We start from the raw sequence: 137,859 nt of genomic DNA on the forward strand, positions 1-137,859 counted from the left end.
TCTGAGTAACTGGGATTATAGGCATGCACCATCACACCTGGCTTTTACCAAGGGCCCCAGGCGATTTGCATGCACAATAAAGCTTGAGAAAAAAGGTTGAGGCAAAGGTCTGAAAACTATGGCCTAGAGGCCAATTCAGTTAGTCACCTGTTTTTGTAAACAAAACTTTATTGGAATGGAGCCTCACCATTTACTGTGTATGGCTGCTTTTGTACTATAAGTGCAGAGCTGAGTCTTTGCAACAGAGATTTTATAGCCTGAGTTTATTATCTGGCCTTTTCCAAGAAAGTGTCTCAAGGAGAAAAGAAGCCTCTGCCCTGAGGAACAATTTTGTGAAGATTTTTGGTTTATTCAGTGGACTTAATGCCTGGGATTTTAATAAATGGTAAGTATTGTTTAAGAAGGCAATGTAACACAGTGGGCTTTGGAGTTTACTAGAAAGAAGCATAAGGTGTAACTGTCACTTACAAGCTCTGTTACCTTAAACAAGTCACTTAACCTGAGGCTAAGTGAGTTTTCTTAGCTCTAATTTTTCCTTGTTGGCATGAGGAGTGGGCGTGGCCCAGAGGAGACAGTCAATGGTAGCTTCATTCACATCTATGTTCTGTTAGCTGGGCCAATTGTAGTAGTAACAAGTCATGCCAAACTGCCTTGTTAGTTCCCATGATCTTCCACCCCAAAGTGTCATTCCCTGTGCTCTAGCTATAATCTTCAAGCAGAATTTAAGGACAGCAAAAAGGTTTATTTGAAAAAATTACTATGTATTGAAAATATACATTAGAAATTATTACATACTTTCATAGCGTTCCCCTTCCCCACCACAAAAGTAGAAATATCTGCTTGCTATGCTAATGCCATAGGTAAATTCAAACAAAAAGTAAGTCATCACTGGCCTCCTTTCCTCACACATCAGCGCTGAGGGAGAGAGGTCCACTTCTATCTGCCAGTTAGTAGGAATTTAACAAGTCCCAGTCTTCCACAGCCAGGCAGACATATTTCTGCTTTGAAGACTGGGAAGAGTTATTCTGCTCTTGCTCTGAATCCTCAAAGCCTCTCTTTTTGCTCTTCTTTGACTCTTGGCTCAAGGCAGCTTCATGTTTCAACAATGGCCCATGGCGGTCCGGGGCTTTCTCTCTGTAGAACTGGAGTTTTCCAGAAGAGTTCATATGGGTGTCTGCCAGAGGACACTTCCTTGAGGCTTCCATTAGAGCCCGTGTCTCATCTGTAAGAGTGACAAAGGCAAGGACAATAACTTTACTATGCTGGCATGATCTAAGGGGAACAACAAAGACCCAAACAAGGTGATGTTTGAATTAATTTTATTTTGTTGAGAGCCTGTGAAGAACAGTGACGTATACACTGGTGTAGGCTGAAGGACATGGACTCTTTCTGGATTCTGGTGAGTTTAAGTAAGTGACTTGTCTAAAATTCACTTTTCTTTGAACTCATGGCCTACACCTTGAGCCACTCCACCAACCTGTTTTTGTGTTAGATTTTTTGAGATAGGGTCTTGCGAACTATTTTCCTGGGCTGGCTTCAAACCACGATCTTCCTGATCTCTGTCTCTTGAGTAACTAGGATTATATGTGTGAGCCACTGGCACCCAGCCTGAGATTCACTTTTCTCATCTTTCTAATATAAAACCTATTTCATAAGGGTGCTATGACAATAAATAAAATAATGGACATGAAGTGCTTAGCACAATACCAGGCACACACTAAAAGCTCAAAATTTGTTAGCTGTCATTATTCAAAATCTGAACTTGACCCTACCCTCTGAGAGCCAAATCTGTGACAGCTCCAGCAAACAGAACAATCTTCATCTGTACTTTTTGATATGTCCTGGAGTCTTGGAGTCTTATTTTGCTATCTTTGATTCCTTCACTTTGATTTTGTCACCTAATTCTTTTTTTAAAAAAAGTTTTGGTAAAATATACATGACCTAAAATTTATCATGTCAGCCAATTTTAAGTGTACAGTTGAATTAAACACATTCACAACATGCACGTCATCACTGTCTATCTCCAGAGTTCTATCCTGCAAAACTGAAACTCTACCATTTATTAAACAGCAACCCTCCCCCCAACACCTGACAACCACTACTCTACTTTCTCTATGACTTTCATTGCTCTGGGAACCTCACATAAAGGCGATCGTTACAGTATTTGTCATGGTGACTGGCTTTTTTTTTTTTTTCCTTCCCACGCTGGGGATTGAACCCAAAGCCTTACACACAGTAGGCAAGGGCTCTGCCACTGAGTTACATCCCCAGCTCTACTTCCAAACCGTTTGGCTGTACTTAATTTCTTTTTAATCTTCTGTATTCTACTTTTATGGCACTATAAATCTTCTTTGAAGCAAGACAAGATACAAATAAATAACTAAAAAAAGCTATCTTCCTGCCAGTCAAGGTGGAATACACCTGTAATCCCAGCACACAGGAGATGGAAGCAGGAGGTTCTTGAGTTCAAGGCCAGTCTGGGCTATGCTACATAGCAAGATCCTATATCCAAAAAAAAGGCTAGTAGACGGCTCAAGTGGTACAGCTCCTGCCTAGTATGAAGCCCTGAGTTCAACCTCCAGTGTTGAAAAACAAAAAACCCCAAACTAACTTCTTGGTGCCAGTATTCAAAGTCGGGGTGACACTACATTCATTGTAAATAATGCTGAGGGAATACAAGTCCTAATGATTGTAAAGAAGTCAATGTATATGTGCTTTAAAGCACATATACTAAAATCGGAATGATATAGAGATTATCCGCAAAGAAAACACAAAAATTCATAGAGCATATAAAAAAAAAAAAAGGCAACACTATTGTAATAAATTTCCCCAATGACAGAAGACAGGCAGATTGCTTTAAGAATACAAAAACTCTAAAAGAAAGGGGATTTCTCACAGAAGTACTGAGTTGTCTTTCTAATGTCCATGCTTCTTCGTGGCTTCATGGACTCCATGATCACACGATCCCACTGCAGAACGATCTGAAAGACATTTGGAAAGATTTGAGTTCAAACAAAACCTTAAGCTTTTTTTAAATCTCAAGCCTTTCTCATTTCCCCTTGCTCCCCACCCCCCCTTTTTTTTTTTGCAGTGCTGGGGATTGAACCCAGGTCCTTGAGCATTCTAGGCAAGCGCTCTATCACTGAGCTACATTCCCCAGTCCTTTTCATAATCCCATGTGGTAAATTTTCCTTTGGATGACCAGCAATAAGAATAAAAACTAAGCCTGGATTTTCTGTTCTCATGCAAGAATTGAATCAGAAAGCAAACATGCTGGATCTATGTATCTGCACGATTCAGACAAGTCTATTAAGCCAACTCCCTATTTTCATCCTAATGCACACTAGAAATAAACTGCAAATCCTTAAACTAAAGCTACTAAATTTAAAACCTTAGTCATAATACTTTGCACATTCCTAAACCCCTCTTGTGCCTAAAATATAGCAACTGCAACTCAAGTTTCCTATGTGTAAACTGTCCACATTTCCATATTCTTACAGTACTTCATGATCAGTTTCTATTTCTTAACTGCTACAAACAAACTTTTATTGTAAGTCACTATAAATTCCTTTAGAAATTTGGCAGAGTAAAAACTACATCTAAATGAAAGAAAAGTAAATGATCAATACACCAAGATTAGCAAGAACTTTGATTTAAATCTGTTCTTTACTGTATGTAATGACAATCATCAAGTCAAGAAAAACATTCTCAGGACACAGAAGTGCACCAGAGTTTAAGAACACAGTTCTGGAGTTAGTTGCATCACTCACTAGCCAGAAGAACTTTAGCTAGGGATTTAATTTCTGAGACTCAATTTCTTCATCTGTATACCAGAGATTAACGGTAGTACACACTCCACAGGCTGTTACAAGGATTAAAGACACTATGTGAAAGGGTTAACCTGGTACACAGAAAACAACTGATAAATATTAGTTGTGACCCTCTTATGACATGTTCCTGGTTATGGAAAATGGAAACAGAACGAAGAGAAGGCCAAGAGGGACTAACTGAACTACTGACTGACTTGAGGGAAATAGAGAAACTGTACTTCCACTAATAGAAGTAACAATGCCATAAGAAGGGGTATATGAGGATAGGGATGAAGAAAATGACTTTGGCTCTGGACAAGCTGAATTTGAAGTACCAGGCAGAGACTGATGGACAGTATTTGGGAACGGGTCCAGTGTCTGAGAGAGGGAATCATCTTCTCAGGGATAAAATAATAAAACTAAGATCAGCGGGGGAGTGGGGGTATAAAAAAGAGAAGGAAGAAGGTGTCAGCCAAGAAAGAAAAATCGTAAGGCATTCATGCTTGTGTCAAATGCTGCAGAAAAGCCAAGCAAGGTGGAGAATGAGGCCACTAACCATCTTCCAGAGAAAACTTCCAGTAGAACAGTGGGGGCCAGAACTGGACTACAAAGGGTTAGGAACTGAGCAGGCAGTGAGGAGGCAGAAGAGATAATAGGAAGCAATATATAGCTGCACTGGGGGAATGAGAAATATGTCAGAATAAGGACAGTTGATGTTTATACATAGGAAGAAGAGGGTGACACTGAAAATGTGGTGGCAGGAAAAGAAGGGGAAAATAATTTATTAGTAAATACCACAGAGAAAGTTGGAGGCCTTCAGGAATACAATCGAAAGAAAAGAAAAAGGGCTGGGTGCGTTGGTGTGCACCAACCACTGTAGCTGTAATCCCAGCTACTCAAGAGGAAAAGACAGGAGGGTTATGAGTTCAAGGCCAGCCCAGGTGAGACTCTGTCTCAAAAACAAGCCAGGTATGGGGGCACACACCTGTAATGGCAGCTACTCAGGAGGCAACAGCAGGACGATTGTGGTTTGAAGGTGGTCCAGGCAAAATCACAAGATCCTATCTGAAAAAAAACCCTAAAAGCAAAAGGAATAGGGGCATGGCTCAAGTGGCAGAGCACTTACCTAGTAAGTGTGAGGCCCTGAGTTCACACCTCAGTACCACAGAAAGGGGGTGGGGGGCGCTTCACTGAAATACAGTGGCATACCCATTCCCTTAGACAGGAGGAAAGTGAGATATGATTGAAGAAATGGAGAAACTTTGAGACAGAGAAGGAGTGGACACTGTCAGATGGCCATGCTTCTGCATCATCTGCTGAGATGAAAGAGCAGGAGAAGGGTGACACTGAGGCAGCTTCAATAAGTGGCTATCAGGAGATCAGTAAAACACTGATGCCAAGACCTGGGGGTCCAGCTGAGGATGATGGCAGGAAGCTGTACAGGCCAGACTGCTGGTGTTTTACTTGATCTTTACCAAGCCTCATAAGAGACACCCAGGTTTCTGCATTTTACAGATGAAGAAACAAAGACTCCAAGTTGCCTTAGGTCATACAGCTGTTGGGTCACTGAACTAAGATGCCAAACCTCAGTTTCTCTGACTCTTTCTACCAGGTCATCTGCTAGCAAGCCTTGGCATGACTCAACCAGGGCTATACTCTGCAAAGATTTCATCATGCATGCTCTGAATTAAGCTCAGAGTGCTTCTGAAAGACAGCCTCACTGGTTTCCCTTCCTGCTTACCTATAGGGAAGTGATGCTACTGTCAGGCAGTTAGCTAGGTCCACCATCATACAGTACGGACTGGAGCCAAGAAGGGATGCAGGGCAAAATAGTTTGGTGAGTCCTTTAGGCATCTGTTAAAAGTGTCTAAAGAGCAAAGGTACCACCCATAGGCAAGGTGGCATCTCACTCAGCCCTACTTGGTTACTTTCTGACTTCCTTCTTAAGTCTGTACTTTACCAAGCTGAAAAGGCAAATCAGGAAGACAAGAGATGGTCAGAGTCAAGTTCTCTCACTGGCAAGAGTCTGAGAGGTACGAAATGTGCCCAAATGAAAAGTAAGAGCCAGAGGTGAATCCTGCTCAGTGTGATACCAGTTTATTCTCTGCAGTACATACACATGGCAAAGAGAATCTACCAAGTCAGGTCAGACTGTTTTTTTGCATAGCAAGCCAGAATTTACTTATTTTCTGTGTCACTTATAAGGTGGCTTTTCCTCCTACATCCTGTAGGGATGAGGCACAACAGAAACCAGAGCATGAAATATTAGGGTTTGGCATCCAACTCTAAACAGATGAGTCAGTAACAGCTCATCAATGCCTCTGATTTGACATGAAGATGACGATTTAGCCAAAGAATACTAAGAGGACTAATGTTTGTTCAATGTGTTGGAATAAGATACATTATTAAAACTTCAGTTCTTTAAAATGAAAAGCTGTATTCACTGTAGAGAAAAACTGGGAGTACCTGGTCAGCCCAGCCTTCTGTCTTGCAGTTTGTATGATCAAATTCCTTCAAAGGCACTTTGGAGTGAACAAGGCCTATGTGGGTCTGGAGCTTGTGCTTGACGGCTTTGATGTCCTAGTGAGGAAGAAACAGACCAGAAATGTGAACACATTTGGCTAATTCTTACTTGCTTTCATAGCAAATAAAGACCAACATAAGCCAGGCATGGTGATATGGTCACAAGTTCAAGGCTAGGCCAAGTTACACAATAAAACCTTGTCTCAAATAATAAAACAAACAAAAAAATTCCACATCATAAATACCAGCCCTTTCTAAACACACAGTAGCAAAGGCAAAACATCAAATCTCGATTCTAGAAAAATGAGAGAAGAAACCGTAAGTCTTACCTTGAGCCCAGTCCCAGAGATATCTAAGCAGTTTAGTTTTCTAAAAGAAAAGAGGTATCCAATTCCAGCATCTGTGATTTCAGGGTTACCTAGATGTCAAAAGTAACACAGCATTCTGTCACAATACAACTGTTGCTAAAATGCCAGCATATAAACTCAGGAAAAAAAAAAAATCCAGGCAATGATAAAACTATCACATATTGAGTGGGCAAACTTCTCAGAGTAAATTAAATATAGGGGTTTTAGGTTTTATCTTCCCCATTGTAATATGAGCCACTCACACTGGATGACCCTTAAATGCCTTACAGCTCTACCTAGGACTTGGGGATCAGCAGAAAAACAAATGAACTAAGTAGTTATCACAAATAGTTTAATTAGGGACCATATAGAAATATTTATTTTTAAACATATTAAAATGGTTCATCAGGCTTTATTTATGGCCATTTCACTTCTAAGGTGAAAGCATTTGCTTATTTTTAAAAGATTTTCAAAGATACTTAGGCAAAGAGACTATCACTATTCTTATTTCTGAAACCTTTCCTACATATTGCCTTCTCACATCAAAGCCCAGCTTTTAGGGTTGGCAGAGTGGCTCAAGTGGTAGAGTGCCTGCCTAGCAAGCGTGAGGCCCTGAGTTCAAACCCAGTACCACCATCAACAAAAAAGAACCAGAGTCCTGCTTTTAGTATTGTCCCTTAGGACATAATAAACACAGGGCCAAAAGATGCTCAAAAAAATTTGTTGCATGAGTATACTTCCCTAGGAAGTAGGGTAGACATTCAATATTATCTTCATTTTACAGAGGCCAAAACAAAGGCTCTGAGAGGTTAAATAACTTGCCCAAGAGCACATAGCTGCTAGTAAAAAGTAGCATCGCAAGGCGGGTCCTCTGACCTTACCCATGCTTCTTCTATCCTTTTGGCACCATTACCACCCTGCCAGTAGTGGATGCCCTAGTTATGAATGTTTTCTGTTGATTTCCTTCTGTTGGAGTCAGTATCTAGTTAATCTTGAGTAAGTTATTACAACTGTGGATTCATCCAGCTTCCCATCAGGTAAATATTGGTAAAAATGACCTAGCTAATAGACTCCACAGATCAAAGACTTAAAGAAAGTAGAGCCAAATGCCCTTTACATATGCTATGAATATGATGGAAGGCTGTACATAGTGAGTGGCACAGATAATCTGAAAGGGCTTTTTCTGTCCTACAGGAAGTAGCGATGTGCTGGAAAAGGCATTGGGGCCAGGAGTCAGAAGCCTCTGGCTTTAATTGTGCTCTGCCACTAGCTTGCTATGGCACCTAGGAAGGTCAGGCTTCCTTTATCACCTCTAAAACAAAGGGGAAGGTGATCTCTAAAGCCATTCTTCCAACATTAATAATCTATAATTGCTAATAAAACTTACAAGATAAGTCTAACAGTGTTAGATTTTCAAGACCTCTTTTCATTACTCGAACTGGTGCTGTCATTTTCCGTACACCGGCATCAGATAAACAATTATCCTTCAGGTGAAGTTGAGTTACACTAGGGAAACAAAGTCCATAAATAAATTACATAAAGACAGTTTGAGATCCTGCTTTGAAACATTTCGTTTAACAATATAAAATATCAGCCAGACACCAGTGACAATGTCACACCTATATTTCTAGTTACTTGGGAGGCTGAGATTGAGAGAATCACGGTTTGAGGTTAGCCTGGGCAAAAAAATTCATGACCAATGGCTGGGTGTGGTGGCACACACTTGTCATCTCAGCTATGTAAGAGGCCAGCCCAGACAGAAAAAGCTTGGGGATGTGGTGGTGCCTGCCTGTCATCCCAGCTACAGTGGACAGTATAAACAGGAGAATCACAGTCCAGGCCAGCCTGGCAAAAAGTGAGAACCTATCTCCAAAATAACCATAGCAAAAAGAGCTGGAGACGTAACTCAAGCAGTTGAGGCCCGACCTAGCAAATGTGAAGTCCTAATTTCAAACCTCAGTATAGTTAAAAAGAAAAGAAATTATAAATTATATTATGATATCATTCTGTAATCCTAGCACTCAGGAGATGGAGATAGGAGGATTGAGAGTTTGAGGCCAGCCTGGGCTATACAAGAAGATTCTGTCAAAATAAAATAAAGTAAGATAAAATGAAATAAAATACCCTCTACCCCATGGTATTTTACATCCAATGCATGAACAGAATTAAGGCTCTTTTGGTACTATATCAGTAGCATAACAAGTGAGGACCAATTTAGGGAGCAATATCATGTAGTACTAATCTCAGAGGGCAGACGGCACTAAAGGTATATGGTAATGAGGTAAACAGGGACATCCATTAAGGGGATAAATACACCTTGTGTGAAAATCAAAAACATTCTAAATAGGTCAGGAAAAGTCTGCTTAAAAAACTCATGAAGAATTCCTTTTGCAAAGCAAACAATCCTGTAAATTTTGTTGTTGCTTTTTGTTGTTGTCATTTCAAGACCACATCTTAATTGTAGCCCAGGCTGGCTTCAAATTTGAGATGCTTCTACCTTCTCCTCCAAGTGCTGGGATTACAAGCATATACTGACACACCAAGCCAATGCTCTAATTCTAACCAGCTTTGTAACTCTAGATTATCAGTTTTGGTTTATTGAAGTGATTGGCAAATTAAAGCACTCCACTGTCACACAAGAGTCTGAGCCTGGCTGCTAACTAACCTCACGTAAGAATACCTTTGTGTTGTAGTACACGAGTCACTGTTAGAAGCAGTTTCCATACAGCAGGTCAGATTCAGGTTTAAAATCTTCTGGGTGCTTAGGAAACTATGAAGAAATAAACTTGGTCTCTACTCTACTGGCTAGACTTAATAATTTGAGCTCAGATGGACTATTTGTAAATGGTGTAAACTGGGCCATTTCTTTAAATCATGGTTTTTGAAAAGGACTTATGTGGTTGCCTTTAACAATTCGTTTTCTTTATAATTTGTAGTTCAGCGATAGTTAAAATAATAAACAGTAATGAGTTTGAGAAATAGTGTAACTTCTCATTCTGCTAGAATAAACTAGGACTGGACAAATAAAGGGCAAAATTTTTCAACCCTGGTACCTTTAAGTACTACATGTTGAAATAAAGTTTATTCAGGGGCGGCTGAGCACACAGGTGGCACATGCTTGTAATCCCTAGCTACTCAGGAGACAGAGATCAGGAGGACTGCGGTTTGAAGCCAGCTGGGCAGATAATTTGAAAGACCCTATCTGGAAAATACCCAACATAAAAAAGGGCTAGGGATGGCTCAAGGTGTAGGCCCTGAGTTCAAACTCCTTTACCAGGAAAAAAAAAATTATTCAGGGGAGAAAAAAACCCTAAAACACCCAACATATTGACTTTCCTAAGGATTTTTTAATCTATATTGCTGGTATCGAGTGAATGGACATTGAAAATGTTTTAGGAAAAAAATCAGCAACTCAACACAGGAATGGGAAACAGTTGGTATTCCTTAAGATGACTCAGTTGAATTATCCTTTAAAAAAAACAATGAAGGCTGGGCGCCAGTGACTCATGCCTATAATCCTAGCTACTGGGAAGGCTGGGATAGGGAGGATCAAAGTTTGAGGCCAGCCTAGGCAAATAATTTGGGACCCTATCTCAAAAACACCTTTGACTTGCCTTTGCTCATATATGTTCACTTATTCAAAATGTTTACAGTGGCTTGGTACAGTGGCTAAGTGGTAGAGCACCTGCTTAGCAAACACGCAGCCCTGAGTTCAAAATCCAGTATTGCCAAAAAATCAAATCAAATAAAAATAAAAATAACCAGACCAAAATGGAATGGAGGTGTAGCTCAAGAGGTAGAACACCTGTTTTGCCAGTGTGAAGCCCTGAGTTCAAACCCTAGTCCCACCAAAACAAAAAACAACAACAAAAATAATGAAACTCATCTACAAGTGGCAACAAGTCAGTACCTGGACAGGGCCTCATTGGTGAGATGTTCTAGAAGTTCATGCTCGTCTCCTAGCTTGCAACAGGAAAGATCCAGCCGGGTCAGCTCCCGGAAAGACTTAATCTCCTCAAGTTTTTGTGAAATCACCAGATACCTGTGGCATGTGGAGAGAAATCAACAGCTTTCCTTCTCTTTCTTTTAAAACATTTCAATTTGTGGCTCTGTGCTACAATCAACATCCCGTCACCCCAGTGTACTATTTAATAAGCAGGCCTCACTGACGACTATCTCAGCACAGGTTGAATTTTTTTTCATTAGTCAATGCTTTGAAAGTCTTTATATGTGAAGGAGGAGTAAACATTTTGAATAAATAAATGTATATGAGCAAAGGCAAGTCACAAGAAAAACATCCGCTTTGTTATTAGACAGACAGACCGTGGCATTAGTGTTGGAAACTTTCCAAACTTTAGAATACTAAAACTTTTAAAGTTTTTAAAGTTTAAAGTTGCTCTTATCTAATGCTCAATATTTAGTCATTTAAAAACTAAAACAAGAGGCAGGCCACAGTGGTTCATGCCGTAATCCTAGCTACTCAGGAGGCAGAGATAAGGAAGATCAGGGTTGGAAGCCGGCTCCGGGTAAATAGTTCCTGAGACTCTATCTTGAAAACAAAACAAAAAAAAAATCACAAAAAAGTGTTGGTGAATGGCTCAAGTGATAATAGTGCCTGCCTTGCAAGCATGAGGCCCTGAATTCAAACCCCAGTTGCAACAAAAACAAAACAAAGCAAAACAAACAAAAACCCTAATCTGCACATCCTCAAGAATATACCAAAAGACCTCTAGCAGATCACGTTTTGTCTTTCCTACTCAAACACAAGTTTGAGCACCTGTCCACTCTACTGGGCCTCTGTGACCCTAACTTTACTCCAAAAGTACATGGAGGTGTGACTCTCATGTAGATAGTTATTAAGACAAACCGGGAGCACCAGCAACTTAATTACACTGAAGCACCATGCCAAATTGTTACCAGGAACCATCAGGAGGCCTCTGGAGGGGAAAAGGAGATCAAAAACTGCATTCCACAGCCCAGGCTGGCCTCCACCCTGCCTTCTAGTTGTTCACCTATTTCAGATGAGGTCAGTAGGAAAAATGAAAAGGATTAGTTAGGTGTGACGGGAACCTGGAAGGAAGAGGATCCTAAGATAATAGGGGTACTGATTTGTGGAGAACATCTACCTCTCATCAACTTTCCTCTCGGAGGTCTTGAAGTTTCCACAGCAGAATGGTGTGCTTGGATCAGTGGGGTTACACTTAGGAGTCTACATCTCTCTTCTTCAGCAGAATCATAATTGTGAAGAACAGGATGGAAAAATCAGAGGACAAGAGGTGGGGTGGATTTCTTTTCTTCCTACACTTAATAAAATTAAATGGACTCAAACTGATCATTGGCCTGACTACTAGTTACAGATGGCTTGAGACACTGGTACCCCTCTTAAACTGAAGAAACTAAGCTGCCTGGAGACAGAGCTCAGCTGGGTACACAAATAAGCCTTATTTACTCAGATGTATTTTAATTGCACTGTAAAAAAAGCTGCTGTTTTCCACCTTCCAATCACAGAGTTGAAGTGTGTTAATGGGAATTTAGGGGATTACTGGTAATTAGAGAAAGAAAACACACATCCTTTGATCAATTAACCAGAAGATTTTAGTAATTCTGAAATAGGGTTATCTGTGAAGGATGCACCACTGCGTAACGTGATTAAGAAACATTACAAGCTGGGCACCAGTGGCTCACGCCTGTAATCCTGCTACTCAGGAGGCAGAGATCAGGTAGATGGCAGTTCAAAGCCAGCCCAGGCAAATAGTTTGAGACTCTATCTCAAAAAACCCTACACAAAAAAAGGGCTGGTGGAGTGGCTCAAGGTGTAGTCCGTGAGTTCAAGCCCTAGTACCACAAAAAAAAAAAAAAAAGGAAATATTACAAAACTCAAGGCTGAGAAACTACCATTCTAGGGTACAGGCAACATCAGATGCTAATCTATGACATAATCAAAGCTCCAGGTTCTTATTTGCAACTCTTCTTTCAATTTGACCTTTCAAGCATGAGAACAGTAGAGTCCCAAAGCAACAGAAAGAATACAAACATATTTTAGTGCCCCTTACTTTCGTGATTGTGAGAAATTTACTTAAATCTTTCTGAGTTTCAATTTCTCCAACTATAAAACGGGGTTTATAATTACTTCTTTTCATAATTAAGAAAAACAGAAGCAACATGTAAGCAGTACATGACACTGTGTAAGAAGCTATTAACTGCAGTAACATAGGGTGATATTTTAAGGAAAACATACTTGCCTTGTGACCACCAAAGGTATTAAAAAAACCACTGGGGATTCAATACAAGAAAGGAGTTTTTGTAGGGATGGAACCCAGCTGCAGACACTGCCTTCTCCTGGCAGCTTTGTAACCTAACCCCAAAAGAGCCAGTGCTTGCACCTGCCCAATTCTCTTATTTTCTTGCATTCATTCCCTCTGACCTGACCCCTACTGGTACAACCAGTAGGTATAAACTCTGCTGCTAAGCGTTAGCCCTGGACTGCAAGTACGACCCCAAACCTCCTGTCCTTTGAAGAGTCAAAAGGAGAAGACAGGTTTTTGGTCACAACTGAAAAATTTACTCATACCTGAATGAGACAGTAAAGTCTCATTTGGAATTACTGTAATAATATATTATCCGTATGATTATGCTTACAATGTTCCCTATTCTTTCTGATTATAAATATAACACATGATTACTGGAGAAAAATTAAGAAAATATGAAACAATATTTTAAAAATAAAACCAAATGCATGGGCTGGAGGTGTGGCTCAAGTGGTAGAGCACTTGTCTACCAAGCATGAGGCCTTGAGTTCAAACTCCAGTACTTCCAAAAAAGCCAAAAGGATAAAAGCTAAGAAAGTGAAACCAACTGCATGCCCACCATTCAGATATTATTAGGTTTTTCTTTGTGTGTGTGTATATATATTTATTTATTTATTTATTTATTTATTTATTTATTATATATAGAGAGATATTTTTATAAAACAAATTTTGAGATAAAAATAATCAAGTCATTCCAAATAATCTTGGGTTCAGTTCTAAGTGCTGCAAAATAAATAAATTGGGATCCAACAGTATATGCCATTCTTTTTAAAACTTATTATGAACATTTTACCACATCATTTTAAATGATCTTGGAATATTATCTTCAGTTATACAACGTTTCATTATACATTTAGTTTTCAGGTTCTCACTGGTACAAACAGTACTACAATGAACACTGTTACACAAAAAAGTATTTGTTTCCATCTCCAATTATTAGAGACTGGAAAAGACTTTTTATTTTTGGAGACAGGGTTTCTCTATGTAGCCTACGCTGACCTTGAACCTGTGATCCAACTGTCTCAGCCTTCGAAGTGATGAATTATAGGTGTGAACCACAATGCATGGATTGGAATAGATTCTTAATAAGTGGAATTATAGATTGAACAATTGGTATGAATTTTTTAAGGCTCTTGATATATACTGCCAAACTGTTTCCCAGAAAAGCTATACTAATTATTTTTTGGGGGGAGAGGCTAGGGATTGTCATACTAATTTATGTGCCCATCAAATGTGAATTCAAGAGATAATCCTCATCACAATCTGACCACTGTGACCACAGAAACAGATGGATAAATAGCATTTTCTTTCTTTTTTTATAGGTAGCATTTTCAAAAGCATGGGAAATACTTAAGCTATAAGGATGGGAGGAAAGAACAGAACAGCAGCAGTTGTAGAGTATGTTCCCAAACGTATAAGAATATGTATTTGAAAGTAATTGCCATGATGAGGTTATGAAAATTTTAATATTAGTTACATATGTATATATATACATATTTCCCAAATAGTATGTGTTATTTTTATAAAATAATTTAAAAATAAGACATATATCATAATTCTGTATTTTACTAGTCCAATTTTTCTACAGTGAACATAAATAACTTGGAATAAAAAATAGTGGAGCCAGGCATAGTGATATACACCTGTAATTGTAGCACTCAAGAGGCTGAGGCAGGAGGATGTTGAGTTCAAGGCCAGTGTGGGTTACATTGTAATACCCTGTCTCAAAAAAAAAACGCTCAGGAGGCGAGATCAGGAGGATCAAGGTTCAAAGCCAGCCTGGGCAAGTAAGTTCATGAGACCCTATCTCAAAAACCCTTCATAAAAAAGGGCTGGTGGTGTGGCTCAAGGTGTAGGCCCTGAGTTCAAACCCTAGTATCAAAAAAAAAAAAAAGAAAAGAAAAAACAGGGCTAAGAATTCTGGGTACTAATCTTCACAATGCCAAGCGTATACCAAGAGATATTTGGCAGGTCATGTCTTACCTTTCCTATTTTTTCATATTAGAAAAGGTAGGTGCAAGTGGGTGTGGTGGTGCATAGCTATAGTACCAGCTACTTAAGATGCTGAGGCTGGAGGGGAGTGTTTGAGCCAAGGAACTCAAATTCAAAACCAGCCTGGGCACCAGGGCAAGATCTCATCCCTAACCCCCAAAAAAGAGCAAGAGCAAAGTTACTTGCAAATTATTTTCTATCTAATGGAGAAGTAATTAATTAATCCTTATAAAACATTTTCAAAATAAGGCTAAGTGTTGTCTGAGAGATGGAGGGGAAGCAACACATTGATTTTTCTCAAAATGACCTGCTGCTTGTATGTGGACTTTCTAAAGTGAAGTACTACTTGATGCAGTACTTTCTCAGCTCACTAAGCCCCACAGCTTGACAGGATAAACACACCCAATAAAGTACTCACTATCCTAAGGAGAACACCCACCTGTTTCGTAAGCACAAGGAGCAAAGCACCAGACTTCCATAGGCCTCAGTGAATTTCTGTAAAGCCCTCAGCCCTGCACCTGGCTGTGTGAACTTCTGTCTGGCTTCAGCAGCAGAGAACAGCTTTTCAGCAATTTGCTCAGGAAAGCCAATAAGGGAATCAATGTGATCAACATTGTCGGAAATGAAGCCCAGGACAAGGTTGAAGAGGGATTTGGCAGAATACCGAAGATTCCCCTCCCGGGTGTATGTGAAGATGAAGTGATCAGTCTTCTCTTTCTGTGCAGTGTCATCTTCCCTGTTCATGCAAAGCTCCACAGAAAAGCCTTTGGGAAACAGTCTGAAAGGCCTTGTGTCCCGCAAGCTCTTCCTGACATCATCCAGAGCCAGGTTGACCATGTGGAGCTGCCCATTCTCTCGCACATAGATGGGCCCTGGGTCCAGGTGGTTTTCTGAGTTGAAGCAGTAAGCCATTGCCTTGGGTGTGACTGTAAAAGCAAGGCACATGGAAGCAAATCCAATTAAAATACCATCTGCAACATGTAACTTCATTCTGCTGTGCCCAGAGCTTTACCACACAGGCTCTGTGGCTGGTGTGGGGAAAGCAAGGCTCACAAGTTGCTACCAACTTTGGCGCTTGAGGTTGCCTCTATTGTCTCTACCTGGAATGCCCCTTCCTGTCCTTTTCTTGCTTATCTGGTAATGTACTTATATTTCAAAACACAGCTCAAATCTCATTTCTAAAATTCACCCTGAAAGTTATCAAGGATGTCAGCAAAAGGCTGGATGTGGCTGATACCTATAATACCATCTACCTGGGAGGTGAGAGCAGGAGGATCAAGGTTTGAGGCCAGCCCAGGCAAAAACTTAGTGAGATCCCATCTCAGACAACAATCCAAGCACAGTGGGGCACACCTGTGGTCCCAGTTATGCAGGAGGCACAGGTTGGTGGATAGTGCTCTGAGGTCACCCAGGCAAAAAACGCAAGACTCTATCTAAAAATAACTAAAGCAAAAAAGGGCTGGGGTGTAGAGTACCTGCCTAGCAAATGCAAAACCCTGAGTTCAAACCCTAGCACTGCAAAAAAAGTGTCAACAACAATTCTTTTACAGATAAATTCATAGTTGCATAGTTTATATTAGCAAAACAACTGGAAACAACATAATTGTTTAAAAATTGGGTTCTATTAAATAAATTATCCATTTTATACTGTAGAATGTTATGAAGCCATTAAAACTGTTAGATTAAAAAATCTTTATACACAGAAAGAAAAAAGACTAGAAATAAAAACACTCTTGCTTACTTGGCACCTTCCACATACCCCTTTGTTGTACTTACTGTTCTGATACTGATTTGTTTCTGGGCCTGCCTTCTGCTGCTCTGAACTCCTTGAGAAGAGCAACCATGCTTAATTCCTCCAGACTTCTAACACAGTGCTCTGGCATGCTAGGGTCCTGAGAACACAGCTGTGGAACTCAAGTTTACTAGTTTGCTAAACCTTATGGAAACCACAAGCAACAGAATCTTTTGGATCAACAAAGACCTTCATCACAAGAGCTAAATAAAGCTCCTACAGCCCTTGAAAACACCACATCTATTAAGGTTTTGATAGAACACTTTTTTTTTTTTTTGACAGTACTGGGGTTTGAACTCACAGGGCCTTGCACTTGAGTGCTCTACCACTTCAGCCACTTCACCAGCCCCCTTTTTTTGTGCTGGGTATTTTCAAGATAGGGTCTCAGGAACTAGTTAGCAGGCTGGCCTCAAACCAAGATCCTCCTCTTCTCTGCCTCCTAAGTAGCTAGGATTATAGACGTAAGCCACTGGGGGCCTGTATGATAGGACATTTTTGAGGTAAGCTAAAACAAACAAACAAAAAACAATTGGGAGCTGGGTGTGGTGACCCACACTTGCAACCCCAACACTTGAGAGGCTGAGGCAGGAGAAATACGAGTTTGAGGTTTGAGGCCAGCCTGTGCTACCAGAGAGCTTGTCTCAAAAAAAAAAAAAAAAAAATCATAAACAGGTATTTCTGCAATCGTGTGGGCCCAAGGACTAATTAGTATAAGTACATTTTCCTGAGTAATTGTGTGATTTCAAAACACACAAGAAAATGCTATGTTAAATAAAACAAAGGTATTTGATTACCATTTCTACAACAATTTAAGGGGAAAGATTATAGGTGTGTGGTGATACACAACTATAATCCTATCACTCTGGAGGCTGAGAAAGGAGAATCCTGAGTTCCAGGTCACCCTGGGCTACATAATGAGTTCACTGCTAGCCTGGGATACATAGCAAGACCCTGTCTCAAACAAAACAAATAAAAATAAATAAAGTGGTACTTGTCAGGCATGAGGCCCTGGGTTCAATCCCCAGTTCTGTAAAATAAGTTAAAGGGAAAAGAGATATTATGTTGAAATTTAACATAACACAGATCTGATATTATCTCCAAAAGACTCTGGCTGACTTTTAGAGTGAATCAACCTCTGCATCAATGCAGGGCCACATGTGGCCCTGAAGCCACTTATGAGTGTCAGCAAACAAGTCTGTTCAAAAATGCTGAGTCTCTGAAGATCAAACAATGATCATGTTTGTGGGAATCAGTACTGGCCATGTTTCTCCCGAGGATAATTATGTGTATAAAGCACATCAGAAAAGAAGACCTGGCCTAGCCCTAAACTTCACCCTTTCCCCACTTACGTCTTTATACCCTACTCTGCAGCCAGCCATACCACTTAAGAAATTGGCCATACTCTCCTGTACCACTGGACTTGGCCTGTTCTATTTCTTTTGGCTGGAACATCCTTCTGTGTCTCCCTGACCTAGCTAATTCCTACTCATTAACACTGAACTCAATCATCATCCCTCTCCTGGGAAACCTTCCCTAACCCCTGCATGCCTGTTTGGTTTTCCCAGAACACCCATTGTCTCCTTCTATACTGCACTTAGCACCACATACTATGTCTGTTCACTTGTTTCTGGACCCACAGTTGTGAGCTCTTTGAAAACAAGGCTCCTACTTAACTCTCTCAGGCCTAACACAGTGCCTTATACTGAGTAAGTGCTCAGATATTTGCTGAACTGAATGAGAGGAAGGGTGAGACCTCAAAGGGACAGATTTAGTGCTCTTATTTGAAGGACCTGCTGATACTGTTGCTAGGAGCCAGCTCCTCTTTCAGGGAACAGCTGCAGGCTCCTCTCCCCCCTTGCTAGACCCTTCTGCAGGTGGTAGAAACAGTGCAGATGATGGAAGTATATTGCTACTGGTACAACCAGGGGAAAAAAACAAAGCAACTAAACTAAAACCCAGGAAAAAAAAATCCTGTCCCAGTGCCAGGTCTTAAAACCCATGCTCTTTTCTTGCCAGCATTCAGTGCCTGCTGCCAAGGAGAAACCCCACTTATTCTAAGTTCTTCTTCTAATAGGGATAAGAATCTGGCGCCTGCATCCTCAAAGACCTTAATCCTGATGAGGAGAAAAAGCAGCTCTCCTTCAATCTTTTCTTTCTTTTTTTTTAAGCAATACTGAGGTTTGAACTCAGGTCCTCACGCTTGCTAGGCAGATACTCTACCACTTGAACCACTCCACCAGCCCTTTGTTGAGTTGGGTATTTTTGAGATAGGGTTTCACAGACTATTTGCCAGGGCTAGCCTTGAACCACAATCCTCCTGATCTCTACCTCCTGAGTAGCTAGGATTATACTGGCACCCGGCCAAAAAAAAAAAAAACTCTCCTTCAGTCTTTATTTCTATGAGAGCCCTGCACTAACTGAAGATCAGAAAGTGGACACCAAATATGGCCCTAAAAAGAAATGATTTGATTTTAACAACAGAAAGGCAAGTTCTATAGAATATATTATAATGGAGCTATATAGGCAAGAAATAAGGTCCACCTATCTGCATTGTTTCTAACTGTCGCCCACAACACTAACTTTCTACCAACTTTAGAAACAAAATAGAAAAGTGGGTGATGGATGACCACTTTTGATGGAAATGAGAAATGTGTGACTCCATCCAGCAGAGGGCACAAGCAGCTAGGGACCACAGGATGCTAACCCCTGCCCCAAATCCTGGCAGCTTTAGTTCCCAAGAATCAAAAAGGGCACAGTTATGACTATATTTTATCTTTAGACTACTCATAAAATACTATTCTCTTTCTAAATGATGAAAAAAAAATTCCTGAAGAGTAAACCCACATCATTTGTCCAGACAGTAGTCCAAGGCCTCTCTTTCTTCAACTATGGTGTTTAAAGAACTGACCTTGGTTCAAGGAATCTTGGTGACTTGTGATTTGTACAACTAAATTTGTATATCCTGTATTTTCCCAATAAAGCACTTCCTGGGAGTTTGTGAGGTACTATAAAATAAACTAAGGATTAAATGGATGTTTGAACCTTTTAAGGTTAAGCACTAAAAAGGCAAGAGACTTCTACATAAAGCTTCTGTACTTGCTTGCCCCCTGGCTATTATTCATAGTGGCCTATTATAAATTGACCCCTGAAGACACAGGACCCCTGTTCAATACCATGGCAAAAACTTCATGTGATATGGAAAATTAAAATACTAGGCAAAACAGCAAGAATAACAAGGACCAGTGTAGATTTGTAGTAGTTATATTACAAATTAGATTAAAAGAGTGACAGGCATTCTGATGGGTCTCCTGACACACTTCAGAGGCAGCTTTGTAACTCAAACACCTCCATACAAATGCATTACAATAGTGCACGTTCTAGTGTCCGTTCACAAATAAACTAAAGTTACCACAAAGCATGATCATTTCTTCAAATAAATGAAATATAACTTAGTACATTAAAAATTTGGTTCTCTACAGATTTTTTGAGTAAGAGGTAAGAGAAAGTAATTGATAACTAAACATGAGTTTTTCAGGTTTGAAAACCAGTTTATTAAGCAAAAAGCATAATTATCCTAGTCAAGTGAACTGCAGAAGGGAGGAGGCAACAGGATAATAGTGCTAAAATTATGAGATGAGCCTACAACTATCCAATTTGAAAAGAAAAAGAGGAAAATGCCTAACTTCAGTAGCTAAAATAAGCTAACAATCCTCTAAGTGTAAAAGGTTAGAGTAATGACTAATGCTAGTGACACTGGATGTGATGGCTAGCATTTAGTAAGTACCTATCACTGCCAAGTGCTGTGCTAGGTGCTATACAAAATGATCTCACGTAATCACCAATCTTATGAGGTGAATATTGACACTTTGCTAATAGATGAACAGGCTCAGAGAAATGAAGTAACTTACTTTAGGAACAGAGCTAGAGCTAGTAAGTGGCAGAGCCACAATTCAGTCTCAGGGCTGTATTATTCCACGGCATGGTGCTGTTTCTCAAGAATAAAAATATGACATCAGCCTTAAGAATTAACTAAATGTTAAAAATTAATCTCACCCACCTGTTTGATCCCTCTGGCACTTTCTGGCTCAAGCTAGGACTGGGGGAGACAAAGAGGAGATAAAAAACAGTGGCCATCTGAGAAAAGATTTGGTGGAACAGAGCCAGAGCAGTTACAATGAGGCCTCCTTTCTCTCTATCACGGTAGAAATCAGCCACATCCATACACTAGGAAAACATCGGTCAACCCATGACCTTCATCCCAGGACTGCAGATCTTCGGTTTATTTGAAAATGTAGTCCTTTGGGGAAAATTTCAAACATAAAAACCTGAACAGAAACTGGCTCTAAACTACCTAAAACCAACCAACAATCCACCTTCATTGTTCTATGTCAAGGCCATCACTTCAATTTCAATTCTCCCAACCACTTCTTTTCCTGTAAATTGCACTTCCCTACCTGCCTTCTCACGCGAACCCTTTCCTCCCCCAAGCAGCAGAAGCTACTTTCCCCCAAGAGCACACCTAATCTCTACCACATCTTGATACTCTAACCAACTCTACCCCTTCTCACATGGAATCCACGCCAAAAATCCCAATCCCCTCCTCCTCCACTCCCATCTCCTCTGCCCCTCCTCTCAGACTTCAGACCCTTTCCCACCCTTCCCGTCCCCCAGACCCACCCGCTTCCCCTCCTGGACACTCCAGTCCCTACTCTTCTCTCCTTCGCCATCCATTCTTCCCTTCCTCCTACCCCAGGGGCTTCCCCTCCTAGGTCCCGGATCTCTCCATCCCTCTCCTCGTCTTGCGTTCTCAACATTCAGAATCCCCTTCTTTCGTGCTTCACTATCATTAACTTCACAACCCACAGCCCCAACTTGTTTCTCCCCTGCCCCCAAGACCCAACCCCTTCCCCTATTCCAATTCTAGTCTCCTCAAATCCCATTACTCTCTCCTTTCCCCAATACAGCAATCTTTCGTCCCTCTCTCAATTCCCAAGCAAGCCTCTCCCCAACCCCATCAAAGCTAATCCTGCGCCCTCTCCCGCCCCGAGCCCCAATTCTCACACGCCGGCACACCAAACCCACCCTTACACCCATCGCCCACACCCCTACATCCTCATCCTCTTACCTCTCCCACGACCCCCTTAACCTGTCCCTTCGGGCCTTCCCATCCCCCACCCGCCCCTCCCTCACACCCCGCCCAGCCCCCACACGCAGCCCGGGGCTGAGAGTGAGTGGCTCTGCCCGCGGCCGCCACCTACCTGTGCCCCAGCCTGGGGCAGCGAGCGGCAGCACCTCGGTGGCGGCTTCTTCCTCCTGCGGTGCGGCTGCGGGGAAACGATTGGGCACCCGGGACACAAAGCTAGCGAGGGTGGGACACAGAGAGGGTGGCAGGAGGGAGGGGCTGGGGGCGACCTGGCGCCGTGGGACCGCGGGACCGACGGGGCGGGGGGGGAGGGCTAGACCAGGGAGGCGCGCGTGCGCGGGGCCGGCATGAGGGGCGTGGCTAGCCTGGAGGCGGGGCCGGACCGGGCCTGGAGGTGGGGCTACTAACCTAAGGGAACTCGGCGGGAGCCGGCTGGGCTGGGCACTGCGCGTGCGTGCCCGCGAGAGGGCTGGTGCCCTGGGTTCTGCAGGCCCCCGGGGACTACTCGGAGCTGGGGGAGGGTAGGTCTGAGGAAAGGCGGGCGGGCGGGGCTGCGCAGCTGGGCCCGCGGAGTTGAAGGGGAGCGGGCGAGGCGGGGCGGAGAGCCGGGAGAAGCGCTGTGCGCACGCCCGGAAACTCCGCGGGGGCCGGGTGAGGGGGCGGGGCCGAACGCGTGGGGCGGGGCGCAGGGGTGGGGGGAAATTCCCGAACCGACGGTCGGTGCGCCCGGAGCTGCGCTGAGGCCCAGGCTAGCGGGTCGGCGGGGCTGGGTGGGCCCGCGCCGGGTGAGGTGGATGCCTTGCGTTCAAGGCGAATGGAGGGATGCTGGTGGGAAGGGAGCGAGCGAGACGGGAGGGCCATGAGGGACCGCGCGACGCGGGGGCGCGGTGAGAGCCGCGTGGAGTGGGGGAGTCTGATGCAGGCCTGTCGCTCCTCGGCGCTTGGAGACTGCTGCTCCCCACGAGCCTTTTTGAATCCTGAAACAGTGCTTTGAACCCTCCCCCCCCCCGGCGAAAACAATTGTAAATCGAAGTTAATGAATCTACAAAAATGTAAGACGTCAGCTGCGTCGTAACCCAAAGTTATAAGTTATATTTAATGTCGAGGTGGGTGCATTTAATCCATCCTAAGTTATTTGGGGCGAGGCATCGGAGGTCTTCCTAGCCTAGGATTGAGAAGGGTTTGGGGTGGAGGTAAGAGGGTGGTGGCAGGGCTGGCACCGGGGAGGAAAAGGACAGCCTTTTCTAATTTACAGCAGTTTCCAGTGAGTGATGATGTAGAAAAGGGTTTGAGGAGTGCAGTTGTAAGCGCATCAGAGCCTCCTTGGCTACTGAAGGAGTGTCAACGGAGGACTTGACCCGGAGAGGTCTCTGAAAGAAGGACCAGAAAGGGCATGTGAATTGGAGTAAAAGGCCCTGGATAAAGATAAAACGCCAGCGAAGCCCAAGTCAGCGATTGTAAAAGTTGGAAAGGATGGCATCGTAGAGTGTGCCACTTTTGGTAAACAGAGGCCCTGAATGGATGCATGTTCGTTTAGAGCGAGGTATCTCAGATGGGGAGTTAAACTCACTCCAAACCTTCACTTCGGCGCTGTGAAAACATGTCTGCTGAGTTATTCCAGGGTTGATTTGCCTCTTTCTCAGTAATGGCAACAAAAGAACTTTAAAGAAAACAGAGTCCTTTTTAGTTATCCCACTGACCCCTCCCGTGGCGTGAGTGTGTGGGGCATTGTTTTCAACATCAAGAGCAGCGACTGCCACCCCTCAATGAGCACCTTCTTACTCAAGAAAAAAGAGCAAAAAGCCCATGCCAGTGGCTCACTCACACCTGTTATCCTAGCTACTGGGGAGGCTGAGATCTGAAGGATCGAGTTTCCAGGACAACCCAGGCAAATGATTTGAGAGAGCAAATCCATCCCCAAAATAACCACAGCAAAATGGACTGAAGGTGTGGTCCAAGTGGTAGAGCTCCTGCTTTGCAAGTGTGAAGCACTGAGTTCACAACCACTAAATAGAAAATAAGTATTTTTTTAAAAATACAAATTCTCTTACAGAATCTCCAGCCCCAAATAAATTGCTCTCAAATTGCTGCAGGGTTTTTTCCATCTTTACACTATTTACACTCTTCTGTAAGAGAGGAGGCTGTCCTGTGAATTGTGGTATATTTACAAGTTCCTCTCCAATTGGACAACTGCCAAGGCTTTATCCCCTTGGGAGCAAACTTGCCCCCAGCCCAATTGAAGGAAAAGCCCACTGACTTTTTTTATTTTTTAATTTCACTCCTGCTGTCAGCTTTAACCTAGATTTTAAGATCCTTCATTACCTATTCCCAATCTATGTTTGCTAGAATTAGACCTAGCCTAAAAGGATTTTTTTTTTTTTTTTTTTTTTTTTTTTTTTGGTGGCACTGGGGTTTGAACTCAACGGTTTGAGCCACTCTCCCAGCCCTTTTATGTGAAGGATTTTTTTTCTCCATAGGGTCTTGCAGACTTTGCTGGGGCTGGCTTTGAAATGTGATCCTCCTGATCTCTGCCTCATGAGTAGCTGGGATTACAGACACCTGGCTCTAAAAGAACTTCTAATGCAGGAATCCTTTCTTTGGTGTTCTCTCTAGATTATCCACCTACTGTTGGACACTTTCAGGGATGCAAAAGATTTTAAATCTTTACTTTTCTGGAAAGGTCTTATGTCTGTGATGTTCCCCTATTTAAGACTGATGTTTGTTGAGTCCAGTTCAGCCTCTTGGAGCTATCGCAGAAAAATTCTAACCCCTTTTCCATTGGTGAGCACTACTTACATTAAAAGTTGTAGTCACTTTTCTCCTGCCCAATTATCTCTTTTTGAAACAATTCATCCTCTATTCTTTCAACTTTCTCCACATGAACTTTTTTGTTTTTTTTTTTTTTGATGCTGAGAAACCCAAGACCTCACACATACTAAATTCAACCACTTAGTGCCAGCCCCTGTTACGGACTTTTTTCTCTCCCTTGAACAATATCAAATATCACAATGTCCTTGTTAAAACGTACTACCCAGAGCTGAAGACAGTATTCTGAACGTGGTTCACATTGTTAGTACACAGTGTATTATGTTGTTGCATGTTTGTCCATTATCCTTGACTCAGTTTGAAGACAAGAGTTAAGTAAGCCTCAGTCACAGGTTGTATTCATTTTTGCATTAAGAGTTTCCCGCCTGGCCCTTAGTTCAAAAGGTCCTTAGTTGGTTCAAAAATTTTGTTGGAATGTAGTACTTAACTGTATGTACGTATGTTACTACAGATCAAACCCAGGGCTATGCTGTGTGTCTTGTATCTTATTCATTACAATTCATCCTTCTAACTTGCTCACTTTTCCTTTTTTTTTTTTTTGGGTGTTAGGGATTTAACCCATGACTTTGTGCATACTAAGCACATGCTCTACAACTGAACTACACCCACAGCCCGCATTCTTTCTTTTTGAGGGCCAATTCTGTCATCTAGCATATTAGTTGATATCTAAACTTTGTATTGTGTGCAAAATTTATAAGTACACTTCTTGTACCCTTAATTAACATAAATGTTGGATAGGACTGGGGGTATATCTCAGTGGTAGAGTGTGTGCCTAGCATTTCTGAGGCCCTGGGTTCAATCCCTAGCACCACAAAAACTAAAAATAAATCTTAAGAATGTTGAATAAAGCAGGGCACTGATGGCTCGTCCCTGTAATCCTAGCTACTTGGGAGGCTAAGGTTTGAAGCCAGCCCAAGCAAAAAAGTTTTCAAGGCTGCATCTCCAGTATAACCAGAGCAAAATAGATTGGAGGTGTGGCTCAGGCAGTAGAGTGCCTCCTTTGCAAGTGCCAAAGCCCTGAGTTCAACGTCAGTCCACCAAAAAGAGACAGAAGTCATCAACAGGTTGATTTTGTTCCATTAATCATCATCCTTTGAGTATAGTTATTTAGAAAGTAAAAAATACCTAAAGTACTTCTGTCATCCACTCCACATTTCTTGAAAAACTTTGTTAAAATGTTCAGAGCATGTCCCTAGATGGTAAAAACTCCCATCAAACAAAAAAAGATACTTTTGATATAAATTCCAAATTAGTGTTACCATTACTTACAATTTTACTACTTCTTATCTACATTTGTACGACCATAATTTTAATAATGAAATTTAACAATTCTAGAATTTTGTTGAGAATTAACATTTCAAATTCATCAATCTATATTTACAAGAATGTTCCATCTTTTTCCTCTTCAAGCTAAGGGTTTACAATGTTCATCTAATTCCAGTTCTTTGACATTAGTAGTATTAAAAGCTGTGGTAAGAAGCCAGGCACCGGTGGCTCACACCTGTAATCCTAGCTACTCAGGAGGCAGAGATCAGGAGGATCACTCTTGGAAGCCAGTCGAGGCAAATAGTTCTGGAGACTCTCTCTCAAAAATACCCAACACAAAACAGGGCTGGCGGAGTGGCTCAAGTGGTAAAAATAAAAAATCTGCAGCCAGGTATGGTGATGTATGTGTTGATTTCAGCATGTGGGAGGCTGAGACAGGAGAATTTCCAGTTTGAAGCCAGCTTGTAGTGAGACCCTGTCTCAAAAAAAAAAGGAAAAAACCTCCCTACTATCACTTCACCATGTATACGGGATCACGTAACCCCTGCTATACAAATTGTTCCAACAACTGGAGAGGGCAAGCTCTCCAGCTTCTTTATGTTTGAAATATAATCTTGATTCCGAAGCCAGGACATGAACTAAATAACAAAGGAAAATTACAGGCCAATTGCGCTTAGCAATATGTTTGCCAAACTTCTAAATGTAATATTAGTAAACTAATTAATTGTGGATAAAAATAATAATATACCTTGGACATGTAAATAGAGTTTGTGCCAGGAATTGGGAATGCTATAATATTAGAAAATCTTTATTTAATTGATCACATGCTAGCTACTCAGGAGGCAGAGAGAAGGAGGATTGCAGTTCAAAGCCAGCCTGGGCAAATAGTTCATGAGACCCTATCTCAAAAGAAACCCATCACCAAAAGGGCTGGTGGAGTGGCTCAAGGTGTAGGCCCTGAGTTCAAACCCCAGTACTGCAAAAAACAAAAAAATTAGAAAATATTTGAGCACATTAACAACCTGTAGATCCATATGATCATCTTTTCCCCACATTTTTTTTTTTTTTGGCAGTACTGAGGTTTGAACTCAAGGCCTCATGCTTGCTAAGCAGGCACTCTAGCACTTGAACTACACCACAGACCCTGGTATATATTGGGTATTTTCAAGACAGGGTTTGAGAACTATTTGCCTGAACTGTGTTTGAACCTCGAGCTTCCTGATCTCTGCCTCCCTAGTAGCTAGGATTACAGGTGTGAGCCACTGGTGCCAGCTCCCCACATTTTTGTTAGTGCAAATTAATTTTATAATGTAGACGGTTTCATTGTGATATTTTCATACAGGTATATAGTATACTTTGATCATATTCACTTCATCTATTGTTCCTTCTTATCCCTCCTTCCCCTTTCCTCCTCTGTTTTATCTTTCTTGCAGTGTTTTCTTTTTTGTTGTTGTTGTTTTTTGAGGTACTAGGATTTGAACTCAGGGCCTCATATTTGCTAGGCAGGTGCTTTTCCTCTTGAGCCACTCCACCTGCCGTCTTGCAGTTTTTTAAAATGTGTTCCATATGATCATCTTAATAGATAAGAGTATTTGGTAAAACTCAATGCTCATTTGTGTTGAAAAGGAAAAAGCCTAATAAACCAGAAAGAAGGGAATTCTTATAATTTAGTGAGTTAATAGCTAACAAAAGCATCAGTGAACATGACATTTAATGGTGAAATGTTGATAATATTCCTTATGTGGTCAAGAACAAGGGTTTCAAATATTATTTTAAAAAGGATCCCATTTACAGTAGCTATAGAAAGTATAAAGTGTCTAAAAGTAAATCTAAGAAAGGAAGTCAAGATATGTTTGGGGAAAACTGTAAAACAACTTAAGGACTTAAAAGAAGTCCTAAATAAATGAAGAGATATGCTAGCTCCATGACACTCATTATCATAAATATATCATTCTCTCAAAATTAATCTATAAATTTAATTGAATTGCAACCAAATTTCAAATAGGTTTTTTCTCTTTAAGGTACCTTAACAAAATTGTTTCTAATGATCAAAGTACAATATATAGTGTCAAACCAATTTTGAAAATTAAGTAGAGGAATTTACCTTGTCAAATATTAAAACTTACACCTTATTCTATCATTTTGTTTTTAGTTTGTCTTTAGAATGTGCCTCTTGAAAACAGTATTTGCTTGGGTTTTTTTTTTTTCAGTTTAATAATCTAGTTCTTAGTTTATTAACATTTAATGGAAATTGATGTATTTTATTTAAATCTTTCTGTTGTTGTTTTGGTACTACTCAGGGTGTCATGCTTTTTTTGTTTTTGCGGTACTGGGACTTGAACTCAGGGTCTACACCTTGAGCCACTCCATCAGCGCTTTATTGTGATTTTTTTTTTTTTTTTTTTAAGATAGGGTCTTGCAAACTGTTTGCCTGGGCTGGCTTCAAACTGCGATCCTCCTGATCTCTGCCTCCTGAGTAGCTAGGATTATAGGTGTGAGCCACCAGCGCTCACCTTCCTATTTGTTTTTATTCTTTTGTTCCTCCTTTTCTGCTTTCTTTCAACTTATTCAAGTATTTTTTAGGGTATTGCATTTTTTCCTCCTCCGTTGGCCTTTATCTTAGTCCATTTTGTGTCTTTATACCAAAATTCCTGAAGCTAGGTAATTGGTAAAGAAAAGAGGCTTATTCAGTGCACAGTTCTGGAGAAGCAAGAGCATGACACCAGCATCTGCTTAGCTCAGGTGAGGGCCTTAGGCATGTAGGGGAAGACATCACATGGCAAGAGAGGAAGCAAGAGGGCAGGGACGGACCAGGGCTATTCTTCTATGACAAGCTGATTTTACAGAGGCTAATCCACTCCGGTGAGACCCAACCTATTCTATAAAACTAGCATTAACCCCTTTACTAGGACACTTATGAAACCAGTTGTCTCCCACTAGTCTCTACCTCTTAAAGGTCCTACTGCCTTTCAGTATAGTTATATTGAAGACCAAGCTTCCAGGACATGAATATTTGGGAAAACAAACTATATCCAAAACATAATAGCCTTCTTCCTGTGTCTGATTTATTTATTTATGTTTGTTTGTTTATTCATGTAGGTGGCACTGGGATTCAAACTCAAGGTCTTGTGCTTGCTTGGTAGGCACTCTACCCCTTGAGCCATGCCACCAATCTTTTTTGTTTTAGTTATTCCAATACAGTCTCAAATTTATGCCTGATCTGGCCTGGACTGTAATCCTCCCATTTATGTTTCCTATGTATCTGTGATGACAAGTGCACATCACAATGCCCAGATTTTTATGAGTTGAGATGGGGTCTCAATAACTGTTTGCCTGAGCTGGCCTTGAACTACGGTCTTCCTGATCCCTCAGCCTCCTGAGTAGCTAGGATTACAAGCATGAGCTACTGCACCAGCTATTTATTTACTTATTTTTAGTGGTTAGTTTATCTTAATCCTAGGATTATGACCAAAATGCATCCTTAACATCCTAGTCTTTCTTGAATTAACATTGTACAGCTCATGTTCAGTGTAAGAATTTTTCTAAAATACTCTAAGTACAGTTCACTTGCCTTTCTTCTTATATTTTATTATATTTTTACTTTATATTTTATTATATTTTTATTCCTTTTTTCCTGCACACGTTAAATTCCTATCATTTATTGCTATTTTTTTTTTCTTTAGACCAGTCAAGAGACATTTTTTGATGGGGCAAGATTGCTGGGGATCAAACCTAGGGTATCATGCATGCTACATAAGCAGTCTATCACTAAGCCACACTCCACACTTTCTTTTATGGAAATTTAAAAAATATTCTTCTGTGTTAACAATATACCTACCGTTTCCAATGTTTTTCATTCTTTCCTAAAGATCCAGTTTTTAACCAGGAAACGGTTACCTTCAATCTAAAGAACTTCCTTTAATCTTTCTTTTTTTATTTTTTAAAATTTTTTGGTGGCACTGGGGTTTGAACTCAGGACTTGGTGCTTGTAAAGCAGGTGCTCTACTGCTTGAGCCATGCCTCTATTCCATTTTGCTCTGATTATTTCAGAGATGGGGTCCATGAACTGTTTGCCTGGGCTGTTCTCAAACCACAGTCCTCCTGATCTCAGCCTCTCAGGTACCTAGTATTATAGGCATGAGCCACTGGCTCATGACTTAATCTTACAGTGTTGGTCAAATGGTAACAAATACTCAGCTTCTGTTTTTTTAGAAATGTCTTGAATTTGCCTTCAGAATATTTCTGTTGAGAAGTCATTGTTGATTGTTACTATTGTTCTCCTACATATAATGTTTTTTTGCTCAACAGCTTTTTTTTTTTTTTTTCTATAGTGCTGTGGTTTGGACTCAGGGCCTACACCTTGAGCCATTCCACCAACGCTTTTTTGTGATGGGCTTTCTGAAATAGGGTCTCATGAACTGTTTGTCCAAGCTGGCTTTGAATCTCGATCCTCCTGATCTCTGCCTCCTGGGTAGCTAGGATTACAGGTGTGAGCCACCAGTGCCTGGTGCGCTGACAGCATTTTAAAAAAAAAAATATTTTTGGCATGCTGGGGTTTGAACTCAGAGTTTTGCACTTGCAAGGCAGTCACTGTACTGCTTGAGCCACACCTCCATCCCCTCTGACAGCTTTTAATTTCTTCTCTTTAATTTTCAGTAATCAGCTAAGTTGTGCATGGTGGAATCTTCTTTGCATTTATTCAACTTAGAGTTCACTGAGCTTCTTGGACCTATGGATTTATATCTTAGGTTTTGGGAAAATTTCAACCATATCTTCATAATTTTCTTGTATTTGCTCTCTTCTTCTGAGGCTCCAATTACATATATTTCAGACTAGTTTGATATTTTCTCAGGTATCTAATACTCTGTTCACTTTTTTTACCCCCGGTGTTTCGGATCCAACCCAGGGCCTTGCAGATGCTACACAAGTGGTCTAACTTTGAACTATCCCCAGCCTCTGACCCATCTTTGGGTTCACTGGTCCTTTTTTTTTTTTAATTGGGCAGTACTGGAGTTTGAACTCAGGGCTTCATGTTTGCAAGGCTGCTCTTTATAGCTGTTACCACTTGAGCCATGCCTCCAGTCCTTAAAAGAGCAAACAGAATGAAATAAGATAATTATGCCCTTTGGGAAGAACACATCCTTTCCTTTGGTAGCTAGGATGAGAGGCAAATCAATTCCTAACTAGGAATATGCTGAGGTTAGACCATGTTGCAGTTTTAAATAGTTTCAATTTTCCTCTGAAATTAGAAAACTGATTAGTGAGATCAATTTCTTCCTTCATCTGGCTTTGGTGTCTTAAGTACCCATGACCAAAGAAAAATTTCTTAGCCTTTTGGCTTACATGATTTCCTGTGTACTCCACAGGGTCTTGTTTCTTTGAACTTACTGCCTGGGAATTGTGTTGCAGCTATACCTAGTTGTACTTGAACTCAGCTACTTACGACATTGACAGATTCCACAAATATAATGATGAAGGAAAGAAGTCAGATACAAATAAGCATGAACTGTGTTCCATGTATATAAAGTTCAGTAAAAATTAATCTACAGTGTTAGAAATAAAGCCCATGTTACTTGTGGGAAGGGGGCTGGAGTGGTAATTGAGAAAGGGATGGAAAAGGCTTCTCAAGTGTTGTACGTGTTTACTTTGTGAAAATTTTTTGAGCTATATGCTTAATGATTTGTACCTTTACTGTATGTGTGTTATAGTTAAATAGCAAAAAAGTAAAGGAGGGTAGGAAATTCACTACAAAAACAAATAAAAAACAATCTATAGACCTGGCATGGTGATGTTACCAGAAAATCAGACCTTGAAGAATCCTCTATTTTAGGTTTTCTTTGCATATCCCCATCACTTATGGCTAACTGCTACCTAACAGTGGTGCACACCTATAGGCTGAGGTAGGCGAAATATGACTTTGAGGCCATTCTGGGCTGTATAGCAAGACCTGATCTTAAAATAAATAAATAAAAATGAACTCACGGAGAAAACATTTTCAACGTTTATAACAAAGGATTTCTATCTAGGATATTTTATTTTAAAAATTCCTACAAATCAAGAAAAGGACAAAAAATAATAAAACAACCCAATAAAAAAATGGGTAAAGGATAAAAAACAGATAATACGAGGGCCGAATGGACTATGAATGGTCAATAACCGTGTGAAATGGTATCCAAGTTCACTAACAATTATGGAAATTCAGATTAAACCTCATTGAGATACCATTTCATACCACAAGATTGACTAAAGGTAAATGTTTAACAATACCAAATTTTTGAGAATATGAAGAAGCAGAAAGTCTCATACACTGCTAATAATAATGTAATTTTTTATAATTTATAGGGCAAATTGACCAGTTAGTGACTTGAAGGTATGCAAGGTCTGTTTCTGCAATTTTGTTTTCATCTAGAGTTTTTTTTTATCATAAAGACCCACTTTCATGTGTAAACAAAAATATATCTTGCAATTTGTTTCTGATAGCAAAAAAATTGGAAAAGATCTAAATGACCATCAATAGGGGAACGGAGACATACCGCAAAGCAATTAAAATAAATTGTATATATATTATATATGTATATATATATACACACACATATATATGTATATATGCACAACATGATAAAATCTTGAAAACACAGTGCATGAAAAAGTATGTATGCAGAATGAAGGTGAAACCAGAGTTTTGGACCCCAGGCCCAGTTGCTTACCCCTATATGCCAAATAAAGATTCATGGTGAAGGTTACAGAAAGGAGATTTATTACAAGGCCTGGACATGATGTAGGAAGAGGCAAAGTAAGCATGTCAGCCTGTCTTGAACCATCTTCAGGGTACCTACAGGAGCTTTAGCTTTAAATAGATGAAGTTGGGCAGGGGCAAAAGGTATGCATAGTTAAATAGGCCCCCTCACAGATGTGGCCTGGTTGGTCATTATCTCAGTCCTTGTTTGGGAGCAGTTTGAGAAGAAGTTCTTATCCAGGGTCTTTGTTACTAGCAGGTGGTTTGTCCTGAGGAGACACTACTCTTCTTTAGGGTCCCTTCTCATAAAGCTGTATTGATAAGTCCTGTCCTTCCTGGAGTCCAAGGTGAATGAGTGCAGAGATCAAATCTTATGCCATTAAAAACAACAAAACCCAAAGTGACTGCAGAGAGAATGGCTTAGAGCAAAGACAAATGCAAAATGAAGGCAGAGATGCTAAGCTTTTCCCTTTTCCCACTTCCCCAGACTGGGAATTGAACCCAGGGCTTCATGCAAGCTAGGCAAGCACTCATAGCACTGAGCTACATCCCCAGCCCATTTATCTATTTATTTGTTTGTTTATTTAGTTATATTTATTTTGGAGGCCCAGGAGGTCTCAGTCTCCTGAGTAGCTAGCTGGGATAATAGATGTAAGCCACCATGCCCAACTCAAATTTTAAAAGAACAGTACATGTTATTTATGGACCCATATATGTTAAAGTACAGATATACACTCAGGAGGAGTATTCATCAGCTTCAAAATAACTGTTGCCTCTGGGCAAGGAAGGATATGGATAGGGTCTTTGAGGGGCCAAGTTTTTTCTCAAAAAGAAAAACCTGAAATAAATATGTCAAAACGTTAGCATTAAGTCTTGGCAATAGTACAAAGTTGTTTAATGTGTAATATTCTCTCTGGTTTTTTATTTATTTGAAATAGTTTCATTTTTTAAAAAGGCTAAACTTGGAATCAGAATATGAAAGGTATTACATAATATGAGAAGCCTTCCTCTCTTCTGAATACTCTTAGTCCTTTGATAAGCTTTCTGGTCACTTTGCGTCTATATCACCATCAGATCAAGTAAATGGATGTTGATAAAACTGATAGAATCTTTTCTCCTCTGGTGTACCTTCCAGACTCCAAGTAGAACTAACTACATTTTTCAGAATCCTTCTTAATAAAATGTAAAACAACAACAGAAATATGTATAATTCCCTAGCCCAAGTGACTAACTTGGGATTTTCAAATAAATAAAAGGTTATCTTCTTTCTTGTTTCACATTCCTGCTCAAAAAATATGATGATAGTTGGGTATAGGTTCCACCTATTGGAGAGGCTAAACGAGGGGGATCACTTGAGCCCAGGAGTTCTTGAGAACAGACCCCATCTCAAAAACACAACCAATGCCAGGCACTGGAGGTTCACGTCTGTAATCTTAGCTGCTCAGGAGACAGAGATCAGGAGGATTGCAGTTCGAAAGCAGCCCAGGCAAATAGTTTGACAGATCCAATCTTGAAAAACCCTTCACAAAAACAGGGCTGGTGGAGTGGTTCAAGGTAAAGACCCTGAAAAAAAAAAGCAAACCCACAACCAATGATAATATGTCTCTTAAGATATAAATAAAGCTGATGTGGTTGGGACATACCTGTAATTCTAGCACTTGGAAACTGGAGGTGGAGGCAGGAGGATAATGAGTTTGGAAACCCTGTCTCAAAAAAAAAAAAAAAAAACACTTTAATTGACAAGTACATGGGTAAACAGTCATAAAATGTCTGTTTTTTTAATCCAGATTTTTTTTATTTTCAGAAATGCAGGTATAAACAATTTTTTAAAGTATTCTATGATTTGTGTCACCCTAGCTTATTAACTATTTCCACATAGTTACAAGGCCTTTTAATTTTAGAAGCAACAAAAGGATCCAAGTATTCAAAGACTTATTTCTGTGGAGCAGAGAGGTGGAAAATAGTCATGTTTTACAGATTATCCTGGGAGAGGTCAGAAGTTTACTTATCTACATAAACATGTTAGGGTCCCTCCCACTTGTTGAATAGCTTGGTTGTTAAACTGCTAGGCAACAGGCTTTCCTTTTCTCAGGTACAGTTTAGAAAATGGAGAATTTACTTTTTATCTTATTGCTTTGTTTTTTTTTATTTGCAGGCTAAACACTAAGATGAGAAAAATTGATCTCTGTTTGAGCTCTGAAGGCGCTGAAGTGATTTTAGCCACATCAAGTGATGAAAAACACCCACCTGAAAATATCATTGATGGGTAAGAGTTACTTTACTGTCTTATTTCAAGTCTTGATATTAGGTCATCAAACCCCTTGAGTACTGGACTCTGAGTTTTACAACTGGTACTGTTTAGCATAGTTTAATAAATGTTGGGTGAACTAGATTATATCTTGACAGTATCTACCTTTGGTGTCATTGCTGTAACTAATTCAGTTGTGAATATTTTGAAGTTTTTGATCTTTTTCTCTATAATTCCTAAATTGACCTCTTTATACAAATAAGTTTAAAGTTTTTCATTATTACTTTTATTATGACTGCAGTGGTGGGAACCAAACCCAGGGCCTCACACATGCCAGGCAAGTGTTCTGCCATCAAGCTAGACCCTCGAGCCAATAAAGTTTTCTTTTAGGGGTTTTTTTCCCCTGGTTTTGTTTGTTTGATGTTTTATTTTGTCTTGCTTTGTTATTTGGGTTTTGGTACGGTTATTTGTTTTTGGTTTTGGTGGAGCCGGGGATGGAAACCAATGCCTTGTGCATACTAGGCAAGTGCTGTGCCACTGACCTACATCCCCAACCCTGTTTTTTTGAGACAGGGTCTCACTTTATAACCCAGACTGGTGTTGTACTCAGAATCCTTCTGCCTCAGCCTCCCAAGTGCTAGGATTTACAAGCATGTACCACCATACCTGGCTTTCTAATAGCTTTTTTTCTTATTATTTTTAATTCCTTCTTCTCTCTCTCCCTAGCTTTCTCCCTCCCTCCCTTCCTCCCTTCCTTCCTTTCTTTCTTCCTTTTTCTTTGCTTTTGAAGATTAGCAAAGGTTGATTTAGTAAAGCAGGGAGAAAGGAGCACCCCCTGACAGAGGAGTTGGGAGCAAAGAGGTTCCTTTTTTTTTTTGAGTGGGGGGAGGATACATTTACATTTTATTTGTCAGGTAATTATAAACAGTAGCTATTAAATAAGTAAAAATTATGGGAGGTATATAAGTGTATCTATATAGATAATTTATTAGAAATCATGAAATTATGAAACTAGAAAAATCATCGAAGTCCAATAGCTTGTTTTTTGACTCTACCATTTGAGTCAACCCCAGCCCTTTTTACTTTTTACTGTTTGAGATAGGGTCTAACATTTCTGCCAGGGCCAGCCTCTGACCATCACTCTACTCTCAACTCCTGCATGGTTCAGATTAATAGGTATTCACCACACCTGACTATTTTTATTTTTGTTTTTGTTTTTATGGGGCTGGGGATTGGATCTATAATGTTGTGCTCTCTAAACAAATGCTTTTCTACTGAGCTACATCTCTAGCACACCCAGCTTATTTTTGAGACAGGGTCTTACTGATTTTTCCCCCCTTTGGCCTGGGTTGCCCTTGAACCACAATCCTCCTGTTTCCTCCTCTGATTATATGCATGAACCACCACACCTGGCTCCCCAACAAGTTTCTTTTCTTTTTTTCTTTTCTTTCAATTCACCAGGGCAAAAACCCAAATGACAACAACTTCATTTTTTGGAAGCATAAATTTTATTTTATTTATTATTTTCTTTCTAATGACTTTCTTTTCTTTTATTCATATGTGCATACAATGTTTGGGTCATTTCTCTTGGAAGCATAAATTTTAAAGTATGGTTTTGATTGTAGTACAGATTTTTCTTGGAATTAGGAATATAAACAGGATAGCTTCCTATCTACTGCCTATTTCCTTGTGGTCTATGTAACATCTTTTCTGAACTGATTGCTTCACTTCCTGCTATCCTCCTGCATTGTTTGCTTCTCATCTTCTTGATATCATCCAATTTCCACTCACAGGGCTATAGGTTTTTCTAGATAGAGATAAATAATTCTCAGACTTTTAATTCCAAGAAAAAGTGGCTAATGGGAGAACTTTTTTAATAGTTCTGACTTGTTTTCTTCCTCTCTTGAGTTCTCTTTCTTGGTACCTGTGTACAATGACCAGAGTTTGACTCAATCACATAATTTTAGAGCTGGCAGAATTTATGAGTTCATCTTCTCTAACCCCTTTATTTTAGACTTGTGGTAAGAGTGGACTAAATATGCTAAATACTGTAAAGTTAGTGAAGGCAGAGCCTTGACCTCTTTCTTCAAGGTTAGTTGCTATCTTCTTTCTAAAATCTGCTCCTTTCCTCTTGGTAGGATTAGTTTATCTCTTTGCTAGGTTCCAATAGCATTTGGTATAAATCCATACCATCTCACTTTTTTATTTTTTCAGTACTGGGGTTGGGACTCAGGGCCTACACCTTGAGCCACTCCACCAGCCCTTTTATATAAAGGGTTTTTTTGAGATAGGGTCTGGAAAATTATTTGCCCAGGCTGGCTTTGAACCTCGATCTTCCTAATCACTGTCTCCTGAGTAGCTAGGATTACAAGCATGAGTCACTGTACCTAGCTCTTACTTCTTTATTATTTAGTTTTTTATTTTTAAATATTTGATTCCTCTCTCAACTGTGAATTCCTAGGACTTAAAGTCTATATCTTGTTCATCTTTGAGTCTACAAAGTCTTAAACTGTTGACTAGTTTGTTGAATTAGGATCAAGTATTAAACTTGGCTAATATTGAAAAGTATCAGAATGTATATTTATATACATATACATATATAAACATACATACATGAATGTGTATATATTACTATACATTTGCATAGGTCTTTAAAAGTTCATAGATACTCTGTCATTTGATTGGGAAATAAGTTCAAAATCGTATTTTTAATCCCATTGTAAAAATGAGAAATTTGTTGTGGTGGCATGAGCCTATACTCCTAGCACTTGGTAGGCAGAGGCAGGAGGATTGGATGTGTGAGGCCAGCCTGTGATATACAGCAAGTTCTAGGCTGGCCTGGGGTTCATAGAGAGACCCTGTCTCAAAAACAGAAAGGGGAGTGAGAAGGAGGGAGGAAGGGATGGAGGAAAGAAAAGAAGGAAGGGGTAGAGGGAGGAAGGAAGGGAGGGAGGAAAAAAACAAAGGAAAGGGGAGAGAGAAAGAAAGAGAGAGAGAGAGAGATGACCAACTATAAAATGACTTGCTCAAGGGAAGGGCTGGGGTTTGGCTTAAGTGGTAGAGTGCCTGCCTAGCAAGCAGGAAGCCCTGAGTTCAATGCCTAATACTACCCTCCCCAAAAAAATACAAATTAAAAAAAATTGACAGACTTTTAATCTGTATTGTGTTTCCAGAAAATACAGTAGACTTTATATAGCTGATGTTTAAATTATTTTCTGTTCACAAATCAGTTTATCTATTTGGAAGCAATCATAGGGTTGTTTGGAGAAAACAGTGTTATACATTTACCCTTTCTGAATAGTGAGGTATTATGGTCCTGCAGCAAACTTTCAGTTTCCTTAGGAACAGAGGGAAAGAAAGGAAGAGAGAAGTAAAGTGAGAAAGCTTTTTTGGGGGAGAGGGGGAGGTGTTGAGGTTTGAACTCAGGGCCTAAAGCTTGCTAGACAGTCATTATACCATTTGAGCCACTTTGCCAGCCCTTTTTTGTGTTTAGCATTTTCTAAGAACTATTTGCCCAGGCTTGCCTCAAACTGCTATCTTCCTGATCTCTGCCTCCCTAGTAGCTAGAATTACAGGCATGAGCCACCAGTGCTTGGCAAGATGCTCCTTTTTTTTTTTTTTGCATAGTAATAGATTTACAGTTAACATTCCTGTGGAAGTGAACTATATGTGTTATAAGATTATATGTACTGCCAGGCACCAGTGGCTCATGCCTGTAATTCTAGCTACTTGGGAAGCTATGCTTGGGAGGATCAAGATTTGAGGCCAGCCTTGCAAATAGTTTATGAGACCCCCATCTCCAAAATAACCAGAGCAAAATGGATTGAAGGTGTGGCTCAGGCAATAGAGTGCCTGCTTTGAAAGTTTGAAGCCCTGAGTTCAAACCCCAGTCTTGTCAAAACAACAACAACAAAAAAAACATTGTATGTATGTTACCTTTTGACCCTCAGTTTCCAATCTAAAAAATAGGGACCATATTATCTGTTCTGCCCTGAAAAATAGGGACCACATCATCTGTTCTGCCCTCATCAGAGTTGAGAAAAAATCTTAGGAGATTTTTAGGAGTTGTTAGTTCTGAATCCTTAATTAAAAGAAAACTACTGCTTTGACAATTTCCTTATAGCAAATTATGAAGATGCAGTTACATGTCATTTTAAAATCCAAGGGCATCTCTACATCATACTCAACGTATTGGTCATGTTTATTGAAAGTACTCAAGGAAAAACATAGGGCAATTAAACTCATTTATTATTCATTTGTTATTTTAGGTTTTTTTTGAGACAGAGTCTAGCTGAGGCTAGCCGAGGCAAGCCTCCAACTCATGATCCTACTGCCTCTGCCTCCCAAGTGTTGGCCTTATAGATATGCCCCACCATACAGGGCTCATTTAATTTATTTAACTAAATAAAATTAAAACTATATATAAATAAAAGGGAATTATGAAATATGATACATGGTAGTTAAAAAACAGAATTGTGAGTTAGGAGACCTGGCCTTTTTAAAAAATAATACCTTTATTGACACAAACTGAACAATTTGCCCATTTTCATACCCATGAGTATGCAGTTCAATGCTTTCAGCATATTCAAAGTGATACAGCCATCTCTATAATCAACAATACAACATTTTCATCACCTCCAAAAGAAATCCTGCATCCATTAGCAGTCACCCTGTATTCATCCATCCCCACTAGCTCTAGGCAACCATTAATATACATTCTATTTCTTTATAGGTTTTACCTAGTCAGACATTTCATGTAAATGGGATCATACACATAAGGTCTCTGTGACTGACTTCTTTCACTTACATGTTTTCAAGGTTCAGTACCTAATTCCTTTTTTTTTTGCAGTACTGGGGCTTAAATTCAGGGCCTACACTTTGAGCCACTCCACTAGCCTTTTTGTGATGGATTTTTTTGAGATAGGGTTTCATGAACTATTTGTCCAGGCTGGCTTCAAACCACAATCCTGATTTCTGCTTCCTTGAGTAGGTAGGATTACAGGCATGAGCCATCAGCACTCAGCCTTAATTCTTTTTTTATTGTCAGAATTATTTTTAAAAATCAGAAGAATGAGTAAAATATTGTGGCATAGTCCTTGGTGTAGAAATGAAAGCAGTAGTTTCCTAAGGGATGTGGGGATTGTCTAGAGAAAAAGTAAAGGAAATTTCTGGAGTTATGGAGATGTTTTATATAAATACACATATGCATACATTTTTGTGGTACTGGGATTTGAACTCAAGGCCTCATGTTTGCTATGCAGGTGCTCTACCACTTGAGGCCCTCCACCAGTGTGTTCTATATCTTGATTGGGATATTGGTACTCTGGGTTATCAGTTCCATAAGCAAATACATTTATCAAAACCCTCTAAGTTATACACTTAATTTCACTGTATAATATTTTTACTGCCAAAAAAGAAAGAAAAAGGCCTATGATGTTAAAATAGAAATAATTATTTTTGTAGTTAATACCATATATACAGCCAGGCATGGGTGTACATCTATAATCCCAGGACTCTGGAGGCTGAGGCAGGAGGATTATGAGTTCAAGGCTAGCCTGGGCTACAGAGCAAGTTCCATTCCAGCCTGATCTGTGTAGTGAGGCCCTGCCTCAAAACAAACAAACAAACAAAAATACATACTATATAATATTTCATACACACACACGTATATCGTATATATGTACACATATACATATGTTTATATAAGACAAAATAACATCATATTTTAACTTTTTGCAGAAAAAGCCATTCACATACTAGGATCAACTATTATAATAGTTGCTAGGGATGCAAAGATAAGGAAGGGAAAGTGTCTGGGCTCAGAGTGCTTAATGTCTTTCAGGAGCTATAAAAACACAAAAGAGAAGTATCAGTGTTCGGGTGGATGCTGAGAGTGAGAAAAGAGCAAGAGAGAGGAAGTGATTACAATTTGTTGAGGTTGGAGAGATGGGACCGAAAATGAACAAACTTTTGCAAGGGGAAGAAGGGCTTTTCGGGCCAAGAAAACCTCGTTAATTAAGGTAGAGAACCATGAGCTGCACAATATATTTGCAGAATTTTAAGTGGACCACTGTGATTACAATGATGGAAGATGATGTAGTGATGGGAGAATATACTTTAATGATGAAACCAGATTGTACTGAGTCATAAATGCCTCACTAAGGAGTTGAGATTTATAGGCAATAAGAAATCACTAAAGGCTTTCAGAAAGTAGTGACATCAATTCTCTTCCTGTGCTTTAAAAGAGAATATCTGGTAGTAGTTAAAAAAAAAAAAAATCTTTAAAGTTGGGTAGGTATTAGTGGCAGAATTCAGTTAGAAAGGGATTGCGAGAATCCAGTAGTCATTTATTTTTTAATGCTTATTCACTGGAACTTTATGATTGAACTTTTATGTTTGCCTATTTCTTTTTCTTTAAAATTAACCATAGGAATCCAGAAACATTTTGGACTACCACAGGAATGTTTCCCCAGGAGTTCATTATTTGCTTTCACAAACATATAAAGATTGAAAAGCTTTTGATCCAAAGTTACTTAGGTAAGTAAATCATACATTAGTTTTTATTATCCTTTAATTTGTACATAGGCAGAAGACACATATGTAAACTTTTCGCAAAACGCTAGTTTTTCTTTCCAGTGTGGAATCAGTTTTATTGCTGGCATGGGAGGGGAAGAATAAGGGTTAACTGCCTTCAGCACAGTTAGCCTCTCTGAAACTGCAAATTTGAAACCCTTCCACACATGTAATAATTTCCATGCAATTTACTAGGTGAAAGTCACTGGCAAATGATCCTTATTTTTTTTTAAGGCTGTGATCTCTCAAATTCTTGCAAAAATCTGATAACCCTGATTATTCATTTTGAGTACTTTTGATTCTTCTATTGATAATGGCATTTTATGGAGACTCAGTAGAATCTCCCATTGGAACATCATTCTAATCTTGTCTATGTTTATTTATTGTTTGTTAGTTTTTCTGAGACAGGCTCTTGCCCTGTAGCCCAGGCTGGCCTTGAGCTGTGATCCTCCTGCTTCTGCCTCCCAAGTGCTGGAATTATAGACATGCACCACCATGCCTGGTTCCTGTCTGACTATTTAAGTCCAGAGTGTATCAGGCAAAATTAGAATACATCCTAGATGTTTCAAATGAAAAGACTTTACTGATGAGTCTACTTAAAAAATGATGAACTGGGCTATGGGACTATACAAGGGATTTTGAGGCCCTTAGAAACTTGCTACAGAGGAAGCCATTATTGCCCTGAACAAGAAAAGGAAATAGTGTTATCAGAACCCAGCAAGAGCTGGAGCCTATGCCAGCTCCTAGCAGGAGCTGTAGTCAGGAAGGGACATAACCAGTAGCAAAGATGTGGCACTGAAGAAGGGAGAGAGTGGAGATAAAATAACCTAGTCATCTCACTTCCCTTCTGCCCTCCAGTTTCCTCCTGGTGTCTCCACTGACCAACTCCAAAGAGTTGGACAAGTTAGACTAGTAAATGTAATCCCCAAGAGTCAGCCCCTCTGGCACAGAATAGGACAGAGAAGGATCTGGAGCAGTGGGGACTAGTAAGAAACAGTAGAGAGGGAGGTGATGAGGGGAGGAGGCAGAGGGCAGAGGGGAGAAATGGCCCAAACAATATATGCATATATGAATAAATGAATAAAAAAAAGAAAAAGAAACAGAGAAATAAATAGTACAAAAGGAAGATGACTGCATGCCTGATGTCTCTCTGCCGTTAATTACAGAGGCTCTGGAGCCAGACGGGCATCCAATGCGAATTCCAGTTTTGGCACTCACTAACTGTGTCTCACTGGACACCTTACCTAACTTTTGTAAGCCTGTGTCCTTATCAGTAAAGTAGGTTAATAATATCTTTCTCATAAGATTGTAGTCAAGAGTAAATGAATAAATTTGCCTGAATCATAGCAAGTTCTCCATAAAGGTTTATGACCAGGACTATCAATAGCATTATTATTATTGCAAATATATTAAAAAATTTTGGATGATAACTAAATGAAAAACCACTACTAACCTGGTCATGGTTGTGCATCTCTATAATCTCAGTGCTCAGAAGTCTGAGTCAGGAGGATTTTGAGTTTGAGGCCAGCCTTGGCTATATAGGGAGACAACGTCTTAAAAAACAAACAAACAAACAAAAAGCACTGTTTGCTAGCTTTGTATTTGTATTGTATGCTTACAAGCATTGGTAAGATTACCATTACAGAAGACTGCATTTTTACCAAAGGAATTTATGGAAAAATAGAGTGGGTCATTCCAGGATATAATATTCCTGAAGCTCGTCCTGTGTATAATCCCACCAATGCATGGCAGTTTCAGGCAGATGGAAGAAGAAATATAGGGACAGCAGAATAGAATCAGGTAGGTAGTTAACACTTTATTTATTTTGTTTATTCACAATGTCAGTGCGGACATTGAGGATTGAAAAGACCACAGCTAAAGAACCAGTTGGATTTGAGCAGTGGATTGATAAAGGTATGTGCTTGCTTTGCCAGCATTGTTCTGAGCATAAGGGAGTAAATGATTGTCCTCTGACTGTATGACCAATCCAGCTGCCTTTTGGCAAATAAAGGGTGACTTTCATGATTTTTGTGGTGCAGTTAGGACCTAGAGACACCCAGGTTTGCATTAAGACTTCTTTACTCACTGGTTATATGATAATTAACATGTTACTTCACTTTTCTGAATTTCAGAATCCTTATCAGAAAAATAGAGATAATACCTACAATGAAGACTTTTGTGAGCTAGCAGGTGGCATATGACAAACAAGCAATAAATATTAGTTTTCATTTTTCCTTTCTTCCTGATTAATGGTACTATTTGTCATCAATGGAATTAAACACAAACATACTGCCTTCATATAATCTTTCCTTCCCAAAATACCATGAAAATAATAATAGTAAAAGAATAATAGTAATATATAATAATAGTAAATAATAATAGTAAAAGAATAAAAAGGCCAGGCACGGTGGCTTATACCTATAATCCTAGCTACGTGGGAGGCAGATATCAGGAGGATCACAGCCTGGCAAAAAGTTCATGAGACCCCATCTCAATCAATAAACCCCATGCAAACACAGTTTTCAATGATGTACATTCATGAGTTATAGGACAGTCAAAAGTCACCAGTTGATGAAGAGCTCAGCCCCTGAATGTGATCAAGCTTATACCTCTTAATTTCCAATCTACAAGAAATACAGAAAATTGAGAATCTAAATGAATGAAATCAAGATGACAAAATTTAGCACATAGCATTCTACAGAACTGACACAGTCTCTTCAATTAAAAAAAATGGGCAGGCATGGTAGTGCAAACCTGTAATCCCAGCACAGGGAGGCTGAGGCATGAAGATTACAAATTCAAGGTCAGCCTGGGCTATATAATAAGTTCCAGATAGCCTAGGCTATGTTTTGAGATCCTGTCTTTAAAAAAAAGTGTGTAAAGAGAAAGTAGTTCAAGACTAAAAGAGACTTAATTCTGATATGAATAAATCAACAATAAAAAAACATTTGTGGGGATAACTGAGGGAATTTGAATAGGAACTAGGATTATATGGTAATAAACCATTATTTTAAATGTTAGCATGATTGTGGTAACATGAAAGTCCTTATTACTTAGAAATAGGTAATCAAATATTTGGAGGTGGAATGTCATGATATTCTTTGACTTACTTTAAGATATTTTAGCAAATGTTAAATAAATCAATCATGCAGAAATACTAGTAATTATGAAATCTAAATGATAGGTATATATGGAAGTTATTTTCTCTCATGTATATTTGAGATGTTCTAGTTTTCCATAATGAAAATAAAACCTAAGCAAATGAAAAAGAAGTTATTATTAACTTCTGATAGAGAAATTGTATAGGAAAGGAAATGTGACCATAATTTATTATTATCTATAAAGCAGTAAATAACATTTACAAAGACATTATGTAACTATCAAGTATTGACTTCAAAACTGAGAGAATGGGAGGAGAGAAAAATTTGCAAGAGGAGGAGAAAAACAATACTGGTTTAAGAAACCTAAATTTTCACTGGGTGCAGTGGTATGTGCCTGTAATCCCAGCATGTGGGAGACTGAGGCAGCAGGATCATAAAAGGTCCAGTCCAGCCTGGGCTATAGAGTGGGACCCTATTTCATTAAGAAAAAAAAAAGGAAATCTAAGTTTTCAGCTAGTATAATATAAAGTCAATTAAAAGCTCATAACTAAGAAAAGGAGCTGGGCGCTGGTGGCTCACACCTGTAATCCTAGCTACTCAGGAGGCAGAGATCAGGAGGATCATAGTTCAAAACCAGCCCAGGCAAATAGTTCACGAGACCCTATCTCAAAAAAACCTTCACAAAGAAGGGCTGGTGGAGTGGTTCTAGGTATAGACCCTGAGTTCAAGCCCCAGTACTACAGAAAAAGAAAAGAAAAGAAATATAAGCATACTATAATTCCATAAAAATAGCTTAAAGAGTTAAAAACATTTACTGCTAGGGAACACGACTGGAAGAAATTGAGGGAAAGCAGGGGATTACTCTTTTTCTTTATGTCAGAGAAGGGTTAGAAAACAGAAAGTTACACATAATCTTATTTCCCAGAGATTTCCCCGTTAGTACTGTGTGGCTTTGAAATTATGAGCGTTATTTTGACACAAATAAAATTAATGTGAAATGATGTTGATAGCTGCTAATATATCAATTAGGTATTTCGTGTTCCCTGTCTATGATAAAATGGCACCTTTTTCAGGCCCATAATTACTATTAGTGACTTGATCCATACGAGGGATTTTCACATTTTATCAATTTCTTACTTTATATTACTTTACTAAAATTTGCATTTGCATTGTCTTTTGCTTAAACTCACTACAGACATTTTATAGCTGATAGTTTTTTAACCTTTTTTTTTGGTGGCACTGTGTTGAGGGGCTCACACTTGCTACACAGATGCTCTGCCACTTGAACCATGTTCCCAGCCGACTGCTTGTACATTTAAACCAAACATTTCTATATCAAATTTCAACCTCAACCACTGATAATTCCTTTAAATTTATTTTAATGTATAGTTTACAAGATAATTATATCTTGCCAAACCTAAATTTCAATAGCTTTCCTCATTTTCTGTCAAATTTATGTTTTAGATTTAGTACACACAGAGGGGCAGCTTCAAAATGAAGAAGTTGTGGTAAGTAAATACACTTTGTAGAGATAAACATTATCTTTAGCAAGGACGATATGTTTAGATTTTAAGCCAATCTCCATAGTCCTGGAATTAATAAATATCTTTATTGTATTGTAGGTTCTGTACCCAATCAGTCAAGAGAGGTCATTCTCAATAACATTATAAGCTAAATATATTGTAAATTAAACTCTTACCCATCCTAGGGAGGGTGACTTCAAGCCTAAAACAGAGTTCATTTATTTGTATGCTGTATGTTGCTCATACATTTATTTGGAAGTATTTGTTTGCTTTGCTTTCTATCGTTTGATTCAGTAGGCCTTTTAGAATATGAATCAAAAAGGTTGAGATGTCAAAGTTGGGTGTTAATTTAAGCATGAATGGACAAGGGAGATTCAGATAAGGGGAACTAGAGCATAGGATCAGCAACAAATAAGCCAAAAAGAGATGAAGTGGAAAGAGAATCAGTATTCGGCAACATTCCATTCCATTGGGCTTTGCTTGTCAAGTGGAATGAATGCCCATTGACAGAAGCTGCTGCTTCATCAGGAGTTCCTCTGTCCCTGCTAGTTTGTCATGCCCTGGTTCCAGACAAACACAGAAAAGGAAAATGATTGAATGTGTATTTTTTTAGGTGGCAGTGCTTGTTTAACTAAGTTTTCTCTAAATGAGAGTTAAAAATGGTACCTTGTCCATTAAGTCTACCTTGTCACATCTTGCTAGGAGCTGCTATGAAATCAGTGTTTTAAAAGATTCTATATGAATTTTTTTTTTGTGTGGTACTGGGGTTTGAACTCAGTGCTTTGCATTTGTGAGGCAGGTGCTCTACATCTGAGCTATGCCTCTAGCCAATTTTATGCATAATCTTGCTACCATGACCTTCAACTTTTTGTTCATAAAATAAATATTTTATTAAATATAATGGAATGGAATTACTGGATATAAGAATACATTTTTGTAGCTTTTTACATATATAGCCAAATTGCTTTCCAAATAAATTATATAAAGTAAACGTATGTAATGTACAGAGAAATATATTCAGAGGCATCACTAACCAAGGGAAACCTCTTATCGTGAGACATTCTTTAGAAAGACATTTTAAAAAAATTGATCAGAAATGTACAGTTGTGACTTATAGCCCCTCACTATTCTTCATAAAACCAAGTCTGATGTCCTGCTGATACACACCAAAACAACTCTTACATGTGTCTGGCCTGCCTTCTGGATACTACATCTTATATATTTAGAATATTATTTTTCATCAAACCTTTTCTTCTGTAGTTAACAGTTAACTACATATTGATCTTTCCCCTACAGGCACGGGATGGCTACGCCACTTACTTGAGATTCATTATTCTATCAGCCTTTGATCATTTTGCATCTGTGCATAGCATTTCTGTGGAAGGAATAGCAGTCTCAAGTCTTTCTTAGTAATCAGCACAAAATACTCTTTCTTTTTAACCATGTATTTATTTCAACACCAAGTTGATATATTTTATTAAAATGATTTGTGTCAGTCTGTTTCAATTTATTATATTTTCTTCAATATTTTGGGCAAAGAAATTCTGGTTCCATCAGTCAGCAATGGGGCCACCATGGAGGATATGAGGAAACTTTGATGTCAATATGTAGCTTAATCAAGGAACTGATTATACATGAAAATTTAACTGATAATCCATTGTATCCCCACAACATCTAATATAGTACTAATCAGATTTGAGTGCATTATGTTTTTAATTTTTTGATTGATTGATGCAAAGGGCTAAGTGAGCAATATAGACTGTTAATGATGTCAGAGTTCAGAGAAGAGAAAGTACTTATGGGAAGGTTTGATTGAGGCCAAGGAATCTGAGCTTAACCCTATAAAGCAAGTCATAATTTTTTTTTTTTAAATTTTGTTCTAGTTTGGTTTGAAAACCTCAGAGAAGGGTTAGAAACAGATAATCTTATTTCCCAAAGACACCCATTATTGACATTTTATGTATTTTGATATTTTGAGGAGGCAAGGAACAAAATGGGACAGACTGTTGGAAATAAGATTTACCTGAATACATCTCATGATATAATTTTGACTTTGGCAGCATAAATAGCCAAAATTAAATAAAAAGCAATTTCAGAATATTGAAAATGCACAGAAATGCATGAACCTAAATTTTATCCCAAGTTTTTTTTTTCTTTTCCTCCTCCCCCTACTTTATTACAAGTTGGTAAAATAAACACAGAGAAAATGATAATTGGTTTTTTGTTTTTATTCATTTATATTTGACAGGTCTCACTATATAGCCCAGGTTGGCTGCAAATTCATGATCTTCCTCACTCAGCCTCCCAAGTGTTGGGATTATAGGTGTGTACCACTACGCCTGGCTAAGATAATTGTTCTAAGTGATTTAGTAGTTTGTCTATCAGTCTAAATTAATTTCTTAGTACTAGTGTGACAAGTACCACAAATTTGGTGACTTAAGCCAAAGAAATGTATCTCCTCACAGTTCTGGAGGCTCAAAGTCCAAAATCAGAGTGTTGACAGGTGGGTCGCTAATGGAGTCTCTGAGGGAAAATCTGTTCCATGCTTTTTTCTTAGCTTCTAGTGCTGCAGGCATTCCTTGGCTTAGGCCCTATCTCTAGTCTTTACCTCTAGAGTCACAAGGCATTCTTCTTGTGTATCTTCACATCTTCTTCCCTTTGAGTATATCCTTTGGGTCTCCATGCATCTTCTTACCTTCTCATGATTTAAAATAACACCAGCCATTAAGACCTGTCATTGTCTGCTGTGACCCTGTTTCCAGGTAAGACCACATTCATGGGTCCTAGGTTTTAGCTCTTCATCATATGTTTTTGCAGGACACACTTCATCCCATCACACAGTATGTTTGTGATGGTTAATTTTATTTGTCGTTGGCTGGGCCATGTTAATCTGGTATTTGTCAAACATTATTTTGGATGTGTGTATAAGGGTATTTTTTTTAGATGAGATAAAGTATTTAAACTAGTGGACATTGAATAAAGTAGACTGCACTCCATAATGTGGATAGACCTCATTCAGTCAGTTGAAGGCCTTCGTATCACACAGGCTGACTTCCCCTGGGCAAGAAGGAATTCTTCCAGCCAGTGGCTTTCAGACTTGAACTGCAGCATTGGTTCCTTTTTGGGTCTCTATCCTGCTAACCTTCCCTGCAGATTTTGGACTTGCTAGCTTCCATGGATTAACCAGTGTATCAGTGAACTTTCACTCTGTTACAAGCCAGCCCAAAACACTAGCATAAAGCAACCATGTCATTTCCTCACAGTTCTGTGGATCTGATGGCAGTTTTTCTGGTTTGTGTCTGCATGACTGTTCTCTGTGGTTAACTGGTAACTCAATCTAGAGTTGCAGGTTGGCTGGTCTAGGTTGCCTCAACTGGGACTGGACTCTATCCCAAGTAGTTTCTCATCCTCCAGTAGGCAAACCCAGGCCTCTTCAGATAGTGTCTTAGCATTCTAAAAAGGAGTAAGAGGGAAAACAGCAAAGTGCAAACACTTTTATGAATCTCTGTGTGTCAGATTCGCTCTTGTCCTCATTTCCTAATCATGTCACATGGTGATGCCCAGTCAGAATAAGAGAGGTTTACCCAAGGGCATGAATATAGGGAGATATAAGGGAAAGGGGCTGTTACTGCTACAATTTACTACAAACTGAGTATCTTCTGTTGTGATACTATGTAAAGCACACAGACCAGCCTATGAAGTATCACCAAAATTACTGAACTTGAATCTAATCCAGCTCTAGCATTAACTCCCATTTTCAAGAAATTCAAGGATAAAAGAACAAGAAAAATGACACCATAAGGAAGCAAATAGACTGGTGGCCACTAATGCAGCTCACTAAAATGTCCTCACATCTGTGGCTTGCCTGCACATGATAAGATATTCTTTCTGACCTTTTTTGTTGGGGTGGTACCATATGATCAGTTCTGGCCGATGAGATGAAGAGTAATTGATTTCTAGGTTGAGCATTTAATCACATGAATGACACCTTTCAGAGTTCTTTCCTTCTGTTGCTAAGATGGCCAGGAAATGTTCTTCATAGTAACTCCTTCATCATCTGGGTCTGGGCTTGAGACTGGTTGTTAACAGATAACAGTGTCCTATTCAAACTGAGATGGATATGGAGAGGGATATATAGAAGGAGAAATAAAGCTTCATTGTTTAAGCCAATAAGATTCTGGAGTTGCGTGTTTCCACAGTGTAACCTAGCCTGTCCTAAATGTTACACAGAGAAATCTAGAATGTGATTCAGCCTTCAGAACAAGTGACCTAATTTCTTTAACAAGTCAGTGGCATGCTGGGAGCCCATGGCTTATGCCTGCAATTCCAGCTACTCAGTAGGCAGAGATCAGGAGGATCACAGATCAAACCAAGCCCAGGCAAATAGTTCAGGAGACCCTGTCTCGAAAATACTCAACACAAAACAGGGCTGGTGGAGTGACTCAAGGTGTAGACCCTGAATTCAAGCCCCAGTACCAAAAGAAGTCAGTGGCATGAAGAATGGTAATTAAGGGAGGGACTCCACTTTAGATTCAGAGTTACTGCAGCCCCTATAACTACTTGCTGTATATAGACCTTGTTCAAGTGCTGGTTTGAACCTTGAGAAAAGGTTTTTTTGTTGTGGTGGTTATGTTTTCTTGGTGGTACTGGGGTTTGAATTCAGGGGCTCGTGCTTGCTAGGCAGGTGCTCTACTACTTGAGCTACTACACCAGCCCAGTTTTTCTATGTTGGGTATTTTTGAGATAGGGTCTCACAAACTATTTGTAAGGGGCTGGTTTCAAACCTTGATCCTCTTGATCTCTGCCTCCTGAGTAGCTAGGATTATAGCCATGAACCATCAGCACCCAGCAAGAAAAGCCATTTTTTAAGATAATATTTCCTTATGAACTGGGTGCTATTGTTCATTTTGTTACATGTGATACTGGCTGTAAGCTTATGTTAAAAAAAAAAAAACCAAAACATGTTTTCAGAGCTGCAAAGGGAACTATATAGAAGTGAAATGAAATGATGTTTAATTTAATGTTTAAATGCCATTTAAAGCAAATGGCGTTTGCTTTAAAATATTTAAGTAAAGATGTGTGTGTGTGTGTGTGTGTGTGTGTGTGTGTGTGTGTGTGTGTGTGTGTTGCTAAGGGTCAGACCCAAGGCCTTAAGCATGCTACACAAATGTTGCAGCCCAAGCAGAGATTTTTTTTTTTTTTTTGGTGGTACTGGGGTTTGAACTCAGGGCCTTGTGCTTGGTAGGCAGGCACCCTATCACTTGAGCCAAACCCTCAGCCCTTTTCCCAAGCAAAGAATTTAACTAAAGCTTTTGAAGTTAACTAGGACAAATGCAACAATAAGTTGTTTAATCTAGGTGATGGATCTATGGGGCTCATTGTACTAGTCTGTTTTTTTTTTCTTTTGTATGTTTAAAGTTCTTCATAATAAAAAATAAAAATTGTGGTACAGAGGGCATCCTTGTGCATAAGTGTTTGTGCATTTGCTTAGATGAGATTCCCAGAAGGAAATTGGTGAAAGTTAGGAACAGGCTTGTTTGTTTCTTTGTTTGTTTGTGGTATTGGGAATCAAACCCAGGAGGGCTTCACACATTTTGCGCAATTGCCCTCTCCTGAGCCTAGGAATAGATTTAAAGCTTTTGGAACTTTCTGACAACTTGCTTCCCAAACTTTGTTACATAGATTTAGTCTTGGAAGGAAGGTTTTAGGAAAGTGGAGAAGAATAGGAAAGGCATTTCAAGAGGAACATTGGTGTAATCAAAGGCAGGGAGGTGAGCATTCATAAATCACGTTTGTGGAATGATGAATAGAAAAGTTTGGCTAGCTAGAGCAAAGAATAAGACTGAAATGAAACAGTACGGCTAGATCACAGGAACTTTAATACTTTCAGATATTTCCCATAACACTGGAGCCATTAAGGCTTTTGAGAATGTGACCTAGAGCGATTGTGTTCATGTTCAATAACATGGAAAACTGAAATGTCAATAATTTGTGTAAGAAGCACTGAATTAGGGCTTACAGATTGCTGGAAGGGATCTCCAGAGGTTATCTGATTGATCTCTTTGGCACAGGCCTAGTGCATTCTCTTTAAGTCTGTTTTCTCTGCCTTCTGTGGATTCAAAGGTGAAGCAATCAGTGCAGTATTTGTAACACAACTTCATGTATGATATTTGAGAGCTGGGGGATATACTCAGAGCACTTGCCAAGCAAGCTCAAGGCCCCAGGAGATCAGCCCCAGCACCAAAAACACCCAAATCATAAAATTTTTTCTACTATCATATATATGTATGTGGGTTTTTTTCAATTATCATATATATGATAATTTAAAATAGCATGCTTTAACCTTCATTTTCCTAGATCTTAAAAAACTCATTTTCTCACTGATGGATGTGGCTCAGTGGTAGAACATGTGAAGGGCCTATGTTTGATCCTCAGCACAGCAAAAGCAAACAAAAAACAAAACTTCATTTTCTCTTTATAAAACTATTAAATTTCAGGCAGTTGATATAAGGACACAAGGCTTTTACCTTTCTAATTTGCTTTTTTTTTTAATTTTTTTATTCTTTTATTCACATGTGCATACATTGTTTGGGCCATTCCTCCCCCCTGTCTGATTTGCTTTGCCTTTCACTGGTGAACTCTGTTATCTTTTAAAAGTTTCATTTGTCTTCCATTGGCACTCTCTCTTTCATTTGACCTTTTCTCTACCTGTGCACAGACTCCTACCTGTCATTGTGCTGTGCAGTGTGTGTGATTTAGGTTTTGCTATTCTTTCTTCCTGGAGCCCTTCTTCCTTGGCTATCTGCATAGCTAGCTTCTTCATTTACTTCACATTGTTACTCAAAATCTCTTTCTCAATAGGGCCTTCCCTGGCCTCCTTACCTGAAATTATGTGTCTTTCTACCCTGATCCCCTCCCCTCACACACACGCCTACAACATAAACACATTCTGTCTGTTCTCTGTTTTATTTTTCTCTTTTCCTGGACTTGAGGTAGTCAGCCTGTGTTCTGTGATTTGAGAGTTCTTATACATTACTTGTCTTTTCTGACTATTATTATGATACAACTTAATTTCTTCCTTTTAATGATATCGTTCACATACTGGGAAAGATGAGGGTTGTGTGGCCTCCTTTCCTTGGATGGGAGTTTAATTGGTTAAATTGTCCCAGGCTCCCACATACTTCTTTGGGTTTTTTTTATTTTGGTGGTCCTGGGTTGAACTCAGGGCTTTGTGCTTGCAAAGCAGTTACTCTACCACTTGAACCACACCTTTAGTGGCTCCTGCATTCATATTGTACAACTCTGCTTGTAAATATCTTACAATTTTTCCTATCATTGATATGATATTTATTGTTTCTTTCCCTCACTAGAATATAAGCTCCATGAAGGAGCTTCAAATAGTGCCTGGCATATGGAATTTTAGTAAATGTTTGTTGGCTGAAGGAGTACACATTGATTTGCACATCTGAATCTCTATACTGTGAAATCCTTGAGAAGTTTTAATATACTTAGTGTACAATATACACTTTTTGGTCACTTACTGTGGGCCAATGCCTGTCACAGCTCCTTGCATAAAGTTCAACATCCAGTCAATATTTACTTAAAGAATGACCCAAACATTGTATGCACATATGAAGAAAATAAAAATTTTAAAAAAATACAGCAAACATTAAAAAAAATATTTACTTAAAGAGATGTATAAAAACATAAAAGTCTAATATTCTTTTAGTCATGTATCCAATCAAGGCAAAGAAGAAGTGAAAATTATTGTCTCTCACTCGTTTAAAGACTTTTAAAAAGCAACACAGCATGGTCCTGTCTCAGGAGTAGCCCCCCTGTGGAAGGCATGCTTTATGGGGTTCACCTTGTAGGTGACTTTCCAACAGCCCTTTGTAACTCAACTCTGATAGCAAACATTCCAAAAGACAGTATGTGGCAGTGTGTATCAAACATGCATATACCCTTTAACACAGAAATCCAATTTGTAAAAATAAGTTTTAGTGAAATAACCAGATAAGGGATGAATGTACAAAGATAAAGATTTACAGCCATTCTGTTTATAAGATAGGAAAACTAGAAACTGCTATGCATCTATATATTAGAAAGTATGATACATACAGACATTACATGTCATATTTTATAATGAAATGTGAGTCATATATAAATGTAGAATGGAGACTTCTGGTTATAGATGGTGGAGTAAACCCAGAGTGGCGGCATATGCCTGTAATCTCAGCACTTGGGAGGCTGAGGCAGGAGGATCATAAGTTCAAGGCCAGCCTGGGTTACATGGTGAGATCCTGACTCAAAAAACAAACAACAACAACAAAAAAAAAATCCAAAACAACAGGAAAAAAAAAAGATGTTGGGGTAAAGGGATCTTTACATCATCCCCTTTCTCAAAACTCATTATTTATTATAAAAAGAATTTCCTTTTTTTTCTTTTCTTTTTTTTGGCAGTACTAGAGTTTGAACTCAAGGCCTCACACTTGCTAGGTAGGTGCTCTGCCCCTGGAGCCACTCTGCCGGCTCTGCTTTATGCTGGGTATTTTTGTAGTAGGGTCTCACAATCTATTTGCCTCAACTGACATTGAAGTGCAATCCTTCTAAGCTCTGCCTCCAGAGTAGCTAAGATTATAGGCATGAGCCACTGCCACCCAGCAAGAATTTCATTTTCAAGGAAACACTTATAACCCCTGACTCAAACTGGGACACATACTTATATGTGTAAGAACTGTTATATAAGGGATTTGGTGAAGGAGGCAGCTGAGAATTGTGCTCTCCCAGAGTTAGACTTAACTGAACATGGATGCGGTTATAAAAGGCTCATCCAGCAATCCTTTGATTCAACTGAAGAAAGCTGCGAGTGGCTTGAGGAAAATGGAGAATGTTCCATAGAGGCTGACATTAATAATGCAGAATGGCTGGGGAGATGGAGCCAAAGGAGAAACTGGGCAAGACACCAGAGAGACTGCTGGAGATATGAAGCCCAGTATCTTAGTTCAGGCCACCAAAACAAAATACCATAGACAGGGTGGGCTTAAACAACAGATATTGTTTTCTTTTCATTCTGAACTCTAGAAGTCTAAGACCCAGAGTGCCACCATGGTGGGTGTCTGGTGAGGCCTCCCTTTTTGTTGTCATACTGTGTTGTTGATTGAAAATAAAAGACATTTTCTGAAATGACACAATTACCATTTCAGCTCTTTAGAAAGACTGAAATATCACCATCTACATAAATAGGAGATCACAATCGTGTCTCTTCTTATAAGGACACTATTTCTATCACATCAGAGCCCCACTCTTGTGACCAGTTTAACCTTAATTACCTCTCCTTAGGTACTGTCTCCAAATTTAGCCATCTTGGGGTACCTAGGGCTTCAACTTATGAATTTGAGGAGTATTGGGGGCACAACTGATTCCATAATAGAAGATAAGAAAAAAGGGAAGGAGAAGGCAGCAGTGGCTGAGATAGACTCTTAAAAGAACAATTTATTGATGGGTGCTCTCAGAAAACACCATTAAGGAAGTGAGGGGAACAAGAAAGAGTAGAAGGAAAAGCTAACCAAAGATAAGGCCTCAGCCAAAGTCCAGCATCAGCCTGATCCCAAGGGAGCTCCGAAGTGCCCAACATTGCAGCAAGACACCAAGTCTTTGTACACTCTAGCCTATCAGCATCTGTCACGAGCCATGCTCAGGTAGAAGGCATAATCTCAAGCATTTGGAGGTAAGATTGCTCCTGTCATTTGAGGGTGTTTTTTAAGAATGGGACATCTATGAGCTATGGAGCTATTAGCAACCAGTACTTAACAGCAGCTAAGCAGATGAGTACCTTGGCTTAGACAAGGGGATTTGGGCAAAGCACAAACAACATCCAGCAAAGCAGCGCTTCTCAAAGGGTGAATTCTGGAACAGCAGCATCAGCTTCATTAGAGAACTTGTTAGAAATGCAGATTGCCTAGCCCCAGATCTACTGAATGACAAACTCTGAAGCTGGTGCCTGTAATCCTAGCTACTCAGGAGGCAGAAGTTAGAAGGATCGAAGTTCAAAGCCAGCCTGGGCAAATAGTTTGCAAGACCCTATCTCAAAAAAACCCATCACAAAAAAAGGGCTGATGGAGTGGCTCAAGGTGTAGGCCCTGAGTTCAAACCCCAGTACCAAAAAAAAAAAAAACCTCTGAGAATGGGACCTAAGAATCCGTATTTTAGCAAGCACTCTGCATGATTTTGATAGATGCCAAATGTTTTTGGTTTGTTGTATGTGACGTACTTCCCACAAGGTTCATGTGTTGGCAGTTTGGCTCCCAGTAGGTGGCACTATTTTGGGAGGTTATGGAAACTTTAGGAGGTGGGTCCTAGCAGACGAAGTAGGTCACTAGGGGTGGGTCCTTGGGGATATCTTGTCCCTGGCCTCCTCCTGTCTTTCTGTTTCCTGTTCACCACAAAGTCAACAACCTCCTCTTCTACATGTTCCTGTCGTCATGATACTCTGCCCAAGCACATGGGGCTAAGCGACCATGGACAGAACCCTCTGAAACCCTGAGCCAAAATAAATCCTTCCTCCCCTAAGTTGTTTATATCAGGTATTTTGAGAACCACTGTACTGCAGGGACCTTTGACTAGAAACTGTAAAACAGAAGGAAAATAAGGAAGACACAGAACATTTGTTGCAAGATAAATTACACAAAGAACATATGAAATTGAGAACTATAGTTGTCAAATAGATAAAAAAGAGCCCAAAGAAGAGATATGAGGATTTTTAAAGTAGTATTTTATTTTGTTTATTTATTTGTTTTTGCAGTACTGGGGGTTGAACAGTCTCACGCATGCAAGGCAAGCACTCTACTGCTTGATCCACACCCCCAGCCAGAGATACAGGGATTTAAAGAAAAAAAAAAAAATGACACAGAAGGTAAAAAGTGAGCAGGCAAAGCTAAGAAAGGAAATGGAAGAGAAAAAACATGTTCAGAAATGAAAGCCACAGAAGAAACAAAGGAATGATTATGATGATCGTAATCATAACCCTCAGAGTTCAACTAGGAAAACTAAAATCCTTCTAGATACTTAAGCAGAGAAGGAAACAATGTGGGGAATTAGTTACCAAGGAGAAGGCTGGAAAAGCAAATAGGGGATGTAACCCAGAACTGAAGCCCAGGACCATACTCACTGCTGGCCTGTGGAGGCACCATCACTGCCTCTGAACTGTCATTTGCCACTATGGCTGGTGACACTGAAGCTACTATCTACAGCGCACAGTCTCCCAGAACCCTCATATCCAGATGTAGAAAAAATGGCTTCATTCAGCCACCTGCAATCCCCCACCAGTGCTTCCCATTAGCAGAACCTAACCAGAAGTGGCTGTTGGGAGCTTGGGAAGGGCAGTTTTCAGTCTTCCAGCTTCTTGGAAAACAGAGAAGAAAATGGAAGAGTAGGCATGAACAGAAGCTAACACCATGTATCTGACCCAATAACAAGTCCAATTTCAGAAGGATCAGGATCAGAGGAGAGAGCTTGAGAAAAATTACAACATGAAATAGAAAAGAACAAAAGTGGAAAAAAGTGGTTACAGAGAAGATAAAAGAGGACTGGGCATCACTCAAGTGGTAGAGCACTTGCCTGACATGCACGAGGCCCTGAATTCCATCCCCCGTATCTCACACACACACAAAAAAAGTAATTATGAAAAAAAAGGAGATACAACCTACTTAAAATTCTAGGTCCTGAGAAAGACAATAGGTCAAGAACAGGAAAGATATTCAAGGCAACAAGACAATATCCCTGAAATTGAAAAACTTAAATTTTAGGATCAAAAGAGAATATTGTCCTGTTTTGTTTTTGAGACAGGGTCTTACCACGTTACCCAGGCTGGCCTCAAACTCCTGGGCTCAGGTGATTTCCAACTCAGCTGACTGAGTAGCTAGGATTACCAGCATGTAGCACCATGTCCAACTCAAAAGAGGATATTGTATTCTAGGAAAGTTTGAAATAGAACAGCCAACACTGGAATATGTCTTGGTAGAGTTACTGAACTTCAAGTATAAGGAAGAAATGCTAACACTTAAGTAGTGGAGCAGTTGTGAGAACCTGAGTTCAATCCCCAGTACCGGAAGGGAAGGAGGGAAGGAGGGAAAGAAGGAAGGATAAAAAGAAGAAGAAGAAGGAAGAAGGAGGAAGATGAGGAGGAGGGGAAAGAAGAAGGAGGGGGAGGAGGAAAGAAGAAGAAGAAAAGGAAGGCATTTAGGAGGAGGAGGAGGAGGAAAGAAGAAGAAAAGGGATCGTGGTTTGAAGCTAGCCCAGGCAAATAGTCCGAGAGACCCTATCTCAAAAAAAAAAAAATAAAAGAAAAACACCTATCATAAAAAAGGACTGGTGGAGTAGCTCAAGGTGAAGGCCCTGAGTTCAATCCCCAGTACAGAAAAAAGAAAAAAAATAGTAGGGGGTGGGGGGAGGAAGGAAAGAAAGAGAAAGAAGAAAGGAAGAAATCTGACTGGTTTCCAGTCAGAATAAGAGTGCCTCAAGTCTCAGGAGAGGGGCTGGGAGTATGGCTCAAGTGGTAGAGCATCTGCCTAGCAAGCACAAGGCCCTGAGTTCAAACCCCACTACCCCCCCAAGAAAATACTAACTGATATCTCCTGTCTTTACTTCTAGAAGATGATCTGGCAATGTTCACAGATCTGAGGTAGAGACTGAATCACAAAAATCTGAAATCCAGCCACACTCCTTTTAGCTTAAAGGTAACAGCCAGGTATCCCTGAGCATGTTAAACTTCAGAGGACAGTGGACCCACATGTCCTTGATAAAACTCGTGGAGACTTCAGTGAGCTAATCTGTTGGGTAGATCAGGTGTCCTGCAATCTTTCCTCAAACACCTAATGTGCTGGATAAATACACACACAAACACACACACATATACACATTTTTTAAAAAGTGTCTTGCTCTGAGGTCCAGGCTAGCCTTGAACTCTTGATCCTCCTGCCTCAGCCTTCCAAATTCATACACCACCATGCCTACCTTGGATAAAATATTTTAATAAACCTTTTAAAATTAACAGCTGAGCTTACCAGAAATAAAAGGAAGTATTCTGTGACCAGGAATGAATTGAACCCAGCTCTAGGCTAACAGCGTTGGCCACTCTAGGGCATCTGCCAATTCCTGGTAGCCAGAGCTTTGGTTTCCTCAGCCTCCTGCCAGGCACAGAAGGCAATACCTTGGGTCTTTCAGAATGGGGTGTAGGCTCACAGCCTGCCTAAGGCCAAGTACTCCAAGGAATATTTCAGAGAACAAGCAAATAGGCTGGTGTGTGGCTCAATGATACAGTGCCTGTCTAGCATGCATAAGGCTGTGAGTTTTACCCTCAGCACTATAAAAAAAGAAAAAAGCCAAAAGACATGTTGTGATGAAGTATCAAATCAGTTGATGCTCTGAGTGCAAACCACTCCAGTCTGGAAAGGACATATTAGCAAGCTCTTTCACTTACTAGTACTTTATATTATTAGTCAAGCAGAATGAGTTTATTCTCATAAACTCATTTACTATTTGTAAATGCTCTGATCCTCTGGCCCAGAGCAGTGGTGTGTGCCCATAGTCCCAGCACTCAGGTGGAGGGTGGGCTACAGGGGACCCTGTCTTAAAAAACAAAACAAAACAAAAAGTGAAATGGCAGCATTAAAATATTAACATTGTACCAACTAAGGCAGAGCCAAGGAGAATGTTTTTAATCCAGCAAAAGGTCTTCCAACTCCATTCTTTTGTCAAGTTGTGAAGGTAGTTTGATTTCAATGTGAGAAATTATTTCCCTCCATCAGGATTTCACAAGACAACACCCCATTTGACTCCTAACACATAGAGACTGAGTGTTGTTCTCACAAATGGGGCCTTACCAAGAAATGGCATTTTAGCTGATCAAATTACATTGGGCTATAATAAAAGATCAACTTGACACAAATTGGACAAGCAGATGTAAAGATCACACTGAAGTCATCCAAAATTGTCTGATATATTTTAATTGTTCTGTATTAGCTTGTTGCATCTTAAAACATTTTTTAAATCAAGTCACAGCTGTGTGTACTTTAGGCTGTGGCCGTCATAAACAAATATGAAAAGAAGCAGAGTTAAAACAGATGAATACCAATGGTTATCCATTAGTCTGATGTAATCTAACACAAATGACCATTAAGAGACTTGTGGAGAAACAAGCAAAACACAATTTCAAATATGAGCTCTGAATGACAGCTTTTGCCAATGCCTGTTATCTGAATTGGTCAAGGTATAATGCTTTTGGGAAACTAAAAGATCCTCTCTTCAAAAATGACTCTTGATAAGTAAGAAACAGCAAAAGATTCCAGAAAGCCAGATTTCTGTGAAATATATTCAAGGATGGTAAAGTGAGTATTCTCCTCCTCCTGGTAGAATTGAAGATGTGTTACCATGGAAACTTACCCATTATCACCACCGACATTGACCAACTTAAATCTTTCAGCAAGGAAAGGATTACTGTCTTCTGTTCCCACCCCCTCCTCTTTCAATTCCTCATCTCTCCCTAACAACTGGAGTTCTTCCCATACTTAGTGCTAAAAACCAATTTAGTGTCTTAAATGATCAATTCTATGAATGGCAGATTTGGTCAGATGAATCTACCTAAAGTAGGGGATACCATATTGAACCACTTGATATCATAGTGTCTGAAGACATACCACACTTGAGAAGTGTGCCAGTGGAGTGCAAACTGCTCTCTTACTCAGAGACTTTGTGCAGTGAATGTGGTCTCCACACAGGGAACATTCTTGTACATTCTTTAACAGTTCACTTGCAGGAACAACTCAAGTATTGCTTCATTTTCTGGTTATAACAATTTGTCTTGTGACCTATATTGTTTGCTTAGATCAGAAAAATCGAGCTAATGGTTCAGCTGAGAACACAGGTCAAAGATAAAAGACAGCTGGACTTGGGGGCAAGCCAATCCTGGAGGAGCCCTTCTGCTGGTCACCTAGAATTAGGGCTTCTGTCCACATTAGGTACAGAGCTTTTCCAGAACAGCACGAACTTCCTCTGGATTGTAGTTCCAAGGGCCAGATTTACCCTGCAAGAGAAATGAATCAGACATTTCCAGAGTTCCACCTTGCAAGGAATACATGGGTCTGGAACTTGGCTGTGAGATGGGGACTAGTGACATCAGTACAGCACATACAGATGCAGTGTTTGGTGGATCAGATCACCCAGGGAAACTATAGAGTGGTACCAACATTCAGCCAGAAGTCTGGACAAAGATGTAGGTGGAAAGTTCGAGGAGGAAAAGTGATGGAGTTTTAGGAGAAGGGGATCTATACAAGTAAATGTTTCTTCCATCATCAGACCTTCGGACCTGCCTCATCTTCCTCTCCAGCCCTCACATTAAATTCTGTCCATTCTATACCAGAACCACCTCTTCCCCTCAATCCTTCCTAGGTTAGCCCTCTTGATTCTCTGCTTAGGCAACTGCCATACCCCCCGACTATTCTTTGTCCTTAGTCCCCACTCGTCCAGTCCATTCTTCACCTAGTAGCCAATGATCTTTCTAAAGTATAGATCTAGCCAAGCAGCAATGACTCATGCCTGTAATCCTAGCTACTCAGGAGACAGAAATCAGGAGGATCATGGTTCAAAGCCAGCCCAAGCAAATAGTTCTCAAGACCCTATCTTGAAAAAACCCATAACAAAAAAAGGGCTGGTGGAGTGGCTCAAGGTGTAGGTCCTGAGTTCAAACCCCAGTACTGCAAATAAATAAAAAAATAAAGTACAGATCTGGTTGTGCCTCTCTCCTGCTCAAAACATTTGTAATTTTCCCTGCTATGGCTCCTCCTTGCCCTAAGATGAAGGCCAAACTCCTTTCTTGGGCCAGAACCAGACTCCTATAACCCAAGTGCCCCAATTCCCTATTCATGCCTTGCTCACCCTCCTCCCTACATTTACTGCAATTTTCCCTCACCATGCTTACTTGGGCTGAGTCCTTGTCCTTTAGACTGTGAGCACTTTGAAGTAAAGTAAAGCAGGGATCATTTTTTTAAATCCATTTTTGTGTGTCCAGTACTTGCATGGGGCCTAACCCAGGGTAGGGACTCAGTGTTCAGCTTGCCTCAATCGTGTTATCTTAGAACCACATCTCAGGGGAAGGGGAAGGAAGAAGGACAGAGGACCCTGTGCTGTGACCCTTGGTACTCTGGGATTCCACCTACAAGTTGTCATTTGTTTCACCTGCATAAGTAGGGCTGTCCTGGTCCATGCTAGAAAAACATTAGGTAGTTGGGTTTCATCTGCCTCCAAGGTTTGAAATCCCATCAGTAAAACTACTCTCAGGGGAGGCCAACAATATCTGAGGTGTCAGAGGCTGTGCTTGCCTCCTTTACTGGAACTAGGTTAAAACCTTGAGGGGAACAGTCACTGGGAAGCCGGGGCTACTGAGCCTAGACTTCAGTGTCATATCCCTGCTTCAGCACTAACAGCTCGTCCCACACTCATACTCTTTGCCTCCTACACCGCTCCAGGGTCAGGCCTGCTTCAACATTGACAGCTGCAGAGCCTCCCATTCCTGCTGCATCCTATCCAAGGGATTTAGAATTGAAATCAAAGCCTTGCCTAGGGTCCTTGGGCAAGTCAGTTCCCCTCTCTGAGTATCATTTATAAAATGGAAACAATGTTTTGTCTCTCTGCTTCAAATCATGGGGGCTGGGCCAGTCATCTGGGTTCAGAAGGCAACCTTGAGGATGCAGCTACAGTCCAACAGCCAGGGACCTTCAGTACCATCGTTTCATCCCAGCATGGTGGGGACCAATCTCATTCTGCAGAAAAGGTAACTGAAGCTCAAAGAGGTGAAAAGATTGCCCAGCGTCACATGGCTGGCATAATTTGAATCCAGGTCTCCCTGTTACAAATCCCTTTTTTTGTCATTGCCCTTCTGGACCCCCATCCCCAGGTCACTACCTTGTAGACAATCCTGCCCTCCTGGATCACATAGAGCCTCTCTGGCAGGGCGGCATACTGTTGGCTGCTCTGGTTCTGCATGGTGTCTACCACCACAGGACACTGGGGGTTCCTGTCCAGTAGCAGATGGGCTGCCCGTAGGCGGTCCTGAAGGTTCTGGTGATGCTTGATGTCCACATTGTTCTTAAAAGCCCAGCCATCTGTAAGAGAAAGATTAGGCATGGCACACATTTTTCTGCAGACTAAATACCTACTCTATCTGGGACCTTCTGTCATGATTTGACCCAGTTTCCTATTAGAGATAAAGAACAAGGTCACAGACAGGGTTATTGATTGATCCAGAATGGAAGTCCTAGGTTCCTGACTTCCAGGCCTCACCTCTTCAATGCGAGACAGTCCAATAGACAGGTGCTTCCTGATTTCTAATACGCATGTGAACCACGCTGGGATTTTGTGAGAGGCAGATTCTTCGTCAGTCTGAATAGGTGGCAATGAGAGTCTAACCAGCTGCCTGGATACTAAGGCTGCTGATACCTGGACACACTTAGAGAGACAAGGGTCTAGAGCGGTGGTATCCAGCTAGAAGTGTGGGCCCCAGACTAGCTACATCAGCATCATCCAGGAGCTTGTTCCACCCTCTACTAATCAGGAATAAAACCCAGCAATCTGTGTTTTAACAGCCTTCTAGATCATTCTAATGCACTTCTAGATGATTCTAATGCACTTAAGAACTACTGCTCTGGAGTGTTGACAACTTCCCTAACAATTCCTCATGGTCTTTCCAAAATGCAAATCTGACCACTCTCCAGCTTAGATCTTTCAGTGGTACCCTGTCACCCTCAAGATAAATCCCAAGCTCCTCAGTGTGGTCCACCAGACTATGGTGGACCCAGTAACTGGCCTCTGCCTATCCCTCTAGACTTCCTTCAGCTCTTTGCTCCAGCAAATGGGTGAAATACTTAGATGCCTTGACCCACCCATCCTCAAATTGTGCCTCACCTCTGCTCTTTTTGCTACAGTAGCAGCTTCTACCTGCACAGTATGGCAGGCCAGAGCCTCCTCTTTCTTGGCTTGGATGCTATGACTTCTACTGGAGCTGATGTTGCATTATGTCTCTGACAGCCTCATGATAAGCCACTGGGATGAGCTCACAGCCAAGTACAACTGCCAATCTGGCAATGACCTTTGATCTCATCTGCTCCTAAGCAGTCTTTCTATCTCCTAACTATACTGCCTTCCAATCTATCATCCTATCTGTCCTTTAGAGACTTAACCACAATGGGGCCACAAATTGAAAAAGCAACCATAAATAGCCAATGACCTTGCCTTTCTATTTGACCCATTCCTGGGGAGCTGGAGCCCAGGTAATATAGTCATTGGTTCCTTCAGAAGCCATGTGGGCTGTGTCTACAATAAGAGTTGCCTCTGCAGGTGATATAAATTGAATGAGTCTACCAGTAGAGTCAGTTCACCTCCTCAGTACTTCAAGTCTTTTTGCTCAGTGCCTTTCCCCCAAGTTAAACAAGCTCTAAAGAGATTAACATCAAGATACGAATTTCTATTACTTGTCATCAAACTTGATGACAATAGCACTAGATTCTATTTGTACCATGCTTTGGCAGCCTGGTCAACCATTGGCTCACTGGGGCTTCATAATAACCTCCCATGGGAGGCCAAGCAGAGATTCTTAGCCTCATTTCATAGCTGAGAACATGGAGAACCAGCAAGGAGCAGCAATTTGCCTCCTCAACTTCAATTGTGAGCTCCTTGCAGGAAGGAAATGTGAGTATCTTTTGTCTCTAACTCCCTGGGCCCACCTTGGGCCCCACACAGAGCAGGTGCAGGTTCAATGTTATTAAATGAGTGGCTCTGACATGATAAAAGCGAGAGCACACAAGGAAGGGGTGAGGATAGGTAAGACACCTAAAAAACTAGTAGCATTTGTTGCCCTTAATGCAGAGAAACTAAAGCAGATACCTTAAAGCAACTGAGGCCAATAGGAAAAGGGGACCAGGAACTAGAGAAAAGGTTAGATCAAAAAGAATTAACCTAGAAGGTAACACACACGCACAGGAAATCAATGTGAGTCAATGCCCTGTATAGCTATCCTTATCTCAACCAGCAAAAACCCTTGTTCCTTCCTATTATAGCTTATACTCTCTCTACAACAAAATTAGAAATAAGGGCAAAATAGTTTCTGCTGGGTATTGAGGGGGGGGAGAGGGAGGGGGTGGAGTGGGTGGTAAGGGAGGGGGTGGGGGCAGGGGGGAGAAATGAACCAAGCCTTGTATGCACATATGAATAATAAAAGAAAAATGAAAAAAAAAATGAGTGGCTCTGTAAGATAGGTGTTGTCATCTCATTTTTGTGTAGAAGTTGGCCAAGGTCACAGGGCCAGCACAGGCTGGAGCTGGACTCGCACCCAAATCTGCAACTGCAAAGTCTGTTGTGGCCTTTCCACTATGCCTTGGGCTTCTCAACATTTTACCTGACAAACATGGTGTGTGGGGAAAAGCAAGCCATCTAATTTGGGTCACAGACTTCAGACCTCCTAGGATTGGTGGAAACTGGCTCTGCACATTTTATTTCTGAGTCTCAGGCTATGCCCAGTTCTATCTGATTGCTATAAATGAGGACCCTGGGGAAGGAGATAGGAAGGAGGAAGAACTATCCACAATGGCAGTGTCAAGGCACAGAGGTGAGAAACTGGTCAGTGTCAGGACAGGACTGGAGGCTTTTCCTTAGTGGCTCGAAGTGGACAGCTCTAGGTTCTTCAAAGGGTTAGACCTGCCCAGTCTGGTTACAGGAAAAATGCATTAGGAGACAGTTATTAGGACCAGGAAAGAATACTCCTTATTCAACCTCTCTTGCAGTTTGCAATTTGTGGTTTTAAGAGATTAAACCTGGATCTTCTAAGACTCTTTTACTTATCTGGCCCCATCCCAGTCTTCCTGAGCCAGAATCTGCGTTTCAATAAGATCCCCAGGTGATTAAACATTAAAGTTTGAGAAGTACCTCCCTAGGACCTAAATCAGCTTTGGCTGAATTCCAGCTCTCAACTTCGATGACATCAGGGGCTGTCTCTTCTCAGCCATGGAGAACACAGATGCCACACCCAAGGCTGATTTCTTTAACTGATGGTCTTGTCACAAAGGGGTGTTCCACAAAGAGTTACATTGTGCTTGCATTTGCTCTCCTGTTTCCTAGGCTGTTCTTAAAGTTTTTTATTATAGAAAAGCTTAAATAAACATAAAAATAGAACAGTATAATAAACCTCCATGTGCTAATTATCCATAATAATATTTAAAGTTGCCCCCAAATCTGAATGAGAACAGAAGTGGCCAGTTAAGTGAACACAGTATTAAGTTGAAAACAATTCTTTAACCTTTGGAAGCAAACAAATCAAGATGTAGTGGGCTTGGGGCAGTGCCCTGGAATATACATTTTCTTTTGCAGTGTTGGGGTTTGAACTCATGGCTTTGCACTTGCTAGCCAGCCACTCTACTGCTTGAGCCACAACTCAAGCCCTATAGATGCATTTTCTACATGAAACCTAGACAGTGCTGTCACTGGGGATCCTAAGAAAAACATTACTGGGCCAATTTGGCTGAAAGTTCATCAGAGTAATCTCTACAATGCATGGACAAGCCAGTGAGGTTAATACTGGCCTACACACTTTTCATCAGGTATTAAAGAGCTCTTACTGTGTGACATGGACTCAACAGAGTATTGGGTGATAGCGAATTAGACAGCATCTCTCCCATCTTGTGTGGAGATGGGTGAGTAAATAACTGGTTTTATTGTACCACATAAGCCCTCTTGCCTTTGTCAGTCTCTGAATTTGAGACTTCATAGCTTCAGTTCCCCAAAATATCAGAGATAGGGGTGAACCTGGCCATTTTGGTAGATTCAAGGGGCTCTTAGGCCGGCATGTAAATGGTTCCTGAGCTGGGCGCCAGCGGCTCACACCTGTAATCCTAGCTACTCAGGAGGCAGATCAGAAAGATCACTGTTCAAAGCCAGCCCAGGCAAATAGTTCCCGAGACCCTATCTTGAAAAAAAACTATCTTGAAAAAAAAGAGTTGGTGGAGTGGCTCAATGTGGGGGCCCTGAGTTCAAACCCCAGTACTGTAAAAAATAATAATAATATAAAATAAATGGTTCCTGGAGAGACATGTCTACCCATTGTTACTTTTTCCAACTTTCTAGGCAAAGGAACAAGATTTTCCTGGAATGATGGTGATGGGTGACCACTCTTAGGGGCTGTAGAAAGGACTCTCACCCAGGTGAAAGTTGGCTGCAGCAGGGATTCTCTGAATGTGGTCCTTAGACCAGCAGCGTCAGCATCACCTGGAACTCATCAGAAATGCACATTCTCTGGCTCTGCTCAGATTTACTAAGGCAATCTGATTTAACCAGCCCACCAGGAGCTTCTGGTCTCATGGAAGCCTGGACGCTATGGTCCCAGGCAAACCATAAAGTCCCTGAGAGTCTCTGGATGTATCTTCCAAGTAGCTATATGGCAGTCATTTCCCTTGTGCCACTTCAAGTCTAAGTTCCTTGTAAATGTGCTCAAATCAGTTGCTCTCCTTTGATTTCCCTACTTACCCATTCAAAATGTTAGAATACTCCCATGTCAGACCCTATCTGTCCAGGTTTCTACTCTCTGTGCCCTGGTTGAAAGCAGACTGTGAAGTGAGCCAGTAGTGGGTAAACCCAGTGTAGGGCCTGAGAGATGGTGAGTGCTCCCTGAACAGTTGTTTTCCTTCTTCTTCCTCTTCCTGCCTCCCCCTCCCAATCTTGAGATGGTGCTTGGGAGAAGGGGAGGGGGAGAAAGAGAGGGTGGGAAGTAGTAGAGGCAGAACATCTTTCTGTACCTGATGCATGTGCTTCTTCAATGTAAATGATGAGAAAATCTGCTGTGGAACCAAAGTCTTCTACAAGTCTCTTGAACTGGTCAAATTTGAAAAGAAATGACGGTCAAGTGCAACTTCCAAAATTCAGCACCAGTGGCCTGCTGCCTAAAACAGAAAAAGATACATCAGGAACTAAGAGTCTATACACTGTTTTCTTTTGCCATGCACCATCTTCTCCCTGTGTTCAACTCTGTTCTCTTTATTTTCCCTCCAGAATGAGTCCTGGGCACAGTGTGTGTGTGTGTGTGTGTGTGTGTGTGTGTGTGTGTGTGTGTGTGTGTGTGTGGTGGGAGTGGGGGGAACACTAAGCCTGGAGAGCATGACTTAGCAGGGACCAAGGCTGATTTCTGCTTCTCTAAAGGTTTTGTTAAGCATCTCAGTTGTGTTGGATGGTAGTTAAAATATTGGGAAAGGAGTCCCCTTCATGAAGTTTTTTTTTTTTAATTTTTATTGTTTTACTATTCATATGTGCATACAATACTTGGGTCATTTCTCCCCCTTCATGAAGTTTTTAAGGTAGGCAGGCAGGCATTCATTTTCTCATGCCTTGTGATTAGGAATACTGCAAGTTATTTTCCCCTTTTACATACAAAGAAAATGAGGTTTATAGACTTGACACAGGACTGACACACAGCAGGTGAGTGGTGAAGTAAAAATAAACACTTTGAGGGCTGGTGGTGTGGTTCAAGTTGTAGAGCCCCTGCCTAACAAGTGCAAAGCCTTGAGTTCCACCAAAAAAAAAAAAACAACAAACAAAAAAACCAAAAAACTAAACACTTTGGCTTTCGGACTCTCTATTCAATGCTCTTTCCATTTGAAGTGCCTCAGTTTCCTCAGCCACAAGTGGACATAATAATAATAATACACACTTTATAGGATTGTTTCAAGGATTAAATAAATTAACACGAATAAGGGTTTAAAATGGTGTCTGGTCTATATGGGCACTCAATAAATACTACTAGTTTTTTATCTCCTCCCTGAGCTCTGAAATGGGGAGGGAGGCAGTGAAGAGGACCCCACAAGGGAGTAAGTGGGAGGGGGAAGAGATGTGCTGCAAAATTAAAATTCAGGGTCCCTTGTTCAAAAAGTAGGAGGAAGTGCCTTTACATTTATTAGAATGTAAAGATTTTCCCTCCCTTTTGTGGTCTCTCTCTTGACCTGGCATGGTGTTTTTTAGTTGCTGTTTAATGTCTAAATCCCCTGTGCACAGGAATATTCACTGGGTGGAGAAAGGCCTTCAAGTCACCAAGTAGCCTTGCAACTCAGCAGGCATGTTCACGTGGCTTTCCTCTCCCTCCAGGCACCAGACCAAGGCACCATGCTCTAGCCAGGAGTATAGAAGTTTAGCCAGACATTTTCACTTCTTACCTGCCTACGACCCCAACCCACAGGGTGTTGTAGCCTCATGCAGGGGCATGCTCAGCATCTTGATGGGGGAAGGGGAGATAAGAGGCTTCTCCCTCCAAGTCATTTCCTTACTTGCCAAATAGCACTGCTGCTAAGTCCAGGATGGGAACAGTCACCTCCATGCCCTGCCACAAAACTAGGGGATGCCCATACCTGACCCTGATCTTCCCAATGCTGTGTCAGAAGATGACAGCAGGCAATGGATGGGAGCAGGAAGAACGAAGACCCAAAGGTGGAAGAGTGGGCCTTGGAGAACCGTCCCACAGGGGCAGGGAGGATCTGGAAGGCCCCTGTGAGCCGGGGCTCTGAGTCCTCGGGGCTGGCTCCACTAACAAAATACAGATGCAAAGTGACTGAGAATTTCACAACAGCTTCTACAGTATGAGGCTCTTCTGAGTGTGCAAGTCACTGGTTCCGTGTCCATAAAGCCAGTCCGTGTCAGGAACTTTCTATAACTCCCCAGGGAGCTGCAGCACCCTGTGGCTTCTTGGGGCCAGAGTCAAAACACTGTTGAGGGGCTGGTGGAGTGGCTCAAGCAGTAAGAGCTCCTGCTTAGCAAGCGTGAGGCCCTGAGTTCAAGCCCCAGAGCACACTCCCTACCTCCCTCCCACAAAAAAAAACCACTGTTGAGCCCTTACTATACATCTACTGGGGCAGGGCTGGTCTTGCACTGTGATGTGGCCTGTAGCCTGTTTAAGTGTCCACATCCTCCCTCTCCCCCACCTATCCACCATCGGCTGCTCACTGCCCCTTGAAGGCAGGGCCTCATTCATACTCATACCCCAATCTTGAGCATGCTGTGTTCTATCTCCAAGCATTTATTCAGCACTTATAATGGGCAGAGCTTCTGACACATGCTAGGGATTCATGGAAAAAGATCTACTGGAAAAGGAGATAAGTAGGTCCCTGGAGGTCTGTTTAACGTGAAGACAGGCAAAACAGCAAAGAAACACATAAGTGAAACAATTTCAAATTATAATATGTGTAATAAAAGAGACTGTGAAGGAGTGACCTACTTTAGACAGGTCAGAAAGAATCTCTGGGGAGCTGCCATTTATTTACTTAGCTAGTTAATTTTTTTTTTTTTTTGGCAGTACTGGGATTTGAACTCAGATTTTCACATTTGCAAGCCAGGTGCTCTACTGCTTGAGCCACACTACCAGCCCAGGAGCTGCATTTTACCTGAGAAGTGAAGGGTAGGAAAGAACCAGCCATGGGTAAAGGGAGAAGGGCTTTCCAGGCAAAGTAACTCAATGTACAAAGTCCTCCAGGAAGGACAGAGCTTAGTTTATTCAAGGACCTGCAAGACCACTGGCTCGAACCAGTCAGGGGAGCAACAAGAGAGGAAGCTGCAGAGTTTAGTGTGGGCCAGAGCAGGAGACTCTCATGGGCCTTGATGAAGAATAATCTGGGTTTTATTCTCACTATGATGTGAAGATATAAAGAAAGGGTGGTAGAATCTTGCTGCAATGCTTGGCTGCTTGGCTCCTTAACCCACTTCCTATTTGGAATTCCCTGTTTTGTGCCCTATGAATGGGAGAGTGTACCCAGCCTTGCTCTGTGGAAGACAGAGGTCTGCTCTCTTCCACCAGCAGCTAGGAGACAGGCAGTGATCCCAACCCCCAGGTTGATTAGACCCTAGATCTTTGATTCTGGAGTTACTGAGAGGGTAGAATTCATTCATAGCCCCAGTCATGGTACCCTCATCAAGGATGGTGATGGGTTTAACTGGCCATCAAAGTGACAGGATCTAGGTCTGACTGTAATGCTAACAGACAGCCCACACCCAGGGCTTCAGCTGCTGTTGGTTCTAGGGAATCTCCAACATCCTTCTAATATGCTCCTTGATGGATATGTGTGTGGCTTAGAAAAGAGTGGGTTTCCATTGCTTGCAAGCTTCATGTGGTGATCAGGTTACCCTTGAAGAGCATTCAGGTTGCTGCGTGGAGAGAGAATTGAGAGTGGGAATGGACACGGGGGAGAGGAAGTTCAGGGGCACTAGAGAAGTCTACATGAGAGATGATGGGAGCCGTGGCTGGCACAGAAGTGGGAAGAAGGTGGAATTGACAGTACTGATAAGCCGGAGGAAAGGGCATCTTAACCTGCTCTGGTTTATTTGGTCAGTTATATATATATCCTCCTTGTTCTGCAAAAGATTTTTTTTTCTGCAAAGGATTTGAAGCAGCTTACACATATAATAAAATATTAAATAGAAATGAAGGGAAACAAATCTTGCCCCTGTGGAAGGCATAGAACAGAGGGGGGAAATGGAACATGAATGAGGAATGAACAGGCTGTAAAGCCCCATGAATTTTCTATAAATGAACTGTATATTTGACTCTGAGTTTCCTGGTGGCCAAGTAAAAGGAGAAACATAATTCATTATATATTCTTAATTTTCCTGGCTGGTTTCTCTGGAGACACAAAGCTTTCCTTGTCTTCGGCTCACAGATTGTTTTCATAGGCGGCCCTAGGAAGCACTGAGTGGTCCTCAGTCCCTGCTGGTTGATTGCATGATGATTCCTCACCCATGTGACAGGGAGGCCCGGGCGTCAGCAGGAGAGGCTCCCAGGCCAGTCATGGCCAAGTGGTCATTGGACTCCAATGACCCCAAGAAGTCACTTAGGGTAAGAAAAGTGACTTAGGGTCAGGACCAGCTCAAAATATTAGCTGTCTGGAGGCTTTTAATGGGAAAAAATTCAACACTGACTGATTGAGACAACATAGAAGGGACAGAGACATTTGTTTAATTATTTATATTGTGGTTGGCACAGTGATCAGTATTGAGGGCAAAGTTTAAACCTAGTTCCCTGCTTTCCTGGTAACAGAGAGAGGAAGGATGGGCACAAGTAGATGGCTATGCTAAGGGCTGGCATCCTGCCCATGTCCACAGGCCACAGTGCAGAAAACACCATTTTGAGAAGGTCAGGTAAGGATTTGAGGTCAAGTCCAACTATGTTGTATAAATAGGAAAACAGCTCTATAGTAGAGCTGGACTTAGACCCACTCTAATGACTCCCAAGCCAAGAAATTAGCCCACACCAGGCTCGGGCAGCAGAGAAATCCCATTTACAGTTACTAGACAACACTTCCTCAGTACTTTTGCAGAGATTTTCGATTTTTTTTTTTTTTTTTTTTGGTGCACCGTTCCTGGAAGTACTGCAATTCCAGGTCGATGCGCGGAGTGGACGGAGCAAGCTCCTATTCCATCTCCTAGTTCCAAAAATCCATTTAATATATTGTCCTCGGATAGAGGACGTATCAGATATTAAACTGATAAGAACAGATACTACACTTGATCTTAGCCAAAAGGCCGAGAAGCGATGAGAGATTTTCGATTTTAAACCAGGGTTGAAATAAAGCCAGTTTCAGCTCAACTTTCAGACACTCAGAAAATAAATCATCCATGACGTACCTTCATGCCACAACATCGATGCTCTGCTCTGTGTGTCCAAGTGTGTGCACATGCAGAGGACGGAGATGGTTAAGAATTTCTCCAGATCCCTCTGATCTTATTCAAGAACAGAAAGCGTACCAGCTGAGAGTCAGAAGGCACAAGCTGCCGTTCTGACTCTGCTAAGAACTCACTGTGTGACTCTGAGCAAGTCATTTACCTCTCTGGGCCTTTGCATCTGAAGGAGTTGCTTTAGATGTCTATAAAGAATCTTCTAGGTCTCCCAAAATAGGACTCTAAAATGAGGTCAGATTTTGTACCCAACGCATACAACAGAGCATCTTGATGGCCCGGTAGGCTTCTGAAGCAGTTACAGGATATCTTTTTAATAAGCACAACTGAGAATATTGACTGTATATTTGAAAACGCTTCCAGAGCTCACCAGCACCACCATGGAAGCGTCTCCTGCAGGGTCACAGGGCACATAGCCCCTCAAGCTCCTATCCCTGTTGATGTCGTCGGCCTCACCTTTCACCCCTTCCTGCCTCTTGCACCCCACTTCTGCCAAACTGACGGACGCTTCTCCATGCCTCTGCCCTCTGCTGCTCCTCCCCTCTGTCCTGCCCAGCTCCCCAGTTCCCTTTTCCTCACCCACCCCAAGAATTTGCTGTCCTTAGGCAAACAGCCTACCCCTCTTCTCCAGACAGCCTTCCTGTGGCCACCTCCTTACCTCCTCAGTAGAAGGTTCCTTTTGCTTCCCTCTCCTGCCCTCTCTCTCACTCTGGTTAAGCAGTTTGCCAGCAGAGAGGCCAGTGGTGTTACCGCCAGCACCTATGATTTAAGGGACCCTGGGCCAATTCCATTTTATAAAGGAAGGATTTTTTTTTGTCTGTTTGCTTGCTTTGTTTCTGCCTTTCAGTCTCCTCCTCTACAGTTCTTTGTCTCAACTGCAGCAGCAGGGATCAGAGACAAACTGAATACTTTCTGGCCAAAAGTGGGTAGCCAAATGGTGCAAGGAAATTCTGTGAATTGGGCCTGAGGCAAGTTGGCTTTCAGGGAACTGATCTGTAGATAATCAAGAGCCAGCAAATTGTTCTATCACAGTGCCTGGCACATGGTGGGTGCACAATGAAAGACAGTCAGTGTTCTCATTGCTCTTATTGTCAGTGGCTGTTTAGTGAATATTTATTGAATAAATTGAGGTCATTTGTGTACTGTGGTTTAATATTATAATGAACAAAAGAAAGAAAGAAAAAGAAACAATTACTCTCCTCTGCTTAAAAAATCCCATTCTCAAACTACAAGAATCGTATTCCTCCTTCAAGTCCTAGTTCCAAAGATACCTCCTCCAAGAAGCCTTCTAAGTCCAGCAGGCAAGTCATAACTTTACAGCTATCTCACAAGACTATCAAGATTCTTTACTACATCCACCTATCTATTCAGTGTGACACAAAATTCTTGAGCCCAGGAGCAGACTCTTATCTGAGACCCTGACACTTAGCTGTGGGGCTGGCATGCAGTGGGTGCTCATGAAAGTCTGAGGAAGAACCCTGACTCTGGGCCTGACCCTGTCACTCACTGGCTCTGTTATCTTGGTCTCTTAGTTCTCTCCATGTCCCTTCTAAAACCAGAGGACTAGATTAGGACTAGATTAGGAACATCTCAAAGATGTTCCTTGGAATCAGTTCAATATTCATAGGCATTTCCTTTGGTGGAGAGTTGGGGTATGTGTGGGTTAGGAAAACCAGTCAGTGCTGTGTTAAACAAAGCTTTAAAAAGTTTTGTGAGGCTGGAGGAGTGGCTCAAGCAATAGAGCACCTGCCTAGCAAGCAGGAGACCCTGAGTTCAAACACCATCACAGCCAAAAAAGTCTACTTTTAAGCTTCAGGGCTTCTCAGAGCCTTTTATATGCTAATGTTTACTATGAATTCCCAGGAGGATGACATAGGATGCAGGGTTTCCCAAACTGCTTTGATCAGGAAACTCTAGAGTAAAGCATATCTGAGGGACTTGGTTTCCAAAGCCCATGCTTTAAAAAAAAACAAAAAAACTAGATTATCCAGTTGCCTCCAAGGCCTCTGCTTTGCCTGCTATTTTAGCTGTGGGGTAAGCATGGTATGGAAGGCTCCCTATTGGGTGAGGAGCTAGATAGCCAGGGGCTAGGTAGAAAGAAGTAGTGTATAAGGAGAGGTGCAATCAGGAAGCCTGCATCCAGAAGGGAGAGACAGCACAGCTAACTGCAGGGCTCTGAGGTGGCATCGCCGAGGAGGAGACCTAAGAACTGGTGCATGAGAGGGATGTGGACAACTGGCCATGGAAAAGGGCATTCCAGACCTGCACATAGTGTCATCAAAAGCACAGAGAAGCCATAGTACAAGGGATGGATAAAGCACAACAGTTATCTAGAGGAAGTGAGTGTGAGGGGAGCTCAGAGGTGACATTGGAGGGAAAAGTCAGAGCCTGACTAGGAGGACCTTGAATCAAGGCTGACCCTATGCCTCCTCTTGAATACATATGGGAGCTGCTGACGACTGTTGAGCTGGGGTGCACTTAGGTAAAAGCAAAATGGCAGCCATCCACAAATTGGCTTGGAAGACATGGCAAGTCGGGGAGAAGGAAGTGCTGGTAGGAAAAGAAGTTGTGAGGACAGAGAAAGAGAAAACTGATTGGAGAGGTCATCAAGAAATAATATAGATGGAACTGTTCTGCCTGGATATGGAGGAGGGAGAAAGGTTAGAGAGAGGAAGAGAGAAAATGATCTTCAACCAGTATTTACTGAGCAACTATCATGTGTCAACATTAGGCAGTGGGGCACAATAGCTGACTAGAGCTACAGTCTTGGTCTATAGAGTTTGCAGGCTAGTGAGTGCAGCTGGCATGAATCAGATATCCACACATAATTACAAACTATAACGGTTCCAATAAAGCAAAGTTTAGGGTGTTAATCAGAATATGAAATGGGGTAAGCTGGTTTGGGGAAGTTAGGGTTGACTTATTTCTGGAAGTGCCATTGAGCTGCAGTTAGAAGGACAAGAGGGAGAGGTGGGCAAAGGGGGGTCCCAGGAGAATGGTTGCACAGTAAGAACAGCATTCAGCAGGTGGATGGCTTGTGATTTAACTACCTGGGAAGGTAGTGACGCCCTCTCAGAGAAGCAGAATCCAGAAGAATTCCGTTTTCTGAGTATGAAGAGGACAAGAAGTCCCCAAAGGATCAACTGGAGGAGTAGAATTCAACACTTTCCAACAAACCTCTCCACCCCCTCCACAGCCCCCAAGCTTGTAGCAGCCTCCTAACCTTGCATAAAATCCCAAATGCTGCACTTCTGTCCTGAGAGGTGGACCACTGAGCAATTTGGGGCCAGTCCCCCGTGCTCAGCCTTGTCTTCCAGTCGCTGCCACCGGACCTTCAGGACGAACCAGAAGTACTGGGTGCTGAAGAAGGTGGGAATCCAATTTTCAGGAGAGAAGCAGGGGTTCCTGGTCATGCCAGTCTTCTGGCCCATGGCCAGGATGTTCTGCTTGGCTCTCTCTGGAAATAGCATCATCAGCACTTTGCCCATGGCTACTTCCACAGCCACCTGCAAGAAGACCCATAGTCTCTTCAGCCGCAGTCCTAGTTGGGGCAACCCCATCTCTGCACAGCTGGAACTGGCTCTGAGGCCGATGGACAGAGGCCACAGCCAGGCAACAAACTGGGCGGGGCTGAACAAAGGTGCAGAGTAGAGCAGCCAACCCCAGACAAGAGGAAAGAGCCAGGAGAAGAAGGTGTTTGCCTTCCTGTCAATAAAATGTAAAATTCCAAAACACAGGCACAAAGGTCTGTCCTAATTATTATCATTTCAGATTCTTTGTCTTAGCTTTTGAGAAATTCTTGAGTTGGGAGGTTCTAGATCTAAAATGCCCCTCTGGTTGATTTTTGAAAACAAATACTTAAAAAGTCACAATGAAAGGATTATGTGAGCCTGGCTCCAGTGGCTCATGCCTGTAACCCTAGCTACTTGGGGGGCTGAGATTGGAAGGATCGTGGTTTGAGGCCAGCTTGGGCAAATAGTTCGTGAGACCCCCATCTCCAAAATAACCAGAGCGAAATGGACTGGAGGTGTGGCTGAAGTGGTAGAGTGCCTGTTTTGCAAGTATGAAGCCCTGAGCTCAAATCCCAGTCCCACCAAAAAAAAAAAAAAAAAAAAGATTCTATTAAGCCATTATTTTGTACAATTAACGTATGCTAATTTTTTTAAAAAAAAGAACAAAAAAGGACCCTGTTAAAAGATCTATTGCAAGTAAGTACCTTCTAATGTTAATTATTCTTTTAATAATAGAAAGGAGGGGGCTAAAGTATAGGTCAAGTGGTAGAGCACCTACTGATCAAGCACAAGGTCCTGAGTTCAAACCCCATTACTGCAAAAATAAACAAAAAAACCCTTAAAAAATAATAATAATAGAAAGGATTCCTTTGCTGATGAAAGATGGGTTTCCCACTCACATCCATCTGGTGAGTGCATATTCCTGGAGGAAAAGCCCTCCCTAGAAGACATGGATCCACAACCTCCCAGGGCAAGGACAAAGTTGAAACCATCCCTAAGGAAATCTGGTCCTGCCCTCCTGTTAGCACTAGTAGAAGAATGATAAGTAAAACATTTTCTGCTCTCAGGAGCTTATGGTCTAGTGGAGGAAGAGACAAGTTATCAGAAAGTTACCATTTAGTATATTTCCTACAGTGACAGAGGATGTGTGGGGCAATGGGAGGGCAGAGAAGGGACAGCTAATTCTGTTCAGAGAGGTCAGAGGGCCTCAAAGTGGGGACAGTGATTCCAAATGGAAGAACCACATGGCCAAAGGCCTAGAAGCCAGAGAGAACATGACTCAAAGAAACCCAGAGTTGGAAAGTGTTTTAAAACACATCTAAAACTGCTTTCTTTTTTAAACTCAGAAACTGAAGCTGGGAAAGAAGTGGCCTGACTAAAGCCACTTCTGATATAAGTAATCTCTAAGGTGTTAACTGACAAAGCTTTGAGCTTACCCTCCTTGGACACTTACATAACTAGAAGCTCTCTTTGTGTCACTAAGGGCAGAGAGGAAAGGATGCAGTAAAAAGCTGGCTGCCACTCCTTAAGTGTGTCAATCTTGGCCCTTGTGTTTAATTTTTACTATATTAATTGCATTTAGGAGAGAAGAATAAATAAGTAAATAAACTCCAAAACGATGCTCCAAAAAGATGAGTTCAGAGCATCTCACAGCAAATGCCATGTACTATGCCCACAAAGTACAACATATGTATCTTCAAGCAATGGCAGTCCCAGATTTGTGCCAAACCTGAGTACTCATGGCCAGGGTTTGTGTTGACAGTTGATCACATAGACACGGCTGGCAGTCTCATGTGGTTAATTTTTGGTCTCCAACCCCTCTGGATATCAAATTTGCATCACATAGCCCAAGACCCCTTCCCCCCATAAATCACACTGTACATAAACTATTGACATGGCCCCTGACCTTAGGTAAACAAGAACACTTTTTTTTTTTTTAAGATTTTATATGGTCAATTTTTCACTGTCTGTTTGGTAAAACTCTTGGCAAATGGCATGAAAGACTTTAAATATGAGCTGGAAGTATACTTTGCATCCTGACTTCAGAGACTGGGAAGGGCTGAAGCCAGAGTGCTACTGTTACTCGGCAAAGGCAGACAGACACAGCGCCCGGTGGACAAGCAAGAATGGATGGGTGCTAAAAAGTCTAAATGAAAGCATGAAGCCCTGAGTTCAAACTCCAGTCCCATTAAAAAAAAAAGTCTACATGAACTGCCTTGTCATTGGCTGTCAAGTCCAACAAGGCCTGGTGCTGCCTCCTGCCTCCTCCAGATCCTCCTAGGGCCTGGCATCCTCAGGGAACCTCTGCTGCATTCATCTAGGGCCATTGAGCTTAAGAACGCTCTTACTAGGTAAGCTATTGAAAGGGCTTAGAGGGTTTTTTCAAAGGAGCCAGGCAAGGGTTAAGCTTTTCTTTAAAATATGGAAGAAACCAGGTGCTAGTGGCTATTCAGGAGGCAGAGATCAGGAGGATCATGGTTCAGAGCCAGCCTGGGCAAATAGTTTGAGAGAAGTTATCTTGAAAATACCCAGTATCAAAAAGGGCTGACAGAGTGGCTCAATTGGTAGAGTATTTCCCTAGCAAGCATGAGCCCCATCAGTTCAAACCTCAGTACTGCCAAAAAATAAAATAAACAAGTCAGATCTGTTGAATTAATAACATTTTGTTGCATACCATTTTAATGGACTACCACAGAAAGAGCACATGATTTCTCATTAAACCCGGAAACAGCATCTGACAAAATTCAACATTCATTTATACTTTAAAAAGAAAAATTTTGGGAAGGCATGGTGGGCATGCCTGTAATTCCAACACTCAGGAGGCTGAGGAAGGAGGATTGTGAGTTCAAGGCTGACCTGGGTTACACAGTGAGACCTGTTTAAAATTAAAAAAAGAAAATCTTTAAGAATACTAGGAATAAGAGGAAGCTTCATTAATTAGAAAAACTATGTGTATCTCAAAACCTCTACAACTTGGAACAAATATTAGTCCTGGTCAGTATAATAAGTCAATTTAAAAAAAAGTGTGATAAGATACATAGGATATATGCATATATGATCAAGTACAAAGAAAATCCAATCTGTTATTTGAGTCAACAGATAAAATACACAATGAGTAGGAGAGTTCAGTAAGGGGGCAGGTTGCAATCAATTTATAAAAATCAGGAGGTTTGTTGCTCTTGAGACAGGATCTGTATGTTGCTCAAACTGGTCTTGAACTCTTGTGCTCAAGCCTTCCTGATGCCTTAGCCTCCTGAGTAGCTGGGACTATAGGCATGCAGCAACACACCCAGCTAGGACTATTTTCAGTGCTAGCCATAACCAACCAAATATATAATAGACAACAGATAACATTAACATTTTCTCCATCACCATCTTAAATGTAGATCAGGGAAAAGTTGGCAAACTATGGTTTACAGGCCAAATCTGGCGGTCTGCCTTTTTGTCAGTAAAGTTTAGCGGGAACGTAGCCAGTCTGCTCATTTATGCCGTATCTGCTTTTGTGCTACAGTAATTGTAACAAGCTCCTTGGTTCCCACAGCTGAACGTGTTTAGTATTGTGGTTTTCATAGATAAGTTTGCTAGCCTTGCTACAGACGATTACACAATAATAGATTAATCCCAGATATGCAGCATGTGCTGATTCCTGTAATGTAGAAAATTCTGCCACAGCTGATGTTATGCTATCCCATGTGGGGCTCTTTTTTGAGGGAAGGGCAGTACTGGGGTTTGAACTCATGGCCTGGTGCTTCCTAGGCAGGTACTCTACTATATGAGCCATGCTTTAGTTATTTTTCAGATAGCATCTTGTGCTTTTTCCCAGGGCTGACCTGAACCTCTATCTTCCCATTTGTACCTCCTGAGTAGCTGGGATGACAGGTGCATTCCGCCACGCCCAGCTTATTTGTAGAAATGGGCAGGGGGGAGTCTTACTAACTTTTTCCCCTCTGCTGGCCTTAAATCTTGGTTCTCCCAATTTCTGCTTCCTGAGTAGCTAGGATGACAGGCATTAGCCACTCACTGCTCCCAGCTTTTTTTTTTTTTGAGACAGGGTCTCACTATATAGCTCAAGGAGGCCTTAAACTCACCATCTTCCTGCTTCGGCCTGCTGAGTGTTAGGATTACAAACTTGTGCCACCAAACTTTCCACCCCTGCCCTCCCATGTGGAGTTCAAAGAGACATTTAGTAAACACAGCACAAATGTAAAATGACATTAATAACCTCAAGAGTATAGATAATAGTAAAATATACAAAAATATTTAGGAAGAGATGCTCTGAATACTGTTAATATTTGTTTTATTGGAAGCATATATAATTTACCTTTTAATAATTACTGGGTTTAATTTCTAAGAATTTAAGAACTGTTCTCAGTTAACAACTGGTTTGAGCTTGCTCCACACATTGCTGACCTGGATTCCACCCAACTATGTGACCATGGCTTAGTCACTTAACCTCACCCTACTTGACAGGCTGCTATGGTGTGTATGTACTGCTCCAAAAGCATTGGTTAGAACTGTAATCTCCTATGCAACAGCATTGGGTGAAGGGCCTGATGGGAACTCCACCCCCATGAATGATTACAGGTAATTATAAAAGGACTAGAGCCTTTGAATTCCATCTCTCTTTTTATTCTTCTTTTTTTTTTTTTTGGCAATACTGGGATTTTGAACTCAGCTTAAACTTGCTAGACAAGTACTTTACCACTTGAACCACACCCTCAGCCATTTTTTATTTAGTTTTTTTTGAGATAGGGTCTCACATTTATGCCCAGGCCTGACCGGGAATGCAGTCCTCCTATTTACACTTCCTGTATAGCTGGGATGACAAGTGCCTGCCTTGAGCTTGCTCGGCACATTCTCTACCACCTAAACCACTCCACCAACCAGATGCCCAGCTTGAGATGGGGGCTCATGAACTATTTGTCCAGGCTGGCCTTAGAACCTCCATCCTCCTGATCTCTGCCTCTCAAGTAGCTAGGAATATAGGTGAACCACTGTTGCCTGGCTCTATCTCTTGTGCTCTCATGTTCTGTTGCCCTTCTGCCTTCTGCTATGGGATGATGCAGCAAGAAGGCCCTCACCAGACACAGGCTTCTCAGCTTTGGATTTCCCTGACTCCAGAACGGTGAGAAATAAATGCATTTTCTTTATCAATTACCCAGTCTGTATAGTAGAATATGCAGTATTCTATTTGCTATACAAAGCGACTAAGACACAGGCCATGCAGCCAGATTTAGGCAAAGCTAAGGAAAGGGCCCTAGGCCAGGTATTGCTGCCCAGCCCCCCACGTACCTCACACTGTTGAGCATCTGGGACTGAGCCATGCAGTTTTCAGAATTCTTTGAAGTTTCCCATTTTGTTCTAAAAATGTATGTAAATCACACACAAATTTTCATAACCAAATTTTGGTGGCAGCAGTAGAGATGTATATGAACTTGTGTCCTGCCTGGTGCAAGATGGTTCTGGCCTGCCCCAAGGATTTTGCTCAGAGATTATTGGTTTTCATCACTCACATATTAGATTCAAATACCCTTTAATACCAGGCACATAAAAGAAGAGGTTTTTTGTTTTTGTTTTGTTTTGTTTTTCCCAACAGTTTCAAAAAGAAAAAGATTGAAGTGGTTCCACCTCCTTTTTGATCCCTGGAACCGGGGTGAAGTGCTCCCATGGTCCCAGCAGCCTCCTCCCTGGAATGGAGGTGTTCATGGGGTGTGAGAGATGCTTCCAAGGCATGACTTCAATGTTGGTGGCCACCTTTCCTTCCACAGATAGCAAAGGGCCTTGGTCAACATCACCTGTGTCATCTAACTGGGGCTCATGCCTCTCAGAGTGTCCCCTCCATGCCTGTTCTGTCCATCAGAGTGAGACTTGCTCCTCGGCTCCCCACCCCCCACATTCTAAGTGGGAGTTGGTAGGTTCTGTCTCTCATTGGCTAATTGTACCCTCAGAGGGTCCCACGTTAATTTGAGATAGGAGAATCATAATGACCACGTGTGTAGGAATTGGGGAACTCCTGCTGCTTGATCCTAGAAATGATGGAAAACCTATCACTAGAGCTGCCTTGCATATTGGGCAGCTTCCTTTTTTGAATGACAGCCACAGTGCTACTTTGAGGTTCTCATGAGGCCTTGTTACTTGGCCAAATTACCTGCTGTCCTTATTCCTATATCTAGCCCCACAAAATGCTGGGGTTTGGCCGGGCACTGGTAGCTTATGTCTGTAATCCTAGCTACTCAGGAGGCAGAGATCAGAAGGATTGCAGTTCGAAGCCAGCCAGAGCAAATAGTTCGCAAGACCCTTTCTCGAGAAAAGGGCTGGTGGAGTGGCTCAAGTTGTAGGCCCTGAGTTCAAGCCCCAGTACTGCAAAAATAAATAAATAAGTAAATAATGCTGAGGTTTTTGTTGTTGTTGCTGCTGTTTGTTTGTCTTTGAGACAGGGTATCACCATGTAATCCAGGCTAATCTTGAACTCACAATCTTCCTGCTTTGACTGCAAAATGCTGGGATTAGGTATGCACCATCACACCCAGCTTAAATGCTTACTTTTTAGTTAACTGAGTGAATTGCCTAAGGAAGGGAAGTAGTAAAAATGTAGAGTAAAAGGAAGTCTCTTCAGGCTTTTTAGGTTTTAAAGACTTAGGTAGGTGCTTGGAAGAATAGATAGGAAGAAGATTTATGATTAAGAGCTAAGCTTGAAAAGATTCCTTGGGCTGGGCAGGGAAGGAGAAAATTGAGATATGATGAGGGTGGAGATGTGGCTGTTTCCCTGATTGGGATCTTGTGTGCTATGTTCCCAGAATAAATCCTACTGTGGGCCCAAAAGAAGAGAGGATTTGAGCCTTAATTCCCAGGTAGAGCCTCATGCATTTCACCTCAAGGTGGAAAGACCCTGAAGAAAGAAAATAGCTGTTTGGGGTTTGTCTAAGTGGGATTTAGCATAGCAGGGATTTACCATACCCAAGTTAGTGTGAAGACAGATTCCTACAAGCTTAAGAGAGACCTGGATATGGTAGAAAGGACTCCTGAGATTGCAGAGGCTATGTTGTGCATGTAAGCATATATTCTCAATGGCCCTCTGAATGAGGGGACCATGAGGGACCCAGACATGTTTGTGGCAAAGATGAAACCAAGGACCAAATGTGCCTCCCCTAAAGCTTTGGCCACCTACCAAATACCATACATATACCAGAAAAGGTATATGTACACTTGTCCCTAAGTGTCTGAGATTAAGTTTCTATCAAATTAGTGTAATAAAGGCTAGAAATAGAAATTGATTACAGATAATCAGGAGTAAGGGATGGGAGAAGGAAGCAGAGAAGAAGAACTAAGACAAAGATCCGGTATCAAGATAAAATGCCTCCATCCTACTGGGTGTGGTGGTTCATTTGTGTAATTCCAGCACTTGGGAGGTTGGGATACACAGTCTCAAAAAAACTCAACAAAAAAATTCCCCCATCCCTTCCAGTGTTTTCCCCAATCTGGAGCATTAGCTGTGTCTTTAACAAGCCATTCCACTGTTCTGTTAAGCTGGCTTCTTCTGGGTGACTGAGTTCCCTGATGAGACCAGTGGATCCCATGGTCATGTTTCCCTGTTGCATGTTACTTACAATGAACTTGGTCCCTTGCTCTGAAGCAATGCTGTGCAGGCTATCATCTGTTATGATTTGAATCTGAAAAGTGTCATGGAGGCTCATGTGTTAAAGGCTTGGTCTCCAGCTGATGTGGCTTTTTGGACGTGATGGCATCTTGAGGACTCTGACTCCATCAACAGATTAATCCATCAGTGAGGTCATAATTTGATGGCATTGTTGGAAAGTGGCAGAGACCTAGGAGGTGGGGTCTGATTGAGGGACTATGTCAGGGTAGGTGTGCCTTTGAAGAGTATCTTGTCCCTGTCCCCTTCTGCCTGTCCCTCTCTGATTTCTGCCTGCCATGAGGTGAATGCCTCTGCCACACGCTCCTTCTGCCATGATATTCTGCCTTGCCTCAGGCAGAAGGCAATGGGTTCAGCCAATCTTAAAATGAAACCTCAGAAACCATGAGCCAAAATAAATCTTTCCTTTTAAAAATCAATTTTCTCAGGTATTTCTTATAGCAATGAAAGGCTAACTAACATCTCATTATTGTGTTTCTAAGCAAAAGGTGTCTTTTTTTCCTTTGGCAACAGGGAGGGACTGCTTTTGCCACTGTGAAGTACTGTGTGTGTGCTTTTGCCCAAGGGAATCTGGAAGCCAGGGATGGTCAAGAGTCTTAGGCTTCCCCAAATATCTGCCTCTCAATTCTCAGGTTCCCACTCACTGCCTGTCGGTGCCAGGACTCTGCTGGAGGAGACCTTTCGAGACTGTATTCAGTCCTCTTTGAAATCTTGCTACCCTTATAATTATCTCTTGAGTCTGCTATTCAGCCAGTCTTTCTCAAAGCTGTATGATAAGGATCTCCTTAAAGTTTCTGTTGAGACTCTAGCTTTCACAAAGTGCTTTAAATTGATGGGTAGCTATTCTAACCCTTTCTCTTTTCTTTCTTTCTTTTTTTTTTCTTAGAGCCTCATGTTTTCTAGGAAGGCACACTATCACTTGAGCCACACCTTTTTGCTAGAATCTGGTGTTTTTTGCCCCAGCAAGCCTGGACCGTGTGATTCTCCCTACTTATGCCTCCCAAGTAGCTGGGATGACAGAACTTGCCATTACATCCAGCTTTTGGTTGTTGTTGTTGTTGAGATGGGAGTCTTGCTAACTTTTTGCCTGGGCTCCTGATCTCTGCCTCCAGAGTAGCTGGGTGTTCTAACCCTTTTCCCCAAAATTTCCAATGAGGTTAAAAAAAGCCAGTCCCTTCCACAATCCTCATAATTATCTGTTGTTCTCTTACCAGTCCAGTGTCAAAACTACTAGACAACCTAACACCGTATCTTCAATCTCTCACCCCAATCAACCATAGACTCCTCAGTAATTGTGATGCCACCACCACCCTCCCGCCCACTCTCATCACTAGCAATGGGGCTGTTGCCAACTGACTGGTGAAGAGTCTGGTTTCAACAGACTAACCTGAGGCTCTGTTTTTTTGGGGCTACTCTTGATGCCAGCATGCCTTAGTGTGGGCTCCTTTGTTGGCAAATGTGAGTCCAAGGGTCAGAGTGAAGGATAGGGGTAGAAAGGAAAACATGCAAGCATGCATTATCGAATCAGCCACATCCAAAGGCATTTGGTTGCTTAATCCTGCAAGGTGTTTGAAAGCCACATGAAACACATGAGGGCATCCATCTGAGGAGAAAAGCATGTGTTCACCAACTGACTCCACTGGTCAAAGACTTGCCCCATGACATTAACTGCTCTCTTCCTCTGCACTTCTGGGACTGAGTGTCTGGGTGCTGAGTAGTTCCAGCAGAGTCCCATGATTCCATGGCATCAAGAAACAAGGCTCAGTGCAGGAAGTGAGAAGCTGAGGCATGAGCTTGAGGTGAAGCTCATTCAGGCTATGCCGTTGAAACTGAAGAAGTGAGTGGTGGTGAGATAAGCAGCAGGAGAGGCCAAGACAAAATGGTACCTGAATTCATGCCTGAATTTGTGTTTAAGATTCATTCCTGGTACATATTCAACCGTAAGTGCTAGGTATATACTTTAAACCTCAGTTTTTTTCTTTGCACAATCAGTATCATCCACTCAAACTAGAAGGACTGTTCTGAGAATTAGAAAGCCCTATTAGGGACAAAGCCATGTTATGATGCCAGTTCAAAAAACCCCATCAATAGGTGTTATATTAATATGCAATAATTAATATTGTAAGAGGTGCTTAAACTACTTTTGCTGAAAAGCACTGACTCCTTACTTGGGCCCATGAATTAACAGGAGAAAAGTCTGAAATCTCTGTCTCCATTTTGTACCTGTCTTTGTTCTAAGCTATTCTCTCTACAGTCATTTTGCAATCACCTTGGATTCCAGGAAAGACAAAACTGATAACATCTTCATGACAAGAGACAGAAACTACCTTCGACAGTGGAGCCTCCTCAGGATGGACCAACTGCCTGACTCCAGATAACAACTTGGGAACCACTTCCAGAACAAGGACTGAGATAATGACCAACCTGTGACTGGAACTGTTTAACTACACATACCTTACCTCTCTCCTCTTGCCCCCAGTTCTTTGTCTATTTAAACCTCTAGCTCATGTCTGCACCCTGAAGATGAACTGAAGACGGCTGAATGCTTACTCTGCCTCTTCCCAGCGGGTGTCCGAGCTGTGTAATAAATCTTTCTTTCCTTCACCATGCCTCTTTATTCGGTGAGTGGCGGGACCTAGCAAGTGCAATCCCAGCTGTTTGGGCCTGGGGTCCAAAATTCCGGTTTCAATATTATTATGCTATATCTGTCTGCTCACCAGTCAAATGGCAACAATAATTAATAATCATTATATATAAAGTCACTATTAGATGTAAAGTCTTTCCAGTTGACCACAGGGGTCCAGAGCGGCGGGCCCACTGGCGACTGAGAATCTAGAATCATTCCTGGTCCTTGCCCTCAAAGCACTCACAGGCTAGCAAAGTTGACCAAATAACAATTCTGGGTGTGCGTTGCTGCCCAGGTCACTAAGGGACAGCGAAGTGCCGGAAGGCGAAGGCGGTTTCCCTAGGAGGAAAGTTTTCTCCAGTCTGGAGGACCGTGCAGAGGCAGGGGGTAGGGCAAAACGTTTCTCACCGGGGCCACTGAGCCCGGACATAATCGAGGAGGAGGTCAGATGGCTGGGGGCCAGGTGAGTGAGGGCCATCTGTACGGCTTCCTCTGTAGCCCGACCTCCGAGGGACATAAAGCAGAGCAAAGGTGCTCATGTGAACAGGCGTCACCCTGCCCTCGATCTCATTCACAAATGTAGGATGCAGTTGACTCATGACTCTCTCACAGTTAAAATTTTATGGCCAAAGATACCGGGGGAATTGGTGACAGAATGACCTAATTTTTCTTTTCTCACTCATCTTTTATTGTCTTATTTTTTTATTTCCATAAGAAAAGAAGTATAAACAAACAGTAAGAAAACTCCGAACTCTTGAGAATTCTCTGCGCCCCCTGGAGGGCAGGCAAGCACAGGTGGACCCTTTCACCCACCTCACCGCGGCGCTGTCCCTTTAAGAAGCGGAGGTTCCCCCTGGGGAGGGGTGGAGAGGAGCGGGCAGGGGCCCGCAGAGGTCTCTGTCAGTCTTCCGGGTGCTGCTGCCCCTTTAAGAAGGCGGGGCTCCGCCCGGAGGAGGCGTAGGAGTTCCGCCCCCTCCGGATCTCCGGTTTCCGGCATCTCGCAGGGACCGAAACCCACGGAGCATCTCAGGCCGGAGCCTTCCCGGGACCGGCTGGACGCCGAGCCCCGCGAGGTGAGGCCGGGTGTGCGAGGCCAGTTCGGGGCCGAGGGGGCCTGGGATCTCCTGCTCGCCTGGGTGGCTGCGCCTGGGCCTTCCCCCTCGTACGTCCCCCCTCACCAAAACCTGCCCTGCTTTTCGGGGTCCCTGGCTGCAGGGTCGCGTACACTGCTCAGCCAACCGCTTGGCTGTGCGCGAAACGCCTTACATGCACTATCTCATTTAATGGTGTAGACCATCATGAACCCATTTTACAGATGAGAAAGCTGAGGCCCCGTGAAGCACTCCACAGCAGACAAGCAACAGAAAAGGAAATCAAACCCAGGTCTGTCCGACCCTAGAGCCTGTGCCCTCAATCACTGACTAGGCTGAACTGCCTTTCCTATCACCTCTCTCAGATCCCAGCTGCCCTTTCCTTATCTATGCAGCTTGCACAAGGGCGATTGGATGGAACCTTTGACCTCCTGGGTTAGTTCCTTTATAACAGTTTTTATATACCTGATGCTTAATCTAGCACACCCCACTGAAAAAGGAGGTAAGGGAAAGCAATGCTGTTTCTAACGCTGAAATATTTGTTTGCAGGCATTTTATTCTGTTATCCTCAGTTTATTTGTTTTCTTCTTTTAGACCCCTGCAAATTTCCTTCCTCACAATTGGAGAAGACCCACTGGCTGAATGGCAGCTGTAGATGACTTGCAGTTTGAAGGTACAGAAGCTGGGTGCCCACCTTTTTCTTTCTGATCACTTTCTACAGCCATAGCAACGGGTTTTCATTGCCTACTGGTTTATACGTTAAAGAATGTTATTGCAGACGGGTGTGGTGGTGCATGCCTTTAATCACAGCTACTTTGGAGGCAGAGGCAGACAGATCAAGAGTTTGAGGCCAGTCCAGACAAAAGTTAGGGAGACTATTTCAGAAACAAATAGAAAACCAAAATGGTTGGGGGCATGGCTCAAAAGGTAGAGCACTGGGGCTGATATGTAGCTCGGTGGTACAGCACTTGCCTAGCATTCATGAGGCCCTGGGTTCGATCCCAGCACCAAAAAAGAAAAGATTAAAAAAAAAAAAAAGGTAGAGCACTTGGTTAACATGTGTAAAGCCTTGGGTTCAATCCCCCAGTACTGCAAAAGAAAAAAAAAAGAAAGAAAAGACTATGACTTCATACATCTTGGTAAGAGACTGGTAGCCACACCCAGGTTTTTCCAGATTGTCCACACCAGCTGTTCAGTTTTTTAAATGACCCTTCAGGTTGGTAACAGGGATCATAAATTTGGCACAGTGGTTGCCTAGTACTTTATAGACACTTACATAGCATTGATATATGTCAGGCACTGTTCTAAGTGCTTTACAAGTAATTCACTTAATCCTTATATCAAGTTTATAAAAGTTATTCTCCCTGTTTTTTCAGTGAAGAAACTGAGGCATAGAGCACTAAAGCAATTAGCCTAAAGTTAGTAAACCACAAAGCCAGGATATGAACCCAGGCAGTCTGGCATCACGGGCTCTCTATTTTTTGAGGAAGTTATGTGATGTTTAAAGAGAAATTCCTGCCTTGGCAAATACTGTTATGTCCATAGTTCATTTAGCATCTGACCACTTATTACCACCTTCACCCCTGGTCCCACCTTCAAGGTCACATTGCCTTTTGTTGTTGCAGTCCTTACCTTTCTTTTGGTTTCTTTCTTTCTTTCCCACCTCCAGTCTCTACTTTGCAGCTAGAGTGGTTCTTTGTTTACCCCTGTGATGCTGGGGCTTGAACCCAGGTCCTTGTTCATGCTAGGCAAGTGCTCTACCACTGATCTATACCCACAAATCTTAGTCCTTTGACAGTAAGTCAGATCATGTCTTTCCTAGGCAGGCACTCTACCACTTAAGCCACTTCACCAACCCTTCAGATCATGTCATTCCTTGTAAACCTTCTAGTACCTTCCACCTCACTAGGAATGAAAGCCAGAGTTCTTTCTATAACCCAGGCGGCTCTGCCAGGAAACAGTCTTTCTCTGCCTGGATTTCATTTCCTGCTGCTCGGGTCCTTTCTCTCTCTGCCCCAGCCAAGAGGAACATCACTGTTCCTGTTGCACACCTAATGCAGTCACAGTTTGGGCTTTCGTACCATCTTTCTGTTTGAAGCAGTCTTCCTCTGCGTAGCCATGTGGCTTTGTTTGGATCTTGCTTCATTGGAGCAGCCTTCCTTGGCCATGCTATCTGGGAGCATGGTGCAAGAAAGTTCAAACACATACATCTGCATGCTCAAAGTCTTTAGAAGGGAGGAAGTTGGTTTACTTATTTCCCCCAAGGAATAGAAAGAATGCCTGTGTTCCAGATCACAGATGGTGGCAGGTGGGGGCCACTGGCACAGGGGAGGCAGACAAGGCAGGAGATACCTGAGGCAGGGTTTTATAAACTGCGTTAAGGACTTTGGTGTTTAGAAAAGGACACAGGATGCTGAGGGAGTCAGGAAAGTTTTCTTGAGGTAGAAGAGTTGTGTTATATGAAAAAATAGAGTTAAGAAGCTTTCAGGCAGAAGACAAGGTGTTAGGAAAGGAATAGAAGCAAAGGATGGCTTAGGATATGCCAGAATATAGAAGTGGAGAAGGTTGGAGGCAGAAGTCAGACACACACCAGTCTTGCCCTCAAGGAGTTGAGACAGTCAGTAGCTAGCCCAGAGCTGCATGTGTGACGAGCCATCACACTGGGGGTGCACACACCCTACACTCCAGTCAAACTGTGACTGCTGTCCCTCCCACACAGGACCCCTTGGGTCTTGCCCATCCCTTTCTCTTTGTAAGAGATGCTGCCCCCAGCACCTCTGACCATTCTTCTCACATCACATCTCCCTGGTGCCTTCGACTTCCTGTGAGTCTCTGGCCTTTGTGCTTTTTTTTTTTTTTTTTTGCAGTACTGGGGCTTGAACTCAGGGCCTTTACCTTGAGTCACTCCACCAGCCCTATTTTGTAAGAGGTTTTTGAGATAGGGTCTCTCGAACTATTTGCCTGGGCTGGCTTCAAATCGCAATCCTCCTGATCTCTGCCTCCTGAGTAGCTAGGATTGTAGGTGTGAGCCACTGGCACCTGGTTTGGCCTTTGTACTTTAACAGCGGCACCCTCTGTTCTTCTGGAATGCCTTTCCCCCTGGAAAATGGCTGCTTTTTATATATGTGACTTAAGTATAGCTTCCTTAATTCCCTCTGGCAAAGTTGTGACTATCTTTTCAAATGTCAGCATTCTGTCCAGCAATAAATGGTAACTATATCATTTTCACAACCTCTCTCTGAGACAGGTGTCATCTACATTTTATAAGAAGAAACAGAGACCCAGATATGGAGTAGTTTGCCCCAGGTCTGGGGTCATGGCGTTTTAAAGCCTTAACTTTGAACAAAAAAGGCCATCTCATTCCGAGCTTCCTGCTACTTAGGCACCCCAAATGTTGGCCACTGAGGCTGAAGTAACTATTATATGTCAGCCACTCTGTTAATTTTAGTCACTTTGGTTTTCTGCATAGATCTGTTCATGTAGCTGAGGGGTGGTAAGAGAAAGCTGAGTTAGCCAAGCGCTCCATTGTACTGCCAGGATTTGTGCCATGCCTGCAGTATTACAATGGTGTTCTGCTGGGACCTTCCTTAGGCCTTCAAAGGTTCAGAGCTGCCCTAAATTTTATTCAGCGTAACTAAATAGTGTTGGGATACTCAGAGACCAACAGTCTCACTCACTGCCTGTGGGCATAATAGGTAAGGTTGTTTTGGAAAGCGGTTCAGCAATCTGATAGAAGAGCCTTATGAAGAGTGACCCAGTGATTGCACTGAGAGGTGGTCAGCCTAAGGCTGTAACCCCAAACCTTTCCCTACAGATGTCCCTTGCATACTTCTAAGCCCATCATATGAAACTCAGTTTTTTAAAATATAATCACCAGTAGACAATCAGATTGCAAAATTGTTTATTATAGTATTAGTACATCCTAGATCAGGACTTGATACACTGAGGACACAAGGTAAATACTTGATGGAGGAGGGATGAGCATCATTGGCAAGAACCTTGCTATGGAAAGAAAAGGAAATGTGCAAAATGTTAATGGTGTTTGCCTTTATGTGATGGGACTAAGTGGTTTTTATTCTATTATTTCTACTTTTTTGTCCTTATATTTTCTACAGTGATTATATAGGACTTACTGGAAAAAAATGTTCCATTAAATTTTTTTGAACTTGAGCAAGGCTGGGGATAGTTTGAGTGTTCACCTAGCACGCATGAGAATCTGGGTTTGATCTCCAGTACTGCAAAAAAAAAGAAAAATTGAACTTGAATCAAATAGAGGTTTAGCTCGGGCTAGGTATACTACTAAGGACTTTACTTAGGTAATACTCTTAATCTTCCCCTAAATCAATAAAATAAATAATTTCTATATTGTATGGTTGGGAACACTGAGGGTTGTAGGGGCTAAGTTATTTACTCAGGATCAGGTAGTTAGTGAATAGCTGAGCCAGGACTAAAATCCAGGTCTGGCTCCAAATTCTGTTGTGTTTATCATCACTTTTCCATGTCAGATTGGGGAGGTGTAGCTCAAGCAGTAGAGCTCCAACCTCGCAAGCATGAAACCCTGAGTTCAAATCCCAGTACTACAAAAAGGAAAAAAAAAATGTCCTTCTATGTCAGATTGATTTTAGGATAAGACTTTTCTTTTTTTTTCCTGTCTTTTCTAAAAATTGAGACAGGGTCTTGCTATGTAGCTCAGGCTAGTCTCAAATTCAGACCCTTCTACCTCAGCCTCCTGAGTGCTGAGATTTTTTTTCAAACCTTGATGCTGTTGGTCTTAGATAGGATGCAAAGCAAAGCTGAGGTTGAACAGCTTGTTTTTCAATAAAAAGTGTCACTGTCTCAGTGTGGGAAAGTCTCTAGGTCTTTGTGTCTACTTGATTTCAGAATTTGGTGATACAGCTACTCCTCTAACAGCAAACTCAGATACCACCACAATAAACATTGAGGATCCTGGTGAAATCCCAAAACACCAATCAGGACCCCCAAGAGGCTCAGGGAGAGAAGAGGACGATGAGTTGCTGGGAAATGATTACTCTGACAAAACTGAGGTTTGAACTTAACTTTGGGTTTTTTTCTTTTTTATTTTTCAGTCTTGTTCATGCATTTATTCACCATCTACTGTGTGCAGGTACAGTGCCAGGCAGTGGTGGCACAAAAATAAATGACGCATGGCCTCTGCTTGGTAGGGAAACAGACAGGTAAACCAAACTATTGTCCATGGAAGTGCTGGTGGAGAGAACACATGGATGGCAGGAGCCGGGAGAGGGAGTTAAGGAAGGCTTCCTGGAGGCAGTGACACCTGAATGAAACACTAGAAGGTGTCAGGGGAAGAAGGTGGCAAGGGTGCTGTAGGCAAAGGGAACAGTTTTGGTGAAGTCCCAGAGGCATGAAAGAACACAGGGCAGGCAAGGAATGTCCACTGTCCTCAACAGGTGAAGACAGAACATAGGGCTTTACAGATAGGCCAGGACTCAACCCAGTGGTAGGAATTGCATTCTGAAAATACTCAGGAGATATTGAAAGATTGTAAACAATGACTAGATAGGTTAAGGATATTTAAGATATGGTGGCCATAGTATAAATTGTGGGAAGACAGACTACAGGCCACAAGACCCGGTAGGAGATGAGTGGTCTAGACTAGGAGTGATGAATCCTGCACAGGGGCAGGCTCACTAGGATTTGGTGGAAAGGTTTAGGTGAGGGAGAGGGTGGGAGGGTTCCAGGGAGTACCTGAGTCCAGCTGATTAGATGGTGAAGAAATCTGGTGGCTCTTTTTGATTGCAGATGTATTTCATGCACACAATTGGTGTGTTTCAGAAATTGTATTTCTTTTAATATTTTATACATTGAATTATGACCATAGTGCTCTAGAGCAGTACTCAATTTACAGCAATGGGTCACAGGGTTAGCGAGATTGTGAAGGTCTTAGTCACTGGCTGGGTGTAGTTCTAAAGTGATTATAGTGGAAGTTTAGTACAGACAAGATGCAGAGCAGCTGGAAATGGAGAAGTAAGCTCGCAGCAGGCGAGCACTGGTACAAACAAAAATGCACATTTCATTTTATGGGAAAGGGTTTGAATATTCATGTGTTTTGGAAAAAGAAGGAGACTTTTAGTGCATATGCACCATTTTTCACAGGACTTAAATGTGCCTATACTTGTGATATAGCTCCCCCTGGGCAGAGCTCTTCCTATGCCAGCACATTACAATGAAAGTATACAGAGGCTCAGGGATGGTCGTTGGTCACTGGTCTTAACCACTTTGTCCACACCCTCATGTTTTTATATGCTTCGCTTGCATGTCACTGCTTTAGCTAGACCTGCCAGTTCCCTGTGTCAGGTTCAGGTGTTTTTGTTTTTTATTTTTGTGGTTCTGGGGTTTTGAACTAAGGGCCTGTGCTGCTTTGCCACTTAAGCAAGCCTCCGGGCAATCTTTCTGGAGCTCTATGAAGTACTAAAATAAGTACTGAAGTTTATGCTAAATTAAAAACCATTTTATACTAAGTATTTTAACAAAACTCAGATTTAAGATCCTGAGTTTGAATCCTGCCAGTAGTAATATGGTTCTAGAAAAAGTACTTTGGTAAGAGGAGTCATAGGCAGAAGCCCAACTTTGGAGGTTCCAACATGTCAGATCCGACCATCTGCCCCAGCATGCCAATTAAAGAGTCCAGTAGTTGACTCAGGCCTGTAATCCCAGCTACTTTGGAAGTGGAAATTGGGAGGATTGAGGTTCAACATTAGCCTGGGGGAAAAGTTAGACCCTTATCTCAACCAACAAGCCGAGCAAGGTACCATGTGCCTGTGGTCCCAGCTACTTTGGGAAGATAGTGGTCCCAGGCCAAAACATGAGACCCTGTCTGAAAAATAATAAAGCAAAAGATGCAGGGGCGTGGCTGAAGTGATAGAGTGCTTGCCCAGGAAGCACGTGGTGCTGAGTTCAAACCTCAGTACTGCAAAAAGAAAAAAAGAGAGAGAGAGACCAGTAGTGTCGTAAGGCAGAATGGTGCCAGCCTTGTGCAGGAAGAGGGCAGAAAACATTTTAACCCATTTTTAGGGTACTGACATGAGTTTTAGGTTTAAGCAGAGGAAGAATTGGGGGAGGGGGGAGAGGTAGACACAATTACTAAACAGTCCCAGTTAAAGGTGTGGTCTGGTGGTCAAAGGTGTAGTCCAGGTGGTCAGGCAAGGCGTTGTCATGATAAGAAAGTCATTGTTTCCTGGGGTGTAGGGTTCTTGTCATAGATGTTTATTCATAGTTCCTGCACAACCCAAGATGAATGTAGGAGAGAGGGATTCTGAGCAAAGGGAACAGAAGCGAATGGAGGCAAGGATGCCAAGTTTTTCTCCTATTTTTAGTTAGCTGTGGGCCCAGGTGAGGAGGCAGTGTTTTGTTTTGTTTTTTTCTCTTAGCAAAAGCAGTTTCTGTTACACTTTAACATCACAAGCCTGGGTTTCCTCATATGGAATAGGAGAAAACAGTATTGACTGTGGCCATCACAGCTGTCACAATAGCTTATCCCTATTCAGAGCAAGGAAGGCACTTTTACCTTGCATAGCTCACTTAATCCCCAGAGGACCCTGTGCACAGGGATAGTCCTTGTCCTTGTTTTCCTTATGAGGAACTGAGGCAGAGTGTTTAAGTCACTTGCCCAGACACACACTGGCAGTAGGCAGCCAAAGTGCAGAGCCTGTGTGTTCATCCCTGTGCTGGACTAGAGGTGATCCGCATTGAGTGCTTATTATAGTGCTTGCACCTGCAAGAATGGGAGTGGTTACTGGTATAGAGGGAACCAATGGAGTATGTGCAGAGAGAAAGATGGTGTTCAGGAATTGGCTTATGCAGTTGTGGAGGCTTGACAAGTCCAGAACTGGATCAAGAGAGATCAGCAAGGCTGGAAAGATGAGCAGTTCAAAGGCCATCTGCTGGACAATTCCATCTTGCTGTGTTGGAGGTAGGGTGAGGGGGGATGGGGCGGCTTTAGCCTTTTGTCCTAGTCAGGCCTTCGACTGATTAGCTGAAGCCCATCCACATTATACAGGGAAATCTGCTCTACTTAAAGTAAACCAGTTTGCTGGGTGCTGGTGGCCGTGCTTATAATCCTAGCTACTCAGGAGGCAGAGATCAGGAGAATCTCGGTTCAAAGCCAGCCTGGACAAGTAGTTCATGAGACCCTATCTCGAAAAAACCCTTTACAAAAAGAGGGCTAGTGGAGTGGCTCAATGTGTAGGCCCTGAAACAAAAAACCAAGTAAACCAACTTAAATGTAAGTCTCATCAGTTATATCCTCACAGAAACATTCAGAAGACTGTTTAATCCGTATCCAGGTACCATGGCCCAGACAAGTTGACACATAAAAATTAAGAGAAACAGTAAGCATCATTGTTTAAGAAGAAATGTGTAGGGAAAAATAATCTTTAAATCAAAAGAAATTCTGTTATCTTAATTTTGTCTGTGAATTGGAAGGAGTAGCAAAGCTCCTTCCCTAGCTTATGGAAAATGGGTCACCTTGTTCCACAAAACTGCTCAGGTCCACCTCACCTTCTGCTGTGTGTACCCTGTGCAGATACCAGAAGACAGTAGTTGTGGTTCCTAGTGTTGGGGTAACTGCCCTTGAAGAGCTGTGCCGTGGGGACAGGCATTGGCCACCTCTAAATTGGATTTTTTTTGTTGTCGTTAGAGCAAGTGATATCTTTAGTGCTTTGTTAATTTTTTGGTGGTACTGGGGTTTGAACTCAGGGCCTCATGCTTGCTAGGCAGATGCTCCACCACTTGAGCTACTGCCCCAACCCTGTTTTTTAGTCCTTTTGCATGATTAGCATATCCAATTTTTGAGAAATCAGATAGCAGTAGTAGTAAGGATCTTAAAGTAGTGGGGAGGAAAAGAGTTCTGCATAGACTGCTGTGTGTGCATGCACACTGTAAATAATCACATTTTACACATACTGTTGAATCTAATCCTCCCTATTCTCCTATGAGGTAGAGATCTTGTTAGCTGTTCTTTCTAGGTAAGAGAAGTAAACCCGAGAGGAGCCTAGTGATTTGCCAAAGCTCCCTGAGTGGAGGGGTCAGCATTTGAAAGCGTTTGGTGTGGTTTTGGAACTGATGCTTGTTTCTGGGCTTGGGTGTGGCTGGGCTTGGGTGTGGCTACTGCAGTTGGTCTATGACTACAGAAGAGGCTGGTGTTTCCCACCGTTTGGTTTCGTACTAGGCCAGTGCCCTCCCTCTCATGCAGCTGGAATTAGCAAGTTGCTTCTGTGTTGATTATGTTTTATCTTATCTCTGACAGTTACTTGCTGGCCAGAAGAAAAGCTCTCCTTTCTGGACATTTGAATACTACCAAACATTCTTTGATGTGGACACTTACCAGGTTTGTAAACCAGTCTCACCCTTCCTTTTATAAATGGAGACTTGTTTCCTTGGTCATTAAACAGTCAAATCATGTGAAAGCTTTTTGTACTAGAGGGGGTCTTACAAAAATCAAGACTAACTAGAATGTGAATATCCTATCATAAAACCCCAAATGACTGAGGGTCCATTTTATAGTAGTTGAATATATTAAACCTCTAAAAAATTAAACTTCCATAGAATTACTGCTATGTTGTTTTCCAGGTCTTTGACAGAATAAAAGGGTCTCTTTTGCCAATACCTGGAAGAAACTTCGTGAGGTTATATATCCGCAGCAATCCAGATCTTTATGGTATGTGGCATGCATTTTCATTCTTTACCACATTCTGTTTTTTGTGGTACTGGGGCTTGAACTCAGGCCTTCACCTTGAACCACTCCACCAGCCCTTTTTTTTGTGAAGGGTTTTTCAAGATAAGGTCTTGCGGAACTATTTGCCTGGGCTGGCTTCAAACCATGATCCTCCTGATTGCAGGCATAAGCCAGTGGTGCCTGGCTATTTCACTCTTTTGAGATGTAATAGCAACCCTTGCAAAGAATTTAGGGGATTGCTCTACTCCTTACCTTTTTCTTTATTGAGATAATTATAGATTTATATGCAAATATGAGAACTAGTTCAGAGAGATCTCATGTATTCTTTAACCAATTCCCGCCCGCGGTGGCATTTTATGAAACTGTAGAAACAATTTAACCATCAATACCTCCACATTAGAACAGTCCACTTATCTTACTCACATTTCAGGTGTGTGACTCTGTTTGTATATTCAGCTCTAAGTCTGCTTGGGCAGTTATAACAACTACCATTTGTAGTTTTTCTAGAATTTGTTTCTCAAAATTATTGGACTGGACAGTGCTAGATCAAAGGCACTGACAGTTCCTGTTTGGTGAGGCCCCACTTCCTGGTTCACAGGCAGTTGTCTTGTCATATCCTCAGATGAATGAGCCAAGGGAACTTTTCAGGAACTCTTTCATAAGGGCACTAATCCCATTTCACCTAACCACCTACCAAACGGTCCCACCTCCTAATATTTATTACCTTGGTGGCAAGGATTTGAACATACAGATTTGTGGAGGGGAGGGGGAGTGAGTGGAAGGTGATGAAACATTGAGACCACAGCAGTTCTACACAATTTTATCACACAGATAGGTTTGTGTTTCTACCCCCACATTCAAGATACAAGATAGCTTCATAATCACAAAGGCCTCTTTTATAATCACAGCCACTTCCAATAACTCTCTCATCTTCTTTCTGGCAAACACTAATCTGTTCATCATTTAAAAAAAATTGTTATTTCAAAATTATTCTAGAAATGGAATCGTGTTGTATGTAACCTTTGAGATTGTTTTTCCAGACTCACCATAAAGCTCTTATCTAGGCTTTGTCTATCGGTAATTTCTTCCTTTTTATTTTTGAGCATGTTCTGTAGAATGGATATTCCAAAGTTTGGCTTAACATTTTACTTATTAAAGAATATTGGGGCTGATTCCAGTTTTGACTTTTACAAAGCAGCTATGAACATGATTGTTTTGTGTGAACATGAGCTCTCATTTCTCCGAGGTAAATACCCAAGTATAATTGGCAGATCATATAGTAATTAGATATTTCATTTTATAAGAAATTGGCAAACTTTTCCAGAGTGGCTTTACAATTTTACAGTCCCACTGACAATATAAATGATTCAGTTTCATAAATAGTAAAATCCACCCTTTTAAAATGTAAAAAAAAAAAAATAAGAATTTAGGGGAAAATGCGATTATATGTTACTTAATACCATGATTATAAGTACTATTATGCCCTTCAAATGACTTCAAATGACATGATAGATTTGAGCCAAATGAGGTCACATTGTCTGAGAGGAGAGTGCTGATTTTCCTTTATGGAGGATTGGCTGGGGGATTTGACATGTGAGTTCCTTCTCTGCCCTGGATAGGTTGGCTCCTCTTGGTATTTGGTCACCAGTGCTGGACGTTGAAACAGGGATGGGCTGGGGGATAACTGTCATCACTGAACCCTTGGCTGTCTGAGAAAATTTCGGAAATCCGCCCAGAGCGTGAGAAGTCCCCACAGTTTCCTACATGTGAGGGGAGAAGAGAGTCAACAGCTCTGCTGCTGTCTGTGTGCCTCATGTGGGCCCAGCTTTGGTGTGCTGAGGCATAGTACATCATTGAAGCAACCCCACTTTTCAAATGAGGAAGCTGACGCCCAACAAGGTTCATTAATGCAAATGTGCACTCCTCAGCAATAAGTAGTACAGCAATTGTTTGTGTGGACTATGAGAGGAAAGGAGTTCACGCAGACCTGTTGTGTGCCAGGCTCCATGTACACTCTTTCTGTTGAGCCACTCTACTAGCTGTTGTTTTAACACAGTGTCTCCCTATGCAGCCCAGGCTGACCTGGAACTTGTGATCTAACTGTCTCAGCCTCTCAAGTGCTGGGATTATAGGTGTGCATTACCACATACTCTAATTCTTATAAGACTGTACGTTAAATGCTATTTTCCCCATTTTACATGTGAAGAAACTAAAGCTAAAGGCTGTCAAACTAAAGCAGTAAAATGGAATCAAGTTTCATGTTATATGAAATCCATATTTATTCTAGTAGAATGGTGGCTTTCCACTCTAGACCCTTTTCATCAAGCAGTGGGAGTATCCAGTGTCTAAAACCAGGAGAAGTGACACTGCTGTCGTGGAGGTTGGGTGCTTCCCTTCCCCTCAGCAACATCTCCACAAGTTCCTCTGTGGGATTCCCAGAGCCCCAAGGAGCCGAGTGTAAAAACCACTGCCCACGCCTCTGGTACAAGGTGGTAGTGTCCCTTATGTTCTCTTTTAACCTGAGACCTTGCTGAGGAGTGGGCTCTGTGTCTGAGGAAGCCATATCTCTGGTCCTGGCAGGCAGTGTGGCCCAGATTAGCTGCTGGTGTTTTCAGGCACCTTTTCTTCTTGTGCTAGTGGCTGAGGATTTAAAGGCAAAGCCATGGTTCCCAGCCCAAGGGGAAAGAAGAGAGAGAACCAACGTCTGTTGGGTACTACATAAGTGCCAAGCGTGAGATAAGGCCTGTGAACTGTTTTACATTATTTTATTTCTTATGTTCCAAGGTCGCCTTATCTTACAAAAGAGGAAACTGAGGTAGGGTAATTTACCAGTAGTCACAGAGTAAGCAATAAACACAATAGCAGCAAATACACAGAGTGCTTGGTACTGTATTTGTCAGACACTGCTATCAGGGCAGAGCCTATGGTAGCTCGTTTAATCCTCATAACAACCCAACTTTCTGAGGCAGGTACTTTATATTGGGGGAGTTACACAGGCCCAACAACTTGCCTGAGATCATGTAGCTAGTAAGTGGCCACGCTCAGTTTTTAAATCAGCCATAACTCATCATCAGTGTTCATCACTGTGCTGTGTTTGTGCTGTCTGTCATGACAGAGCCAGGATCTGGACCCAAAGTTTGCTTCTTTCCATAGTCTAGCAGCTACATGAATTTACAGACATGGCTGAAAATCAGTAAAGGCAGCCATGTGTCGTGCACCTCTGTAATCCCAGCATTTGAGAAGATGAGGCAGGAGAATTTCAAGTTCAGGGCGAGCCTGTGCTATATAGAGAGATCCTGTCTCAAAACAACAACAACAAAGAAATCAAAGGTAAAGTTTTGTTTTGTTTTGTTTTTATGTGGTACCAGAGATTGAGCTTAGAATCTTGAGCTTGCTCAGGCAAGTGGTCTACCATTTGATCTCTGCAGCCAGTTTTTTTTTTTCTGCTTTTAGTTTGTTTTTCAGATAGGGTCTCATGCTAACATTGCTCAGACTGAACCTCTAACCTCCTGTCTCCACCTGTGGAGTACCTGGGATTACTCCCAGAAAGTGTTTTATGGCAGAAAGGACTAGGCCTTAGAGGGTGGGTTCACAAGGACTTCCCCTTGTGGGGAACGTGATCTGGAAAAAGATGTCCCAAGATGTGCCAATATGCAGAGTCTACAAAAAAAAATTGATAAATTAATTGCATTTCGGTTTACAATTAACATCTCTCTACAGCAAAATAAGTCATAAGAAAAGTTGAAAAAGTTGCTTACTTTCGAGTACAGATGAGAAGAAATACTTATGATGGATAACCAACAAGAAATGGAAAACGGGGCTGGTGGAGTTGCTCAAGTGGTAGAGTGCCTGTCTAGCAAGTGTGAGGCCCTGAGTTCAAACCCCACTACCACCAAAAACAAAAAAAACCCAAGACATGGAAAACAAGAATGTGTATCGAACACCTACAAATTGTAAGAATTAAGCAAGCAACGAGGGGAAAACGGGCAGTTCACAGAAGAGGAAACACAAATAGACAATAAAAATAAGAAGCTACTTAGTCCCACCTGTACTTGGAAACAAAAAGTAAAACAAGACATGTATGCCCATAGGTTTTAGCAAACATGCAGATGACTTGTCTTCAGTCACTCAATTAATTCAATAAACATTAAGTACTTTATCTTCAGTGAAGATAAAGCAGTGAGTAAACCAGATGAAAATCCCTATCATTAAGCAATTTATGACCTACTGAGCTTAACAATAAACAAAAAAGTCCAGGCACAGTGACTCACATCTGTAATCCTAGCTACTTGGGAGGCTGACGTGGGAAGGATCGTGGTTCAAGGCCAGACCAAAAAAAGTTCTCAATGGCTGGTGGAGTGGCTCAAGTGGTAAGAATGCTTGCCTAGCAAGCATGAAACCCTGAGTTCAAACCCCAGTGCAGCCAAAAAAAAAGAAGAGAAAAGAAAAGAAAGCTCAAGACCCCATCAACTAAAGTTGTGCATGTTAGCATGTGCCTGTCATCCTAACTACATGGGAAGCGTAAATAGGAGAATCATGGTCCAGGCCACCCAGGGCATAAAGCAAGACCCCATCCCCAAAATAACTAAAGCAAAAAGGGCTGGAGACATGGCTTAAGTGGTAAGGTGCCTTCATAGCAAGCATGAGACCCTGAATTCAAACTCCAGTACTGCCAAAAAAGATTAAAAGTATAGCTTGCTAGTTGCAAATGCTAAGGTGAAAATTAATGGCAGAGAGGCAGGACATGAAATATTTGTAGGTGGTTGGGCTAGAAAATGTTAAAAGATGAGTTTTGAGTAAAGGCCTGAAGGAATTCAGAGTTATTCATATAGATACCTCAGGGAAGAAGAACATTTGATGCAATAGGATCAGCCAGTACAAAGGCCCTGAGGCAGGAGCTTGCCTGCATGTTCAAAGGACAGCAAAGAAAGTAGTGTGACTGGACCAGAGTGGACAAAAGGGTAGATCAAGGTCTGAGAGGCAATTTGGAGGGGCAGACCATGTTGGGTCTTGTAAGTCACAGTGTGGATGTGGCTTTTGCTTGAGTGAAAAGCCATTGGAGGGTTTGAGCTAGTACCATAGGCATTGATGGTAAGTCTGCCAAGGATGTAGAACAATGGGACCTTTGTATAATGCTGGTGGAGATGTAAGTAGTACACAAGTTATAGCAGTTTGAGATGCTCAGATCCTACAATCAGCAGCACCACTCCTGGATTTATATTCTTAGAGAAATTCATGTCCAAGGTGATTTATAGAAGCATATCACTATCATTCACTGCAGCAGAGGTGCTTGTCATAGCAAATATTTAAAAGCCAAAGTGTTCAACAGCAGGAGACTAGATAAATAAATTGTGAGTATTCGTCATGGATTCTGTAGTTCTTAGAATGAGGTCCACAAGCATTGGCATGGAGAGAGTTCAGAACAAGGTAAAGCAAGAAAAACCGTGTCATAGCAGGATATAAATGGAATAGCACCATTAAAAAGATCTTTTAAAAGTGGCATAATGAGTATGCTTGTGTTTGTCTTACTTGTGATTTTCTGTTACAAACATTTCATAATTTTTAGAATAAAATGCATTAATATTTATAATAATTTAAATGCATTTAATTATAGATGAAATCTAAATGAAGGCTCCTTGCCTTCCCTACCCTGAAAAAGTAGGGGTTTGGCAGGAAAGGGGAAGGGAGAAGGCAGTGTGAGGGAACATGGCAGGCCCTGGGATGAGCATGCACGTATGACACCGAGTGTCACTTCCTATGGGGGTGGGAGAGTTACTGGCACTGATCAGAATGGCCTTTTTAGATCAGCCTCAGGAATTTGGATCTTGTCTGTAAGCAGTGGTGGTTCATTGGAGGAGGAGAGAGAGGGGGTAATAGTTAAGGGGACAAGAACGTTTAGGGCTAGGACAGTTTTCTTTCTTCTTTCCAAGGATGGGTTATTGAGATTGAACCAGACAGGCAGAGTGGTTGGGCAGATGTTGACCATTCATGTCACCTGATGGCATCCTCCCTCAGTTGTTGCCATGTCAGGGTTGTTAGCTTAGGGTGTGGGGCAGCCAGAGAATGTGGGACAAGTCTTAAATAAGACAAGGAGGTTTTTGGGTTTTGTTCTCTTACAGTGCTAGGGATTGAACCCAGGGTCTTGTGCATTCTGGGTGAGCACTGTACCACTGAGCTACATCCCCAGCCCGTCTTTATTTTTTATTTTTTTAATTTATTTTTTATTCATTTATTCACATGTGCATACATTATTTGGGTCATTTCTCCCCCTTCCCCCTCTCTCTACCCTCCCCTTCACCCCTCACTTCCAGGCAGAACCTGTTCTGCCCTTATCTCTAATTTTGTTGAAGAGAAGACATAAGCAATAATAAGGAAGACAAAGCGTTTTTGCTAGTTGTTAAGGCTAGCTATACAGAGAGATTCCTAGCATTGCTTCCGTGCACAAGTGTGTTACGTCCCAAGTTGATTCATCTCTAACTGATCTTTACATTGGTTACTGATCCTCTTCTCATGATAACCTCTGTCGCTTTAAGGTTTCTGCATTAGCTCCTCTGGAGTGAGGACATCAAACGCTTTCATGTTTTGGGTTTTCTACCTATTCCTATATCTCCCGTATGTGCTCTCCCCTTGTCATGTGATCCAAGTCCAACCACATTGCTGCATTTGCCCTTGATCTAATGTCCGCATGTGAGGGAGAACATAAGATTTTTGGTCTTCTGAGCCTGGGTAACCTCGCTCAGAATAATGTTCTCCAGTTCCATCCATTTACTTGCGAATGATAAGATTTCATTCTTCTTCATGGCTGCATAAAATTCCATTGTGTATACATACCACATTTTCTTGATTCATTTGTCAGTAGTGGGGCATCTTGGCTGTTTCCATAACTTGGCTACTGTGAATAGTGCTGCAATAAACATGGGTGTGCAAGTGCCTCTGGAGTAACCTGAGTTGTGTTCCTTTGGGTACATCCCCAGGAGGGGGACTGTCCAGCCCATCTTTAAATCAGTAAAGTTTTACCTCCATATGCATGGGTTCTGTGCAGATTCAATCAACCACAGATCGTGTGTGTGTGTGTGTGTGTGTGTGTGTGTTGGTGGCACTGGAGTTTGAATTCAGAGCTTTATGCTTGCAAAGTAGGCACTCTGCCACTTGAGCCACACCTCCATTACCTTTTTTACTCTGGTTATTTTGAAGATGGGGTCTCATGCACTATTTACCTGGGCTGGCCTCAAACCATGATCCTCCCAATGTTGGCCTCCTATGTAGCTAGGATTACAGGCATGAGCCACCGGCACCCAGCCAAAAATAATTTTTAAACTACATCTGTACTGAACATTGCAGACCTTTTTTTGTTTTTTAATCATTATTCCCTAATTAGTACAGTACAATAGATATCTGTGTAGCATTTACACTATAGTAAGTATTATAAGTATGCTGGAGGATGTGCTTAGATAATATGCAAATATTGTACCATTCTATACAAAGTCCTCCTCAGATACTGAGAGATGACTGTGTAAATCTCACCCCACACCAGACTTCCTATTGCCCTCAATATAAATTCCTGTCACTATCAGGGCCTCTGAGATCTTCATGATCTGGCCCCATTATCTCCAGTCTCTGGCTACTCCAGATATAAACTTCCTTGGTGAAGGTGTGAGGATAGGTAAGACACCCAAAAAACTAGATAGCATTTGTTGCCCTCAACGCAGAGAAACTAAAGCAGATACCTTAAAAGCAATAGGAGAAGGGGACCAGGAACTAGAGAAAAGGCTAGTTGGAGAAGAATTAACTTAGAAGATAACACACGCACAGGAAAGCAATGCAAGTCAACTCCCTGTATAGCTATCCTTATCTCAACCAGCAAAAACCCTTGTTCCTTCCTATTAGTGCTTATACACTCTCTTCAACAAAATTAGAGATAAGGGCAAAATAGTTTCTGCTGGGTATCGAGGGGTAAGGGGTAGAGGGAGGGGGCGGGGGGTGGCGGAAGGAGGGAGAAATGACCCAAACATTGCATGCACATATGAATATAATAAAAAAAGAAAAATAAATAAATAAACTTCCTTGGTGATGAACTGTTTTCTCTTGCTTCTGAGTCTCTGCACATGCTGTTCCCTCTTCTGGAACATTCTTCTCTTTCCTCTCTACTTGCAAATTCCTGCTGCTCTTTAGACTCCAGCTGAGAACCCCATTCTCTAGTCTAGTGCCCTCCCTAGTTGCCCCATAGGTGGCCTATATGTCCCTCTGCCCAAACTTTCAAGATTAGCAATTTTATTATCTGCTTCCCCAGGGTGCCTGCGTCTCTGTTGTGCATCATTGTGTCCATAGCACCGAGCTCAGGGCCTAGAGCGTGAAGGGTGCTTAGAAATAATGGCTGATAGGATATGATGTTCTTTGCTTTCTAGTTCTATGGTACTATAAATTAGTACTTTGGCCTTATGTTTGGGTATTCTTAGCCCATGTATAATACACTCATGGCGAGTTTTGTTCATTCATATAACAAAGTTTTTGGTTGTGCAGTTTTTCTGGGTTTTGACTTTTGTGTCAAAATTTTTAATTTTGATTAAAATAATCCAGTGAGATTTAGCTCTTGACTGAGGTGGAGATCTTGCAGTCTAGCGAGGAAACACTAGGTAGAAAGCTGATGTTGGTGGCTCTTTGGAGCATCCCGTCGATGGCCTGTGTTCCCTTTCCTGCCTTTAGAAGATGGTGCTTGGCTTTGAAAAGTACTTACCTATTTCTGCTAGTCATCTCTCCCAATACAATCATTTTCTTGACTGGGCACAGTGGCTCGCCGCTGTAATCCCAGCTACTCAGGAGGCAGAAATCCAGAGGATCACAGTTTGAGGCCAGCCAGGGCAGAAAAAAAAAGTTCAATCATTAGGCCAGGTGTGGTGGTGCATGCCTGTGTTTCAGCTATGTGGGAAGCACAGGTAGCAGGATCACTGTCCAAGGCTGGCCTCTGGCAAAAAAGTGAGATCTTACCTGAAAAATAACAAGCAAAAAGGGGTTAAGGGTGTGACGTAAGTGGTAGAGCTCTGAGCCCTGAGTTCAAACCCCAATATTGCCAATAAATAAATAATTTCTTAATTTGGTATTATGTTACCCCAAGTTATCCCAAAGGGTATTGCAGAATATTAGTGAACTGAAAAATGAAATTCATAAAAATTTATTAAAATCTCACAATTTAAAGGTTGTATTTTTTAAAATAATATTTTATTGATTACATAGTAGCTCTGTTGTAGTTTCCATATTGTTATGCAAAGGCTGTTGGGAAGGCTTTTTTTTTTTTTCCTTCTTGGTGGTATGGAATTTGAACTCAGGGCCTCACACTTGCTAGGCAGGAGCTCTACCACTTGAGCCACTCCACCAGCTAAAGGTTGTGTTTGTGCCAGGTGTGGTGGTACATACCGGTAATCCCAACACTTGGGACAGGAGGATCTTGAGTTCAAGGCTATCCTGGGCTACATATCAAGACTTTATCTCAAAAAACAAACAACAATAACAAAATCCTATTTATGCTACATGGTACTTTTTCTAAGTACCCAAGGATAATGTTTATGAAATCAAGCAAATCATGAAAGATGTTTGCTAAGCATGGCCCACTTACCCACTCAGTGGAATGTTCTATAACAGTTAAAAAGGATAAACTGATTTTATGACTAGCTCAGATAGAATCTCTAGGCTATGTTAAGGGAAAAATAGAACAATAGAATATATACATACATGTGTTGTGTGTGTATAAATACACCATATATATATATATATATATACATATATATATATATATACATATATATATATATATATAAACATGCACGTATACATGTGTGCATTTGCTTCTATGTGTAGAATATTTCTGGCAGGATTCACCAGAAACTGGTTCCCTGGTGAGCTCTGGAGAGGTGAAATGCTGGGGCTCTGAGAGGGAGGTAGCTTTCTTTTCTCTATTCCCTTTTGTCACTTTTGAACACAAAACTACATGCATGTATTACAAAAGTAATACATGTATTACTTTTTCATTAAAAAAAGAAAACAGCCTTTAAAACTGTCTTGTCTCTAGCTTAGCATAGTAGCAGAATAAAAAAAAAAAAAGAAAAAAAATCTCTCACCTCTCTTTCTCCCCAAACAGACAAAAAATGGTGATTTAGTAGATTAGATTAAGTCTTACCTCAAGTGTCCCCCTTATCATGCTCTTCATTTATGCTGCAAAAGGACCTGTCTGATTTCACTTTATTTCTCTGGCATTAACATTTGGTCCTTAGTAAGGAAAGTAATCTTTGCTTCTTTTATTCTGATGGAGGGTTTAACAAAATGTCTATGAATTTTTTGATGATCCTCCAATAAAGGAAACTGTGCACAAATCAATGTCTTTATTCTTTTAATTGTGGAAGGTGTTTTGGTCTTTGAATTCTAATGGCCCTGGTCTTTAAGGCAGCTAATTACGGAGTTGTGTTTTGACCTTTCATAAAAGAAAATTTTCATTAAGTAAGTGTCGATTGCATCTCAATTTGTTTAGATGAATAGGGAGAGGCTGATGAGAAATTACTCTGTAAGAGTCTAAGGGCTAGTGCTTCGTTTTCCTGTTTATAAATTTCCTGGTTGCTTTTGCAGGCCCCTTTTGGATATGTGCCACATTGGTCTTTGCCATAGCAATTAGTGGGAATCTTTCCAACTTCTTAATCCATCTGGGAGAGAAGACATACCATTACGTGCCCGAGTTCCGAAAAGGTTGGTGAATAGTTTGATTCACTGTGAACACTGCAAGTTTCTAAGCGTGAGGCCTTCTGCCCTCTGAGCTTATGGGCCCAGTCTCTAGGTACTGCAGCCCCTGCTTTCTATGTTTTAGGGTTCAAGCATGCCTGCTGTCTCACAGCTTACCACCCATCTGTATAAATCCACAGCACCTTTTCTTTCTTTCTTTTTTTTTAAACTGTGGTAAAATATATATAACACACAACTTACTATTTTGAGTGTGTATTTAATGGCATAAATACATTCACAGAGTTATAAATCCACATAATTTTTAGGAAAGCAGTAAGAGAAAGCCCAGGAGCAGTTAGAATTTATTCTAAAAACTGTACAAAGTAATTAAAGAGCAGTGTGTGTGAAGGGCTTGATTGTAGCATCGCTTGTATTATGGAAGGCCTGAACACAGTAGGGGCATTGTTCTCTAAGTCGTGATGCCTCAGCTAGCTGATGTTATCCCTAACTGCCGATCATGAAGCACTGGCAGCAACCTGGGAAACAGAACTTATGCCTGTCATGTTGGCTGCTTTGTTGAAGAGAAGTCTATAAATGGTCACAGCCTGGAAAGGACAATGCAGAATTGACTGTGACCTAGTAATAAGCTTGTAAATGACATTCTTGTTTGCAAACTGCTTTTCTTGTATCAGTTAAAATAAAAAAAGAAAATAGCTTTCAGGGACTTGACGGTGATAGTTACTCCAAAGTGAGAAAGCTTGGCTTTGTAGGACAGTTGACCTGTAGCTCTTTCTCAAGTCCACCTTCCTTCTGCACCTGTTCCTGCTGAGAGGCTGCAAGGGGCTTGGGTAAGAGCACCAGCTCTGGACCAGACACTGGCTGCCAGTTCCAGCTCTGCTGTTCACTGGCTTCTAACTCTTGGGGCAAGTTCTTGGCCTCAGATTCCTCATTGGCAAAATGGAAAGAAAAATACTTACATTACAGGCCTATTTTAAGAATAAAGAGCTGATACATGGAAAGAGGTTAGAATAGTGGTTTGCACAAAATGCATCCTTTTCCTCCCCTTTACTTTGTGTGTGTGTGTGTGTGTGAGAGAGAGAGAGAGAGAGAGAGAGAGAGAGAGAGAGAGAAAACATCCATGTTCCTCCTTTTCCTCCCCTTTCCTTCTCTATTATGGAGTCAGACCTGATTTCATTCCTGACTGTTCATCAAGTATCTTTGTCTTGAATTTAACTCAGTAAATATTATCCAGGAGATAAAGGCCCTGCCTTCGGAGAGCTAATTGTTTAAGTAAAGCAAAGCTAGTTGAATGAATATTGCTGTAAGTAGTCTTAGCCTCTGTATTGCAGGTTTGCATATTGCCTGGGGATCTGGAAGTACAAGGTCTTTGCCATTCTTATTCTCTTGGACTGGGCATGCCAGTGCTAAGGAGTAATGTTGGTGTATGTACTAGTAAGGTGGTCACTGACCCTATCAATAAACATTCTCCCATGTAGTGTAGAATATGAGTCACATCTGGGTTCAGTCCTTCTTCCATCAGCTTACTCACTATGTGACCTAAATCAAACCACTTAGCTTTTCCAATCTTGTTAATTCTTCAATAAAATGAAAATATTGACTATATGAATATATAACATATAATTAATATAAAAACTAATTCTTGATTGAACATTTATTATTTATCAATCACCATTCAATTAAGAAAATGTGGTATCTATACACAATGGAATTCTATGCAGCCATGAAGAAGAACGAAATGTTATCATTCGCTGGTAAATGGATGGAATTGGAGAACATCATTCTGAGTGAGGTTAGCCTGGCCCAAAAGACCAAAAATCGTATGTTCTCCCTCATGTGGACATTAGATCAAGGGCAAACACAACAATGGGATTGGACTATAAGCACATGATAAAAGCGAGAGCACACAAGGAAGGGGTGAGGATAGGTAAGACACCTAAAAAACTAGCTAGCATTTGTTGCCCTTAACGCAGAGAAACTAAAGCAGATACCTTAAAGCAACTGAGGCCAATAGGAAAAGGGGAACGGGTACTACAGAAAAGGTTAGATCAAAAAAAATTAACCTAGAAGGTAACACACACACATAAGAAATCAATGTGAGTCAATGCCCTGTATAGCTATCCTTATCTCAACCAGCAAAAACCCTTGTTCCTTCCTATTATTGCTTATACTCTCTCTACAACAAAATTAGAAATAAGGGCAAAATAGTTTCTGCTGGGTATTGAGGGGGGGGAGAGGGAGGGGGTGGAGTGGGTGGTAAGGGAGGGGGTGGGGGCAGGGGGGAGAAATGACCCAAGCCTTGTATGCACATATGAATAACAAAAGAAAAATGAAAAAAAAATCCCCATTCTACTTAGAATAGTTCTTACCTGTTTTAACTTATTTGGTTCTAATAATCTTATACGGTAATTTGATTCCAATTTTGCAGATAGGGAAGCAGGCAGGAAGGTTACTTTGCCTGGGAGTAGAAGGTGGGCGTCTGCATGAAGTCTGCACCCTTGACTGTTATACTGCATTGCCTTTCAGTTAATGCCTGATGCCCAGCAAGTGGTCAATAACCATAGCTACAACCTGAGTAGGGCTTCCTTTTCCCTTCCCTTGGTTAGCCAAGAAAAAGGCTTGTCAACAAAATTACATCTGGCTTACTGAGGGAGTACCAACATGAAAAATCAGCTCTGGGAGCTTCAGAGTGCTCTGGACACTGCCATGTCTTAACCAGAGTCTGACTGTAATTGCCAGGGAGTCTTTGTTCTCGCCAGGATGCCTTGAGTGACTTACCTGCTCATTTCACTTCGGAAGGGCAGGTGTTACAACACAGCCAGGCTTTATTCTTTCAGTGCTGGAGATCAAACCCAAGGCCTTATGCAGGGTAGGAACTCTGCTACTCAGCTACGTCTCCAACCCCTTAGCCAGGCTTTATGATCAGAGGTTACTCCAGAATCAGGAAGACTTTTAATCGTGAGTCCTCTAGGGCATGCTGCTGCAAGAGGAGGGGGAGAGCAGGAGACAGGACAGTGATAGAAGATGAGGAGTCGCTAACTAGCACTTCCACCACTGAGGCAGAGTTATTTATGTAGAGAGAAAGTGAAGTTGAAGAATATTTCAAGCAGTTCATCAATACGCTGAACTCTGTACTTCAGAGACAGAAAGTTCTCTAAAAGCAAGCTGAGCAAGTTAATCTGTACCCAGGGCATTTTAATAAATTTGCTAAGGAAATCAGTGTCAGCTCTTATTTTGCTTGGGAAGAGGATGTGTTCTTCCAAGGGGATAGTTGCCATTTATTTGATTGAAATGCTCAGTATATTTAAAACACTTGCAGTGTGGTCACCTGAAGTATTTCAGTTGCATAATTCAGTTGCTTAATAATACTAATTGTTACTAAGTGAATTACATAAACTATATGGAAGACTCCAAAGATAAATGTTAAAAGATTCATTAGTTTGACAAACATTTATAAAACACCTACTGTGTGTCGAGTACCATGCCAGACCCAGGGAATACAGCCCAGTTATATGTGATCCCATAGTCCAATGAAGTAGACTGACATGCTAGGAGATAAGGACAGTATAGGGTGTTCGAGGCTTCATGGAGATGAAACTATCCTTTTCTGTCTCTGCAGTGTCTGCAGCAGCTGCCGTCATCTATGCCTATGCCTGGCTCGTCCCTCTTGCCCTCTGGGGCTTCCTCATGTGGAGAAACAGCAAAGTCATGAACATCGTCTCCTATTCATTTCTGGAGATCGTGTGCGTCTACGGCTACTCACTTTTCATTTACATCCCCACAGCAGTAAGTACCACATATGAAGCAGACTCTCAGTGGTGCTCTGCTCTTGGCTAAAAATTTAACCAAGACTCCTAGCCACTCAGAAGGTGGAGATCGGTGGAAAAAAGTTCACAGGACCCCATCTCAGCCAATAGAAACTGGGTGCAGTACCTCACACCTCTCATACCATGTGGGAAACGTAAATAGGAGGATTGCAATCCAGGCCAACCTAGGCATAAATGTGAGACTGCTCAAGAAATACTAAAAGCAGAAAGGGCTGAGGGAGTGGCTCAAGTATTAGAGCACCTGGCTGGCAAGTGCAAGCCCTGAGTTCAAACCCCAGTGCCACCAAACCAAAAAGAAAAAAAATTCAACTAAGAATTCCACCAGGCATTGTTTTTTTCTAGCCTAATACTCATGTGCTCCTGACAAGCCCCTTTGAATTTAAAGTTCCGCCTGAACAGGGGCTAGAGGTCCAAGTTCCTTGATTTGTACATGAACCCTTGTTAGGAAAGCATTCACCTTGGTCTGCATGCTGGTGGGGTCAGGGGCTTTATAAATGTATGTGCTGGAATGAACAAATGCCTCTCTGAAGTGCTCTCTCTTGTCTCCTCTTTCAGATACTGTGGATCATCCCCCAGAAAGCTGTTCGTTGGATTCTGGTCATGGTCGCCCTGGGCATCTCAGGATCTGTTTTGGCAATGACATTTTGGCCAGCCGTTCGTGAGGATCACCGGCGCATTGCATGGGCCACAATTGTGACCATTGTGTTGCTGCATGTGCTTCTTTCTGTGGGCTGCTTGGTACGGTCTCATTCCTGTATTCTGTTGGTGTTTTTTTTATTTGTTCTGTTTTGTTTTCTTTTGGGCAGTACTGGGGTTTGAACTCAGGGCCTCACGCTTGCTAGGCAGGTGCTGTATCACTTGAGCCACTTCATCAGCCCTTTTATGTGTTGGGTTTTTACAAGATAAGGTCTCACAAACTATTTGCCCAGGCTGGCTTCGAACTGCAATTCTCCTGATCTCTGTCACCCGAGTAGCTAGGATTACAGGCATGAGCCACCAGTGCCTGGCTTCTTCTGGTGTTTTTTAATACACAAATGCTAAAAGACCTCGAACTATTCTTTTAAAACTGACTCCATGAACTAAACATCATTTTCGCTCTCTACAGGGGAAATGGTAAAGTTATAAGAATGTGATTGTAATCTCTGGGTTTGCCTTATTTCTGGAATCTGGTTAAGATGATGGAATCTGAGGCTGGAGGCATGGCTCAAGTGATGGAATGCCTACCTAGCAAGCTCAGGGCCCTGAGTTCAAGCCCCAGTATTAAAAAAATAAATAAATAAGTAAAGATGTGTCTAGCCAGAGCAAATGAGCAAATGTGGGTGGATGTAGGGTTGGGGGGCGGGGTCCTGCCTTTGGATGCTTTGTTGATTTTGAAATTTAGTTTCATTGGTGGAAAGCTTAAGAATGGAGTTAATATACAGGTAAGTAGAGTTGTTTTAAAGGTGGACAGCATTTAAAGGAGGTTTTTGGTTTCTTGTGTGGGTATCTTTATAGGAAGAGCATGTCAGGCAGACCTAGGCAGAAGGCCAGCTTTGTCACTTGCTGGCTGTGTGAGCCTGGCCATGGTCTGTACTTCTCTGAATCTTAACTTCTTCATCTATAGCATGAGTATCGTATTTCCCACCATAGTGTCTTTCTGAGGATCAAACAAAATAATACCAGAAAGCATTTAACATGGAACTTGTCCTACAAATGCCCCCAAATCAGGTCCCTTTCCATCTCTCCTGTGTTTTCCTTTTGGATACCTGGCTGGGAAGCTGGTGAAGAGGGAGAGGCAGGAAGGAAGAACACCCCTTTCTCAGCTCTGTAAGAAATAGAGAAGGCAGACCAGACAGTGGAGTAGGGAAGTATCATTTATTAAGCACCCCTTTCATGTGGTACCTGTAGCAGGATCTTTTACCTCCTAGGCCACTTCTCAGGTAAATGGCACTGAAGCTAGGATTTTCCTGCCCATCTTGCTGCTCAAGAATTTTCTAGAAGAGAGCATAGCTCTGGAAAAGAAGGAGCCCTGAACTGGTTGATGTTTAGCACTGTGAACCAAAGCAGTTTTACCTCAAAATCTCAGTTTCCCATCTGTCAGAGATCCAGGTCTTCCTGGGCTTTTGTGAGATTTGGTGAGATGGCTGTGGAAGCCCTTGTGTAAAAAGACTTTAGGGAAAGGGGCCCATGTCATCAGAAGCTTCCACAGCCAGACTGCTATATTGCTCCTTAGTGCCCCAATAGGAATGGCCATCCTTTCCCTTGCTTTGGTCATTTCTCAACTCTGGATCCTGCCTCCTTCCTTAGAAAAAGAAGCTTATCATGAATGCCATCATAGCCCAGGATTGAATGATACTTACAACATGAGAAACATGACAAGTCATGCAAACAGAAGACAATATTTTTATTGGAAGTGCAGAGCCAGGAATGGACAGGGGAGTCACTTGAACTGAGGGGTACCAGCTAGCCCAGACAGCTTGGCTTTCTTGGGAAACATGGGTTGGTGTTTTTGCCTTGTGCAGTGAAGCATGTGACAGCCTCATACCTGTGAGTGCCTCTGGGTGAGCGAGTGCCTCTGGGTGACTGCACATGTAGGTGATCTCTAAGTTTGTACTGAACACATCTGTCAGGGATAGCTAAAGAAGCTCCCAGAGGGTGCGTCCTTGGTTGGGATGTCGAGGGATGTACAAGCCCATGTTTGGGTGGTTGCTGCTGACAGTGGAGGGACTTACATTCATTTCTGAGGCTTCACAGTGCCTAGATCTGGGCTGTACATAGACCAGTGCCAAATCACAGGCTGTGTTGAACATAGAAGACCCTAGACCCTGGAGATAGTACAACTGGATTGGAATCCTGCTCAGACACAGTTGTGTAGCCTTGGCAAATCTCTCTCTGAGACTCAGCTTCTCTTCTTTAAAATGGTGATCAAATTGCCTCTTATAGGGTTTCTGAGCTGGTTAATGGTTATGTGCTTGGTGCATAGTAGGTGCTCCCCAAGTGATAGCTGAGATTGCTAAGCATTTGTGGAATTAACAAATCATAGAATTAAAGCCTGTTAAAGAAATGGTGCTTTGAGATCATTTTTTTTTTCCAGTTCTTATACTTTATAGATGAGAAAACTGAGGCCCATAGAGATGCAGGGACTTGTCCAGAGTCAGTGTGAATCAGTAGCAGAACCAGATGCAGGCCTGTGTCTTATGGCTCATTTCGTCTGAGAGGCTTCATCCAGTAGCTCCTGCACTGTGGGCTTTCCTGACTCTGCAATCCTGGGAGAGGATTGGGGGAGCCCAAAGTAATATGGGGTACTCTGGCTTCACCTCTGTCCCACCTCTCCTCCCCCTGGAACTCTCCTTCCTCTGCCTCAGAAAACAGCTGCAGGCAGGGGCCCTGGGAAGGACACCTTTTAAAAGTAGTGTAGGATTGCTCTGGGAGTGTGACAACCTAGACAGAGTGTACAGAAAAAAGGCATTCATGGGAAACTGAAAAGGTCTAAAACTTAAGGAAGCTCCAGCGTGTCATGCTGGTGCCCCCTTCTGGTTGAGAGAGGAGAACTGGTGAAAAAATGATTCTTGGTGTCTTTTTTAACTTTTTACCTTCCTAAGGCACTGATGCCAGGTTGGTCATGAGCCTTCAGTAGTCCTTGGTATGCTAACGGATTCACCTTTCAAAGAACCAGCATTCAGGGCTAACAAGATGGTGTTTTCCTGGGCTAATGTTAGAATTTTCAGACCGCAAGTCAGAAGACAAGATCCTTCTTGCTGTCTTCCCTCTTCCACCTCCTTCTAACTTTTGACAGTTAAATTGTAGATGGTGACTAGAGGCATTCAGCAAACCTTTCACTTCCAAGCTGAAAAATTAGATGAATCATGCCTAGCACTTTTTTTTCAAGATCTTTGCAGAGAGCCAGATAACTGGTTAGCAGCCATCTGTTGCAGCTCAGTTCATTTACACAGATTGTTTACACAGTGTGCCAGGCCCTGTGCAAGGTGCTGGTGACACAAAGACTGAGACAGAGACAGTCTCTATATATGTAGTAATTATGAATGTGTCTTTTTTTTTCTTTTATTATTCATATGTGCATACAAGGCTTGGGTCATTTCTCCCCCCTGCCCCCACCCCCTCCCTTACCACCCACTCCGCCCCCTCCCTCTCCCCACCCCAATACCCAGCAGAAACTATTTTGCCCTTATTTCTAATTTTGTTGTAGAGAGAGTATAAGCTATAATAGGAAGGAACAGGGTTTTTGCTGGTTGAGATAAGGATAGCTATACAGGGCATTGACTCACATTGATTTCCTGTGCGTGTGTGTTACCTTCTAGGTTAATTCTTTTTGATCTAACCTTTTCTCTAGTTCCTGGTCCCCTTTTCCTTTTGGCCTCAGTTGCTTTTAAGGTATCTGCTTTAGTTTCTCTGTGTTAATGGCAACGAATGCTAGCTAGTTTTTTAGGTGTCTTACCTGTCCTCACCCCTTCCTTGTGTGCTCTCGCTTTTATCATGTGCTCAAAGTCCAATCCCATTGTTGTGTTTGCCCTTGATCTAATGTCCACATATGAGGGAGAACATACGATTTTTGGTCTTTTGGGCCAGGCTAACCTCACTCAGAATGATGTTCTCCAATTCCATCCATTTACCAGCGAATGATAATATTGCGTTCTTCTTCATGGCTGCATAAAATTCCATTGTGTATAGATACCACATTTTCTTAATCCATTCGTCAGTGGTGGGGCATCTTGGCTGTTTTCATAACTTGGCTATTGTGAATAGTGCCGCAATAAACATGGGTGGGCAGGTGCCTCTAGAGTAACCTGTGTCACAGTCTTTTGGGTATATCCCCAAGAGTGATATTGCTGGATCAAATGGTAGATCAATGTCTAGCTTTTTAAGTAGCCTCCAAATTTTTTTCCAGAGTGGTTGTACTAGTTTACATTCCCACCAACAGTGTAAGAGGGTTCCTTTTTCCCTGCATCCTCGCCAACACCTGTTGGTGGTGGTGTTGCTGATGATGGCTATTCTAACAGGGGTGAGGTGGAATCTTAGCGTGGTTTTAATTTGCATTTCCTTTATTGCTAGAGATGGTGAGCATTTTTTCATGTGTTTTTTGGCCATTTGAATTTCTTCTTTTGAGAAAGTTCTGTTTAGTTCACTTGTCCATTTCTTTATTGGTTCATTAGTTTTGGGAGAATTTAGTTTTTTAAGTTCCCTATATATTCTGGTTATCAGTCCTTTGATGTATAGCTGGCAAATATTTTCTCCCACTCTGTGGGTGTTCTCTTCAGTTTAGAGACCATTTCTTTTGATGAACAGAAGCTTTTTAGTTTTATGAGGTCCCATTTATCTATGCTATCTCTTAGTTTGCTGTGCTGCTGGGGTTTCGTTGAGAAAGTTCTTACCTATACCTACTAATTCCAGAGTATTTCCTACTCTTTCCTGTATCATCTTTAGAGTTTGTGGTCTGATATTAAGATCCTTGATCCATTTTGAGTTAATCTTGGTATAGGGTGATATACATGGATCTAGTTTCAGTTTTTTGCAGACTGCTAACCAGTTTTCCCAGCAGTTTTTGTTGAAGAGGCTGCTATTTCTCCATCGTATATTTTTAGCTCCTTTGTCAAAGACAAGTTGGTTATAGTTGTGTGGCTTCATATCTGGATCCTCTATTCTGTTCCACTGGTCTTCATGTCTGGTTTTGTGCCAGTACCATGCTGTTTTTATTGCTACTGCTTTGTAATATAGTTTGAAGTCAGGTATTGTGATACCTCCTGCATTATTCTTTTGACTGAGTATTGCCTTGGCTATTCGTGGCTTCCTGTGTTTCCATATAAATTTCACGGTAGATTTTTCAATCTCTTTAATGAATGTCATTGGAATTTTGATGGGAATTGCATTAAACATGTAGATTACTTTGGGGAGTATCGACATTTTTACTATGTTGATTCTACCAATCCACAAGCATGGGAGATCTCTCCACTTTCTATAGTCTTCCTCAATCTCTTTCTTCAGAAGTGTATAGTTTTCCTTGTAGAGGTCTTTCACATCTTTTGTTAGGTTTACACCTAGTATTTGATTTTTTTTGAGGCTATTGTAAATGGAATTGTTTTCATACATTCTTTTTCCGTTTGCTCATTATTAGTGTATAGAAATGCTAATGATTTTTCTATGTTGATTTTATATCCTGCTACCTTGCTATAGCTATTGATGATGTCTAGAAGCTTCTGAGTAGAGTTTTTTGGGTCTTTAAGGTATAGGATCATGTCGTCTGCAAATAGGGATATTTTAACAGTTTCTTTACCTATTTGTATTCCTTTTATTCCTTCTTCTTGCCAAATTGCTCTGGCTCGGAATTCCAGTACTATGTTGAATAGGAGTGGAGATAGTGGGCATCCTTGTCTGGTTCCTGATTTTAGAGGGAATGGTTTCAGTTTTTCTCCGTTAAGTATAATGCTGGCTGTAGGTTTGTCATATATAGCTTTTATAATGTTGAGGTACTTTCCTTCTATTCCTAGTTTTCTTAGAGCTTTTATCATGAAATGGTGTTGGATCTTATCAAAGGCTTTTTCTGCATCTATTGAGATGATCAAGTGGTTTTTGTCTTTGCTTCTGTTAATGTGGTTTATTACGTTTATTGATTTTCGTATGTTGAACCACCCCTGCATCCCTGGGATGAAGCCTACTTGGTCGTGGTGAATAATCTTTTTGATGTGTCGTTGAATTCGGTTTGCCATTATTTTGTTGAGGATTTTTATGTCAGTGTTCATTAAGGAGATTGACCTATAGTTCTCCTTTTTGGAGGTGTCTTTGCCTGGTTTTGGGATAAGTGTAATACTGGCTTCATAAAATGTGTTCGGCGGTTTTCTTTCCCTTTCTATTTCGTGGAACAGTTTAAGGAGGGTTGGTATCAGTTCTTCTTTAAAGGTCTGATAGAATTCAGCAGAGAATCCATCAGGTCCTGGACTTTTCTTTTTGGGGAGACTCTTGATTGCTGCTTCAATTTCATTTTGTGTTATAGATCTATTCAGGTGATTAATTTCCTCTTGGTTCAGTTTTGGATGGTCATATGTATCTAGAAATCTGTCCATTTCTTTAAGATTTTCAAATTTATTTGAATATAGGTTCTCAAAGTAGTCTCTGATGATTTCCTGGACTTCCATGGTGTTTGTTGTTATCTCTCCTTTTGCATTCCTGATTCTACTAATTTGGGTTTTTTCTCTCCTCATTTTAGTCAGGTTTGCCAGGGGTCTATCGATCTTGTTTATTTTTTCAAAGAACCAACTTTTTGTTTCATTAATTCTTTGTACGGTTTTTTTGGTTTCTATTTCGTTGATTTCAGCTCTTACTTTTATTATTTCTCTCCTTCTATTTGTTTTGGGATTTGCTTGTTCTTGTTTTTCTAGGAGTTTGAGATGTATCATTAGGTCATTGATTTGGGATCTTTCAGTCTTTTTAATGTATGCACTCATGGCTATAAACTTTCCTCTCAGGACTGCCTTAGCTGTGTCCCATAGGTTCCGGTAGGTTGTGTTTTCATTTTCATTGACTTCCAGGAACTTTTTAATTTCCTCTTTTATTTCATCGATGGTCCATTCTTCATTAAGTAATATGTTATTTAGTTTCCAGCTGTTTGTATATTTTTTGTCTTTACTTTTGTTGTTGAGTTCTACTTTTACTGCATTGTGATCAGATGGTATGCACGGTATAATTTCTATTTTCTTATATTTGCTGAGACTTGCTTGTGCCCTAGGATATGATCTATTTTGGAGAAGATGAATGTGCCTTTTGAAGTCAGATGGACCTAGCCTTGAGTGTTGGCTCCACATGCACTTGGTCAAACAACATCTCTCTGAGCTTCACGGTGTGATGACTACTGTGGTAGGGGGAGAGTAGGGGCCATGAGAGCCCAGAAGCACTATTAACATGGAGCCTAGAAGAGCACTCAACTGGACCAGTGTTTTCTGACTTCGTTATGGGTCTCTTTTTTTTCTACAGGCATACTTTTTTGATGCACCAGAGATGGACCATCTCCCAACAACCACAGTTACTCCAAACCAAACAGTTGCAGCAATCAAGTTCAGCTAATGAGACAAGTAAGAGATTACATTTTCGTCTTGTGGTATGATATTGTAAAGAATGGGCAGGTAGGCCATGTGTGATGGTGCATGCCTATAATTCCATCTTCTTGAGAGGAGTTGATTGGATTGATCACAGTTCAAGGCTAGCTCAGGCACAGAAAAGTTAGCAAGAGCCCATCTCAACCAACAAGCTAGGTGTAGTGATGCTATACTTATGCAAGCAGCTGTGAGACAGACATAGGTAGGAGGATCACGATCCAGGCCAGCCTTGGCAAAAATGCAAGACCCTATCTAAAAAATAACTAAAGCAAAAGAGGGCTAGAGGCCATATGGCTCAAGTGATAGAGCACCTGACTAGCAAAGGCAGGGTCCTGAGTTCAAACTCTGTCAGCATCGGAACAGGGCTGGATCCTTTCTTCTTTCTGCACAATTTCATCGGGGTGGGAGGTGTGCATGTATTGTACTGTGCATGTGTCCCTATTGCTGAAAGCTTCTGTTTTGAAGCCACATGCTAAACTCAGAGTTGGGTACATGAGCTCTTAGATTCTGCTGCAGAATCCCTCCCTTCATTCTAGCATTCCCTCCCTTTCTCTCCCTTCCCCTCCATGTCATTTCCAGCAGCACCGTAGGGGTTTGTCCATCACATAACAGTCCTAGTGGTTTTTTTGGTGTCTCAGTGACTTCTCAGGCTGATTTCAGACCCTGAGTTGGTCCCTCTTGCATGGAATTGCTCCTGGAGCTCTCCAGAGGCTTCTGAATTTTCATGTCTTGTTGGTTTAGGGCCTCTGAGGTGACTCCACTGCCAGTGGTTAGCTCATTGGCATTCAGGAAAAAGATGCATGTCACAGTTTGCTCCTTGCCTCCTTGTTCCTCCTTAGGGTGTCAAGGCTGCAGCCATGCTGAACTTCCCCCCACTCCTGCCCTGTGCTGGGCATTGAATCCAGGGCCTTGTGTCTGCTAAGTGAGCACTTTACCACTGAGCTACACCCCCAGTGCCATGCTGAACTTTTTGCCATTGCTGGAATGTATGATGTATTTGCACTTGCAGTTCCACTTGTCTGAAATATTTCTTCCCTTCCAACACTTCCAACACTGTCACTTACCTTGTGATCCCATTACACTTCATTTTATACGTACATCACTCTCTTGTGGCACTCAAAGCACTAATTGTCTATCTGTGTGTCCATCTTCCTGTCTGTTAACTTCTTCAGTCACTTGGTCATTTGCTTGTTCTCTCTGTCCTAATGTGTCTCCCCAGTTAGAATCAGCTGCTTGAGAACAAGGGGTAGGCTTCATTGCCTAGCACCTAACCTGGTCTACAGGCTGCTCGGTGAGCATTTGTGGAATGAGTGAGTGAAGCCACATTCTCACATGATCTTACTATGGATCAAGAACCTTTACTCTGACTTGTAATTCACTGACTGTCCTTTCTGCTGCTGTCTCATAGAACAGAGGGCTGTGTGCTTTACTGTAAAAAAAAATCAGGGCTTTACTATAAAAAACAAAACAAAGCATAAAAGATCAAATTAAATTAAATCCCCCTCATTCCACACACTTGCAGTGTACCTCAGGCAAGGGGCTCACTCTCTTTGAGCCTCAGCTAACTTATCTATAAAATCAGGATAACAACCTACATTAGAAGATTGTAGTGAAGATTAGACATAGCGTTTATAAAAGCTGCCGGCGCGGAGATGCTCAGTAAATAAAATCAAAGCTATTGTCCCACTGAGAGTTGGCCAGTAATTTGTATTGAAATTTAGCAGTTCTCGCTGACTTTGCCTCGACCCTTTACTTCCTGTTTGTTAAACAAATGGGGCTTTTCCCTCTTCACTGAGGAATTCAGGTTGCAGTTTCCTACCAGTTGACAAGATGTGATGGCAAAAGGTGCCTTCAGTGACCTGTTTGGTAAGATAGTCTCCCTGGCTGATGGAGTGACTAGGGACCTATTATAAAATATCACAGACCACCTCCTCTTCTCATGGGTATGTGCTGTTAGAATCAAAGGTCAGAGCCCTGGCAGTCAGCAGGGGCTTCCTCATTTTACAGTAAGGAAGCAAAGGGCAAGTGTCTTGTCCAAGGCCACCCAAGTGTGGTGGCAAATTTACATTTGTACATGAAGTTCTATTTTACAAGATACCAGGTCACTCCCTTTTTGGCTACTCCTACCAGCCCTGTCCACCCTGTTGTATAGATGGGGAGACAGGACTGAATATAGCTGAGTAGATCACCTCCTGCTTAGAGGCCACGCTTGAACATAGGTCTTAGGGAGCCAGTTTCTGAGGCTTTCTGCTCCTCCATTTTTGGCACTGATGTCTTTTCATCACTAAAACTCACAGGCTGCACTGCTGGCATTTGGCTGGTTTTTTTTGGTTTTTTTTGAGGTATGGTCTTACTATGTAGCCCAGGCTGGCTTCAAACTCATGATCCTCCTGCCTCATCCTCTTAAGTGCAAGGATTTCAGGCACACCTGGGTGGGACAGTCTTACTTGACTTGACCTCTTCAGCACCTGGCCTAGTGCCCAGCAGGTCTAGGTAGCACAGGCACCCAATTTGTGTTGGAAGGTAGACAGTCCTTTATGACATGAAGGCACAAGTCAGGATGAGGGTTTTTCCACCGAGCTTAGGGCCACCATTTATTTACTTACACACTATTAAATCTACTCTGTGACCTCTGTGGGCCATGCCTTGGGGACCTAGACAATCAGATACAGATTTGAGGAACCTCAGTCTGATGGGTACAGCAGCCTAACAGGTGAGGGCACATTGTGTGAGAAGTTCCTCAGACAGGTTACCATCTGAGCACTGTCTGGGCGCAGAAGGAGTGACATAGTTGATTCCACAGGGGAGTCTTGTTTGAACAGGGTCCTAAAGTTGAGTACAAGTAATAAACTACCTGTTGTTTTGTAAAAGCAGTCTGTTCCCATGGCTGTGGGGAAGGAAAGATACAGGCTGAGCAGTGGGACATGATGATACCACGTGGGCTCGTATGTCTGAGAACAAGGAAGTCTGAGCCCAGCTGGAGAGGGAGTGAGAGAGAACACAGGGGCAACAGTTGCCCGGGCCTCTCCTTTGGCCCAGAATACCTGACATCACTTTGTGGGGGACTCTCTTGACCTGCCCCTGAGCTGCAACTTCAGTCCCTTCCTTATAATTTGTTGTAAAGGCTCCAAACCAAGAACCCCAGGTGCTGTACTTGAGAGAGTCAGAGCCGTGTCTGAGAAGAGTCTGGCCCTCGGGACCCTTGAAGGTCTCACAGCCTGGTTTACACAGATTTGACACCTGGGCCTTTGCTCAGATCTGGTGACTTGGGTGTCAGCGCCTGCATTTGGGTGTCAAGTCTCCAAATGAGATAGTGATGAACGGCTTCTTTGTAGCCTCTCTGGCAGAAGCATCAATTGCTTTGCCAATAAGAGAGGCTGTCCAGAACCCTGGGCACTACAGATTTATGAACTGGCTTGCCTTCTGCTGTAATCTCTGGACTCCCAGCTTTCACAGAAAAAGGATGGCTTCTAATTTCAACAATAACCTTCCCTGTGTAAATCTGTGCATGGGAAGGCTTAGCCTGGAACGGTTCCTGCGAGGGCATTAACCCCTTCTCTCCCTGGCACCTCAGGATCCCAGAAGAGCCTCTAATTACTTGGGAGCAGTACAGTTACCCCTATATACATCATCGAAATAGTATAAAAGTCTCTGGCTTCCAGTCTTACTTTTTCACTAACTTATCACTTGAGGACCCTGTCGTTTCTTCTCTGAGTGCCAAGACCCAGGTGAAGCCTAGAAGCTACCTGGAAAGCTCCACTTTGGCTTGAGGGATGGAGTGTATAAAGGGCCGCATGCAGACTGGAGCTCTTCCTATGGGCGTCCTTTCTGAGGAGGGCAGCCAGCCGATAACTGTGCTGCAGTGATAAAGGCTTTACTAATAGATGAACAAGGGGCTTCTGGAGAGTCCTTTGCAATTAAAACCCCACTGATTGCCTTCACAGACTCTGTATGCAATTATCCTTTCATGCACTTGTGTCAGACTATTCGCCAAAGGTACAAACCATTTTACTAGGTTCATGCACATTGATTCTTTTATTCTGGAATCGGCTTTAACTTAGTGCTGTAATTCCCATAGCATGACATCCAAACTGCATGATTTCACGCCCTTGCTATGTGGTTTTCTGTCCTTTCCATTCCATGTCTGAAGCATCCCTGCCCAAAAAATCTGGTTTCAGTCACTGGGCTATTTCTTCCTTAGCTTTCATCTTCATTCCCCTTCTTTTAGATAGGTTGGGAGAATTTGGGATGGCAAATGGGTCAACTTAATAAATTTTTTTCTTTGTTTAACGTAGTGAAGATTTTTAACATAGACAAAGGTAGAGGAGCCGGGCGTAGAGGCACAGGCCTCTAAACCCAGCACTCAGGAGGCAGAGGCAGAAAGGCTGTGGGTTTGAGGTCAATCTGTGCTACACACGGAGACCCTGTTTCAAAAAAGAGTAGAGTGGGTAATAAATGTAAAGTTATTATTTGTATTGTACTGACAATTGCCAACTTATTCCTCTCTTATTTATCCATAGGCCTGTCTACTCCCCTGTTGTTATTTTGAGGCAGGATCTCACTAAACAGCCCAGGCTGACCTTGAACTCAGGATTTTCCCTCTACCTCCTGAGTGCTTGGATTACACCACATTCATTTTCCTCCTTTTTTTTTTTTTTTGGACAACTCAAAAAAATAAAATTCTGGTTTCCCCATATTATTCTGAAGCAAATCTAAGACATCCTATTATTTCATTCATACATATTTAAATTCTGTATCTATAAAAAATACACTTTTAAAAACATCACCACAATACCATAATCATCATATCTAGAAAATAACTCTCTAATATCAAACACATTTCAGTATTTGAATTTTAAGTTACTTTATAAATATCATAACTTTTTCAGCTTGTTTGATTCAGATCTAAATTAGGTCTACTTATTGCAATCTGTTGATGTGTTTATATATTATTATAGATTCCTACTCCATCTTCCTCTCACTCTCCCTTTCTTTCCCTTTGCCATTTATCTGTTGGAGAATCATTTGGCCTGTAGTTTCTATCTGTATGGATTTTGCTGATTATTTTGTGATTTACTTTATTTGTTGTTCTGTTCTCTGAATTAGTGATTGAAAATAAAGACTTGATCAGATTCATGTTTGCTTTTTCTCTGTGTATTTTTTGGCAAGACTACTTGATAATGTGCTGTTAAATTCTTCCACCCTAAAAATCATAATGTCTAATTCTCTTTAATGTTATAGGCCATGAGCAAACAATGCCTAGATCTGTTAATCCACTAGGGATCTCAAAGTGATATTTCATGTCTATCTTTATTACTTATTAAATAAAGTACTTCTTTTTTTTTTTTTTTAACAGACAGGATCTCACAATGTAGCCTAGGCTGACCTTGAATTCACTGTCCTCTGCCTAAGCTTCCTGAGTGCTGGGATTACAGACACATGCTCCCATGTCCAGCTAGAATACTTTTTAGAGAGTTTTCTTTTTTTTTGGCAGCATGGAATCTGAACTCAGGGCCTGATACTCACTAAGCGGGCGCTCTACCACTTGAGCCACATCCCAACCCTAGAATACTTTTTAAATAAGAACTTCCCACATCTGTTTGGTTACCCAGTTTGTATGGGACAGACAAGAGAAATTACTCCTTTTTTTGTTTCCTTCCTTTCAAAATAGTAGTTGATTCACTAGAACTCTTCAGCAACGACCCATTAGCTGTAGTCCATTGCTAGTACCATCTTTATTGATGCTCAAATTGTCCCATTTTTGGCTATTGGAAGCCTCTTCAGGTTGGCTTCTGAGTGTTGTTGACATGGCCTTAAGAATCTCTGATAACCACAATAACTGCCTTGCTATCTGTTGTGACAAAATATTCCAGGCTCATTTTCAACATTTCCTATTCCAGATCAGGCCATTTCTCTAAGGAGTCCTGGTTCCTTTCAGAGGGGAAAAAGTACTTCAGGATCACAAAGTGGATGCTAATGATGCTCATTGCAATGGCTTGGGCATTGTTTACAGGCCTGTTGTATTCAGAGCTAGGAAGTGGTAGTCTGCTTGTTTGTTTACTTGCTTTTAAAGGAAGATACCTTGTGAGTTCATACTGATACTTCCCACTCCTGTTTACTATCACAAAGTTTTTACTGAATTCTTATATTTGTGTATCTCCTTTCTCTCTTGCTAAAGGTCTCACTTTCCATGATGCTAGCAGTTATAGAATTGGAATATCAAGTAAGTATCTACTTGTTTTATCCACTGTACACTTCCTATACATTTGTAACAATCTAATAATAACAGTATCACCATTACCACTAATGTGAGCTCTAGAATGTCCTTCCTTTCCTTGTTAACTTGGCAATTTTCTATTGATCCTTTATGACCCACTTCAGGTATATATGTATTAACTTTCCCAAGTAATAATACTTACTTTCGTCTCTGTGCTCTTCTATAGCTCTTAGTATTTCTTCTATTACAGCAATTTTCTTTCTTTCTTTTTTTTTTTGGTGGCACTGGATTTAAACTCAGGGCCTCACACTTGCTAGGCAGGTGGTCTACCAATTGAGCCACTCACCAACCCATTTTTGTGTTGGATATTTTTAGGATAGGGTCTCACGAATTATTTATTTATTATTATTTTTATTTATTTATTTTTTATTTATTTATTATTTATTTGAAGTCTGGCTTCAAAGTGGGATCCTCCTGATCTCTGCCTCCTGAGTAGCTAGGATTACAGGCATGAGTCACCAGCACCCGGTTGCAATTTTCATATTTACTGTAACTTCCTAGACTTCAAGTTCCTTGAAGACAGGACTTTATTCACCGATATGGCCCCAGAACCCAGCAAACACTCAGAGAAAGCTTGATTTTGATCAAGTGATAATTGTGTATATCCTGAGGCACTCACAACTTTCCTGGCAAAGTGACTTTGGAAGTGTCACTCCAAATGAATGAGACCCTCATTCACTGAGGGTCTACCCTGAGTGAGGTGCCAAGACTAATGAGGTAAACAGTGGTGATAGGTCCTTACCCTCCCAGACTGGGCTCCCCAGTTTTATATCCCATGCATCACACGGACTAGAAGACCCTTCTAAATTAAAGAGATGACTATGGGAACTTCTTACTGGAACACCCCAGAGCAGGGTGGTAACCATGGCCAGGTATGGGTGTAGTAACGAGGTAAGGAAAGGAACAGGGAACATCCAAGCCATGTTGGGGCCATCCAAGATGGGGAGCCAGAGTGGCCAGGTCAAGTCTCAGGCAGAGAAGTACAGGCACTCTTTGAGAGAGAAAAGTGCTAGCTGATACTGACATTATGGACTAAGTTGGTGCCAAGGCCAGCATCATCTTACTCTCCACCCTCTGCCCTAAGTGCCAGAAGGCCGCTGCTTCTCTGCAGGCCACAACTGAAAGCTGACAATAGCAGAAGAGAATGTTCTGTTTAGTCTTGACACTGATTTGGAACAGACAGCTAGAAAGGTGAGAGAAAAACAGAGCATATATTTATGAAAATAAACCCTTTAGTGCTTGCAGTGGGATAGTTTGTCTCACCTTGATTTAGCATTTCAGAAACCCAAGCTGGTGTTTCCAGAAGGCTTTTACTCTAGCAAATTACAGCTTCCACCCTTCTGCAGCCACTTGTCACAGACACTTTATTGGCTGCATTTCCCTTCTCTTGAGCCAGTAGACTTGGGCAGATAGCCCTTGCTCCAGCTTCCCCTTCATGGTATGGTCCAGCATTGACATCTGAATGTGGGACTGCCCCTGCTGATGTTTCCAAAGAGGCCTTGGCTCACCTCTTAAGTGAAAGCTCATGCATTAGGAGCCCTTCTCTGCCACATGCCTTCATCTCCCCCGGATTTAACTCTTTCCAAGTTCCCATCACTTATAAATCCCTGACTCAGTGCCTCAACTTCATTACATCCCAAACTAAAGTCATGCTTCCTACAACCAGATCATCCATGTTTCCCCTTCTCAGCAAATGGTACCACCATGCACGCTTGTCCCTGACGTGAGACTAGGTTAGAGCCTTTATTGTACCCTATCATAGTAATTATAATTAATAAACTAACATTTTATGTATTTGTTTTACTTTGTTCTTTCCCCTGCTAGATTGTAAGTTTCTTTTCTTTTTCTTTTTTCTTTTTTTTTTTTTTTTTTTGTGGGACTGGGGTTTGAACTCAGGGCTTCACATTTGCAAAACAGGCATTCTACCACTTGAGCCACACCACCAGTCCAACTGTAAGTTTTGAACCCTGGGATAATGCCTATCTTGTTTATCATTGTACTCAGGGCCTGCAACAGTGCCTGGCACATGAGTCTTCTTTAAATATTTGTTGTTTTAATTAAAAACTCCACCCCAGGCCAGGTGTAGTGGTTCATACCTGTAATCCCAGCTGCTTAGGAGGTGGAGATAAGGAGGATCATGGTTCAAAGTCAGCCTGAGCAAAAATCTAGGTAGATTCCATCTCAACAAAAAGCTGGGAATGGTGGCATGCACCTGTGATCCTACTATGTGGGAGACTGTAGGTAGGAGGACATTGCTCTGAGGCTGAACCTGGGCAAAAAATGTGAGACACTACCTTAAAAATAACCAAAGTAGAAAAGGACTAAAGGTGTGGCTTGAGTGGTAGAATGTCTCCCTAGCAAGCATCTGCATTCAAACCCTAGCACTGCCAAAAAAAAAAAAAAAAAAGGAAAAAGAAATCCACCCAGTCACCCAAGCTAGAAAGTCAAAGTCAATGAAGATTCTTCCGTCTTGCCTACATCTTATCAGTCAACAAGAGTTGTGTCTCCCATTTCTGAGTGCGCCTCAGGTCTGTGCTATGGTTGCCATATGTGTTCAGGACCTGCTCATTTCCCATTTGAACTGTGGTAACGGCTTAATAGTTTTTTCCATCTCTTTGCTTTTCCTCCTTTCTAACCCATCCTTTATTCAGGGGTTTTCAAGAATAAATAAACCTAACTGTATCTTCAACTATGTTGCCTCTTTACATAGACCCCATCCCACTCCCCTTTTTTTTTCCTTTGGCCACCTGTTGTCTAAAAGAGAAACCCTAAATTCCCCAGATTGCCATGATCTACTCCAAATCTTTGAGTCCTGATGACCTTGTGTTTAACCTTGCTTTCAACTACCACACATGGCTTTCCAGTTCCCAAATCATTGTAAGTCCCTCTATATCCCTTTTATTGTCCCTCCTCTGTGCCCAACACAAGCTGCCCCAGAGAAGAGACAGAAAGAAGGGGGTGAAAGGAACTTGTGGATCTGAGTGGGAGAAGGTCCCTGAGTTTCCAAGGAAATAGAGGAGAGCCTGAAAAAATTGCCATCTCCCTTCCAACAGTGATCACTACTTTGAACAAGAAATCAGGGTTCCAGTCTCAAGATTTTGGGAGTTGGAGGCAGCATTGGTGGTGAAGTTACACATTTAATCATTAAATACCCTTTTTGATGGCTTAGCTCCTTTCTGTAGGGAAGAATCTTTATCTTGAAAGTTATCTTTTTTGTTTTTCAGTTCTCTTTTATGTTTTGGGAGTGTGGTTCTTCTGGATATGGCATCCACTGACCTATAGCAGAATGGCCAACGCCAGCAAGAAACTGACAGATGTACCATGCTGAAGCCACATTGCCTGTTTAACAACCAAAATGTAAGGGTTGGTGTGGGGGTGTAGCAGAGTGGTAGAGCACTTGCCTGGCATGTGTGAGGCCTGGATTCAAACCCCAGCTCCACACACACAGACACACAATAAATAAATTAAATATTGTTCAGCACATGTGTCTTTCAGTTCTTTTCCACCACTGAGTACTGCTGTGACTTGCGCTGATTGGGAATGAAGTGTGAGGGAGTGGGTTAGGCATGCCCACATGCCCCCCATTTGCTTCCCACAGGCAGACAAGACACGACATGCTTCACTGTAGGGCCGCCCCTCCCACCTGAAAGAGACCTAACTTCTGTCCTTTCTCTGTATTATATCCTTCTCACTCCAAAAACTTATCCTCACACTCCTAAAGTAGACAAACAGATTAATTGGGAACTTGGAAATTTATCTTTGGTAACCTGATATTGGGCAACTTAGGTTGCAAAATGACTACCTTACATAATGTCTGTGTCTGCATTTTGTCACTTTGACCTCAAGTCTTTCCTTGAGGTCTTTATCTTTAGTGTGCTTGGGGATGCTGGAAGTCTGATTTAATGTGGAGCTGTTATGATTGTAGGCTAAAATGGACATCTGAGACCCCACCTCCAAAATAACCAGAGCAAAATGGACTGGAGGTGTGGCTCAAGAGATGGAGTGCCTGCGTGGCAAGCACGAAGCCCTGAGTTCAAACCTCAGTCCCACCAAAGAGATAAAAAAAAGCAAAGCCAGGGGGAAATCCTACATTCTAGAACAATAAAAATAAATCAGCATCCTAGAGAAAGTGGCAAAAGCAGAAGGCAGGCAAGGGAGATCTAAAGGTGTTACCACTGTCCTTGAAGAAATAAAAAATAGGGATGGAAATGTGGCTGAATTGGTAGGGTGCTAGCCTAGCAAGCACAAAGCCCGGAGTTCAAACCCCAGCGCCACCAAAAAGACAAAACAAACCAAAAAAAGCAATAGAGAAGAATAAATATGAATTCCTATAACTAAAAAATATTTTCCTAAGAAAAAAATCTAAGCTAGGCACAGTGGTCCAAGCTTGTAGTCCCAGCATTCAGGAGGCAGAGGCAGGAAGGTGAAGAGTCCAGGCCAAACTGGGCTACATAGTAAGATCCCATCCCTACACCCCTCACCCCCAACTTAAAAGATACCACTGGGCACCAGTGGCTCACGCCTATAATCCTAGCTACTTGGAAGATGGAGATCAGGAGGATCAAAGTTCGAGCCAGTCTAGGAAACTAGTTCATGAGACCCCATCTGCAAAGTAACCAGAGCAAAATGGACTGGAAGTGTGGCTTAAGCAGTAGAATGCCTGCTTTGTAAGTGTGAAGCCCTGAGTTCAAACCTCAGTCTCACCCAAAAAAAAAAAAAAAGACATGATATAGAAAGGATACACCTCATTTGGAGAAATCAACACAGAAGATCAACATGGAGACATATTCTAGTAAAATTAGTAGAATTTTAAAGAAAAATGTTTGAGGCATACAGGGTTGTTGGAATTAAAGACCCTCCGGTGCCAAAAAACAAACACACCAGAGACAGAGAAAATCTTGATGAGGCAATTTCTATTGATTTAAAAGGGTGCAAGCACGTATTCACTCCAGCTGAGCGGACACGTGAACACAAAATGGTCGACAGTGACTCCTCCTCATATCCCTGACGCAGTTGTACCTGCCCCTTACCTGGGATTTGTCCAGGTCAAAGGTTCACAATCTCTCTCGATTGGCTGAAAGGGTTGGGGGATGGCTTAAGGCACATAATTTGGTGGGCAATTCTCACAGGCAATGGGACTGTACAAGAATCCAGAAGAAGAAACAGAAACCCTTTAAACAATGCAAGTCAACAAAGATGGCGACCTGAGGAATTTTAAGTAACCTAAGAGGGTGACATACACTTTGATAGAAAAGATCGTTTTTCTTACAGGGTGAAGGCAAATTCATGGGAAAGAAAACCATAGTGCCATCAGATTTTTTGACAACAGTGCTTTATGTCAGAAGTCTAGTGACATAGTTTAAGGTCCCCAAAAAAAGAAATTGTGAGCTAAGGATTTTTGCCTCCAACCAGAGTGACTTTCAGGGATAAAAGGCACAGGTTAAAATGTTACCAACACGGAATCTTCCCGTGAGTCCTGTCTGAGGCACCTCCTAGGGACATCAGGGTGACAGGCAAGACATCCACATCACAGGTGGTGAGCGTAAAATGTGCATTTACTAGTAGAACGAAGAACAAATGACAGTCGTTATATGGTTATGTGTGCTTAGAGTTATATGTAGTATAAGTAGAAGAAAATGGAAAGAGAGTGGGGAGGGCATTTTAACAGCAGAATGGATTTGTTAGTTGCCTTATAGACATGAACTGAGAGTAGAAGAATATTACTTCAAGTTAGATACTGGAGGGGAAGGAGGGAACAAGGAAATCGCTAAATAATCTCTGTACTGCTCCTAAGAGGGCAGTAATAGGTAAATGTCCCCATTAAGGAGATTAAAGATGCTATTTAAAGGAAATGATTAAAACAAACAAACACAAACTTTTGTAAATTTTTTTTAAAGGAGAGAGCAAGAAAATAAAACAGCACACAGTGAAAAGATAAGAGTTGAAGGCTAAGAGTGTAGCTTAACTGTATAGTGTCTGCCTGGTAAGCACAAGGCTCTGAGTTCAAACCCAGTATCACCAAAAAAAAAACCCAAAAAGATAAGAGTTGAAATTTCCAAATAGATATGAGTATGAACCCATGCTTCCTTTTATCTCTGTTTCCCCTGTGAAAGATTATATAAACATATATATATATATATATATATATATATATATATATGAGTCTTGTATGACAATTCAATTCAATTAATTACAATGTCCAATACATAGTAAATATTCAACTGGTGTGAGGTCTCCACCCTTTTTGGCTAAGAGGGGTAAAGGTAGGACTTGAATCTGGGGCTCTCTGGCTCTACAGTCTGCTCTTTCTCTATGCTGCTGAAGGCAGGGTGTATCTAATGAATGCTAGAATTGTAAGATTTTTTGAAGAAGGAGAGATTTGATAGGAAAGCTTCATGGAAAAAATCCACTGGGTGAGGATCTAAGGGGTCGTTAAGCAGACCAGTTTTAGTTTCTTACACTTAAATTTTCTGCCTTCATCCATTTCCCAAGAACAACTTGTAAATTAAAAGCTAATAACCAGTTCTGCAAGGTTCATGGGCTGAAAGTGTGGTTGAGGAGAGTGTCTGGCTAATGATGCCCTGGGGCCTGTCTAGTAGACCAGAAGTTTCTGTAGGGAAGACTGTGCCCCAGAGCTGCTGGCTTAATACAATGCCTGGCCCTGCTCACTATTCAAGAAATGCTGGTGGGGTGAACAAATGATGTGATGCATTAAACAAAGCTGGTTTTTTTTCTTTTTTTGGTGGTACTGGGATTTGAACTTGCTGGGCAAGCACTCTATCACTTGAGCCATGCCTCGAGGACTTTCAAACTCTTCTTCCAGTAACTGTTTACTGACCTGCTATTAGCATCATTTGGGATAGGCATGGTTATTTTATAGTATCAAACAACTCCAACCTATCAGAAGCTTAAAAGAACAAAGTCTTACTTCTTGTTCCTGTTATAAGTTCATCCCAGGTTGGCAGGGAGACTCATCATTCCAGTGACTCAGGCACCTGGGGTGATGGAGCAACCATCATCTCAGATGTTGTTGGCTAGTGTGCCAGAGGAACAGGCTCCAGAGGGTCTCACAATGGCAATTAAATCTTCCACTTGCAAATGACACATGGCACGTCTCACAGTTCTTTGGTTAGAACTGTCATAGCCATATCTCACTTCAAAGGGGGTTGCAAAGTACAATCCTATCTCGTGTAGCAGACAGGGAGCTGGAGCTACTCGGTGAGCACACTATTAACGACTAGCACATTATTTGAAAGGTGGGTCATGGGGCTCAGTTTAGATAGGTCGGTAGAAATAAAGAACAGTGTAGGACTAGGTGTGGAATTCCAGCAACGTGGGAGGCAGAGGTAGGAGGATTGTGATCTGAGGCCCACCCTGAGCAAAAATAAGATCCTACCTGAAAAATACAGTACACTAAAGCAAAAAGTTCTGAGGGCATGGTTCAAGTAGTAGAGTGGCTGCCTAGCAAGTGTGAGGTCCTGAGTTCAAATCCCAGTACAAAGGGAGAGAGGGGAAGACAGAGAGACAGAGAGAGAGAGAGAGAGAGAGAGAGAGAGAGAGAGAGAGGAGAGAGAGAGAGAAACTATGAAACCTAGATCACACTTTGATTGTACTATGAGCATTTTCCTATGGAGTTCCCTCTTCCTTCATTGGTCTTTCCCTGAGATCTGACCACCAAGAAGTAGACAGCTGAGGACAGCCCAACCAAACAACCAGGGAGGGTAGACTGGCTTCAGAGGGGATGTCAGAGGAAGGAGGGGAGACTGAACTCCCTGTTGATTTGCTGGATCTTTAAATTCTTCCTTAAGACTTAGAGAGCCTTTTTATTTTGTTTTGTTTGTGATGGCCCAGAGTTATTCTGAATCTGTGTTCTCCATGCCCCACAGGGAGATACCATTCATGTGTTTTGACTTTATTTTCCTGCTTGACTCACCAAATACTGTGGCACAAGAGACACTGGATGTCCAAAGAGCTGTCTTTCAAAACAAATGGCATGTATTTTGCTTTTGCGAATGGCTAATCACATTCTATCAAAAGTTAATAGCCTCTTCTTTTGGAAGGATTGAATTTGAAACTAATCAGATGGAAAGAAAGAAGGATTATTTACTGCCACAACACATAAATTTTTTAAGTCATAAAATGTCAGAAATGATACAAATGAAGATTTTGAAATGAATACATCATGAAAATGATGGCTCATTCAAAAATATTAAGGCAATTTGAAAGCAAGTAATTCCCATATCCCTACATATCCTTGGGCCAGAGGGTGGTGGTTTAAGATGAAGGTCCAGGGTTCTCAAGGACTCCCATCATTCAAAGGTTAGCTCTTCCTTGCCTTTCTTCTCTAGTTGTTACTTAAAAGAAATCCTTTTGGTTTCTTTATTCCTTTTTGATTAAAAGAATCCTTCCTGCTGGTTGTTGGTGGCTCATGCTTGTAATCCTATCTACTCAGGAGGCAGAGATCAGGAGGATCATGGTTCGAAGCCAGCCCGGGCAAATAGTTCTGCAAGACCTTGTCTTGAAAAACCCTTCACTAAAATAGGGCTGGTGGAGTGGCTCAAGGTGAAGGCCCCGAATTCAAGCCCCAGTACCACACACAAAAAAAGAATCCTTCCTTTGTTATGCCATTACTGTTTCTTTCCTCTCTTCCTTCCTTCCTTCCTTCCTTTGTTTCTTCCTTCCTTCCTTCCTTCCTCTTCCTCCCTCTCTCCTTTCCTTCCTTCCGGGGTATCACTATGTAGCCCAGACTGGCCTTGAAACTGATCCTTCTGTCTCAGCTTCCCAAATGGTGGAATTACAGATGTGCCCCCAGCTGTTATGTTTTTTTGCTCTTGAGTTTGTTCTGGTTCAACTTCCATTTATATAATGATTTTCTTTTATTTTGATTTATTCCCTGTGTTTATTGCATAATTACTGAGTTTTTAAATACTAATTGATATTGTTCTTCCATATTGTATATCATTTTATTTTATTCCATTTTGAAAGAGCAAAATGCCTTCAGCCCTTCCAACAGTTTTATCTGTTCTCTGCATTAAAACTTTCTTTGATCTAGATATCAGAAGCTGTAGTGCAGAATAGACACTGTCTGATACAGTTAACTTCTTCCATTCAGACTTTATTTTGTCCTTTTAACACACAGACGCGGACTTCTTACTAATGCGATGATAGGCAGTTTGGAAATGATGAGACAAATTTTCTGCCCTTGTGCGGCCTACATATCAGTGGAAAGTCAGACAATAAGGAACATGCTTAGAAAGATAAAGTGACTTTCCTGAGATCTCAAAGCTACAGAATGGCAGAGAACTTGCTCATATTGTGTTTACTGGACTCCAAAGCCTGTGTCTTTCTATAGTGGTCCAGATAATGGAGAAGCAAAGTCTCATTTAATACAGCCTCTTGCAAGATGGTGTCATTATTAACAAGGACACTCAGGCTCAGAGAGCAACTGCAGATAGTTTGGACACTTGTGGTAATTTCCATGAGACAGAGTACTAGCTCCTCAGTTCCTTCCTAAGAGCCATGTTGTAGTTCTGGCAGATTCTGAATGCTGAGCTCCTTCAGCAGCTCAGCAACGCTGCTCTGATGCAGCCCATACAGCAGCCTCCTCATATTTGGGCCGTAACTCATCCCTCCCATTTGCTGCTACAATCCTATTTTTTCTCCCCTTCTGCCCTTCTGACTCTTTTGTTATCAATTCTTTGTATTAAATCTTTCTTTGATTTAGATATCAAAACTTGTCCTAATAGATACTGTCTGATTCAGTTAACTTCCTCCATTCAGACATTACTTTATGTATTTAATTCACAGTCATGGACTTCTTACTAAGGTGATAGGCACTTTGGAAACAATGACAAACAAGACAAGCCCCTGTGAGGTTTTCTACCAGTGAGAAGTCCAACAATAAGAAATAAACAAATATAAGGATGATTTAAGAATATGATAAGTCTGATGTGGTGGTTCATGCCTGTAATCCCAGCATTCTCGAGGCAGGACAACTGCAAATTTGAGGCCAGCTTGGATTATATAGCAAGTCCCTGTCTCCAAAGCCAAAACAAAGCAAAAACAAAAAATATGACCAGTACTATAAAAATTATAAAAATAAAGATGGCAGAAATAATAAGTAATTTTCTTGTGTAAATTAAGGCAGGAGGTAAAGGGAGGTAGCTAGGACTGGTATGGTTGCTCCAAATAATCAAATGCCTTTTAAGCTCAGTACTTCATTTTTTGGTAGTGTGATCCTCTTCCTTGTCATCCAATATGGCACTAGCCCTCCAATTACCACATCTAAGATCTAGGAAGCTGAATGGAGGAAAGGGATTAGTAAGGGGAAATGCCATGTACTCTTGCTTAAAGGAGTTTCTGGGAAGCTACCATGCAATATTTTGATATGATATTGGCCTAAATGCAATCATCCAGCTGCAATATGTTCTATCAACCTATCTAAAACTTGGCTACCATTAAAAAAAAGGGGTGGGAGGAGACTAGATATGGAGATAGAAAGCTGGTAGTCTTTACCACAAGAACTAAACAAGTTGTTGTGATTTCAAGTAACCTGAGTTGTGTTTGTAGACACTTGTTTAGACTGATTCTTTATAATTTTTCTCCACCACCATATAGAAGGTTCTTCATGATAGAGACCTGACCTCCCAGTTGTAGTCCCAATTTGTCCTGCAGTGCTTTAGACATGATTGCTATTAATATGGGTTTGGAAGTCAATATGACATAATTTTAAAGCAACTCAAGTAGCAATTATAGAGCATTGTGTGATCTCAAATTTTACTCACTAGCCCATGAGTTTCTTTAGTCAGTAAATTACTATGTCTATCAATTACATGTTGACATGTAATGTAATTGACTATAAAAAGGTGTTAGCAGTACTCATCCAGGATCTCATGGGTGAAACAAAGAGTGATCAGAGAAAACTTCATTAAGGGAACCTGACTTAGTGAAAAAAGCTTTTTTCCTTACTGACAGGAATCAATGATAATCAGCTTATTGTTATTATTTTTTTTTGTAGGACTGGGGTTTGAATGCAGGGCTCTACCACTTGAGCCACTCCTCCTGCCCCAAATCAGTTTTTATAGTGCTTATTATTTATATCTTCATAGCACCAATAGGATGCTATCCTATTTTTATCATTATTTTACAGATGAAGAAATGAAGGCTCAGAGAGGATCAAGGTAGTCCACTTAGAAAGTGGTAGACATAAAAATATTTTTTAAAGTGATAGAATTGGAACTAGAAACCAGAGTGTATGAAGTCAAACACATCCTTTTTAGCAACAGAATCCTCCTTCCTCCTTTTTTTTTTTTTTTAATTTTTAAGATTTCAGTAAAATTACCGAGTGCCTGTTCTGGAAAGGTCTACAACATCCTTTGATTTCACTCTTAGGTGGCTGGTAAAGTAAGCTAGGAAAATG

At 41.6% G+C, this 137,859-nt stretch overlaps 4 protein-coding genes and 1 non-coding gene across 20 annotated transcripts; 2 read left to right on the forward strand and 3 right to left on the reverse strand.

Annotated features, from left to right (window-relative positions):
* Positions 1-721: 721 nt before the first annotated feature.
* Positions 722-22,214, reverse strand: Lrrc42 (leucine rich repeat containing 42). 2 transcript variants are annotated; one of them, XM_020160533.2, is made up of 9 exons: positions 22,030-22,214; positions 20,829-20,867; positions 15,419-15,905; positions 10,590-10,721; positions 8,067-8,185; positions 6,662-6,750; positions 6,276-6,389; positions 2,897-2,981; positions 722-1,222 (listed from the first exon to the last, which is right to left on the reverse strand). In XM_020160533.2, exons 3-9 carry the CDS (start codon positions 15,889-15,891, stop codon positions 948-950), a joined length of 1,287 nt encoding a protein of 428 aa, XP_020016122.1. In that variant the 5' UTR covers positions 15,892-15,905; positions 20,829-20,867; positions 22,030-22,214; the 3' UTR covers positions 722-947. The 2 variants fall into 2 exon arrangements, with proteins under 2 accessions (XP_020016122.1, XP_020016121.1); XM_020160532.2 differs by lacking the exon at positions 20,829-20,867.
* Ift25 (intraflagellar transport 25) lies at positions 22,041-47,682 on the forward strand. Of its 9 annotated transcripts, none has more exons than XM_074080063.1 (6): positions 22,041-22,089; positions 34,898-35,008; positions 41,421-41,527; positions 43,409-43,477; positions 46,129-46,172; positions 47,484-47,682. In XM_074080063.1, exons 2-6 carry the CDS (start codon positions 34,911-34,913, stop codon positions 47,595-47,597), a joined length of 432 nt encoding a protein of 143 aa, XP_073936164.1. In that variant the 5' UTR covers positions 22,041-22,089; positions 34,898-34,910; the 3' UTR covers positions 47,598-47,682. The 9 variants fall into 9 exon arrangements, with proteins under 9 accessions (XP_073936164.1, XP_020016130.1, XP_020016129.1 ...); XM_020160541.2 differs by lacking the exon at positions 22,041-22,089 and adding an exon at positions 22,301-22,435; XM_020160540.2 differs by lacking the exon at positions 22,041-22,089 and adding an exon at positions 22,596-22,670.
* Positions 47,683-60,172: 12,490 nt separating this feature from the next.
* Positions 60,173-76,521, reverse strand: Dio1 (iodothyronine deiodinase 1). Its single transcript, XM_020160534.2, has 4 exons — positions 76,156-76,521; positions 68,021-68,164; positions 63,144-63,343; positions 60,173-61,266 (listed from the first exon to the last, which is right to left on the reverse strand). The coding sequence occupies exons 1-4, from the start codon at positions 76,490-76,492 to the stop codon at positions 61,198-61,200; spliced, it is 750 nt and encodes a 249-aa protein (XP_020016123.1). The 5' UTR covers positions 76,493-76,521; the 3' UTR covers positions 60,173-61,197.
* Positions 72,601-72,791, reverse strand: LOC141425084 (U2 spliceosomal RNA). Its single transcript, XR_012450189.1, has one exon. It is a non-coding gene; the product is annotated as a U2 spliceosomal RNA (small nuclear RNA).
* An 11,119-nt stretch (positions 76,522-87,640) lies between the features above and the next one.
* Yipf1 (Yip1 domain family member 1) lies at positions 87,641-129,918 on the forward strand. Of its 7 annotated transcripts, XR_012449904.1 has the most exons (12): positions 87,643-87,797; positions 88,040-88,107; positions 88,410-88,488; positions 92,697-92,860; positions 97,102-97,182; positions 97,425-97,512; positions 108,145-108,261; positions 111,872-112,038; positions 112,635-112,817; positions 120,042-120,139; positions 126,342-126,386; positions 129,665-129,918. XR_012449904.1 is itself a non-coding variant. In XM_074080050.1 (10 exons), exons 2-9 carry the CDS (start codon positions 88,458-88,460, stop codon positions 120,129-120,131), a joined length of 921 nt encoding a protein of 306 aa, XP_073936151.1. In that variant the 5' UTR covers positions 87,641-87,797; positions 88,410-88,457; the 3' UTR covers positions 120,132-120,139; positions 129,665-129,918. The 7 variants fall into 7 exon arrangements, 2 of the variants coding, with proteins under 2 accessions (XP_073936151.1, XP_020016116.1); XR_012449903.1 differs by lacking the exon at positions 88,040-88,107 and having other exon boundaries at positions 87,641-87,797; XR_012449906.1 differs by lacking the exon at positions 92,697-92,860 and having other exon boundaries at positions 87,642-87,797.
* The last annotated feature ends 7,941 nt before the right edge of the window (positions 129,919-137,859 follow it).

This window comes from Castor canadensis, chromosome 7 (genome assembly GCF_047511655.1).
Source record: "Castor canadensis chromosome 7, mCasCan1.hap1v2, whole genome shotgun sequence".
Classification (NCBI taxonomy): Eukaryota; Metazoa; Chordata; class Mammalia; order Rodentia; family Castoridae; genus Castor; species Castor canadensis.

Bases quoted from the DNA above. Each gene is read 5' to 3' on its own strand.
- Lrrc42 (XM_020160532.2), bottom strand. From the start codon at position 15,891: ATGGCTTACTGCTTCAACTCAGAAAACCACCTGGACCCAGGGCCCATC. The intron at 10,722-15,418 runs GTGGGTGTTCTC...CACATGCCACAG, and splicing joins TCCTTGTGCTTACGAAACAG to GTATCTGGTGATTTCACAAA. The intron at 2,982-6,275 runs GTACTCCCAGTT...AATGTCTTTCAG, and splicing joins CAGAAGGCTGGGCTGACCAG to ATCGTTCTGCAGTGGGATCG.
- Ift25 (XM_074080058.1), top strand. The intron at 35,009-41,420 runs GTAAGAGTTACT...AATTAACCATAG, and splicing joins CCTGAAAATATCATTGATGG to GAATCCAGAAACATTTTGGA. The intron at 46,173-47,483 runs GTAAGTAAATAC...TTTCCCCTACAG, and splicing joins TTCAAAATGAAGAAGTTGTG to GCACGGGATGGCTACGCCAC.
- Yipf1 (XM_074080050.1), top strand. From the start codon at position 88,458: ATGGCAGCTGTAGATGACTTGCAGTTTGAAG. The intron at 108,262-111,871 runs GTTGGTGAATAG...CTGTCTCTGCAG, and splicing joins CGTGCCCGAGTTCCGAAAAG to TGTCTGCAGCAGCTGCCGTC. The intron at 112,818-120,041 runs GTACGGTCTCAT...TTTTTTCTACAG, and splicing joins TTCTTTCTGTGGGCTGCTTG to GCATACTTTTTTGATGCACC.